At 41.9% G+C, this 116828-nt stretch overlaps 1 protein-coding gene and 1 long non-coding RNA gene across 2 annotated transcripts; one reads left to right on the top strand and one right to left on the bottom strand.

The window, feature by feature from the left end:
- Positions 1–5365: 5365 nt before the first annotated feature.
- LOC130708559 (uncharacterized) lies at positions 5366–62496 on the bottom strand. The gene is made up of 4 exons (XR_009008783.1): positions 61398–62496; positions 11249–11445; positions 7355–7425; positions 5366–5446 (listed from the first exon to the last, which is right to left on the bottom strand). It is a non-coding gene; the product is annotated as an uncharacterized LOC130708559 (long non-coding RNA).
- Positions 62497–62567: 71 nt separating this feature from the next.
- GARS1 (glycyl-tRNA synthetase 1) lies at positions 62568–104248 on the top strand. The gene is made up of 17 exons (XM_057549630.1): positions 62568–62852; positions 69709–69810; positions 70777–70879; positions 71919–72060; positions 73616–73704; positions 74084–74160; positions 77809–77954; positions 80063–80212; positions 83394–83556; positions 84673–84837; positions 89830–89938; positions 90737–90881; positions 95552–95637; positions 97248–97357; positions 99845–99938; positions 100978–101168; positions 102533–104248. Exons 1-17 carry the CDS (start codon positions 62631–62633, stop codon positions 102656–102658), a joined length of 2220 nt encoding a protein of 739 aa, XP_057405613.1. The 5' UTR covers positions 62568–62630; the 3' UTR covers positions 102659–104248.
- The last annotated feature ends 12580 nt before the right edge of the window (positions 104249–116828 follow it).

Below are 116828 nucleotides of genomic sequence, written 5' to 3'. Positions count from 1 at the left end.
GCTCTGTTTACTCCTGACTTTCCCAAACCTTCTCTGTCACAGAACCCCTTTGAAGTGGAGAGCATAGTACTGAGAGTGTGGGAAATGCTGCTCTGTGTTAATAATAGTCTGGCCTTGATTTGTTTAGGATGATTGTTCAGTTCTTGAAAAATCATATTAAATAAAATCCTAAATTATCCAGAAAATTGAAGACAAGCAGTGGTATGTCAGCTAGAAAGGGAAGATTCTAAATCTTTGTACTGCTCTGGTTTACCACTGCCTGGCTCGGCAGGTGATAACCCTTTCTCATGGAACTGACTCAGCGAAGCGTTGCATGGCTTTGCTGGTTGAACACCTGAGAATCAGTCTGAAACTGCAGAGTTATGTATAAAAATACTCATCAACCATCAGCCTCTATTAAATGCAGTAACGGTTGCAAGCTGTTGAAAAATAAGAATTTGATGGCAAGGCTGAGTGCAAACGTGATAGAATCCAAAATTCTCAGTTAAACTGGAAAAAGATTTGACTCCTTGGCTCTTTCTATTTCCCATCCTTGTTACTTTGTTCCTTCTTCATTCCTTTAAGATTGTCAAAGCAGTTTACAGGCTTAATAGAACAGGTTAAACAACTTCATGGAAATTATCTAATTAGCATTGGTAACAGTGGCAGGTGTTGTTAGGCCAGTAGCTTCTTGAGACAAAATGCTTGAGCTTAGTCATTAAAACATTTTACGAAGTGTCAGTATTGATTCATGTTTTCTGCTGCAAATAAGAGTTCTTTCTAAATTCCAATTTGGAGGAATCTGCCGGCTTAGCAAGTTCTACTCCCTGGTGTAATGTGATTTTCCATGCTGTCAAGTAATTGAAAATTTTCTCTCTATATAATCACTAATGAATTGATGATGACCAATTTGGTTATTATATTTGGCAGTTCCAAGTCCTTCTGCCAGTCTGGTGTACAATATGTGATGCGCTCCTAAGCTACTCCAAAGTGAGCAAATAACAGTAAACACTGGTCTGGCAAAGAACAAGGCGTGTTTTCTGGGTTCTCAGCCAGGTGTCAGAGAGGAAGGTTTTAGCGGTAATAGGGAGACCATTTTTAGGAAGACTATCTTCCATCTGTCTTAGAAATTACAATAAATTAAAATATTTCTGAGGAAGAAACTTAAAATACATCTTTTTTTCCTTGAATTCATTTCATCCACTCTGTCAAAAATAATCTCTTTTGTATAATCGTTTTGCCTCTAACTTTGCCAACCGATCACTACCTAGGGAACAAAAGCAAAAATAAACTCAAAAGATTGAAACCCAGCAAAACGCTGATTAATATTTATATTAGCAAATTAGGATTAGATTGGAGTGAAAAGAATCCTGCTAAAAATAGGACCTGTGAATTTGGGGCTTCATGCAAAGACTTTTCCTACTTTCCTTTCCTGGAAAAACTCTTATTTGTTCTTCAAGATCAAACAAATGTTACTTCCTTTATCAAACCATCCCTAACTTCCAGGTAGATACAGTCCTCTATATTTATGATACCAGAATTATTCCTTTACTATTGCACTAAAACCATTGTAATTACTTGTTAACATGCTTCCCTCCCCCTACTAGACTAGGATGCCCATAGAGGGCAGGAATTATCATTCATTCAACACAAATTTATTGAGTGATACTATGTGCCAGCAAGCCATTTTGCTACTCCTCAAGAACATAGTATTCATCTTTTTATTCCCAACACTTAGTACATGCCTGTCCCATTATTGAGTAGGCACTCAATAATGAGTTGCTAAATAATTGAATAACTGAGTGAAAGGATGAATGAATGAATTGAATCTATTGTGTAATGTAGAAAAGGTACCAGTTTTGCAGTACAGTTTAAGTTTCCCAATTTGCAAACAGAATCAGTACAAAGCGAAGTTAAGCTCCCAAGGAGAGCAGGAACTGTCATTCTGTAAGGAGACACAGTGATTCAATTCCTGGTGGGCCTTTAGGGTTTAAAGAGACCAAGGCTATAAGGTGGTACAACTGGGAGAGGGCAGCCTTAATCTGGCCTCTTCTATGTGCTGGAGCTCCACCTTGTTCTGTGATCAAGATTGATAGCTGCCTAAATCAGGAGAATTCCCAGGGCTCCCTTGTTAATAACCAGAGAGGAGGGGTGGAGGGAAAACGGACCAATGATGAAAGAATAATACAAATGAGGTATTTAAAAGACTGTAGGGCTTTCCCTTCACTGCAATATGCTTGTGGCAGAATCCATAAGGCCTGTCGATTTTTCTATTATAATATTTCCCTCTGATATTCTATCCCTCTTCATAAATAATATGCTAGGCTCTATATAGCTGTGGCTAATCATTCTTGACAGCAGGGAGTACTTTCCCAAGATGAGCCTGAGCCATCCTCAGCCCTGAACTCACTCATCAGCAGTTTGCCCACACAGGCAGTCTCTGGGGCTGGCTCAGACAGGCTGCGATGCCTCTGAATTTCACTCCTGAGATGAAGGCTCAGTGCATGGAGGCTGATCTAGTTCCAATATCAAGTGTGATTTCTGTGGTTGCGTTTGGCATAAAGGAAGAGAGGCACAAAAGGGAATCATTAATCTTACTTGTGTTCCTAGTAGATTCCCTTGCCTATTTTCTGCCTGTCTCTTCTGCCAGTCTCATCAAGCTACCTCATGGTCAGCAAATAACATGTCTTGTATTTTAATCTTAAGAGAAAATAGAGACCATCAGGCACCTACTTTTTCTCCTTTCCATATCATGCCTGTCTTCACCTATCATTCTCCACTTTCCTTCTGTCTCAAAGAGGGAGTGTTCGTTTTCTATTGCTGTGTAACAAATCATCCCTAGATTTAGTAGCTTAAAAGTACGCTTATTATCTCAGAGGTCCCATGAGTCAGGAATTTTGAAGTAGCTTAATTGGGAGAGCCTGGCTCAGGGTCCTTCATGAGGTTGCAGTTAAGATGTTAGGTCGGGCTACACTCATATGAAAGCTTAACTGGGGCTAGAAGACCAACTTCCAAGATGGATCACTCACCTGGCTGTTGGCAGAAGGCCTGAATCCCTTACCACATGGGCCTCTCCACTGAAATGCTTGCATGTTCTCATGAAATATCAGCTGGCTTCCCCCAGATTGAGTAATCCAAAGAACAAGTATGGAGGTCACAACACCTTCTATAACTTACTCTCAAAGTTGCATACTGTCACTCCCACCACATTCTATTAGTTAGAGGTGATTCACCAAGTACTACCTACACTCAAGGGGAGGGTAATTAGGGTCCATTTTTTGAAGAAAAGGGGATCAAAGAATTTATGGACATCTTTTAGTACCACCACATAGGGATCCCTCCTCCTTTTCAGGGCTAATTCCTCCACCTATGAACTTGATTCCATCCTTTCCCACCTGCATTTGGCTAATCAATTATGTTCTTTCTTAATCTCTTAATAGTAGATCTCGTTTATTGAGCACTTAATACATCCTGGCCACTGTGTCAAACACTTCATTAAGTGGATAATCTCACTTAATACATACAACAACTCCATGAAGTAGGGGAATGATTATCCTGCTGTTACAAATGAGTAGACCAAGGCTTAGAAGGTCTAATTGAGATGTCCAGTGTCAGAAAACTAGTAAGTAGAAAAGTGACTGCTTAAACCCAGCCCCGACTGACTCCATAGCTGTACCCCTCTCCACTAATCTACTTTAACCTGCCCCACATGGACCTTTGATCTCTACCTCTCCATCAGCTGCTTCTTAGCTGTCAAAGAGGCTCAGTTCTTCTTCATACAAAAATTACCTTCCTTTGTGTCCTGCCTCATTCAAGCTTCATCACATCTTCCCATTTGTAAAGTAGTGGTCAGCAAATAGTTCCTACTTCCACACTCCCATTTGCTCCAACTCACAGCCATCCAGTACTGCACTTACCAACTTAGTGAAATGGATTAACCAGCGACTCCCTAATTTCCAAATCCAATGCCTCCTTTTCAGCCCACATTCTGCTGTATTTCCTCAGGGCTAAGATGCTCAATTTTCAACATTTCTGAAATAGAGATGTCTTAAAAGCAATGGCACTTCGTATGTGATCAAATAAATTTCTTTGCTCCTCTTTAATTTCATTGCATGGCTCAGTCCATCTTCTTTGCCTGCTCCTCTTCTTCACACATCCCTCAGATGGTGGCGTAGTTAATTTGTTGGCGTAGGAGAGCAAAATTTGCCACCCCAAAGTATCTCTTTGGCATGTGGATTATTTCGAGATGAAAACAATCAAGGCCCAAAAGACTCATGAAGAACCTTTGGCCGGCCCCCTTACTGCCTAAAGAATGTAGACAGAGGACCTGTTCCAGGAAAGGAACTATCACCATAGATAACTATAGTGTGAACTAGGTGTATAGACAGGGAGGAAGCTAGCAAAGTCTGTTTGTTAGAATTTCTCTCTGTGGCCCATTGTCTCTCTGTGGCCCAGTAAACATTTGTTTACCAAACACTTGCTTTTCCGTCTTCACGTAAATTGCCTTCTTCTCCTTTGAGGTCCGAAACAACAACCCCCAACATCCTCTTTTTGTCTTTAGCTAAAAGTGGTAATTTAAGGTGAGGGTTTCAGTCATTTATGAGAGTTATTCAGTTTTCCTGGGCTCTCCCATGTATACATGTTATTAAACTTTCGTTTGATTTTCTCCTGTTAATCTGTCTCATGTCAATTTAATTCTTAGACCAACCAGAAGAACCTAGAAGGATAGAAGAAAATTTCTTCCTCTCAGACAGTGGTGATTCACCATTTTAACATTATGCACTACTGGGTAATCTATTACAAAATCGTCCATACCACATCTGTGTTAATCACCTCTAATTTCTGCTTCAGCCTCCATCTTTCCTTTTAATTAATTGCTTATCACCTGTATGTCCTTTACAAGTACCACAAACTCGGCATGTTCCAAACATTAACCCCTTTCCAGACTAACTTCCCTGCTTTTATTCCCTATCTTGGATATTGACATCACCCTTGTTAAAGAACATCTCAGAGACATTAATTTAAAGCGCAGCTGACATTTACTCATCTATAAGGGAGATTAGTTGTATACAGATTGCCATCCAATAGGCAAAACAGGGTTTATGGAGGGAACACTCTCAGTCAGGGGAGCAATGACAAAACATCTTGTTTTGTTTTGTCCTTGGGTGTGCTGATTGGCTAAAAGCTATCAAGAGGGCAATTTGCACCCAAGCAGACTGCATTATTATCAGGGAAGGTAATTTTAGTTATTCATCATTTTTCCAAGAAATCTTGTGACTCAGCTGTGGAGTAGGAAGGTGGTATGTTCACCTTTCATATTTCCTGCTGATGTCCTTCCTTTGGTATCTACACCATAGTTGAGCTAGGACTTATTATAAATACTTACTCCCTTTTTGTGGTCAAATTCAGATCCAAGACCATGGTTGACCACGAAGAATTTTGTGTCTTCTTGACGTGGTATCATCCACTAGATGTTGGTTTGAGATAACAGTTTATAGTAATATTTAAACACATATTGGAAGTGCTCAAGAAATAGAATAATTACAAATATAATTTTAAAATTTGGAACCATTTTTATCCAGTTTCCTAGTCGGCCTAAACCTAATCAGGAGAATTAGTCTCATGTCTCTTTATCCCTCATATTCCTTGGATTCCTTTGAGGCCTTTGTACATTTTAGGAACAGCAGCTAATGGTTGGGGGCCTAGGTTCAGTGAAGACGTATAGATATATGTTAGCAGGTCTTATTAGAGGAGTCTAAAGACAGATGGTAAAACCACTTGTTGGAAAAATTGGCAGCCATTACAATTGTTTGAGACAGGTAAACAAGGGAGTTCAAAGAGTTTATGCGAAAGAAGACAGCTGAGAGAAAGGCAAAAACAACTATGGCAGTTATTTTATAATCTAATACCTTGACCAATACAAAGGAAAGAAGTAATAAAAGGAGCCAAATGTTAAACTGTTATATCCTAATCACAGATCTTAATCTAAAAGTCTTATATGGGAACTTGAGTAGCTACCCACTTTCAGAGCTCTGTGCTTCTAAAGCTTTTTACTGAGCCTTAGGTTTATACATCTCCAGTGGGACTGGATGTCCAGGTTGTAGAATCCTTAGTGACTTCACACTGGGAATCATAAACCCATGAGTATATACCCTAGAGTTTAAGAGCATTATTTGTGGTTAAATATACTTGACATGACCTTTCCAAGGCTGACGTCTTGGCATCCTCAGTACATTTCTCTTTCTGACTTACTTCACTTAGTATGATGACCTCTAGTTGCATCCTTGTTGTTGCAAATGGCATTATCTTTTCTTAATGGCTGAGTAGTGTTCCATTATATATATATATATATATATATATATATATATATATATATATATATATCACATCTTCTTTATGCATTCATCTGTCGATGGACATTTAGGTTGTTTCCGTCTCTTGGCTATTGTAACTAGTACTGCTATGAACATTGGGTTTCGTGTATCTTTTCGAATTACAGTTTTGTCTGGATGTATGCCCGGGGTGGGATTGCTGGATCATATGGTAGTTCTATTTTTAGTTTTTTGAGGAACCTCCATACTATTTTCCATAGTGGCTGTACCAATTTACAGTCCCACCGACAGTGCAGGAGGGTTCCCTTTTCTCCACACCCTCTCCAGCCTTTATTATTTGTGGACTTTTTGATGATCGCCATTCTGATATATACCGGTGTGAGGTGGTACCTTATAGTTTTGATTTGCATTTCTCTAATAATTAGCGATGTTGAGCATCTTCAGCAAGTGGTTTTGAATCCTTAAATCTTTAACAAGGTGGCGTGCTCTTGTTAAGAGGCAGAGAGTTCAGAAGTTACAGCTTATGCAGCACAGAATGTACTTTATTTTAAAGATAAGAACTATGAAAAAATAATGTATCAGCATTGGCCAGGGGACAGAGAATGCTGAGTTTGAAGAGCTGTTCAGCAGTCGTGGGGTTCATTTTTATTAGGAGGGGGAGCTAGATTGGTTTCCTTAGGTTGGAAACTAAGGAAATAGGATTACTATTTCCTAGGATTACTAGGAAAAAAAAACCCCCTAGGATTACTTAGGTTGGAGTGGTTCTTGACAATTATGTAGCAATTAGACAACAAAAAAAATGCCATAGGTGAAATGTGACTATTGTGCATTGTTTTGAAGCAATTAGGTTTGAACAGCAAATCTTATGAGGGCAGTGAGTGAGAAGGGGAGCTAGAATAATTCCCGCTGAGGCACCAACTAGCTTAATTGTTTCTGCCACAGCACCACGGCAATAAACAAGGTAGCTAAACCTACCTAAGGTAGACCGTAGGCTTGCGATGAGATTTTAGCTTTTGCGTAAGCACTTTTAAAGCACAACTTACCTTTTCTGTACGAACAATTATGAAGGATTCAGTATAGTCAGGCTGCCCAAAGTCAGGTGTTGCTCTAATGTCTGAGTAGGAAAGAAAAAGGCCTATTTCACATTTGGCTCCCAAGGGAACACCTGTTTTAGTTTGCTTTTGTAGTGACTGAGCTAAAAGCAATATGGAAAACCCAGCATGCTAATGATCTCTAGGAGACAAACAGTGCTGCCCAGTGCCTTTCTGAGGAGGGTCAAGATTGCAAGAAGTATCTTAACAAATTTGCTATTTTGAATTTAGGGCTTGAATATGGGAAATTCAAAATAAAAGAGTTAACACAGGTGAGATATGAACATACATAAAGATCAGAGCATAAGTAATGGGTGCCTAAAGATAAGAAAATCGTTACAATCTTTGTAAGATGGACAATTTAAAAAAAATTAAAAGAGTAACAATAATTACTAGGAATCCTAACTTAGAAGTAAAGAATTTTTGTTTAAAAATGATTCAAAAGCATGACAAAAACCAAAAAAAAAAGGATATCCAAAGATCATTCCTTTTCTGAACTGTCATTCACAAACTCTTTTACTAATTCACATGCCATATATATATATATATATATATAGATATACATACACACACACATACATACACACATGCACATATAATTAAATGATAAATTTATAGCTTTATAAGATAAAACATATATATCACATTAAACTTACCATCTCTTAATAAAACTACAGCAATTTCCTTGAAAACCCAACAAAACATATCCATTACCTTACATATTTGTATGTCTTTGCAACTACTATTTGAGTACTCATTTAATTACAACTTTTAACCAAAGAAACTAACTTCTGTTCCCTCTCAGGCACAGAGAAAACTGGAAAGGAGCACTGTCTGCCATACTCAGGTACCTAGCAGCAGACCACAGCTCTACAAGGATGCCTGCTTGTGTACCACCAGCTCACATGCCACATTCATTCATTCTGCATGTCTGTAACATAGCAAATAGTACCCTGTATGCTAATATGACCCAAAGGCATTGGTATATCCTTATTAATTCACTAACTGATGGTCACTCTCTAAAGGATAAAAACAGGAGACAAGGGCAGATATGTTAAAATTATGCTTGCTTGTTTTATATTCTCCTACTTTTTAGTTTTGATCTGCCAAGAAATTGGGCATCCAAAGGTTATTTATTAACTCAATTAATCCAAGGTCTCTCTCAAAGCCAATTTAGGATCTTGGTATTATGATTTACGTTGATGCTATAAAATAATACAGTCACTGCTGATATCAAAAAGATTGTCAGACAGATGATATTATGAAATTTATATAGACAGTGGAAATAGAGTAACTAGTTTTTAACATTTTCTGAAATTCTTAAGAGCAAATACTTTTAAAAGATATAATTATAACTCAGTGTAGTTGGACATACAAATTTCTTACACTTTTATATTATTAAATAATTACTAATGTAAGCTTATCTGAAGAACAAGACTAGTAAAAGATTTAGGGAGTCCAGATTAATATGGATTTCTATGAATAAACAAATCCAGGTCTTGCAAAAGTTAGAATATTAGCTAACATTATTTTTTACCCTGTTAAAAACAGAGAAAACTTATTATTGTTTTCAAATCAAAATTGTCAAACCGGTAGATTCAAAGTGTATGGAATTAAATATTTCTTTTCTTGAATTCTCTTCTATTTATATGAAAGAGGATTAGCTTCCTAAGTCAATCAAAATAGAAGCTCCTTTACTTTTAAAGGGCTTTATAATTTATAAATTCTCTCTGGAGGTAGGCAAAGATACACCAATCTATTTGTTTAGAAATTATTTATGCCCTAGATTTGTCAGAGTTCTCCAGAGAAACAGAGCCAATAGGATGTGGACCTATACAGAGATTTATTATAAGGAATTGGCTCACACAATTATGGAAGCTGCAAGTACCAATCTGCAGTGTGGGGCAGCGGGCTGGAGACCCAGGAGAGCTGATTGTACAGACGAAGTCGGCAGACAGTCTGCTGGCAAACTCCCTCTTGCTCAGGGAGGCCAGTCTTTTGGTCTATTCAGGTCTTCAACTGATTGGATGAGGCCTACCCACATTATGATGGGCAATCCAGATTTAAATATTAATCTCATTCCAAAGCACCCTCCAAGACAACAGAAAATTAACCATTACATACCCATACAATGAGAAAATCTTATCAAACTCTCAGGAAAGCTAGGTAATTATAGAGGGATATAGAGCTGAATTTCTACTTTATGATATGCTATTTTTCCACACTTGTTCAGTCCATCTGTAAGTTGAGCTAGGGGTTCAGCTTTCAGATTTATCGACACCTTGCTGTTGGGTCACAAAGCTTTCCCTCATATCTTGACGTTGCTCATTTGTATTTGTATGTTCTTCTATAGAGCTTCCCTATTTCTTTTACTAGAGAATGGAGGAAGAGTCTTGTAGTTAGAGCCCTTTCAATTTCTTAGGATGTCATGAAGCTAAGGACAAGCCAGAAGCAATCATTCTTATTCCATCTGCATTCCTAAAACACATGTTCAGATACATTTCTACAATTGCTATACAATTAGAGTTCTTTATTTTTCAAGTCATAAAAAAAGTTTCAATTTTTTCTTTTTTCTTTGCCAGCGTTTCCCTCCCATCTGATAGCAGATGTGTCTGAGTTAGATATAACCTATGGAGTTCACAAATAACAAATTCCTGTGGCTAGTTAATCTCCAGTAATTAACAACAACAACCAAAAGAAGCTGTCTGATGGCACTTCTGAGATGCTGGTGTGAGTAGCCAAATAAATTTGAAAAGAAGATCACAGTTGGGAGATTCACACTTTCTGATTTCAGAACTTATTACAAAGCAGCAAGACAATGTGGTCCTGGCATAAAGGAAAACATACAGATCAATGAATTGAGAGTCTAGAAACAAACCCTTGTGTTTATAGTCAATTGATTTTCAACAAAGGTAATTCAGAGGGGGAAAGAACAGGCTTTTCAACAAATGGTGCTGGAACAACTACGTATCAACATGCAAAAGAGTGTAGCTGGACTCTTCTCATATCATATACAAAAATTACCTCAAAATGGTCATAGACTGAAACATAAGGTTTAACACTATAAAATTCTTAGAAACATAGGGATGAGTCTTCATTACCTTGGGTTTAGGCTACTAAAATGTGACATTGAAAGCACAAGTGAAAAAGAAAAAAAGTAGATAAACTGAACTTTATCAAAATTAAGAACTTTTGTGCTTCAAAGGGCATCATCAAGAAAGTGAAAAGAAAACACACAGAGTGGGAGAAAGCAAAAATCACGCAGTAGGTGAAACACTGAGCCTTGGATTTTGCCTTTGGGCAAGTTGATTGCCTGAAAACTACCAAGGAGAACAGTTTGCCCCAGAGGAGCAGAAGGGAATTTCAGTTATTTCTTGCTCTAGTTCAGGTCCCTATCATCGGCAGCCTCTTAACTGGGTGCCCCCATCCATCTGCCACATCGGTGCCAAAATTATCATAACAAAACACAGATGTTTGCCATCCCTCTGTTTAGCAGCCTGGATGGACTCTATATTGCCAGTAGAATTAAATCCAAATGACTTATAAAAATGGCATTCAAGGCTCTTCACAATCTAGCCCCTATGAACTCGGGCAGCTACATCTCCACCAGAACTCCAGCCCCACCTGCCCTTCCCTGGACGCCATCATCTGAGCTCCTCCTCTTTCTATCACAGTTCCCTCTACCTGGATGCTCTCTCCTTCTCTGCAAGGAAAACCTCCACTCAGCCTTCAAATGTTACCTCTTCCGTGAAGCCTCCCCTGATTTGCTCATCAAAGCAAGTCACTTCCTTATTTGTGTTCCCAAAGCACTTCATACTTACTTCCATTCCATTACTTAGCACTTACCACATCGTATGGCAATTATGTGGCTGCTTCGCTCTCACCCTGAGGCCAGGGGCAGTGACTGTTTTGTCTTTGTACCCTCTAGTGCCTATCTTCTGATTTGGCTCCGAGAAGCTTCTCAATAAGTATTTGGTGAATGAATGTGTCATCCATCACAGGGACACTGATCGGTGAGTGTTTTTTCAGTGCCTATACTAACACTGCAGGTGATAAAAAAAAAAAAAAAAGACAGTTATAGTCTGGCGGAGGTTAAAAGAAGTAAATATGAATATCATAAACTGTACAGCAAGCTAAAAGCCATAAGAGAATTATGAACCAAATATTACGGGGGTCAAGTAAGGGAGAATGAATCCTAGAGAAAATTCTAAAGATTTCTACAGTTAGCAATGGGGGCCAGGTGATGGTAGGGAAGGGGCAACCAAGGAGCTGTTTACAAATTTGATGCAAGCCAATGTTGACAATTTCAATAACTTTCAGTGGCATGCTCTATTGCTGAAATTAAAAGCCGGGGGTATTAGGGATTTTATAAAAGGGTTTCCCTCTCTGGGAACTCCCTCCACTTAGACACACAATATAACTGGAGTGCTTCCTTTGGCTGTCAAGGTGACCTTCCACTTGTTGGGGAAGGGTTGTTCTCACTGAGACTCCTGAGTCTGTCCACACTGCAGCAGAGGCTTCCTCATTGTCCCCAAAACTTTCAGCTTTGGTAGTGACAAAGCCTGGAACTTCTGGACCACTGTCCCCACCTTGATCTGATATTTCTATGACTACACTGGCCTGAGTAGAGGAAGGGGCAAAGAAAGCTTCACTCCTACAGCTCCACCACCACTAGACTTTCAGGCTGATACACCTCAAGCTTTTGTTGACTGAAATAAGGAAGCACAGCACAAAAGTTGTGAGTCAAGTTTTCTTTGGGGACCTTACGGAGGACTATAGCCTCAGAGACTGCCTCTCAGGTAGCTCTGAGGAACTGCTCTGAAGAAGTAAGGGAGGAACCAGGACGTATATGAATTTTTTTTGGCTGGAAAAAACATGCAGTTGAACATCAAAAGATGACTGCAAATCACAAAGAACAGACATCTCAAGTTAATGATTTTAGTGCTTCTTTATGTATGGGAAGATGCAAGAATCTAGGGTCATTTGAAATTCTTCCTTAGAGATGCATCTTAACTCTCTAGGGGCCAGCACAGAATGCAGAATGCTTCCTGTTTTTCTCCATCCTGAATTCCTCTCAGGAATACAATAATAGTAGGAGACTTTAACACCCCACTCACATCAATGGACAGATCCTCTATACAGAAAATCAACAAGGCAACAGAGATCCTAAATGATACAATAGAACAGTTAGACCTAATTGATATTTTCAGGACATTACATCCAAAAAAACCAGAATACACATTCTTTTCAAGTGCACATGAAACATTCTCTAGGATTGACCACAAAACAAACCTCAACAAATTTAAGAGTATGGAAATTATTTCAAGCATCTTCTCTGACCACAACAACATGAAACAAGAAATCAACCACAGAAAAAGAAATGAGAAAAAAACGGTTACATGGAGACTAAACAACATGCTACTAAAAAAAACAATGGGTCAATGAGGAAATCAAAAAGATAATTTAAAAATACCTTGAGACAAATGACAATGAAAACACAACCATACAAAATCTATGGGATGCAGCAAAAGCAGTTAGAGGGACGTTCACAGTGAATTCCCCTCAGGTGCACTGTCAGTGGGCAACTCCAGTGGCTAATGGCTTCATCCTTATAGAACTGGAATAGCAGGCAACATTTTTTTCTTTACATCTGGTAGTGAGAGACTCAATATACAAATGGACAATGGCCAGACCATATATAAAACAGAACTCTGACCCACAATCTGCAGCAACCAGCCCAGGAAGCCAACCTACTATCTGCAAGTCAGACTTCTATCTCTAACAACTAGTCCAGGAAGTGAAACAATAACTCCTGTAACAATCGGTCCCAAATGGCCAGGACTTTATTAATATCTGATAGCCTCCCTAATTTTTGTTGCAGCTTCCAACTTGGGATCAACTGGAGAAAGCAAATATGCTCCCCTGACTGATCACACAGGATGCCATGCTTCTGGTTAGCCTGCCTGCAGCTTTCCATGTCAACAGCCTCCAATCAGGGCACACCTGCAGCCTTCCTCTTTGTCCAGTACAAAGCTTTCCCACTCCTCTGCCTGCCTTTGGGTGTCTGCCAAAACCTAAGTGATGTTGGCTGACCCTTGCTATAGCGAGCCCTGAATAAACAGCTTTTGCTTGATCTCAATCGATTGGTATTTCCACAGTAGAAAAGGGTTTTTATTTATTTATTTATTTTTAAAATTTTATTTATTTATTTATTTATTTATTTATTTATTTATGACTGTGTTGGGTCTTCGTTTCTGCGCGAGGGCTTTCTCTAGTTGCGGGAAGTGGGGGCCACTCTTCATCGCGGTGTGCGGGCCTCTCACTATCGCGGCCTCTCCTGTTGCGGAGCACAGGCTCCAGACGCGCAGGCTCAGTAGTTGTGGCTCACGGGCCTAGTCGCTCCGCGGCATGTGGGATCTTCCCAGACCAGGGCTCGAACCCGTGTGCCCTGCATTGGCAGGCAGATTCTCAACCACTGCGCCACTAGGGAAGCCCCTAGAAAAGGGTTTTTTAAACCAGATGCTAAATACTATTCCCAGAATCAAAGTGGGGAAAATGGTAAATGATTTATAAGAGTTCTCTCATGGGATAACCAGCTTTCGCCTCCCTCTTTCTCAAATTTAACCACCTCGTCAATTCCCTAGGCTGTGCAGGGAAGCATACACAGGCTGATCTTGCCCTGGTATCTGCTCCTCCACCCTGAACAGCACAGTGGAGCGTGCTAATCCACAGGAATCCCTTTCCCCAAGTAAGAGTCTAGTTTAGAATCATATCACCGAGGAGCTCCAACAGAGGAGCATGGGGTAGGCATTGGCCCCCCCCACCCAGGGCAAGGTGAGGTCACAGCTCCTCCTGTTCCCTATAATCTTCCCGCCCCTGAGGGTGACTCTTGGATGGAAGCCCACAGCTCGCATGATACACGATGCTCAGAGACAGTACACTGGGAGCCGCATCGAGGAAGAAGAATAGTTTCCTACAGCAGCATAATTGGAAAAGAATGTCCTCTTCCTTCTATATGACCTCGCAGGGAAGTTTTACTTGCACCGCCTCTCCTCCACTGCCCGGCCTGCCCTGGGTCCTCTTGCCCACAACGGTGTCCTGCTGTTTCCCCCTCCCAACAGCCGAGCCCCCTCACTCTGGGCGTCCTCACTAAAGACGCGGAGAATTAGAAGGAGATTTCTCAGTTGTTTTTCATTTCTAGTTTATATTCTTAGGCTCAGCTGTGTCTTCCTACCAGGCTGGATTAAGAAGAAAGGCAGTTGATAAGATTTGCTCTCCCTGTATCCAGAGCAAACCCCAGGGATCGGGGTGTGAGGAAGACGAAGGGGAGTTTTTCTTGTCAACCTTGTGTATGAACATACAATTTAAATGAATTAAATATTCCTGCTTTAAAATTTTTTTTAAATGTGGTAAAATACACATAAAATTTCCATCTTAACCATTTTAAGCGTACAGTTCAGTGGTGTTAAATACATTCACATCGTTGTGCAAACAATGTCTAGAACTCTTTTCATCTTTTTTTAGACATTCTTTTTTAATATTCTTTTCCATTATGGTTTATCACAGGATATTGAATATAGTTCCCTGTACTATTGTTGTTTATCCATCCTATATATAATAGTTTATATCTGCTAATCCCAAATTCCCGGTCCTTCCCTCCCCCAAACTCCTCCCTCTTGACAACCATAAGTCTGTTCTCTATGTCTGTGAGTCTGTTTCTGTTTCATAGATAAGTTCATTTGTGCCATATTTTTTTTTAATTTTTAAAAAATATTTATTTATTTATTTTTGGCTGCGTTGGGTCTTGTTGCTGCACATAGGCTTTCTCTCTAGTTGCGGCGAGCGGGGGTTACTCTTCGTTGCGGTGCGCAGGCTTCTCATTGCAGTGGCTTCTCTTGTTGCAGAGCACGGGCTCTAGGCACGTGGGCTTCAGTAGTTGTGGCTTGCGGACTCTAGAGCGTAGGCTCAGTAGTTGTGGCGCACTGGCTTGGTTGCTCCGCGGCATGTGGGATCCTCCCGGACCAGGGCTCGAACCCGTGTCCCCTGCATTGGCAGGAGGATTCTTAACCACTGTGCCACCAGGGAAGTCCCTGTGCCATATTTTAGATTCCACATATAAGTGATATCATATGGTATGTGTCTTTCTCTTTCTGACTTACTTCACTTAGTATGATAATCTCTAGTTGCATCCATGTTGCTGCAAATGGCATTATTTCATTCTTTTTTATGGCTGAGCAGTATTCCACTGTATATATGTACCACCTCTTTATCCACTCATCTGTCAATGGACTTTTAGGTTGTTCCCATGTTTTGGCTATTGTGAATAGCACTGCTACGAACATGGGGGAACAATCCAGTGGGATTGCTGGATCATATGGTAACTCTATTTTTAGTTTTCTGAGGAACCTCCACACTGTTTTCCATAGTGACTGCACCAATTTACATTCTCACCAACAGTGTAGGAGGGTTCCCTTTTCTCCACACCCTCTCTAGTGTTTGTTATTTGTAGACTTTTTAATGATGGCCATTCTGACCGGTGTGAGGTGGTACCTCACTGTAGTTTTGATTTGCATTTCTCTAATAATTAGTGATGTTGAGCATCTTTTCATGTGCCTACTGGCCACCTGTATGTCTTCTTTGGAGAAATGTCTGTTTAGGTCTTCTGCCCATATTTTGATTTGGTTGTTTGTTTTTTTGTTGTTGAGTTGTATGAGCTGTTTGTATATTTTGGAGATGAAAATTATATATTATGGTTTCCTTTGCTGTGCAAAAGGTTGTAAGTTTGATTAGGTTCCATTTATTTTTGTTTTTATTGCTATTGCCTTGGGAGACTGACCAAAGAAAACATTGGTATGATTTATGTCAGAGAATGTTTTGCCTATGTTCTCTTCTAGGAGTAGTACTCTTTTCATCCTGAAAAACTGAAACCCGGTACCCAGGGTTAAACAACTCCCCATTCCCCCCACCCCTGCCCCTGGCAACCACCCTTCTACTTTCTGTCCCTGTGATTTTGACTACTCTAAGTACCACATATAAGTGGAGTCATACAGTATTTGTCTTTTTGAGACTGGCTTATTTCACTCAGCATAATGTCCTAGAGGTTCATCCATGTTGTAGCATGTGTGAGAATTTCCTTCCTTTTTAAGGCTGAAAAATAGTCCATTGTATGTATTTACCACATTTGGTTTATCCATTCATCTGTCAATGGACACTAGGGTCGTTTCAGCCTTTTGGCTATTGTGAATAATGCTGTTATGAGTATGTATGTTATTTTCCTTATTTCTTTGTTCTTGACTCTGGCCAGAGATACTGATAGTACCTCAAGCAGTGTTATTAGGGTGAAAATAATCAATGTTCAGTTTTTAAACTTATTATATTGTTTTATTTCTGAAATACACTTTAAAGGAAAGTCTGAGGAGAACAGATCCGCAAGTTTATGCCAAACGATAGATTTTGAAAGAAAACAGAACAGAGCTTCTCGGCTCTGGCTGTGCTGAGGAAAGTTGAAAAAGCACCTATGCCCAGATCCTAGGCCCCCGAGAGTCTGAAAGAATTGATCTGGGCTTGTTAGAGTCACCTGAGAGCTTTTAAATGGCACGATGCCCAGGATCTACCCGAGACCCATTAAATTAGAACTTCTGGGGGTGGGGCCCAGGCACTGATGTACTTTAAAGCTTCCCCAGGTGAGTTTATGGCTAGCTGGGACTAAGAACCACTGGCATAGCCCACACCTTCACCCCTAGAGGGACTAAAGATGGGTCACTTGGACTGGAACGGAGTAGGGAGAGGGCTGGGGCATGAGTTTATAGAAAAGGGGACACCTGGGTGGGATTCAGGTGGAGGGAGGCCATCCCCTGAACCTATTCACATCTGTATAAGTGTCCTTTCATTAAACTCTCCTCAATTACCTTGTTTGAGTGAGTCACCTTTTCCTGCTAGGTCCTGATTGATATAGTTGTCCTCACCTTGACAAGGTTGCAAAAATCACTGAAGGTCAGTTTGCCATGCGCAGATGCTCTAAGGCTACATCTGGAAGAGACCTGGATCAGGAAAGCTGTCAAGAGCCGAGCATGCTGAGAGACAGCTACTCCAGCCCACCCCCTCCCCTGAGCCTCTCTCACACTCTCATCTCTGCTGCTTCTGACTCTGCTCTCTCCTTGCTGCCCCCAAATCTGCAGCCCCAATGCCAGCAGAGGGCACCTGGTCAGCCTCCATCTCAGGCCGACCTGGTGCAGTGGCTGCCACCCCCCAACCCCACCCAGAGCAGCGCCTCGAGGTCCCCTGGGCAGAGGACTATAGGCAGGGCAGTGCCATATAGAAGGGAGCACAAGACCAAGCTGTGATTGACATTTCCGGGACACAGAGCCATCACTACCTGTTAGCCTGATGGATTTCAGACATTATTTTCTTTTTACTTTTGTGCGGATTAATAAATTACACAAAGTGCATAAAACTGGATGCAGATGAATACATTTTTACATATGTGTAGACCTGTGTAACCACCACTCAGAAGATATCAAGATTTCCAGCGCCCCAGGAGGCTCTCTTATACCCCTCCCAGTCAACCTGCCCCCACAAGGGCAAACGCTATTTTGCCTTCTTTCACTAGAGATTAATTTTGCTTATTCTTGAACTCCACGTCAATGAAATCACACCCTATGTACTCTTTTGGGTCTGGCTTCTCTTGCTCAATAATACATCTGTGAGATTCAGCCATGTTAGTGCATGAAGCAGGAGTGTGTGTTTTTCACTGCTGTGTGGAATTTCATTTACAAATACGTCACAATTTATTTATCCATCCTACTCTTAATAGACATTTGGGTTGTTAACAGATTGGGGGCTATGATGTATAAAGCTGCTACGAACATTTTCCAATGCATCGTTTGGTGAACATAGACACTCATTTCTCTCGGGAATATACCCAGGAGTGGAACTGCTGGGTCATAGGGTAGACATAGAAGATGCTGCCAATTTTCCAAAATGACTGTACCAACTTACACTCCCACCAGCAATATCTGAAAGTTCTAGTTGCGCCACACTCTCATTAATACTTGATATTATCAGCTCTCCTAATTTTAGCCATTCTGGGAAGGGTATGGTTACACATCATTGTGGTTTTAATTCGCATATTTAGTATATTATTAAAGAAACTAGTGAATTTATAAAACAGAGATATCAAGGAGTGTTTTTATGTTGTTGTCACTGTCAGGGAGGAAGAAATTGTCCTCTATCCTTCTAGGTTCTTCTGGATGGTCTAAGAATTAAATTGACATGTGCCAGATTAACAAGAGAAAATCAAACAGAAGTTTAATAACATCTATATGTTGGGGCCCAGGGAAGCTCACCCCAAAATATGCAGCAATGGCATACTGGTTATTTTGAATTAAAGTTACTTAAGAAACAGCCATTAGAAGAGGGACACTCTGATCCTCCTTTCTGTCTCCCTGAAAGCAGGAAATAAATCTCCCATGTGAAAGGTGCACCCCTGCATCTGGAGGTAGAAGGACACCCTTATCCCCAGAGATGGGGGAATTACAGGCCTAGAAGTCTCTGGAAACAAACCTTCTTACTTCTTTAATTTACTACCCCAAGCCCACATTCTGTTTCGATTCTTCACTAATTGGGCATCCAAAACCCAAGTTTCTTTGTCCTGTCAATTCCTCACAAATTTATTGTTTCTTTGTCTAAAAAGTATAAAAGCTGCCTGCTTTGGCCACTTCTTAGGTTCCATTTCCATGAGACCTCTGTGTGCACGAATTAAAATTTGTTTTTTTTTCTCCTGTTAATCTGTCTTGCATCAATTTTGTTATTAGTCCAGCCACAAGAACTCAAAGAGGGGTAGAGGGGGAAATTTCCCCCTCCCCAACATACACATGGGAGACACTCAGGAAAATTAACTCTCCAAGTTGGCCAAAACCCTCGCCTTAAATACCACCTGTGGTTAAAGACAAAAGAAGATGTTGGCGGCGAGTGGTTTAGAACTTCAGAAAGGAGGAAGGCACTTCATATGAAGATGCAAAAGAAAATGTTTGGTAAATAAACGTGTGCTGGGCCACGCAGGGACAATGGGACACAGAGTGGACTCTGATCTTTATGCTTTTACAATTCAAGTAAAAAAAAATGAGGGAGGCAGAGTCAAGATGGCGGTGTGCGAAGACACCGAGTTAGCGTCTCCCCACAACTAGGGCTCCTGCCGGCCACTGGGCGGGGTCTCTGATGCCCAAGGAGACGGGAGGAACTGCAGAGTGAAGTGGTAGGACGTAGCGGGACTGAGGTGGGGAGGAGAAGTGGAGGCCAGGCAGGATCGTTGCCCCTGAGGCCGGGGAGATCAGGAGAGGCAGGCAGGAGGGACTCTCCGGGAAGAGCGGGAGAGAAGCGGAGGGCGATTGCCTGGCCCACCCGGGCTGGGGAGCCTGCTGAGCTCCCAAGCCAGTACCCCGCCCTCCAAAGCCCCATCCAGGCCGCATGGTCCTGGGGGCATAGGAGGGAGGCCAGGGAGATCAGGAGAGGCAGGTGGGAGGAGCCATCCAGGAGGAGCGGGAGAGGAGCGGAGGGTGATTGCCCCGCCCACTTGGGCACAGGGAGCCTGCTGATCTCCCAGGCTGGTTCCCTGCCCTCCAAAGCCCCCTCCAGGCCACGTGGGTCCTTGGGGGCATAGGAGGGAGGCCGGGGAGATCAGGAGAAGCAGGCGAGAGGAGGCCCTCGCAGAGGAGCAGGAAAAGAGAGAAGGGCGTTTGCCCCACCCACTCGAGCCCAGGAAGCCTGCTGGGCTCCAGGTGGGGTCACCTGTCCTCTGAGACCAGGGGTGGGGGGCATGCCTGGGCCCCTTCTGTTCCTTGAGCCTAAGCTCCACCGCCCACAGCCCCCAGGGCCTTTTCCAGCCCTGTGGGTCCTGAGCGTTGGCCCTGCCCACCACCCAAACCTCACCCTTTTAGTTCCCGCCCTCCACAGCCAAGGCCTCCCCACCCCCCCTTTTTTTTTCCTTTTCCTTCCTCCTCTTTTGTACTACTGTGGTACTGATGTACCTTCTGGTTGTTGATTCATCTATATTTTTATTTTTATATTCTTCCTAACATATCTGCTGGTTTCCTAGTCTAATTTTATTTCTTACATTGTTATTTTTTTTTTTTTGCCACCCCAGGTGGCTTGCAGGATCTTGGTTCATGAGCCCAGGGTTGGGCCGAAGCTCCTGCGGTGGGAGCTCCGAGTCCAAACCACTGGACTAACAGAGGCTCTCAGACCCCAGGGAGTATTCATCGGAGTGAGGTCTCACAGAGTTCCTCCTCTCAGCTCCAAGACCAAGCTCTACCCAATAGCCTACAAACTCCAGTGTTGGAAGCCTCAGGCCAAACAACCAGTAAGACAGGAACACAATCCCACTCATAAAAGAAAAAAAAAGGGGATGGCAAAAAAATATGTCACAGATGAAGGAGCACGGTAAAAACCTACAAGACCAAATAAATGAAGAGAAAATAGGCAATCTACCTGAAAAAGAATTCAGAGTAATGATAGTAAAGATGATCCAGAATCTCGGAAATAGAATGGAGGCACGGATTAAGAAAATACAAGAAATGTTTAACAAAGATCTAGAAGAACTAAAGAATAAACAAACAGAGATGAACAACATAATAACTGAAATGAAAAATACACTAGAAGGAATCAATAACAGAATAATGGAGGCAGAAGAATGAATAAGTGAGCTGGAAGACAAAATGGTGGAAATAACTGCCAAGGAGCAGAATAAAGAGAAAAGAATGAAAAGAATTGAAGACAATCTCAGAGACCTCTGGGACAACACTAGATGCACCAACATTCAAATTATAGGGGTCTGAGAAAAAAAAAGGGTCTGAGAAAATATTTGAAGAGATTACAGTTGAAAACTTCCCTAATATGGGAAAGGAAATAGTCACCCAAGTCCAGGAAGCACAGAGAGTCCCATACAGGATAAACCCTAGGGAAAACACACCAAGACACATATTAATCAAACTAACAAAAATTAAATTCAAAGAAAAAATACTAAAAGCAGCAAGGGAAAAACAAAAATTAACATACAAAGGAATCCCCATAAGCTTATCAGCTTATTTTTCAGCAGAAACTCTGCAGGTCAGAAGGGAGTGGCAGGATGTACTTAAAGTGATGAAAGAGAAAAACCTACAACCAAGATTACTCTACCCAGCAAGAATCTCATTCAGATTCAAGGGTGAAGTCAAATGCTTTTCAGACAAGCAAAAGCTAAGAGAATTCAGCACCACCAAACCAGCTTTACAACAAACGCTAAAGAAACTTCTCTAAGCAGGAAACACAAGAGAAGAAAAACACCCACAAAAACAAACCCAAAGCAATTAAGAAAATGGTAATAGGAACATACATATCGATAATAACATTGAATGTAAATGGATTAAATGTCCCAACCAAAAGACACAGACTGGCTGAATGGATACAAAAACAAGACCCATATATATGCTGTCTACAAGAGACCCACTTCAGACCTAGGGACACATACAGACTGAAAGTGAAGGGATGGAAAAAGATATTCCATGCAAATGGAAATCAGAAGAAAGCTGGAGTAACAATACTCATATCAGAAAAAATAGACTTTAAAATAAAGACTGTTACCAGAGATAAGGAGGGACACTACATAATGATCAAGGGATCAATCCAAGAAGAAGATATAACAATTACAATGTTTATGCACCCAACATAGGAGCACCTCAATGCATAAGCAATGCTAACAACCATGAAAGGAGAAACTGACAGTAACACAATAATAGTAGGGGACTTTAACACCCCACTTACACCAATGGACAGATCATCCAAACAGAAAATAAATAAGGAAACACAAGCTTTAAATGACACAATAGACCACATAGATCTAATTGATATTCATAGAACATTCCACCCAAAAGTGGCAGAATACACTTTCTTCTCAAATGCACATGGAACATTCTCCAGGATAGATCACATCTTGGGTCACAAATCAAGCCTCAGAAAATTGAAATCATATCAAGCATCTTTTCTGACTACAACGCTATGAGATTGGAAATCAATTATAGGAAGAAAACTATAAAAAACACAAATACATGGAGGCTAAACAGTGTGCTACTAAATAACCAAGAGATCACTGAAGAAATCAAAGAAGATATAAACAAAATACATAGAAACAAATGACAACGAAAACACGACGATCCAAAACCTATGGGATGCAGCAAAAGCAGTTCTAAGAGGGAGGTTTATAGCAGTACAATCCTACTTCAAGAAACAAGAAAAATCGCAAATAAACAATCTAACCCTACGCTTAAAACAACTAGAGAAAGAAGAACAAAGAAAACCCAGGGGCTTCCCTGGTGGCGCAGTGGTTGAGAATCTGCCTGCCAATGCAGGGGACATGGGTTCGAGCCCTGGTCTGGGAAGATCCCACATGCCACGGAGCAACTGGGCCCGTGAGCCACAATTACTGAGCCTGCGCGTCTGGAGCCTGTGCTCCGCAACAAGAGAGGCCGCGATGGTGAGAGGCCCGCGCACCGCGATGAAGAGTGGTCCCCACTTGCCACAACTAGAGAAAGCCCTCGCACAGAAACGAAGACTCAACACAGCCATAAATAAATAAATAAATAAATAAATAAAAGAACGTGAATTTCTTAAAAAAAAAAAAAATTAAAAAAAAAAAAAAAAAAGAAAACCCAAAGTCAGTAGAAGGAAAGAAATATAAAGATCAGAGCAGAAATAAATGAAATAGAAACGAAGAAAACAATAGCAAAGATCAATAAAACTAAAAGCTGGTTCTTTGAGAAGATAAACAAAATTGATAAACCCTTAGCCAGACTCATCAAGAAAAAAAGGAAGAGGACGCAAATCAACAAAATTAGAAATGAGAAAGGAGAAATCACAACTGACACTGCAGAAATACAAAGGATTATAAGAGACTACTACAAACAACTATATGCCAATAAAATTAACAACCACGAAGAAATGGACAAATTCTTGGAAAGGTACAATTTTCCAAGACTGAACCAGGAAGAATTAGAAAATATAAACAGACCTATCACAAGTAATGAAATTGAAATTGTAATTACAAATCTTCCAACAAACAAAAGTCCAGGACCAGACGGCTTCACAGGCAAATTCTATCAAACATTTAGAGAAGAGCTAACACCCATCCTTCTTAAACTCTTCCAAAAAATTGCAGAGGGAGAAACACTCCCAAATTCATTCTATGAAGCCACCATCACCCTGATACCAAAACCAGAAAAAGATGTCACAAAAAAAAGAAAATTATAGACCAATATCACTGATGAACATAGATGCAAAAATTCTGAACAAAATACTAGCAAACAGAATCCAACAGCATATTAAAAGAATCATACACCATGATCAAGTGGGATTTATCCCAGGGATGCAAAGATTCCTCAATATACACAAATCATTCAATGTGATACACCACATTAACAAATTAAGGAATAGAAACCAGATGATCATCTCAATAGATGCAGAAAAAACTTTTGACAAAATTCAACACCCATTTATGATAAAAACCCTCCAGAAAATGGGCATAGAGGGAACTTACCTCAACATAATAAAGGCCATATATGACAAACCCACAGTAAGCATCATACTCAATGGTGAAAAACTGAAAGCATTTCCACTAAGATCAGGAACAAGACAAGGATGTCCACTCTCGCCAGTATTATTCAACATAGTTTTGGAAGTCCTAGCCACAGCAATCAGAGAAGAAAAAGAAATAAAAGGAATACAAATTGGAAAATAAGAAGTAAAACTGTCACTGTTTGCCAATGACATGATACTATACATAGAAAATCCTAAAGATGCCACCAGAAAACTACTAGAACTAATCAATGAATTTGGTAAGGTTTCAGGATACAAAATTAATGCACAAAAATCTCTGGCATTCCTATACACCAACAATGAAAATCAGAAAGAGAAATTAAGGAAACATTCCCATTTACCATTGCAACAAAAAGAATAAAATACCTAGGAATAAACCTGCCTAAGGAGGTGAAAGACTTGTACTCAGAAAACAATAAAACACTGATGAAAGAAGTCAAAGATGACATAAACAGATGGAGAAATATACCATGTTCTTGGATTGGAAGAATCAATATTGTGAAAATGACTATACTACCCAAAGCAATCTACAGATTCAATGCAATCCCTATCAAACTACCACTGGCATTCTTCACAGAATTAGAACAAAAAATTTTACAATTCGTATGGAAACACAAAAGACCCCAAATAGCCAAAGCAATATTGAGAAAGAAAAACAGAGTTGGAGGAATGAGGCTCCCTGACTTCAAACTATACCACAAAGCTACAGTAATCAAGACAGTATGATACTGGCACAAAAACAGAAATATAGATCAGTGGTACAGGATAGAATGACCAGAGATAAACCCACACACATATGGGCACCTAATTTATGACAAAGAAGGCAAGAACATACAATGCAGAAAAGACAGTCACTTCAATAAATGGTGCTGGGAAAACTAGACAGCTACACGTAAAAGAATGAAATTAGAACACTCCCTAACATCATGCACAAAAATAAACTCCAAATGTATTAAAGACTTAAATGTAATACCAGACACTATAAAACTCTTAGAGTAAAACATAAGAAAAACACTCTTTGACATAAACAACAGCAAGATCTTTTTTGACCCACCTCCTAGAGTAATGGAAATAAAAACAAAAATAAACAAATGGGACTTAAAAGCTTTTGCACAGCAAAGGAAACCATAAACAAGACAAAAAGACAACCTTCAGAATGGGAGAAAATATTTGCAAATGAAACAACAGACAAAGGATTAGTCTCCAAAATATACAAACAGCTCATGGAGCTCAATATAAAAAAAAAATCCAGTTAATAAATGGGTGGAAGACCTAAATAGACATCTCACCAAGGAAGACATACAGATGGCCAAGAGGCACATGAAAACCTACTCAACATCACTAATTATTAGAGAAATGCAAATCAAAACTACAATGAGGTATCACTTCACGTCAGTCAGAATGGCCATTATCAAAAAATCTAGAAACAATAAATGCTGGAAAGGGTGTGGTGAAAAGGGAACCCTCCTGCACTGTTGATGAGAATGTAAATTGATACAACCACTATGGAAAACAGTATGGAGATTCCTTAAAAAACTAAAAATAGAACTACCATATGACCCAGCAATCCCACTACTGGGCATATACCCTGAGAAAACCATAATTCAAAAAGAGTCATGTACCACAATGTTCATTGCAGCTCTATTTACAATAGCCAGGACATGGAAGCAACCTAAGTGTCCATTGACAGATGAATGGATAAAGAAGATGTGGCACATATATACAATGGAATATTACTCAGCCATAAAAAGAAACGAAATTGAGTTGTTTGTAGTGAGGTGGATGGACCTAGAGTCTGTCATACAGAGTGAAGTAAGTCAGAAAGAGAAAAACAAATACCGTATGCTAACACACATACATGGAATCTAAAAAAAAAAAAGTGGCTCTGAAGAACCTAGGAGCAGGACAGGAATAAAGATGCAGATGCAGAGAATGGACTTGAGGACACAGGGAGGGGGAAGGGTAAGCTGGGATGGAGTGAGAGAGTGGCATGGACATATATACACTACCAAATGTAAAATAGATAGCTAGTGGGAAGCAGCCGCATAGCACAGGGAGATTGGCTCAGTGCTCTGAGATGACCTAGAGGGGTGGGATACGGAGGATGGGAGGGATGCTCAAGAGGGAGGGGATGTGGGGACATGAATATGCATATGGCTGATTCGCTTTTTTGTGCAACAGGAACTAACACAGTATTGTGAAGCAATTATACTCCAATAAAAATCTATTTAAAAAAAATGAGGACCAGGGGAATTAAGCACCCAAAGTCACCAAGATTTTATGAGCAGAGCCAGGCTCAGAACATAGGACCCCCCTTATTGTCACCCAGGGCCTCTGACACAGCCTCCGATGATCTGATTCTCACACAACCTCTGATGATCTTTAGTTCTGTCTGGAGGTCTCAAGGCTGAAAGGATAAAAGTCTGCCTGACCCGTGTCCAGGCTGACCCTTCATCACTTGTGGGATTCCTCAGGCAAAGCCGTGTAAATCAAAATGTTTATTTAAAAGTAAGTTATTTCAAATCAGTTTTAATGCTAATTATTTTAACAGTAATTCATACTAATAGTGCATGTGGTGTGGATCATTGGAGCACCCCATAATTAGAAGGACCCTCTGAAGGGTTCCAGGCAACGATTGCGAACCTTCTCTTTGGGTAGGTATTATTTTCAGAAGCAGATGAAAACCCTCAAACTTCTCCCCAGGGAAAAAAGCACGCATTTTCTGACAAATTCCATCTTGCCTAATATTTCACGGGGTATATAGACTCCTTGAAGCCCAGCCCTGAACCTGAGATTGTGTTCTATAGCATGTATCTCCTCCCACAGACATCCTGGACAGGACTTTTCATCTACCTTTGACAGAGATCCAGATACCAAAAACTTTATAGTTTTGGACATACATGTTTTTATTTTAAACTTATTTTTATCTAATTAATAGAGATGTAAAACAATGATCACGATTCTCTAAGTTTTTGTGTTAGAAAAGGGAATAATAAGGAGATTTGAGCTAAGTAGTCAGTATACATGGGTCCAATGGCAGGGGAGCTTTTGCTGTCATTAGTACCAGGATGACTAAGATTTCCTATCCTAGGCAAAGAGTGAGACGAACAAACCCAACGGATAGCACTTTTTTAAAAAATTTATTTATTTTATTTTTGGCTGCGTTGGGTCTTCATTGCTGCATGCGGGCTTTCTCTAGTTGCAGCGAGCGGGGGCCGCTCCTCGTTGCGGTGCATGGGCTTCTCATTGCGGTGTCTTCTCTTATTGAGGAGCACGGGCTCTAGGCTCGCGGGCTTCAGTAGTTGTGGTGCACAGGCTTAGTTGCTCTGAGGCATGTGGGATCTTCCCGGACCAGGGCTCGAACCCATTGTCCCCTGCATTGGCAGGTGAATTCTTAACCACTGCACCACGAGGGAAGCCCCGCAGATAGCAATTTTTGATCACTTACTTTGTGCCCTGTTCTTGATGTTAGCTGCCAATCAAATGGCTCCTGATAATGACCTAGTATAACATTTGTTGTCATCTACTAAGCATTTAAGGTGTGTGAACATCAAAGGTAATTTCATTACAATAAAGTATAGGGAAAAAACATTTTAATTTAATTAGTACAGGGAAATATGCATAATCTGTTTTTCCAAGCCTTGTCAGGATGTGGTGAGAGTTACGGGGTCACGGTAGCAGTTACAACTCTTGTCCCTACCTGCTAGTGCAAGGCTTCCCACTTCTTGCAAATTTCTCTCCAAATACATCTCCATCCCTGGTAATGTTTGTCTCTCAGGGCTGGTTTTGTGGGACACAGTGTCCTACACCACTTTCTCCACCAGGTGGCAGCACTATATTAGCAGGGACAGCCTTCAATTCACCGAGCCCTCCTCCCAGATTATGACAAAGAATTCTTTTCTCCCCTTTGCATTACTTTTAAAGAGTTCCCAAAGAGACCAAGTTTTACACCATTGTAAAGCAATTATACTCCAATAAAGATGTTAAAAAAAAAAAAAAGAGACCAAGTTTTTTTGTTTTCTTTTTGTTTTTAGAGGATATAGCTTTCTCAGCCCCTGTCTCTCTATAGGAATCAGACATTAGTCCCCTGAAAGCCAAATCTGAGTCACAGCCATAGGGCTGTATTCAGAATAGCCTTGCCCTTCTAATAGTGAAGTCTTTGCCGCTGGGTCCTTCCAGTCCCTGGGCTGGTTGAGAGCTTGGGAATAAGACAGATCTCGAATGAGTCCTACCTCTTCCCATCCCTAACTATGAGATTTTGAGCAGATTAATCTCAAAACCTCTGTGTCCTCATCTGTAAAATGGGGACAATGATGGTACCCACTTCATCACGCTGATGTGCAGATTAAATGAGACTCTATCATAGTCCCTGGCACAAGGAATGCATTGATCAGTGTTAACACTTATTATAAACATATATACCTACAAAAAAGATATAAATTATTAACAGGGATTATTTCTGGTGGTGGGATCAAGCAGATTTTTAATTTCTTCTTTGTTTTCCAAATTCTTTTCATTAGGCATGTATTGTTTTTATAATCAGGGGAAAAAAGGCAATTAAAATATGATAGATTGTTAACTCCAGTTCCTGATGATTCCACTGAAACATTGAAATACTTTCTCCACTGCTCAATGAGCTCTGGAGGGCTGGGCCTATGTCTTATCTACTTTGGTATCTTTAACATTAAATATATCATTTGATGCCCAGTAGGTAGTCAATACTCATTTCCTGAACAAAATCTCAATGGTAATTGCTTCAGATTTTAATCTCTCAGTGTAACTGGACATCTTTTCCTTCTCCATGAATTCTTTTTTCTTACTTAGGTCCAATTTCGATTCCTTTTACGAATTTAATTGAATCCTCTCCAAATTCTCCCCATCAAAATTCCTCTTAGACTGTTGAGTTGGTTTCAGGTGAGTTTTCAGAAAGCCTTTGACCTGAGCTCCACACAACTCGATGGGGTCACTGAGTTGGGATCAATCTTTTTAGTAGATAAACAAAGACACAAGGGCTGTTTCATTCCTGCGAGAGCACAAGAATCACAACTAACTCCTGAACAATCATCGACAGGAAGACACTGGAACCCACCAAAAAAGATACCCCGCATCCAAAGACAAAGAAGAAGCTGCAATGAGATGGTAGGAGGGGCGCAATCACAATAAAATCAAATCCCATAAACACTGCGTGGGTGACTCACAAACTAGAGAACACTTATACCACAGAAGTCCACCCACTGCAGTGAAGGTTCTGAGCCCCACATCAGGCTTCCCAACCTGGGGGTCCAGCAATGGGAGGAGGAATTCCTAGAGAATCAGATTTTGAAGTCTAGTGGGATTTCATTGCAGGACTTTGACAGGACTGGGGGAAACAGACATTTCACCCTTGGAGGGCACACACAAAGTAGTGTGCGCATCGGGACCCAGGGGAAGGAGCAGTGACCCCATAGGAGACTGAACCAGACATACCTGCTACTGTTGGAGGGTCTCCTGCACAGGCAGGGGGTGGCTGCGGCTCACCATGGGGACAAGGACACTGGCAGCAGAAGTTCTGGGAAGAACTCACTCCTTGGCGTGAGCCCACCCAGAGCCCGCCATTAGCCCCACCAAAGAGCAAGGCAGGCTCCAGTGCTGGGTCATCTCAGGCCAAACAAAAAACAGGGAGGGAACCCAGCCCCAACCATCAGCAGACAAGCAGATTAAAGTGTTACTGAGCTCTGCCCACAAGAGCAACACCCACTTCTACCCACCACCAGTCCTTCCCATCAGGAAGCTTGCACAAGCCTCTTAGATAGCCTCATACACCACAGGGCAGACAGCAGAAGCAAGAAGAACTACAATTATGCAACCTGTGGAATGAAAACCACATTCACAGAAAGATAGACAAAATGAAAAGGCAGAGGACTAGGTACCAGATGAATGAACAAGACAAAACCCCAGAAAAACAACTAAATGAAGTGGAGATAGGCAACCTTCCAGAAAAAGAATTCAGAATAATGATAGTGAAGATGATCCAGGACCTCGGAAAAAGAATGGAGGCAAAGATCGAGAAGATGCAAGAAATGTTTAACAAAGACCTAGAAGAATTAAAGAACAAATACATAGAAGAATTAAAGAACAAACAAACAGAGATGAACGATACAATAACTGAAATGAAAAATAAACTAGAAGGAATCAATAGCAGAATAACTGAGGCAGAAGAACGGATAAGTGACCTGGAAGACAGAATGGTGGAATTCACTGCCATGGAACAGAATAAAGAAAAAAGAATGAAGAGAAATTAAGACAGCCTAAGAGACCTCTGGGACAACATTAAATGCACCAACTTTCACATTATAGGGGTCCCAGAAGGAGAAGAGAGAGAGAAAGGACCAGAGAAAATATTTGAAGAGATTATAGTCAAAAACTTCCCTAACATGGGAAAGGAAATAGCCACCCAAGTCCAGGAAGCACAGAGAGTCCCAGGCAGGATAAACCCAAGGAGAAACATGCCGAGACACATGGTAATCAAATTGACAAAAATTAAAGACAAAGAAAAATTATTAAAAGCAATAAAGGAAAAACGACAAATAACATACAAGGGAACTCCCATAAGGTTAACAGCTGATTTCTCAGCAGAAGCTCTACAAGCCAGAAGGGAGTGGCATGATATATTTAAAGTGATGAAAGGGAAGAACCTACAACCAAGATTACTCTACCCGGCAAGGATCTCATTCAGATTCCACGGAGAAATCAAAAGCTTTACAGACAAGCAAAAGCTAACAGAATTCAGCACCACCAAACCACCTCTACAACAAATGATACAGGAACTTCTTTAAGTGGGAAACACAAGAGGAGAAAAGGACCTACAAAAACAAACCCAAAACAACTGAGAAAATGGTAATAGGAACATACATATCGATAATTACCTTAAATGTGAATGGATTAAATGCTCTAACCAAAAGACTCACTGAATGGATACAAAATGGATACAAAATGGATACAAAATGGATACAAAAACAAGACCCATATATATGCTGTCTACAAGAGACCCACTTCAGACCTAGGGACACATACAGACTGAAAGTGAGGGGATGGAAAAAGATATTCCATGCAAATGGAAATCAAAAGAAAACTGTAGGGCTTCCCTGGTGGCGCAGTGGTTGAGAATCTGCCTGCCAATGCAGGGGACACGGGTTCGAGCCCTGGTCTGGGAAGATCCCACATGCCACGGAGCGACTAGGCCCGTGAGCCACAACTACTGAGCCTGCGCGTCTGGAGCCTGTGCTCCGCAACAAGAGAGGCCGCAATAGTGAGAGGCCCGTGCACCACGATGAAGAGTGGCCCCCACTTGCCGAAACTAGAGAAAGCCCTCGCACAGAAACGAAAACCCAACACAGCCAAAAATAAATAAATTAAATTAATTAATTAAAAAAAAAAAAAAAAAGAAAACTGTAGTAGCAATACTCATATCAGATAAAATAGACTTTAAAATAAAGAATGCTACAAGAGACAAGAAGGACGCTACATAATGATCCAGGGATCGATCCAAGATGAAGATATAACAATTATAAATATATATGCACCCGACATAGGAGCACCTCAATACATAAGGCAAATGCTAACAGCTATAAAAGAGGAAATGGACAGTAACACAATAATAGTGGGGGACTCTAAAACCTCGCTTACACCAATGGACAGATCATCCAGACAGAACATTAATAAGGAAACACAAGCTTTAAATGACACAATAGACCAGATAGATTTAATTGATATCTATAGGACAGACATTCCATCCGAAAACAGCAGATTACACTTCTCAAGTGCACACGGAACATTCTCCAGGATAGACCTCATCTTGGGTCACAAATCAAGCCTCAGTAAATTTAAGAAAATTGAAATCATATCAAGCATCTTTTCTGACCACAATGCTGTGAGATTAGAAATCAATTATAGGGAAAAAAATGTAAAAAACACAAACACATGGAGGCTAAACAATACGTTACTAAATAACCAAGAGATCACTGAAGAAATCAAAGAGGAAATCAAAAAATACCTAGAGACAAATGACAATGAAAACACGATGATCCAAAACCTATGGGATGCAGCAAAAGCAGTTCTAAGAGGGAAGTTTATAGCAATACAATCCTACCTCAAGAAACAAGAAAAACCTAAAATAAACAATCCAAGCTTACATCTAAAGGAACCAGAGAAAGAAGAACAAACAAAACCCAAAGTTAGTAGAAGGAAAGAAATCATCAAGATCAGAGCAGAAATAAATGAAATAGAATCAAAGAAAACAATAGCAAAGATCAATAAAACTAAAAGCTGGTTCTTTGAGAAGATAAACAAAATTGATAAACCTTTAGCCAGACTCATCAAGAAAAAGAGGGAGAGGTTGGAAATCAATAAAATTAGAAATGAAAACGGAGAAGTTACAATGGACACCGCAGAAATACAAAGCATCATAAGACACTACTACAAGCAACTCTATGCCAATAAAATGGACAACCTGGAAGAAATGTACAAATTCTTAGAAAGGTATAAACTTCCAAGAATGAACCAGGAAGAAATAGAAAATATGAACAGACCAATCACAAGTAATGAAATTGAAATTGTAATTAAAAATCTTCCAACAAACAGAAGTCTAGGACCAGATGGCTTCACAGGTGAATTCTGTTGAACATTTAGAGAAGAGCTAACACTCATCCTTCTCAAACTCTTCCAAAAAATTGCAGAGGAAGAAACAATCCCAAACTCATTCTACAAGGCCACCATCACCCTGATACCAAAACCAGACAGAGATACTACAAAAAAAGAAAATTACAAACCAATATCACTGATGAATATAGATGCAAAAAATCCTCAACAAAATACTAGCAAACAGAATCCAACAACACGTTGAAAGGATCATACACCATGATCAAGTGGGATTTATCCCAGGGATGCAAGGATTCTTCAATATACGCAAATCAATCAATGTGATACACCATATTAACAAACAGAAGAATAAAAACCACATGATCATCTCAATAGATGCAGAAAAAGCTTTTGACAAAATTCAACACCCATTTATGATAAAAACCCTCCAGAAAGTGGGCATAGAGGGAACCTACCTCAACATAATAAAGGCCATATATGACAAACCCACAGCAAACATCATTCTCACTGGTGAAAAACTGAAAGCATTTCCTCTAAGATCAGGAACAAGACAAGGATGTCCACCCTCGCCACTCTTAGTCAACATAGTTTTGGAAGTCCTAGTCATGGCAATCAGAGAAGAAAAAGAAATAAAAGGAATACAAATTGGAAAAGAAAAAGTAAAAGTGTCACTTTGCAGATGACATGATACTATACATAGAAAATCCTAAAGATGCCACCAGAAAACTCCTAGAACTAATCAATGAATTTGGTAAGGTTTCAGGATACAAAATTAATGCATGGAAATCTCTTGTATTCCTCTATACTAACAATGAAAGATCAGAAAGAGAAATTAAGGAAAAATCCCATTCACCATGGCAACAAAAATAATAAAATACCTAGGAATAAACCTACCTAAGGAGGTAAAAGACCTGTACTCAGAAAACTATAAGACACTGATGAAAGAAATCAAAGATGACACAAACAGATGGAGAGATATACCATGCTCTTGGATTGGAAGAATCAATATTGTGAGAATGACTATACTGCCCAGAGCAATCTACAGATTCAATGCAATCCCTATCAAATTACCAATGGCATTTTTTACAGAACTAGAATTAAAAAATTTTAAATTTGTATGGAGACACAAAAGACCCCGAATAGCCAAAGCAATCTTGAGGGGAAAAATACGGAGCTGGAGGAATCAGACTTCCTGACTTCAGACTATACTACAAAGCTACAGTAATCAGGACAATATGGTACTGGCACAAAAACAGAAATATAGATCAATGGAACAGGATAGAAAGCCCAGAGATAAACCCATGCACCTATGGTCAACTAATCTATGACAAAGGAGGCAAAGATATACAATGGAGAAAAGACAGCCTCTTCAATAAGTGGTGCTGGGAAAACTGGACAGCTACATGTAAAAGAATAAAATCAGAACACTCCCTAACCCCATACACAAAAATAAACTCAAAGTGGATTAGAGACCTAAATGTAAGACCGGACACTATAAAACTCTTAGAGGAAAACATAGGAAGAACACTCTTTGACATAAATCACAGCAAGATCTTTTTTGAGCCACCTCCTAGAGTAATGGAAATAAAAACAAAAATAAACAAATGGAACGTAATGAAACTTAAAAGCTTTTGCACAGCAAAGGAAACTATAAACAAGACGAAAAGACAACCCTCAGAATGGGAGAAAATATTTGCAAACGAATCAACGGATAAAGGATTAATCTCCAAAATATATAAACAGCTCATGCAGCTCAATATTAAAAAAAACAAACATTCCAATCAAAAAATGGGCAGAAGACCTAAATAGACATCTCTCCAAAGAAGACATACAGATGGCCAAGAAGCACATGAAAAGCTGCTCAACATCACTAATTATTAGAGAAATGCAAATCAAAACTACAATGAGGTATCACCTCACACCAGTTAGAATGGGCATCATCAGAAAATCTACAAACAACAAATGCTGGAGAGGGTGTGGAGAAAAGGGAACCCTCTTGCACTGTTGGTGGGAATGTAAATTGATACAGCCACTATGGAGAACAGTATGGAGGTTCCTTAAAAAACTAAAAATAGAATTACCATATGACCCAGCAATCCCACTACTGGGCATATACCCAGAGAAAACCATAATTCGAAAAGACACATGTACCCTAATGTTCATTGCAGCACTATTTACAATAGCCAGGTCATAGAAGCAACCTAAGTGTCCATTGACAGATGAATGGATAAAGCAGATGTGGTACAAATATACAATTGACTATTACTCAGCCATAGAAAGGAATGAAATTGGGTCATTTGTAGAGATGTGGATGGATCTAGAGGCTGTCATACAGAGTGATGTAAGTCCGAAAGAGAAAAACAAATATTGTATATTAAGGCACAGATATGGAATCTAGAAAAATGGTACAGATGAACCAGTTTGCAAGGCAGAAATAGAGACACAGATGTAGAGAACAAACGTATGGACACCAAGGGGGGAAAGTAGCGGGGTGGGTGGTGGTGGTGAGATGAACTGGGAGATTGGGATTGACATGTATACACTAATATGTATAAAATAGATAACTAATAAGAACCTGCTGTATTAAAAATAAATAAATAGAGGACGAGGCAAGATGGCAGAAGAGTAAGACGCAGAGATCACCTTCCTTCCCACAGATACAGTAGAAATACATCTACACGTGGAACTGCTCCTACAGAACACCCACTGAACGCTGGCAGTAGACGTCAGACCTCCCAAAAGGCAAGAAAATCCCCACGTACGTGGGTAGGGCAAAAGAAAAAAGAAATAACAGAGACAAAAGAATAGGGACGGGGCCTGCACCAGTGGGAGGGAGCTGTGAAGGAGGAGAGGTTTCCACGCACTGGGGGGCCCCTTTGCGGGCAGAGACTGCGGGTGGCAGAGGGGGGAAGCTTCGGAGCCACAGAGGAGAGCGCAGCCACGGGGGTGCGGAGGGCAAAGCGGAGAGATTCCCGCATGGAGGATCGGTGCCGAGTAGCACTCACCGGCCCGAGAGGCTTGTCTGCTCAGCCGCCGGGGTGGGCGGGGGCTGGGAGCTGAGGCTCCGGATTCGGTGCTAGCCAGGAGGGAGTCCAGGAAAAAGTCTGCAGCTGCCCAAGAGGCAAGAGACTTTTTCTTGCCTCTTTGTTTCGCGGTGCGCAAGGAGAGGGGATTCAGAGCGCCGCCTAAACGAGCTCCAGAGACCGGCGCGAGCCGCGGCTATCAGCGCGGATCCCACAGCAACAGGGGCGCAGAGGGAAAAACGGAGAGATTCCCGCACGGAGGCTCGGCGCCGAGCAGCACTCACCAGCCCGAGAGGCTTGTCTGCTCAGCCGCCAGGGCGGGCGGGGGCTGGGAGCTGAGGTTCCGGCTTCGGTGCTAGCCAGGAGGGAGTCCAGGAAAAAGTCTGCAGCTGCCCAAGAGGCAAGAGACTTTTTCTTGCCTCTTTGTTTCGTGGCGTGCAAGGAGAGGGGATTCAGAGCGCCGCCTAAACGAACTCCAGAGACGGGCACGAGCCGCGGCTATCAGCGCGGACCCCAGAGGTGGGCGTGAGCTGCGGCTATCAGCGCGGACCCCAGAGACGGGCAGGAGGCGCTAAGGCTGCTGCTGCCACCGCCAAGAAGCCTGTGTGCGAGCACAGGTCACTCTCCACACCGCCCCTCCCGGGAGCCGGAGCAGCCCGCCACTGCCAGGCTCCCGTGATCCGGGGACAACTTCCCCGGGAGAATGCACGTCATGCCTCAGGCTGCTGCAACGTCACGCCGGCTTCTGCCGCCGCAGGCTCGCCCCGCATCCGTACCCCTTCCTCCCACCGTCCTGAGTGAGCCAGAGCCCCCGAAGCAGCTGCTCCTTTAACCCCGTTCTGTCTGGGCGGGGAACAGACGCCCTCAGGCGACCTACATGCAGAGGTGGGTCCAAAGCCAAAGCTGAACACTGGGAGCTGTATGAACAAAGAAGAGAAAGGGAAATCTTTCCCAGCAGCCTCAGAAGCAGCGGATTAAAGCTCCACAAACAACTTGATGTGCCTGCATCTGTTGCATACCTGAATAGACAACGAATCATCCCAAACTCAGGAGGTGGACTTTGGGAGAAGGATATATTAATTTTTCCCCTTTTCCTTTTTTTGTGAGTCTATATGTGTATGCTTCTGGGTGAGATTTTGTCTGTATAGCTTTGCTTTCACCATTAGTCCTAGGGTTAGGTCCGTCCGTTTTTTTTGTTTGTTTGTTTGTTTTTTTGTTTTTTTCTTTTTTTTTACTTAAAAAATTTTTTTTTCCTAATAAATGTTTTAATAATTTTTTCCTTATTACCTATTTTTAGAAATTAAAAAAATTTTTTAATAAGTTTTTTAATATTTTTTATTAAAAAAATTTTTTTTCTTAATAAATTTATTCTTAATTTTTTTTCTTATATTTTATTATAATAGTTTTATTTTATTTTATTTTATCCTCTTTTTTTCTTTCTTTCTATTTTTTTCTCCCTTTTATTCTGAGGCGTGTGGATGAAGGGCTCTTGGTGCCCCAGCCAGGCATCAGGGCTGTGCCTCTGAGGTGGGAGAGCCAACTTCAGAACACTGGTCCACAAGAGACCTCCCAGCTCCACGTAATACCAAACGGCGAAAATCTCTCAGAGATCTCCATCTCAACATCAAGACCCAGCTTCATTCAACGACCAGCAAACTACAGTGCTGGACACCCTATGCCAAACAACTAGCAAAACAGGAACACAGCCCCATCCATTAGCAGAGAGGCTGCCTAAAATCATAATAAGGCCATAGACACCCCAAAACACACCACCAGATGTGGACGTGCCCACCAGAAAGACAAGATCCAACCTCATCCACCAGAACACAGGCACTAGTCCCCTCCACCAGGAAGCCTACACAACCCAATGAACGAACCTTAGCCACTGGGGACAGATACCAAAAACAACGGGAACTATGAACCTGCAGCCTGTGAAAAGGAGACCCCAAACACAGTAAGATAAGCAAAATGAGGAGATAAAAACACACAGCAGGTGAAGGAGCAGGGTCAAAACACACCAGACCTAACAAATGAAGAGGAAATAGGCAGTCTACCTGAAAAAGAATTCAGAATAATGATAGTAAAGATGATCCAAAATCTTAGAAATAGAACAGACAAAATGCAGGAAACAGTTAACAAGGACCTAGAAGAACTAAAGAGGAGCCAAGCAATGATGAACAACACAATAAATGAAATTAAAAATACTCTAGACGGGATCAATAGCAGAATAACTGAGGCAGAAGAACGGATAAGTGACCTGGAAGATAAAATACTGGAAATAACTACTGCAGAGCAGAATAAAGAAAAAAGAATGAAAAGAACTGAGGACAGTCTCAGAGACCTCTGGGACAACATTAAACGCACCAACATTCGAATTATAGGGGTCCCAGAAGAAGAAGAGAAAAAGAAAGGGACTGAGAAAATATTTGAAGAGATTATAGTTGAAAACTTCCCTAATATGGGAAAGCAAATAGTTAATCAAGTCCTAGAAGTACAGAGAGTCCCACACAGGATAAATCCAAGGACACACACGCCAAGACACATATTAATCAAACTGTCAAAAATTAAATATAAAGAAAACATATTAGGGCTTCCCTGGTGGCGCAGTGGTTGGGAATCTGCCTGCTAATGCAGGAGACACGGGTTCGAGCCCTGGTCTGGGAAGATCCCACATGCCACGGAGCAGCTGGGCCCGTGAGCCACAGCTGCTGAGCCTGCGCATCTGGAGCCTGTGCCCCGCAACGGGAGGGGCCGCGATAGTGAAAGGCCCGCGCACCGCGATGAAGAGCAGTCCCCGCACCGCGATGAAGAGTGGCCCCCACTTGCCGCAACTAGAGAAAGCCCTCGCACGAACCGAAGACCCAGCACAGCCAAAAATAAATAAATAAATAAATTAATTAAATTAAAAAAAAAAAAAAAAGAAAACATATTAAAAGCAGCAAGGGAAAAACAACAAATAACACACAGGGGAATCCCCATAAGGTTAACAGCTGATCTTTCAGCAGAAACTCTGCAAGCCAGAAGGGAGTGGCAGGATATACTTAAAGTGATGAAGGAGAAAAACCTACAACCAAGGTTACTCTACCCAGCAAGGATCTCATTCAGATTTGATGGAGAAATTAAAACCTTTACAGACAAGCAAAAGCTGAGAGAGTTCAGCACCACCAAACCAACTTTACAACAAATGCTAAAGGAACTTCTCTAGGCAAGAAACACAAGAGAAGGAAAACACCTACAATAACAAACCCAAAATATTTAAGAAAATGGGAATAGGAACATACATATCGATAATTACCTTAAATGTAAATGGATTAAATGCTCCCACCAAAAGACACAGACTGGCTGAATGGATACAAAAACAAGACCCATATATATGCTGCCTACAAGAGACCCACTTCAGACCTAGAGACACATACAGACTGAAAGTGAGGGGATGGAAAAAGATATTCCATGCAAATGGAAATCAAAAGAAAGCTGGAGTAGCAATTCTCATATCAGACAAAATAGACTTTAAAATAAAGACTATTACAAGAGACAAAGAAGGACACTACATAATGATCAAGGGATCAATCCAAGAGGAAGGTATAACAATTGTAAATATTTATGCACCCAACATAGGAGCACCTCAATACATAAGGCAAATACTAACAGCCATAAAAGGGGAAATCGACAGTAACACAATCATAGTAGGGGACTTTAACACCCCACTTTCACCAATGGACAGATCATCCAAAATGAAAATAAATAAGGAAACACAAGCTTTAAATGATACATTAAACAAGATGGACTTAATTGATATTTATAGGACATTCCACCCAAAACCAACAGAATACACATTTTTCTCAAGTGCTCATGGAACATTCTCCAGGATAGATCATATCTTGGGTCACAAATCAAGCCTTGGTAAATTTAAGAAAATTGAAATCGTATCAAGTATCTTTTCCGACCACAACGCTATGAGACTAGATATCAATTACAGGAAAAGATCTGTAAAAAATACAAACACATGGAGGCTACACAATACACTACTTAATAACGAAGTGATCACTGAAGAAATCAAAGGGGAAATCAAAAAATACCTAGAAACAAATGACAATGGAGACACGACGACCCAAAACCTATGGGATGCAGCAAAAGCAGTTCTAAGAGGGAAGTTTATAGCAATACAAGCCTACATCAAGAAACAGGAAACATCTCGAATAAACAACCTAACCTTGTACCTAAAGCAATTAGAGAAAGAAGAGCAAAAAACCCCAAAGCTAGCAGAAGGAAAGAAATCATAAAGATCAGATCAGAAATAAATGAAAAAGAAATGAAGGAAACAATAGCAAAAATCAATGAAACTAAAAGCTGGTTCTTCGAGAAGATAAAAAAAATTGATAAACCATTAGCCAGACTCATCAAGAGAAAAAGAGAGAAGACTCAAATCAATAGAATTAGAAACGAAAAAGGAGAAGTAACCACTGACACTGCAGAAATACAAACGATCATGAGAGATTACTACAAGCAACTCTATGCCAATAAAATGGACAACCTGGAAGAAATGGACAGATTCTTAGAAATGCACAACCTGCCGAGACTGAACCAGGAAGAAATAGAAAATATGAACAGACCAATGACAAGCACTGAAATTGAAACTGTGATTAAAAATCTTCCAACAAACAAAAGCCCAGGACCAGATGGCTTCACAGGCGAATTCTATCAAACATTTAGAGAAGAGCTAACACCTATCCTTCTCAAACTCTTCCAAAATATTGCAGAGGGAGGAACACTCCCCAACTCATTCTACGAGGCCACCATCACCCTGATACCAAAACCAGACAAAGATGTCACAATGAAAGAAAACTACAGGCCAATATCACTGATGAACATAGATGCAAAAATCCTCAACAAAATACTAGCAAACAGAATCCAACAGCACATTAAAAGGATTATACACCATGATCAAGTGGGGTTTATTCCAGGAATGCAAGGATTCTTCAATATATGCAAATCAATCAACGTGATACATGATATTAACAAATTGAAGGAGAAAAACCATATGATCATCTCAATAGATGCAGAGAAAGCTTTCGACAAAATTCAACACCCATTTATGATAAAAGCCCTGCAGAAAGTAGGCATAGAGGGAACTTTCCTCAACATAATAAAGGCCATATATGACAAACCCACAGCCAACATTGTCCTCAATGGCGAAAAACTGAAACCATTTCCACTAAGATCAGGAATAAGACAAGGTTGCCCACTCTCACCACTATTATTCAACATAGTTTTGGAAGTGTTAGCCACAGCAATCAGAGAAGAAAAAGAAATAAAAGGAATCCAAGTCGGAAAAGAAGAAGTAAAGCTGTCACTGTTTGCAGATGACATGATACTATACATAGAGAATCCTAAAGATGCTACCAGAAAACTACTAGAGCTAATCAATGAATCTGGTAAAGTAGCAGGATACAAAATTAATGCACAGAAATCTCTTGCATTCCTATACACTAATGATGAAAAATCTGAAAGTGAAATTAAGAAAACACTCCCGTTTACCATTGCAACAAAAAGAATAAAATATCTAGGAATAAACCTACCTAAGGAGACAAAAGACCTGTATGCAGAAAATTATAGGACACTGATGAAAGAAATTAAAGATGATACAAATAGATGGAGAGATATACCATGTTCTTGGATTGGAAGAATCAACATTGTGAAAATGACTCTACTACACAAAGCAATCTACAGATTCAATGCAATCCCTATCAAGCTACCACTGGCATTTTTCACAGAACTAGAACAAAAAATTTCACAATTTGTATTGAGACACAAAAGACCCCGAATAGCCAAAGCAATCTTGAGAACGAAAAATGGAGCTGGAGGAATCAGGCTCCCTGTCTTCAGGCTATATTACAAAGCTACAGTAATCAAGACAGTTTGGTACTGGCACAAAAACAGAAGTATAGATCAATGGAACAGGATAGAAAGCCCAGAGATAAACCCACGCACATATGGTCACCTTATCTTTGATAAAGGAGGCAAGCATATACAGTGGAGTAAAGACAGCCTCTTCAATAAGTGGTGCTGGGAAAATTGGACAGGTACATGTAAAAGTATGAAATTAGAACACTCCCTGACACCATACACAAAAATAAACTCAAAATGGATTAAAGACCTAAATGTAAGGCCAGACACTATGAAACTCTTAGAGGAAAACATAGGCAGAACACTCTATGACATAAATCACAGCAAGATCCTTTTTGACCCAGCCCCTAGAGAAATGGAAATAAAAACACAAATAAACAAATGGGACCTAATGAAACTTAAAAGCTTTTGCACAGCAAAGGAAACCATAAACAATACCAAAAGACAACCCTCAGAATGGGAGAAAATATTTGCAAATGAAGCAACTGACAAAGGATTCATCTCCAAGATTTACAAGCAGCTCATGCAGCTCAATAACAAAAAAACAAACAACCCAATCCAAAAATGGGCAGAAGACCTAAATAGACATTTCTCCAAAGAAGATATACAGATGGCCAACAGACACATGAAAAAATGCTCAACATCATTAATCATTAGAGAAATGCAAATCAAAACTACAATGAGGTATCATCTCACACTGGTCAGAATGGCCATCATCAAAAAATCTAGAAACAATAAATGCTGGAGAGGGTGTGGAGGAAAGGGAACCCTCTTGCACTGTTGGTGGGAATGTAAATTGATACAGCCACTATGGAGAACAGTATGGACGTTCCTTAAAAAACTAAAAATAGAACTACCATATGACCCAGCAATCCCACTACTGGGCATATACCCTGAGAAAACCATAATTCAAAAAGAGTCATGTACCAAAATGTTCATTGCAGCTCTATTTACAATAGCCAGGACATGGAAGCAACCTAAATGTCCATCATCGGATGAATGGATAAAGAAGATGTGGCACATATATACGATGGAATATTACTCAGCCATAAAAAGAAATGAAATGGAGGTATTTGTAGTGAGGTGGATGGAGTTAGAGTCTGTCATACAGAGTGAAGCAAGTCAGAAAGAGAAAAACAAATACAGTATGCTAACACATATATATGGAATCTAAGAAAAAAAAAAAGGTCATGAAGAACCTAGGGGCAAGACGGGAATAAAGACACAGACCTACTAGAGAATGGACTTGAGGATATGGGGAGGGGGAGGGGTGAGATGTGACAGGGTGAGAGAGTGGCATGGACATATATACACTACCAAATGTAAAATAGATAGCTAGTGGGAAGCAGCCGCATAGCACAGGGAGATCAGCTCGGTGCTTTGTGACCACCTAGAGGGGTGGGATAGGGAGGGTGGGAGGGAGGGAGATGCAAGAGGGAAGAGATATGGGAACATATGTATATGTATAACTGATTTACTTTGTTATAAAGTAGAAACTAACACACCATTGTAAAGCAATTATACTCCAATAAAAATGTTTAAAAATAATAATAAATAAATAAATAAATAAAATGAAATTTTAAAAAAAGACATCAGGGCCAGGGTAACCTAGATTATGCAAAAAGATTTTAAAAGGAAATAGACTTTTCGAGAAACGTATCATATTTTAACTTGAAATCCATGGTGAAGAGGGTGGTTGTCTTTTACCTAGGGTAAAGAGTGAAGTGTTATTGATGACAAAGCTTGGCTGTTGCTCTCCTTTGGTTCCTTTGACCTTCACTTTGCATGAGTGGGACCGTCAGGATCTCTCTAGAGAGGCCAGGTTCCGGCACAACACTGCACCGGCGCTTCTTCTAGTGAAGCAAAAGCAAAATAGATGACATCAGGCTTTGGCAGCTGATACATTTTAGTTCTTTCCTCACATTGTTGATAAACCTTAGGTTCTCTCTTTCCAGGGAATTTGAACCTGATGGGGAGTCCAAAGTGATTATCACTGAGCCATCTGCAGCAGGGCCTCTGAGAGACATGGAAACTCTACAGCGGCCCCATCTCTTCAGAGTCTCGGTATTCAATCCCTCTTTTGACCCCTCGATCTACACTAGATTCTTCTTCGATTAAGATGTCCAAACACTTAGACTCCTAACTGGGTCTTAAAATGTTCTAAGCCAGGCTTGGGTCCAGGGCCCAGGTGGAGGTGGTGAGAGGTGTTGAGATGTGACAAGATGTGGCGAAGGTGTCCCTGTCATTGACGGCTGCATCAGGACCATGTGGAAGGTGGAGGGAGAAAGAAAGTTGGGTGCTTGCACACATTGGTCAGGCTGGTTTCTGTCCCCAGTAACCTCAGATTTCAGTTGACATGATGCCAAAGCAGGGCTGTGTTCCCTTTGGCCCCTGCACCTGAGCCCCTGATCTTGGCAGGAGTGTGAAGAAGCTCTTGCCCCTCTGCCATGCTCTTGCATCTCACCTGGGCATGTGGCCCCCTGACAAAAGAGCTCTGTCTTCTGCTGCCTGGCGGCTCCTCTCTGCAGACGGCTCAAACCTGGTCCTTGTGAGGCTGAGGTGCAGACACTGTCTTTCCACCCTCTGTCTCTGCCCCCAGGCACTAGGACATAAACGGCCTCTCTCAGCATTTAGGCAACAAAGGAATAAATAAGTGAAAGTCAAATCATGCAAGTCTCCTTGACAGAGGCCAAGTATCCCTGGGTTGCCAAACTTGCCCTGACACGCCTGAGCTGAGAAGTAAAGGCCGATCAAACTCACATCTAAAACCCTGGATCATAAGGAAAATTCCAGCTAACAGGGAATGTTGCCCTGACCCCTCCCCTATGATGTTTCAGCAAAGAGCTGGTCTGGGAAAAACTCTACTCGTTCAAAGATGAGTCAGCAAAAAGGAAGCTGCAAAGGATCTCTCCAAGCAGAGGAAAGGGATAGGAAAAGCAAGTGGCAAATGCAGAATCCTCACCAGAAACACTGCCTTAGAGCAGACAAGAGCTGTAACCAAACAACTGCCAGGCATTTTTAAAGACTTAATGAAATGGTTGCCTCTAAGAAGACAGAGTACAGGGAAAAGATGGTGAGACATCTGGAGGAGAAACATGAGCGCAGGAAAAAAAAGTGGAAAAAGAAAAGAAAATACAAATTAGCCCAAGGAAGGAAAAACACTGTGGAAAATGTTGTAAGGACATAGAGGGCAGGAATAACAAAAAGTCAGCAAAATGAAATGGAAATAAAAGAGTTTAAAAGAATTAGATAGGCAAAGACACCTGATGTTTATTAACTGATTAAGCACCTATGATGTACCAGGCACTATTCTAGGCACTAGTGTAGCGGAGCAAAACTTGCCCCTCCCCCAAATATCTCTTTGCCATGCGGATTATTTTGAGCTGAAAACAATCAAGGCCCAAAAGACTCAGGAAGAGACTTTGATCTTCTCCTTAACGGCCTGAAAGAATTTAGATAGAGGCCCTGTTCCTGGAATAGAGCTATCACCAGGGATATCTGCAAAGAATATGGGCCAGGTATGGTGGGGGGAACTCAGCAGGGCCTAGAGATCAGAGTCCACTCTGTGGCCCATGGTGTCTGTGGCCCAGCAAACATCTGGCTACCAAACAGTTGCTTTTGCATCTCCATACAAATTGCCTTCCTCCCCTTTGTAGTCCCAAACCACTTCCCCCAACATCGTCTATTGTCTTTAGCTGAAAATAGTACTTAAGGTGAGGGTTTCACTCATTTTGGAGAGTTACTCAGTTTTCCTGGGGCTCACCCATGTATACATGTTATTAAACTTTTGTTTGATTTTCTCCTGTTAATCAGTCTTATGTCAGTTTAACTCCTACACCAGCCAGAAGAACCTAAAAAGGTAGAGGAACATTTCTCCCTCCCCGACTCTGGGAATACAGCAGCTCCATAACTGACACTGGCCAGGTCCTTACGGCCCTTGAAACAAAATTGGGTCTTGTTTTCAGCTTTCTACACCATCTACAGTCGAAAATGCAAAGATCACTGTCGAAGGATCAAGGGAATGGAAAGTGCCCACCAAACTGAGAAGGTATCTTGAGACAAAAAAATAAGGTAGGCAGCTCCATATAATCAACGGATCAGTTGATTATAGGGTAACTTACTCACAGGGTGGGATCTGGATCAGGCAGACAACAATCCAGAGCATTTACAGCTGCACTCCACACCACCAAGGGGCCATGGGGACAATTTTGTAGTTAACCTAAGATATGGGGATAGGTGCTTGGAAACAGGACATGCATTCCTAAGGCAAGATTTATGAATGGGTAATTAGTCTTATGGGTGCTGGGACTAGGTCAGCAAAGGTTTTCATCATTGTTTGGGGACTAACTGAGCACAGGGGCCACCTGGTCTTAATGATTATTAAACAATATCTATTAACTACAAAGCCCTTGATGACACAGAAGTGATTTGCTGGACAGTACAGTCCTGGGTAGGGTCGGCAGAAGGAAAGGAAACTGTAAGGTCTCAAGATGGGGTCAGTTATGCTAACAGCCATACAACCACCCAACAGAGGATCCATAGTCAAGGTATTCCATGGACCTCTCCTGCTCTCTCCCATCGACAGGCATCTGGTATGACCCAGCATTTGAATAGCCTCCTCAAAAATGAATTTTCCCAAGATTTCTAACTTTACCTTGTCATCTCCTCCATACCTTGGTCACTGTTATGGGCTGAATTGTGTCCCTCCCACCGCAGTTTATAGGATGAAGCCCTAATCTCCCCAATGTGACTGTCTTTGGAGATATGGCCTTTAGGGAGCTAATTAAGGTTAAATGAGGTCATAAGAGTGGGGCCCTGATCCAATACGACTGGTGTCCTTATAAGAAGAGGAAGAGACACAGGAATGGGTGCACACACAGAAGAGGCCAGGTGAGGACACATTGAGAAGGAAGCCAGCTACAGGCCGGGAAGAGGCTCTTACCCGAAACCGAATTTGTGGCACCTTGATCATGGACCCCTAGCCTGCAGAACTGTGAGAAAGTAAATGTCTGTGGTTTAAGCCACCCAGCCTATGGTGTTTTATTACTACAGCTCAAGCAATCTATGTAATACAGTCACTGAATTAGATAGATTACAATCTATCTAATACAGATGCCCAGAGAGGGACCATCTCCTCTTTTTGCTTCCTGGGTAATAATCAGAACAAAAGTGGTGGTGAGCCATATAAGCTTACTTTGAAATTTTGAGATTCTACCCTGACCATTCCTCGGCATGATGCTTCCTTTTTTTCCCTAGATGCAACACCAGGCCAGGCTGGTGTGTACCCTCCTGGTGGCAGATCAACCAAAAAGGGACTGAGGGGATCCAAACTGAATTCTGGTTCAGCCACGCAGATTTTCTTCCTGGCCTGAGATGGTCCTAGAGCATAAAGATAATAGCTACTTGGCTGAGAGCCCTGCTTGGGGCTCCTCTCGGAGCAGCCCATGTAGGCACTCTTGTGGGTCTCTGTGAATTTGGTAAAAATGCCCTTGTCCCTCTCGTATGTGACCCTTCTGGACGGAAGGTCTGGGCAGGTTGTGGAGATGATTGAAGGAAAGATGAAGGTATAGGCACTGGAACAGGGTGTGCCAATTTTGCAGTGGTAGAGGAAGAACAATAACCCTGGCATCCATGGAGGGCATGCCTTGGACCCTGGAGCTGTTGAGTTGCAGGGTCAGGGGTGCAATTAACGGCTCCTTGTCCACAAGACCTGGCACAGTTACACTGTCTGCCTAGACCAGGCAGCAGCTATTACTACAACCTGCCCTTCTGTGGGGTTTGTCACCCCGGTCTGAATACAATGAAAATAGGAAAATTCATGTGGGCATGGCCGCTTCTGAAGTACCCTTCTGTGCCTGATGCTGCCAGGAGCAGCCCCAGTCACGCCTCCCAGAGCCCCCTCATACTGCTCGAACACCCGGACTGGTACAACCTCGTCTCTATCTGATGGACACAAAATTCGCATGCTTCTTCTGATGCCCAACTTGTTATGCCGTATGTGGCAATCAAGGCTGCAACAACTTGGTGGCCTGTTTTTGTTCCTATCCAAACCACCACAGTGGTGACCCAAGTCAAACTGAACAACTAATCCCAAACTGGAGTTGCCTATGCCCCCTTGGCTTGTTTCTTTGTGTGTGAGGGAGAATGGGCCACAGAATGTCTCTCCAATGGGGTCTGAGTCTCAGCCCTGGAAAAGGCCTTCTCCAAGGTGATTTCTTCCTTGGGTACTCCTTCAGTCCTAGACCCACTCTTCCTGTACTTTTTTTTTTTTTTTTTTCTGTTGTGGTAAAATGAACATAAATTGTACACTTAAAATGGTTAAAATGGTAAATTCTGTGTCATTACAATGACATTCACGACATTGGATTAACCATCACCATTACCTATTTCCAGACTTTTCCATCACCCCAAACTGAAACTCTGTACCCATTAAGCAATAACTCCCCATTCCCCCTCCATCAGCCCCTGGTAACCTCTACTCTACTTTCTGTCTCCATGAGTTCACCTCATATAAGTGGAACCATATGATATTTGTCCTTTTGTGCCTGGCTTATTTCACTTAGCAAAACGTTTCCAGGGTTCATCCATGTTGGTGCATGTGTCGGAATTTCCTCCCTTTCTTTGGCAGAATAATATTCTGTTGTATGTATATGCCACATTTTGTTTATCCATTTATCTCTTTCTGTGCTCTTCAGAGTTCTCTTTACCCCTTAGTGGTTAACCCTCTGTTATCAGTTAATAATTATTCATATTAAACTTCCCTCGTTCACATAGTGTAGTTCCTGTCTCCTGACTGGGACCCTGACCGACACACCTGCCTTTGGGAACTGCCTTTCTCTTCTCACTCAGTGTGACTTTGATGGGGCCAACCATGGAACCTTGTTTCCCTCATCATGAATCATATTGCCCCATCAATCTAGTAATGGTGATGAGTTCCAGGGCAGGAACACGACCCAACCAATGTCAATCAGAATCCTTCCCCAGGATGGACGGGTGAATATGGGAATCCCCATAGGATTGCTTCTCTGGAGTTCTTGCAGCCACATTCCCAGACACATACAGGAGGCTTATCTTGTGGTAGGATAAATTGAGATGAATATTCAAAGAGAACTAGAGAGGGAAATGAGAAATGAAGAGGTTTCTGATATACCTAGAGGCAGTATAGCTGGAGAAGAAGGTCAGAATTTAAGGAAGTGGGGGAGTCAATAAGAATAGTGAGAAAGGGCAGCCAGACAGCAGAGGAAACATCAGGAGCTGGTGGTATCCTGCTATTGTGATCAAGACAGGATCTTTCCTTTTTCTTCTTTTTTTTTTAACATCTTTATTGGAGTATAATTGCTTTACAGTGTTGTGCTAGTTTCTGCTGTATAACAAAGTGAACCAGCTATACGTATGCATATACCCCCGTATCCCCTCCCTCTTGCATCTCCCTCCCACCCTCCTTATCCCACCCCTCTAGGTGGTCGCAAAGCACCCAGCTGATCTCCCTGTGCTATGCAGCTGCTTCCCACTAGCTATCTACTTTACATTTGGTACTGTATATATGTCAATGCTACTCTCTTACTTTGTCCCAGCTTACCCTTCCCCCTCCCCATGTCCTCAAGTCCATTCTCTACGTCTGTGTCTTTATTCCAAGACAGGATCTTTTAAGAGAAAGGAGGGGGTGGGAGTTCCCTGGTGGTCCAGTGGCTAGGAGTTGTGCTTTCACTGCCACGGGCCTGGGGTTCAATCCCTGTCTGGGGAACTGAAATCCCGCAAGCCATGCGGCACAGCCAAAAAAAAAAAAAAAAAAAAGAGAGAAGGAAGGGGGTTAAAAAATGGGCTGGAGAATGGCACCTGGACTGGGTGCTAGCTGATGGTGGACCCCAGTGAGAGCAGTGTGGACAGAGCACTCTGGTTTAGCACCGTGGGCCTCTCCCTGTCTGTCTCTGGGACCCTCGAGGGCCCTGGTCTCAGGCCATGCTTGCTGCTCCTTAAAGGTGCTCTCAAGCTTCCCCAGCTCATCCTTTTGACCAAGTCTGACTGATTCTCCCAAATTCAACTCGAGCTCAGCTCTTCAGAGAGGCCCAGCAGTCCAGCTTCTTGATCCCAAAGAGGAGGAGTGATTCCCGCGGCACTCGATGTGTTCTTTCCTCGGTCAACCACTTATCACACTGTTGCCTTCGCAGGTTTGTCTCCTGCTCCAGCCTGCGGACTCCTTTAAATAAGGGACTTTAGTTTATACATCTCTGTGTTCCAAGCACTCAGCACAGGGCCTGGCCTTGAAAGGAGCTCAGTGCACACAAATGGATCAATGTCTGCAGGGGCGCACTTGTGATTCTTCTGTGAGAGGAGAATGCGATCTGGTTGCCATGGTGCTGAGAGAGCGATTTCTCCACCTGCTGTTTTCAAAAGGAACAAGTCACAGTGAGCTGACTGCATTTGGGCATCTGGCCAGCAGGATCTGCAGAATCCAGCAGGATGGATGCCGTGCTAACCCTGAGATGGCCGAGACACTTTTCCAGCTATGCAGACCTTTCTGCCCTTTTCTCCCAGGCAGGTAAACTGTCAAGTATCAACAAAGAATTGCCTTCTTTCTGTCCTTGGCAGATTTAAAGGGCTCCTCTTTTGCCAATATTCCCTTAGCTCTCATGGCAGTTTCTTCCCTCCCCTTGCACTGTTCTTTCTACCTCCTTGCCCACTGCTACCCTAAGACAGGGGCTTCCAAACTATAGCCTGTGGGCCAAATCCTCAGAGGACCTAACTCTTTTCCTAAAGGCTGTCTTCAACTGATTGGATTAGGCCCACCTACATGGTGGAGATTTACTTTACTCAAAAGTCAACTGATTTAAATTTTTTTTTTTTTTTTATAGCTACTTTATTTATTTATTTATTTATTTTTGGCTGTGTTGGGTCTTCGGTCCGTGCGAGGGCTTTCTCTAGCCGCGGCAAGCGGGGGCCACTCTTCATCGCGGTGCGGGGACCGCTCTTCATCGCGGTGCGCGGGCCTTTCACCACCGCGGCCCCCCCCGCCGCGGGGCACAGGCTCCAGACGCGCAGGCTCAGCAGCTGTGGCTCACGGGCCCAGGTGCTCCGCGGCACGTGGGATCCTCCCAGACCAGGGCTCGAACCCGTGTCCCCTGCACTAGCAGGCAGACTCCCAACCACTGCGCCACCAGGGAAGCCCAGTCAACTGATTTAAATGTTAATCTCATCTAAAAAATTCCTTCATAGCCACATCCAGATGTGTTTGATCAAATATCTGGACACTGTGGCCTAGCCAAGGTGACACATAAAATTAAACATCACACTGTATGACCCAGTGCTGGTCAACGGGATGTCAGCAGAAGTTGTTGAGCGGGGAGGGCTCCTGAAGAGGGAGGCAGCTATGCTTGCCCACGTCCTGTTATCTCTTCTTCATCCTTCCTGCCCAAGAGGTGAGCCTGGTGATTGGCACTTCACTAGCCATCTTGAACTCGCCCTGGAAAAGTCAAGAGAAGCTCAAAGAACTCAGCGCCAATATCCTCAAGCCTCGCATCTGCCCTGGACTTGTCACCTTTGGGCTTCTTCTTAGATGAGAGGAAAATAGAGCACTGTGTTATTATGCCTGTTTTTCACGTCTCTGTTACTTGCGGCCAGAAGCAATTCCTGACTAATAACTCTCTGCTTCTTGGCCATTCAGACCTCTCTCAGGTCTGAGCATTCTTGAGCCTGGCCCCCAGGCTCCCACTGAGACTCCCGGATGTCCCTCCAGTAGGTGTCCTGTCATTTGGGCTAGCCTGAATGGGATCTTGTTTGTATCCAAGAACTCTCCCCGGTATGAAGCATAAGCCAGGTGGGAAGGACTAAGGGGATTAGGGACATGATGGGGGTGAGGGGGCAGTGAAGATGAAAGAAAATGTTCCAGGTAGAGATATGAGTATGTGCAGAGGCCAAAGGTGAAAGACCATGCCTCCTGCAGGATAGTAAGGCTGGATCATAGAGGGCAAGCGAGGACTGGCTAGAGTGAGGCTGAGAGGTAGGCTATGGTGAGAATGGATTTTAACCCCAAGGGTAAGGGGAGTCGTGGGTAGGTTTTATGTGTGTATGTATAGGTCACATGACCATATTTCCAAACTGGGAAGCTCACTGTAATTGTAGCAAGGAGAAAGGATTACAAGGGGCCAGTCTGAAGACAGCAACCTGTTGCAGGGATGCAGGTAAGGAATGATGGAGGCAGTGGGGAAAGAAGAAACAAATTTTAGAGAGGTTTGGAGATAAAAGAGTCAAGAACTATATTTGGAGGGTAAAGGAGAAAAAGATGTCAAGTTCAGAATCAAGAATTCTGTCTTGATGAATGGATAAAGAAGATGTGGTATATATACACAATGCAGTATTACTCAGCCATAAAAAAGAATGAAATATTGCCATTTGCAATAACATAACTGGACCTATACGATATCATACTAAGTTAAGTAAGACCGAGAAGGACAAGATTATATGATATCACTTTTACATGGAATCTAAAAAATAAAATGAAGGACTTATTGACAAAACAGACACAGACTCACAGAAAACAAACTTATGGTTACCGAAGGGGAAAGGTGAGGGGAGGGATAAATTAGGAGTTTGGGATTAACAGATACATACTACTATATATAAAATAGATAAATAACAAGGATTTACTGTATAGCACAGGGAACTATACTCAGTATCTTATAAACTTATAACGGAAAAGAATCTGAAAATAATATATATATATATATATATATACACAATGGAATCACTTTGCGGTACACCTGAAACTAACATAATACTGTACATCAACTATACTCCAATAAAAAAAAGAATTCTGTCTGGAGCACCCAGATAGATACCACTTTTTCCCGCTGGCAGGCAGCTTACCATCCTCACACCACACCCCTGTGCCTGTGGAAGTGTTCTCGGACCAGAGAACAAACCATCCCTCACCTCTCCCCTAGAGTCACAATGGTCACAGCCTTTCAGATGGTCTCAGGTTGCATCATCAAAGGTACTGAGTTCAGAACAAGGCAGGTGAGGCTCCTGCCCTCTTGACTCTGGTTAGAACATGTACCAGGGGTATGGTGTCTAGTCTTGGTCCCTAACCACAAAGAGAAGTTTAACAACTGGAGCTTGTCCAGGTGAGGCGACCGTCAGGAAACCACAGCATTGAGGACCTTCTGAGGGACCGGGGACCAGACAACTTTTAAGGGGATGAGCCTCCTGTGCGTAAATGTCTAAAGGCGGAGGGAGCAGAGGGTTCTGAGTGGCCCTAGGACAGAGCAAGGACTGCTGGGCCGAAGCTGTAGGGACGCAGATTTTTGCAACGTAAAAACCTTCTCTGGGTCAGAGTTGCCCCGTGTGGACAGGAAACAGGGACGGAATGAACAGCTCATGCTGAGGGGGGTCTGGAGGGCAGCCGAGGGCTTCCCCCTCCCAGATGCCAGCGACATGTGGAACAGGGACCGCAGCTCAAATGCTCACAGGTGCCAGGTGAGGCACTCGGAGGAGCGGTCCAGCTAAAGGTACAAAAATTCAGAATTAAAACCAATGGCAGCGACAGCAAGCGCTGTGCATATGGAACAAAGTCTGCTGCAGAGGTGGTACGGAGTGGATGCACAGCCTCTGCCCAGGAATGTGGGGCGGCGTGTATTATTTCCTGGGGCTGCCATAACCAAGTACCCCAAACTGGGTGGCTTCACAGAAATTTATCATCTCTCAGTTCTGGAGGCTAGAAGTCCAAAATCAAAGTGATGGTGGGGTTGTGCTCCCTCTGAAGCTTCTGAGGAAGGATCCTTCCAGCTTCTAGCAGCCCCAGGTGTTTCTTGGCTTCTGACAGCATGACTCCAATCTCTGCCTCCATCTCCACGTGGCCATCTTCCCCCCCCCCGTGTTTCCCTCTTCTTACAGACACCAGTCACACTGGAGAAGAGGTCCACCCTACTCCAGTAGGAACTCATCTTAACTTAATTAGTTACATCTGCCCTGACCCTATTTCCAAATGAGGTCATATTCTGAGGTGACCTTGTCTTTTTGAGGGACACAATTCAAACCATAACTGGGAGTCTGAGGTCCCGTCCAGCTGGAGACGTGTCAACCTAGAGGTAGCCACTAGCTTTGGTGAATTTGTCTGGTTTTGCTGTCTTGTCTTCCCAGCTTGCATAAGCTTTCTCCTCCCCACCTAACTGGCAAAGCCAGAGCCCCACTGATATTTAGGGACTGACCCACCCTCTCTCTGCAGGACAGGTGTAGAGGGTCGGGATGCCTTAAGGAAGGGCTGAGAAGGGGCTCCAGGGCTTCCCTGTGGTCACTCTCTGGGGCCTGGGTCTCTGGTGCTCAGAACTCTGGCTCAGAGGCTACTTCCCGCACGAAGGCCCCAGAAGGCTGGGCCTGCATAGGCCTGTCACAGCGCTCACTCTGCTTAGCTGCTGGTTTGTGGGGAGATGCTCCCCTCTGCTGGGCAGAGGGAAATCTGCTGTCCTTCCATTTCTTAGGGGTTTGTCTCCCTAAGTCACAAGTTCACAAACCCACAGTAAACACAGTCAGGGGCCAGAGGTCAGCAGGGCCAGTTCCCCCATTTTTCAGTGGGGGAGATTGAGGCCAGACAGGGGAAAGGCCTTGTCTAAGGCCACACAGGGACCAGACATGTGCCGCCTCCCTCCCACACCAAGGTCTGGGAAGCATCTCTTAGGATCCTGGAGGCGCGGGCTGGAAGAAAGCCAGGGTGGGTGGGGCTCCTGGGAAGTCTGCATACAGCTGAGCTTGGAGGAAAAATGTCCAGAGAAGGAGAAGGCAAAGAAGGTGGGCACCTTACTTCAAGTACAGGCATCAGAAAGCTGGACAGATACTGACCCGGCGAAGAGAACCAGGACCGCCAGTCAGTCCACTCACTCTGGATGATTCCCCATCAGCCTGTGTCAGTGATCCCAGCATAGCCTAACCCCATACTCCTAAGAAGTCATGTACATACAGAACTTCTGTAAATCAGATGCTCTTTTTACCCTCTCCCTCCTTCTCCTGTGTCCCAGATGCCCTGACCATCTTTCTCATACGTGGCCCAGTGGTAGCACAGTAGTCAGGGCAAGTTTACTGCTCTAACAAACAGGCCAGAAGGTATCATAGCTCAAACGCAATGGAAACTTACTTTTTGCTTGTGTCAACAGTTCACGGAGTTTATCAGAAAGGGTTGGGGCGAGGGGCTCTGTCCCACATAGTCACTCAGGGACCAGGCTCTGCCGTCTTTAACATATGGACATCGAGAGACAATCAGCAGAAAAGGGAAGAGCGTAGAGGATGGCACACAGGAGTTCTCCTAAGCCAGGCTGGGAAGTGGTGTACAGTAAATTTTAGTCACGTTCCGTAAGCTAGACCGCAAAGGATCCAGAAAGGACAAGAAAAACCTGGGTTACACGGTGATCTGATGGGAGATGTGGCAAGAATACACAAGAATACACCTCACAGACCTCCTACCGCAGCTGCTGCTCTCTGGAATCCATGACAGAGCTTGCGCCAAAGCACGCCTCCTACAGGTTGCTCCCTGCCAGTGACAGTGTAGCTGATGCACTAAGGCAGCTGGTTCCTTGAAGTACAGCCGACTCCTGTATTGTCAACTTTCGTTCCAGAACTCCCAGGGGCTTTGCTGAACCTTCCTTAGACTATGTGGCAGGTTAGGATGCGTCACCCAACTGTTACTCCCTCTTTCCTTCCCTCGGGGTCAGACTTGCATCATGGTCTGGTGGTTCTTCCAGTCTCCCTGGCTTCCTCCTGCTTTCCTTTCACATAGGTGTTTCCCTTAATAAAATCCTTGCACACTCAATCCCATCTTGGTGTCTGCATCTTGGAGGACTCAGTCTAGCACAGGAGACTACTCCCTGGTATTGTGACCACCCCAACTCTCATTGGGGTCATTTAACCCAGGTGGTGAAGATGGACCAGACTTGTTTGAACAAAAGATGCTCTGGGTAATCCCAGAACCTGCTAATTTCATATAGAGGTACCAGGGGTTAGTATTTCAACATACTTTTTTGGGGGGAGGTGCAATTCAACTCATAACAGTCTCCGCCTTTGGTTGGGCCTCCAGTACTGGCCTGACTCCTGTCCACATTTCCCCGACAGGGTTACTCTACTGTTCTTCACAAGGGCTTTTCCAAACCTTCTCCACCCTCTTCAACATTTCAGCCCCGCAACTTTCCCTTTCATATTCAACAAATGACTTTACCTCCCCCTTCACAGAATAATAGACACCGACAGAAGGGGGGGTTCCTTAACCTCACGCCGTGTCTGCCTCTCACTTTCTCCATCTGAAGGCTTCTTCTGTCCTCCTCACCATGTTCTTCCTCAAGTCTAATCTATGTTCTCTTTTTTGGATCCCTTTCCTCTGATGCAGGAACCCTGCACGTCTCCCAATTTTCTCCACATCAGGAAATGACACCACAATCTACCCCACTGGCTCAGGCTAAAATATCTACAAGTCCATCTTTATTATTTGCTTTTCTTGACTGTCCTTCATCCTCCGACACAACTAATCTACAGCATGTCTGATTTGCTTTACCTTCAGAATATTTCCTAAATCCAACCCCTTTCAATATCACCACTATTACTATTCTGATCTAGGCAATCTAATGGGCAACTACGGGTAACTACCTCTTAACTGGTCTCACCACCTCCACTCTTGTCTTATTTCAGCCCAATCTCCACACACAGCCAGAATGATCATCTTAAAAGACACATCAGACCATTCACTCCCCTGCTTCCAATGTTTCAATGACTTCCCTTTGCATTGAAAATAAATAATTTTTTTTTTTAACCATGGCCAACAAGGTCTATATGATCTGGTCTCTGTTTACTTCTCTGATATTATTTCATGCTTCTCTCCTCTTCACTCACAACATTCCAGGCACGTGGGTTTTCTTACTGTTCTTTACACAGTCCAAGTAGGTAATGCTATTACCTCAGATCTTCTCATGGCTGATTCCTTGTCATCTTTATATCCTTCAAATGTCACCTCCTGAAAGAGGCCTGACCATCTATCTACAGACCACCTTTACCCCAGATCATGCTCTATACAATTTCTCCACTTTGTTATTTTTAGAGTCTATCACTGTCTGAAACTATTTACTAATCAGCTCATTTTTATCTTGCCAGTCTGGTCCCAAAGAACCTAAGCTCCTTGTGAACAGAGAGTCTGTCTGCCGTGTTCACTGCTGTCCCTCCAGTGTCTAGAACGATGTCTGGCACCTAGTAGGCACTCTGTAAATGTCACTGAATGACTATGTGACAGGTGCCAGGGTTTTTAAGCAGCATGGAAGATTCAGGGAGGCCACTGTCTCACTGCTGGGATATTCACTGAACAAGTCCTAAGAAGTCCCTTGAAGGCCAATCGTTTGGTCACTTGCATGCCAAGCTGGAACACAGGAATCCTTTCAAAGGCTAGGAGTCCTGGCACTTGGATCCAGCCTCCCTAGGGGTGCTGCATAAGCGTTTCTCACCGAGACCCTGGCACTGTGGCCAGAGCGGTGTTTCGGAACACTTGCTGGTCTCCGTTTCTTGAGATCCGCAGACCTTGGTTCCCTGTCTCAGAGAAAATCCTGCCACTCTAGCCACTTCTGCTCCTCACTTTCCAAGCCCCTGGTTGGGCAACTTTCCCCATGCCCCCTAATTTAACAGAGTTAGAAGATAAAAGTCTTCCTTTAACTATGCTCTGGGAATCAAGGAGGGAAGGAAAGGGAAGCAGTTTTCTTTCCTCCTGATGCTTCTACACCAGTAAAATCAAAATAGAAATTAATCTGATGATAAACTACTCTGCCTCAGCCATAGACAATTTCACTCAGGTTTCAAGGGACCTTGCCTCCTTATTTTTAGAGGACAGAAACTGAAATAAATCTTTGCTAAGGCAGGCTGGAGGTTGAGGCAAAACATTGTTAATGACCCAGGAGCCAGAAAAGAAAGTCAGTGAGAGAGAATCAAGGAAGCTAGATCAGCTGGATTACAGTGTGTGTTCACTCACCCTTCATTTAAAATCTTTTTCAGGCCATCTCCCTGCTTTAGCCCCCATTAGAGCTGCCTGCACCTAAGGGAAGAAGACCCAGAAAATCAAGCCTTGGAGACCTCTGAGTCTCAAGTAAAAGGTAAATGTTTATCAAACGACTGTATGACAGGTTCCTGGCTCTTCTGTACATAGTAAAGAGTCAAGATGTTGGCTGGTGCTGCAGTCATCTGAAGGCCAGATGGGGGCTAGGAACTTGTTTCCTAGGTGGCTCACTCACTTGGCTTATGGTAGGAGGATTCAGCTCTGCACTGGTCATTAGCACTAATCATAAAAAAGCTGGAGTGCCTATACTCACGTGAGACTAAATAGGTTTAAAGATAAGAGGTATATTTAGAGATGAACATTTCTTAATAACAAAAATGTCATTTGGCAAGAAGATGTAACACTTACAAATGTGTATGTGCTGAATAAATTCAAAATATGTAAAGCAAACGTGACAGAACTAAAGGGAGAAATAGACAAATTCACAATCATAGTCAGAGATTTTAACATCCTCTCAGTTATTGATAGAACCAGTAGACAAAAAAATTAATAATGAAGAAGATCTGAACAGCATCATGAACCACCTTGTCTAGCTGACATTTATAAAGCACTACACATAACAACTGCATAATGCACATTCTTTTTAAGGCATGGAACGGTCACCAAGGTATGCCATATGCTGGGTCATAAAACTGATCGGAGTCAGCAAATTTCAAAAGTTTTTCCCAGACCACAGAGGAATTAAACTAGAAAGTAATTCTAAAAATAGTAAGATATGTTTAAAAGCCCCAACTATTTGGAAGTTAAATAATGCTCCTCTCAAGAACTAATAGGTCAAAGAAGAAATCATAAGGAAAATTAGAATTTTGGACTAAATGGAAATAAAAACAACAATCAAATTTTGGGGATTCAACTAGAACAGTACTTAGAGGCAAATCTATAGTTTTAAATGTTTGATTTAGGAAAGAAGAAAGGCTTACAATAAATTATCTAGGTTTCTACCTTGAGAAGCCAGAAAAAGAAGGGCAATTTAAACCCAAATTAAGTAAAAGGAAAAATTATAAAGATAAAAGTAGAAATCAATGTAATAGAAAATGGACAAAACAATAGAGGGTATTAACAAAGCCCAGGAGGGAACTTTGTGAGGTGAGGGAAATGCTCATTATCTTGTTTGGGATGTGGGTTATAAGTGGGAATTCCTTTGTTAAAATGCATTGAACTATGCTTAAGATTTGTGCATTACAATGTAAATTTCACTCCTTCAAATAAAGAACTTTAATAAAGAAAGAAAAAAATATGACCATGTGTAGACAGTGCTAGGGCCTCTTCCAGAGCCTTGAGAGAGTGCATCCAAATGAGCAGTTTCCCATGCTCATTGAAAGCTTCACCAGCTTCATGAGTTGCACGGCAAAACTGCCGCTCCCCCCCACTCCATGCCCCAGCCTCATATTCTGGTCTCCACTCTCAGTAGTTGTGTGACCATAGCTGTTTAATATCTTAGTGTCTTGAATCCTGAATTTGTAAAATGGGAATTATTATGTAGCCTGTCTCATTGGATTGGTGAGTAAATTACACGAGATAACTCAGAACACTAACTGGTACTTAGTAAGCGTTCAAAGAATATAAGCCATTATTACTGTCTTGCAGAAGTAGTTTCCTAAGGAAAACCATTTAGGAAATTCTACTAAGGGCCATGTGGACCTAATGGAGTGTCCTGAGCAGAGGTGCAACAAGCACAGCTTTGCCTTTTAGAAATAATCACTGAGGCAGCAGTGGGGAGGATGAACTGGAGCGGGGAAAGGATAGATTTGGAGACTAGGGATGAGACTATCCTCACATGAACATGGATGAGACATTACTGACCTAAGGAATTTTAAAAAATATGTAACTATATTCAAAGTGTACAGAATTTGAATATACATAAAAATGTAACTAAGAGTATGTGTAAAAATTTTAATCGCTTTTCATATTGAAAACTATTAAGATAAATTCAAAATTACCTTTAAAATAAAGCCAAATAAAAATTACGGTTAATAAATATCAAATTTTGAAATAAAAGTTTTAAAAATGCAAATAATTGTAAAATTTGTATGGAAATACAAAAGACCTTGAAAAACCAAAACGATCTTGAGAAAGAAAAACAGAGCTGGAGGAATCATGCTCCCTGACTTCAGACTTTACTATAAAGCTACAGTAATCAAAACATCATAGTACTAGCACAAAAACAGACAGATCAATGGAACAGGATAGAGAGCCCAGAAATAAACCCACACACTTACGGTCAATTAATCTATGACAAAGGAGGCAAGAATATACACTGGAGAAAAGATAGTCTCTTCAATAAATGGTCTGGGAAAATCAGACAGCTATATATAAAAGAATGAAATTAGAACATTCCCTCACACCATATACAAAAATAAAATCAAAATGTATTAAAGACCTAAATGTAAGACCAGAAACCACAAAACTCCTAGAGGAAAACAGAGGCAGAACACTCTTTGACATAAATTGTAGCAATATTTTTTTTGGATCTGTCTCCTAAAGCAAAGGAAATAAAAGCAAAAATAAACAAATGGGACCTAATTAAACTTAAAAGCTTTTGCACAACAAAGGAAACCATCAACAAAACAAAAAGAAACCTACTGAATAGGAGAAATATTTGCAATGATATAACTGTTAAAGGGTTAATATCCAACATATATAAACACCTCATACAACTCAAGATCAAAAAAAAAAAACAAAAACCCAAACAACCCTATTTAAAAAATGGGCAGAAGAACTGAATAGACATTTCTCCAAAGAGGAAAAGCAGATGGCCAACAGGCACTTGAAAAGATGCTCAACATCGCTAATCATCAGGGAAATGCAAACCAAAACCACAATGAGGTATCACCTCTCACCTGCCAGAATGGTTATCATCAAAAAGAATACAAATAACAAATGTTGGCAAGGACGTGAAGAAAAGGGAACCCTCATATACTGTTGGTGGGAATGTAAATTGGTGCAGCCACTGTGGAAAATAGTATGGAGGTTTCTCAAAGAACTAAAAATAGAACTACCATATGACTCAGCAATTCCACTCCTGGGTATACCAAAATTTTTGGGTAAACCAAAAATACTAATTCGAAAAGATACCCACACCCCAACGTTCACAGTGGCATTATCTACAGTTGACAAAATATGGAAGCAACCTAAATGTCCATCAACAGATGAATGGATAAAGATGTGGTACATATTTACATTGGAATACCACTCAGCTATAAAAAAGAATGAAAATTTTGCCATTTGCAGCAACATGGATGGACTTGGAGAGTATTATGCTAAGTGCAGTAAGTCAGACAAAGACAAATACTGTATGATATCACTTATATGTGGAATCTAAAAAATTACACAAACTAGTGACTATAACAGAAAAGAAATAGACTCACAGATATAGAGAACAAACTATTGGTTACCAGTGGGGAGAGAGAAGGGGGAGGGGCAATATAGTGGCAAGGGATTAACAGGTACAAACTATTAGGTATAAAATAAGCTGCAAGGATATATTGTACAACACGGAGAATATAGCCAATATTTTATAATAACTAAATGGAGTATAACCTTTAAAAATTGTAAATCACTGTCTCATACACCTGTAACTTATATAATCTTGTATATCAACTATACTTCAATTGAAATGTTTAAAATTACTTATTAAAATAAAGCCAAATAAAAATTCTGATTAGTAAATATCAAATCTTGAAATAAAAGTTTTAAAAATACAAATTGTTTAATATTGCAGAAGGTTCTTCTGTACCTGCTCTGCTTATGGTAAACTGTGTGTACTTCTCCAGAACCACAAACCGGAACAAGAAGAGAAGTAATATGAAATTTCACAGGTCTGGGAAAGGTGACTTCACTCTGTTGAGCTTGTCTACTCTTGTATACTCCTGGGGTGGAACTGCTGGTCACCCATAAGGTGTGTATGGTTGGCTTCAGTAGCTACTGTCAAAGAGGTCTCCAAAGTGGCTGTACAAATCCACATTCCTCTCAGCTGTGTGGGAGAGTCCCAGAGCATCCCTTTGTACTTTCCATCATTTCCATTTTAGGCATTCTGGTGGGTGTGTGCAATGCTATTTCTATAACTAGTACATTCTTTATTTTTCTATTCCCTCTGTAGAAAGGGAATCCAGCTTTTGCAGCCAACCCTCCCTTGGGGCAGAAGGGAGGGAAGAAGCCATTTCCGGAGGGTCCATCAGCGGGGGCCTAACTACAAGAGGCAGGTCAGCTGAAGCAAGGCCAGGCAGAGGGAATCCCAGGCACCTGGACGCTCATCTCCACTCTCCGGCACATTACCTTTTCCCAGCCTTTCCTCATCTCTGCTGATTCAAAGCTTGTTCGCCCTTCAAAGGCTGGTCAGCACTGATCTCCAAAAAGCCCGTCATTCTTCCCCTTCCTTTCCCCAACTTTTGTCTTTACATTGGAAGGCATGGATGGGTGAAGGTGGGCAAATCATTAACCTCTCTTGATCTGTTTCCTTATCGGAGGATCATCTGAGCTGAGCAATATTGAGTCTAAGTCCTTATCTGATGTGATGTCTAATGAGCCTTTAAGAACCAGGGGGCGAAAGAACACAAACAGAAGTGTGTACTCCCGTCGGTGAGCCAGAGCGTCAGGGCCCCTGAACAAGCCTGTGCTCTGAAGGTCCTCATGAGTTTCGGTCAGCATGTGTCGGATGGAGCTGCGTCCTTGAAGCCCCACTGACGCATAATCGTGCAAACCTGTTCACTGGGGGGGTCTACCTGGGACCTCGTAACCCTCCCGTGCGCCCACGGTGGGGCAAGCCCTCTAAGGGCTCTGAGGGATTCCGGGTCCTTCCGGGATTTTGTGTCGAATCGGCTGGTGGCGACCCGACGCCGCGTCGGGGGTGGGGAATGTGCGGCTGCGCGCGCACCGCGGCGTTTACGCGGCGATTTCATCATGCACCCGGCCCGGCCGCGCGCGCCGCTTCCGCCGCCGCCCCCTCCGGACCTCCCAGGGCAGCCGTCTCATGCCCTCTCTGCGCCCGGCGCTGCTTAGAGCCGCCCGCGCCGCTCTGCTGCTGTCGCCGCCGCCCCGGCTCCCGGCCCGGCCTCCTCTTCTGCCCTGCCGGCCCATCAGCAAGCCAGCCCGCGCCCCGACCTCGTTCCCCGCTGCCGCCTCCCGGAGCAGCATGGATGGCGCGGGGGCTGAGGAGGTGTTGGCACCTCTCAGGCTAGCGGTGCGCCAGCAGGTACCGGCATTCTTCGCTTTCCCCTCAGCCCCGGCTCTCCTCTCCCTGGTCCCCTCCTTCTCATCCTCTCTCTCTCTCTCTTCCCCGGGCACCGGTCCACCTCGCCGATTATCCCTCTCCTTCATTCTCTGGAAGCACTTGGTTTCTAGGCATCTTCCTCGCCCACCCCACGTTGGACCCAAGTCCCCGCGTGCGCCGGCCACCTTCCCTCCGGTGGACCCCTGTCCTCCCCTCTCCTGGGGTGACTTCCTCGGATCGCTCGACATTCTGCCTCCCTCCTCATGCGATCTGTTCTCCCTTCCCAATCCTTGTTACTGCCCGTACCACTTGCTTCTCCGATGGGGCTGGCATCTGTGACCCTTTGCTTCTCCTCCTGTCCTAGCTCAATAGCCTCAACTAAAGATTTCCAGTCCCTGCTGTGTTCTTTGTGCTTCCTGGGTGGCGAGATTCCTAATTCTTCCCTGATCAATTACGAGCCGAAGCTGCGGGTTCTCTCTTCTTACTGCCTGACTCTTGTTTTTTAATCTTCAGGATGCTTTGAATAGTGTTTCCTCCTTGACATCTTCCTTCATTCGGTGCTTAGTTGGCCGAATGGTCCGTTGAGGAAATAAAAATAGTTGAAACGTGGATGTGGGGAGGTGCTGAACTTCTTTTTTTCTTTTCTAATAATGTGAGTTCATCGTCCTTCGCTTCTGTCACCTTTTCTGGGTTCTCCAGAATGAGTGAGCTTTCAGATCGTAAACGTGGGAAGCTGTAAATGTCCCTGAGTGACTCGGTGAAGTCAGCCATCCTTCGTATGGAACATTTTGAAATTTGATTTTGCGGAAGGGAGGGAGGTTTCATGGGCTGGAGAGCTTGGTGTTTTAATACAGGCCTCCTTTTCCTAGGGCACTGCATGAATATCAGGGTTTAGAGAGGACAAGGAAAAGGTTATTTCAAAGGGATTCTCACATCCAGTCAGGTAGAGCCAAAAGCTCGGAATAGGACCCCGAGGATTGATGACCTAGTAGTGAGCACCGAATGGGTTTCTCCTGCACGGGCGCCTGATGCAATAACTTGCCTTAGCTATGGAGGGTGGATCCCTCCCTCGGAAATAATTCATTGGGGCAGAGCTGCCGAAAATTCGGCAAATTCTGCCACTTTATCTACTTCTTTCTAGTTTGAGCCTGACTGATTCAGTAGTGTTTTATTTTGAAATTTCACTATGGGCTTAATTTTTTCTTTATTCTTGATACCAAAGCGCTGTGAATGCTTATTCTCCATCTCCCTCCACCCACCCTCCCCAAATGAAATTAGGTGTGGTTCCTTTGTCTTTTCTCTAACTCTCAACTTTTTTTTTTTTTTCCACTTCACTTTAGAAGGGAGAATACATCTAATTTGGAAAAACATACACCCAAACCCCTCCCTCTGCCACGTTAGCCTGGAACTGCAGTGCAAATTATCCATCTGTAGTAAGACTGTGGAACTAGTTAACTGAAGTAAACTTTGATGATGGAATAGCCTTCCGATGTTATTACTATCTTGTGTATTGTTTACGTTGGCTTGATTGTTAGTTTTTTGGTACTTCAAGGTATTTTTTGAATATGTAAGTTAGTTTATGTAAGTTAGTTTTTGTTTTTTTCCGTAATTTTCCAGGACCACACATATATTAGTTAACTACCTGGAACTTTGAATCGCACTGATTCCAGGATCAATTGGAAGGGAATTTAAAGATCATCTAGTTAAACTGTTTTTTTTTTCTTGGTTTTTTTTTTTTGGTTTGTTTTTTTGCTTATATGAGGAAATGAGACACATGGTCACTTCTACTCATTCTACATATTTCCACTGTGAAGTTTGTGCAGTTGAAGACATCCTTGGAGTGGGATTTTTTAAGGTGCTTAATAACTGGTCTTGTTAGTGGCATGTGTTTCAGATAAATATGTATTTCATATAAATTTCCCAATCTGCTATGGTACGTGGATGCTGTTTTTTAATGATTTGGTTTGTTGATTGACGGAAATGTATCAACAAACTACCATCTTATTTCCCCTTTCATTTCATAAAAGAAAGTGTATTTTAATACCAAAGAAAGGACAGACCATAACTCAGAATAAAGAACAGTCTTTTATATTTAGCAGGTTTAGCTTTGAAAAAAGGTCTAATACATTGTCTTTTTTTTTTTCTTTTTTTCCCCCTTTCACTGCATATTGGTGAAAACTTTGTCCTGGAGTATCTTGTTTGGGAACTGTTACTCTAGGGCAGTGGTTCTTAAAGTGTGGTCTGCAAATTCTTGGAGGTCTCCAAGGTCAAAATCATTTTCATAATAAAACTAAAAATGTTATTTGCGTTTTTCACTGTGTTGACATTTGCACTGATGGTGCAAAGCATGGTGAGTAGAACTGCTGGCCCTGAGCACTAATCAAGTCAGGGATACTAAGCCAAGTCATTATATTCTCTGCCACACTCTCACACGTTTTAAAAAAAACAAAAAACAAAACAAAACCTCAGTTTTGCTTTAGAGTATCCTTGAAAAAGCAGTAAGAATTATTATTATTATTTTAAATATTTATTTATTTTTGGCTGCGTTGGGTCTTCGTTGCTGTGCACGGGCTTTCTCTAGTTGCGGTGAGCTAGGGCTACTCTTCGTTGCGGTGCGCAGGCTTCTCATTGTGGTGGCTTCTCTTGTTGCGGAGCACAGGCTCTAGGTGAGTGGGCTTCAGTAGTTGTGGCATACGGGCTTAGTTGCTCCACGGCATGTGGGATCTTCCCGGACCGGGGATCGAACCCGTGTCCCCTGCATTGGCAGGCGGATTCTTAACCACTGCACCACCAGGGAAGTCCCAATAAGAATTATTAATTTTATTAAATTCGGACCTTTGTGCACACATCTTTTTAATATTCTATGTGGCTAAATGGGAAGTATACATAAAGCATACCCACACATGATGATTGTCTGAGGAAGAGCACTTATGATTGTTCGAGTTGCAAGAATGAAACTAAAATGTTTGACAAAAAATTGTTATTCAGTCTTGGGTATTGGTCATTCATTCATTTTCCAGAAAATGAGTGAAGTGAGACTGTCACTTCAAAAAGCAACTGATAGTATTTGTGGCCAATAATAAAATTCAATTTTGGGAAATTTTAGAGCCCTTGGTTTTTCTCTGCTTTGATTTTCTGAACTGAGAGTGCCCATTAAAACTGTTGCTTAATCCACAAAGGACAAATGATAAGTTTATGAAGTTTTTGTCAATGGTTATAAAACTTGGAAATCTGAAATTAATTTTTTAATCTTAACAAGAACCCTCTAGGCCCATATGTGTAAAGCCAAACATCTTAAAAAGGTGAGGAAATGTTTTGTTTTTCCTTGGCCAACTGAATATGCATCATGATATATATGAAGGATGCATGAAAAAGATCCCTTGAAATGATTTCTCACCTAATAACTATTCTGCTTTATAATCACAGACTCTTAGTTCTAATATATGTCTTTATGGTAAGAATTTATGCAGGAATTAAGCTTCTAGTTGATGTTTCTTAAAGGTAATTTAGAAATATTGATGATGTTTCACATCGGTTTCATTCAACACACACACACTATAGTTGGTGGTGAAGAAAGAGGGAAGAAAATAATTAGAAATTAGGAATCCTTAAGTACTTACTTTCCATGTTTCGATCACCTCCAATTCTTTTGTTTACACAATTAAATCATGGTTTTAATTATTCCATTATTCAGAATAAACACGATTATTTCCTTAATTCACTGAGAGTTTTAGAGATGATGAACTCACTGTAGGAATCCTCACTCTCCCACTGCTTCTGTTGATAGCTAGCCTATCCTTGAATGTATGGGTGCCTGATTCTATGCCTGAACTCTAAGAGACAGAAAAATGATTCAGGAAAACTTAATTTTAATTTAAAAAATTTTAAATTCTTCCTACCTTTACCTTTACCTACTTGTGGCCTTGCTTGCCCAGTGTCCTTTGAAAAGCTCCAAAAGAAAATATGGGAGTGCCAATACTTGACACATAAGGGTGGGTATTCAAAAGAACTGCTTGCTTACTTCTTTAAGACATTCAAAAAGAACTGCTTGCCACTCTCTTTTCAGAACACAGACCCTCACAAGGTTCTTATCCCCATCAAAAAGCACTGTTAGTGAACATTTATGAGATAAGTGTTCTGACGGGTAGAGGAATGGAAAAGAACCACTGAATGAGTAAAGAATAAGCCAGTAGATACTTACCAAGTACTAAGTGCTTAGCGTTGTGCTAGGTTTAGGTTGTGATAGCAGGCAACAAATATTTGAGTGCCAGAATTGACATACCAGAGTTCCTGTCTTAAAAGAGCCTGCTTTATAATGACAGGGACAGATAAAATGCATGTAAATAAATAAGCCAATCCATTGATATGGTGATTTCAGGTATTATACATGTAATAAGCAAGTTAAAATAAAGTTAGAAGGTGACTGAGGATGTTGCTTTAGCTAGAGAGGTCAAGATAATAGAATAAAAACTGCTAGTATAATAACAGACCAGATTTATTTGTATGCAGTAAGAGATTGAGAGGAAGAACCAATTCAATGGTTCTCAACTATATCAGACCCAGTGTACCCTTTTACACCAGATATTTTGAAATTCGCCATTACTACCCTGTAATGAAATTCATATGAAATATCTACATAAATTAAAGAAAGATATGTGTACACATAATGCTCTAAATGTAATACAAATAAATAAAAAGTAATTTATAATAAAATAATATTATTTTAATATGTAGATTTGGGGGTATGACTCCACTGGAAGTTATATTGAATTAAGCAGACGCTTATACCTCTACGTAGATTTACTGTGAATGCAGTTGCTGTAAGTGCACATTGATAGAGGTATACTGTATTGTTTACTCAGATAGGACAGCAGCATAGCCTGTGGTCACATGGTTTGTTTGTTTTTTATTTCAAATAATAACAACTTTGTAAAATTCTGAACAAAACAAGGTACAATTTTCCTATTTTTTTTTAAACTGAAGTATAGTTGATTTTAGTCTTCCTTTAAATTACATTTTCCTGGGTGCATTCCTGGAGAATTCAGTGTATGTTAAAACTGGGAAAATTCTTCTCATTGTATATAAGCAGAGTTAGGCTCTAGGTTGAGATCATTTTAAACAGCTTTTTCACCTCCTAACTGGGACATTCTAAAGTAGAATGAATTGCAGGAGAGGGAGACTGTCATTGAATGAGGGAAAATAGGCAGGAGCTTGGAAAATATCAACAACAGGGGGAAAGGGTGATGACAGGCTCCTCAAAGGAGCTAGAGTTTTAGAAGGAGAAAAGAGGAATTAGTTCGAAAGTACAGAGGGGAATAAGGAGGACATCTATCCTGTTTCCATTCTCTTCTCTGTGTCTCATTACCTCATTTGTATTTTCAACTTTGTCTCTCTGCTGCATTCCATGGGATGGAAATTATCCACGGATAATTTCTTTAGGTCGTTCTTCTAGGTCACTAATTCTCTCTTCAGCTATGTCTGATCTGCTATTTAAACTGTCCAGTGAGTTTTGAATTTCAGTGATTTATTTCCAGATGATCTGTGTGGCTCTTTTTCAAGTCTGCTGATTGTTTCTGATAGTCTCTTGTTCTTTGCTCATGTTGTTGATTCCTCCTTTTATTTTAGTTTAAACTTCTTGAGCATTTAAAAAGTATATTTGGTCGTTCTAATACTTTTAAGGGATCTAATTTTGTTATTTGTCATTTCTGCTGAGTCTCACTTACGGTGGCTTCTTTCCTCATGGATTTTTAAATTTTGAGTTTAGTGCTTATTATTTTGGTAACCCTAATCTGTGAAAATCCTGAAAGGCCTATGGAAGGTCTACTCCTTTAGAGAGCAGTTGCTTCTCTTGGGCACCCAAGGGCTCTATTAATTTGATAACTTTAATTTCTCATCTTGAAGTTTCCCAGACCATGTGGTAGTGTTTTGTTTGTTTTCTCAGATTGCCTATTCCACCACATTACTGTAATAAAATCAGTGTACAGGGTTGTTGGAAGTGAATAAAGTAGTCTAAAGAAAGTAGCAAGGAAAAAATTCCAACAATAAAGGGCAGAGGAAGATTAGCCAGTAGTGACTGAGAAGAAATGGTCAGAGAAGTAAGTGGAAAACTAAGATAGTCATTTTTTTGTATGCAAGAAAGGAGAGGGATTCAAGGAGAGGATAGTCTATTTATTGGTTCTTCTGTGTTCTCAGTAGTTATATTGCTCTTTACTTTTTTTTTTTTTTAATGATTTTAAAAATTTATTTATTTATTTATTTATTTTTGGCTGTGTTGGGTCTTCGTTTCTGTGCGAGGGCTTTCTCTAGTTGCTGCGAGCGGGGGCCACTCTTCATCACGGTGTGCGGGCCTCTCACTGTCGTGGCCTCTCTTGTTGCAGAGCACAAGCTCCAGACACGCAGGCTCAGTAGTTGTGGCTCACGGGCCTAGTTGCTCCACGGCATGTGGGATCTTCCCAGACCAGGGCTCGAACCCATGTTCCCTGCATTGGCAGGCAGATTCTCAACCACTGCACCACCAGGGAAGCCCTTGCTCTTTACTTTTTATCAATGCTTTTCTCTCCACCATCTGTCTCCTCCCCACAAAGAAAACAAACAAACAAACCAGTAATAATCACCCTGCAAGCATAGTTATTTATGTACTTGTATTTGGATATTCTGCTAGATTATTAATGCTGAGGGCAATGACCTACAGTTACTCATAATGACCTTTCACATAATAAACATTTGAATTTCCTCATTCTTACATGGATACTTTTTAAAAGGCATGCTTAAAAACCCATTCCTAACTTTTCTTGACTTCTGAAACCAGTTGTGAATACAGATTCTCTTTGTTGGCTAGGGAGATCTTGTGCGAAAACTGAAAGAAGATAAAGCACCCCAGGTCGATGTAGACAAAGCAGTAGCTGAGCTCAAAGCCCGGAAGAGGGTTCTGGAAGCAAAGGTGAGTCTCAGGATCCTCAAAAAGGAATGTAAGTAGCTATAGGATTGTTTATCTGTATTTAGTCTCTAGGAGAGACCTAGAAAAGTTTCTGAACAAGTAACATTTGCTTTATCTCTATTTATCCAGTATGCCTTCTCCTCCTCCTCCTCTACTCGGCAGACTCCTCATCCTTTCAACGTGTAATTCAGAATTTCTCTACAAAGCCTTCCTCAACCCTGACCTACCCCTTCTCCCCCCAGACTCAAATCCTAGACTGGTTAACGTGTAATTCAGAATTTCTCTACAAAGCCTTCCTCAACCCTGACCTACCCCTTCTCCCCCCAGACTCAAATCCTAGACTGATTATGTTCCGTGAATTTCCCTGGAAGGCATTGTGTTCTTTATGAATTCTCCTATACCTGCAAATAATGGTTATGCTGTTTTAAATTATTTTCTTTTAAGGAGAAGTTCTAGTCACCTGATACCTGCTCCCAAACTTTTCAAATTATAAACGTCCCATCAACAAACTGAAATCGTTTGGAGTTTTTTCTTTTTTTGGCTGCACTGCATGGCTTGTGGGATCTTAGTTCCCCAACCAGGGATTGAACCCAGCCCCGGCAGTGAAAGCACCGAGTCCTAACCACTGGACCATCAGGGAATTTCCTGTTTGGAGTTTTAAGTTGCTATTTTGCTACAGTGATCCACTAAAAATTCAGATAATGCTTATCAGTATCTGCATCTAAGTAAGCTTAGTCTTGTAATCTTGGAAATGATCGTATACTTTCCTAAATAATTAAGTAAAAGTATCTTTTCTGTAACTCAAAGGGGAAAAAACCTTAAGGTTTCTATTGTTTTAAGGGTATCAAAAGCTTGTCTGATAAATTTTATACTGAATTCTGCTGAGGAATAAAATAAGTTCACATGTATAAATTGAAATTCCCACTCACTCGTTCAATCACATATTTTCTCTTTAAAAATCCCTTACAGGAGCTAGCGTTACAGCCCAAAGATGATGTTGTGGACAGAGCAAAAATGGAAGATACCCTGAAGAGGAGGTTTTTCTATGATCAAGCTTTTGCTATTTATGGAGGTAGGGGATTAATGAGAGAAAGAAAAATTGTATTGTTAGTGGCTTTAATATTGTTCTTAAATCAAAACCACAGCTTGCTTGATATCTAATAGTTTCAGGTCACACAAAGCAGAGGATAGATATCTTGCTTTCATTTGTTTAGAGTCATTCATTTGGCATGATATCAGTTCTTATTTCCCTCAACCCTATTTATTTTTGGAGATAGCATTTTTCCATTAAGACTTAGGGAATTTGGAGAGGCCCAGATATTAAGTGTTTGATGTGTCCATGTACATATCAGACCCTTCTTAAAATGCCAGTGAAGACCTGAGAACAGTAGAGGGCCATTCTAGCACTGGCTGACCGTACTGTGCCGCTCCCCACAAGGGCAGTGGTAAACCATAGTTTCTAGATTATTCATTATGGCGACTGCCAGGAGAAAACGTTCTTCATGGCTATGCAGATAAATCTCTACATCTTTCTGAACACTATATGAATTTATGTAGACCAGTATAATTCACTGATATTTTTCATAGTTAACAGATGATTACTGCAACAATATTAGACTTTCAGTACTATGCCACTGAAGCTTGATTTGAGTTTTAGTCTGAGCAGATCTCTAAATGTTTAACTTCTTGAGGTTTAAATAGTGGCTCAAATACCCAAGAATAAATTAGAGAATTCGGTGCTAAAATTTGAGATCATTGTTATTCAGCTGATGCAGCAAATTATTTTCTAATTTCTATGGCAGAAAACTATAATTTGCTTTTTCATTTTGTTTCTTACATATGTAGGAACTTTTGTTTTTAGTTTTTTGCTAATCCTACTTGAAATTTCAAATATGGAAATACTGCAGTTAATGGAGTAAGACCATTTTAGTTTTACTTCTGTCAGCTAGCTGGAAATAAGGCTCTTCAGTATTAAGGGATTTGAAGTGTTGTCTTGAACACATTTTTAGGGAGTATGTGAAGTCTTACAGGTATCAGTTTCTCACATCTGCTTGCTTTGATTTGTTCAGAGTGACAAGGTAGAGTACCCATTTTCCTCTCATATTTTGCAGGTGTTAGTGGTCTCTATGATTTTGGGCCAGTTGGATGTGCTTTGAAAAACAATATTATTCAGACCTGGAGGCAGCACTTTATCCAAGAGGAACAGATTCTGGAGATTGATTGCACCATGCTCACCCCTGAGCCAGTTTTAAAGTAAGGTCTCTACTTTGAGGGTTGGCATTCTTTAATATGCATACTTAAGTAACTTTTTGATTCAAAAAACTACCCATGTTCATTGTGAAAATCTGGGAAATAAAGAAAAACAAAGAAAATATATACTCATTGCCCACAGGTAGCCATGTTAAAAATGTTGTATTTATCCTTTCTGTCTTTTTAAGTTCATATGCGTTTAGCAGCACAGTGCTTTTTTTCAGATAATATAGGTGAACATTATGTCATTAAGTATTCTTCTAAAGTTTTTTTTTTTTTTAAAGGAATTCCTTTATTATTTTTATTATTTATTTATTTATTTATTTTATTTTTTTTGGCTGTGTTGGGTCTTCGTTTCTGTGTGAGGGCTTTCTCCAGTTGCGGCGAGCGGGGGCCACTCTTCATCGCGGTGCGCGGGCCTCTCACCATCGCGGCCTCTCTTGTTGCGGAGCGCAGCCTCCAGACGCGCAGGCTCAGTAGTCGTGGCTCACGGGCCCAGTCGCTCCGCGGCATGTGGGATCTTCCCAGACCAGGGCTCGAACCCGTGTCCCCTGCATTGGCAGGCAGATTCTCAACCACTGCGCCACCAGGGAAGCCCCAAAGTATTTTTAATGACAGAATAGTATTCTCTTTTATGGATGTGCCATAATCTACCTAACTAGCGCACGAGTGTAGGCATTTAAGTTGTTTCTGATGTTTGATTGCATTGAACATCCCGATAGATGAATTTTTATGTCTATCCTGATTATTTCCTTAGTATAAATTCATAGAAGCTCTGGGCAAAGGTGTATATGTATTTTAAGTCAAATGCTACTATTTGTATTGATGTTTCAATGCAGAAATTTAGATTATTCCTACCAACATTGTTGAAAGCAGGTCAGGATTTCTCAAATACGAAACTGAAAGAGGAATTCTTACATTTTGTATCTCATCACTTCATTCATTCAGTGTTGCCTGTTAAAGAGCTAATTTTCGCTATTTGTATAGTTTAGGCTCTCTCTTAATAATTTCAGCCAATTAAAACAAGGTGAATTCTTGATGACGGATCAGGACAGCGTATTCTTTAGCTACTTGCCCCACTAATAGCTGTACAGAGAGAATGCCAGTGTCCAACCAGGTTTCAGTGGCAGAAAACTCTTTCCTTAAGGTTCAGTGTCTATACTGAGTTATCACAAAGTCTTGGCTAGTCAAATTCCCCATGGTTTTGGCCTTTGCTTAGATCAGTAATAATAATGGGATAGGCATGGATTTATTGATTCTGCAAAGTAGCACAGACTTTATGACAATTTGTGGAAAAGTGTAATCTAGTTAGTATTTTTATTCCTAAGGGGAGGAAGAAGTTGGGGAGAGGGTGGGAATAGATTTGAGGAAGAATTTTCTTTGGTGTACATTTTTATCTACCATGGGATATATCATAATAGATATGGGAGCTTCCATCTTTCAGATATACAGATGTAAACTTTGGATAAGTATATAGAAGGGAGATTGTCTTATAAGGTAAAGTTTATGTGTTAATTTGTATGAAAATGACTAATTGGCTTGGCATTTATTAACTTAGGACTTCTGGCCATGTAGACAAATTTGCTGACTTCATGGTGAAAGATGTAAAAAATGGAGAGTGTTTTCGTGCTGACCATCTATTGAAAGGTATGGTTCTTCATCTCAGATAAATAAACTTTCAAGTAGGATTGATCAAAACAAAGGGTTTAGATTAAACTTTTCTCTCAAGTTTTAAAATTTTTTCTTGGGACATAACATATAAAGAGTAAAGTACACAGATCTTAAGTATACAGAACAAGTCCCTTATTGAAAAAAAAAGTTATATACAGATAATTAGAAGTTCTAAGTCATGGAAAGAATCAAGACAATATCATGACTGTCCCTGTAAAATCAACCATAGATTCATATAAATTAAGAACATTATCCTTGGGTTCGTTTTTTTACCTGCCCAACATTGAAACTCAAAAGTACATTGTCCTTTTTCCCATTGATTGAAATTGACATGTACTAACACTTGTTCTTATAGCTCATTTACAGAAATTGATGTCTGATAAGAAGTGTTCTGCTGAGAAGAAATCAGAGATGGAAAGTGTCTTGGCCCAGGTGAGTACTTGAGAGATCGCAATAACCCAGGTAGGTGCTGTGTGTCTTTCAGCATTTGATAACTGTTGAATTCCATATTGTGCTGACCTGGTCACAATAGTAAAAAAGGAGAGTTTACCTTCTGTCCCTCATATCATCTCTTTTTGCATTTTTATTTTCTTCTCTGTCAGCCTTTTGTGACTAACCTTTATTTCTGTCAAACTAGCAAGTCAATGTAAATAGGCATGAAATAAGTTCTCTCTCTTCGGAAACCAGTTTTCTGGATTTAACAGCAAAAACCAGGACAGTGTCTAATGATGGATAGCATTCAGTGTGGAGATTTAGGGCAGATATCTATATGAGCACTGTCTCATCAGCCACTTGATCTGCTTCTGGTTGCACTGTCCCTGACTACATGCTATTCTTTTAGAACCTGATGGAGCAGGCCCCTGCTTTTCCTCTAGACCTTTAGTTTTATAATTTGTATTGAAGTTGACAAGTTTTAGGAAAGGCATTGAGATCATCTATTCTGACTTTTACCAAGTGCAGAAATACCTTCTATATCAGAAGTAGTTCTTATCCTTTTTTTAGGTCACATACTACGTTAAAAATATGATGAAAACTGCACACCTTTGCCTCAGGAAGTTGAACATGCCTGTATGTGAATGTTGCTGATTTCTCACCTCATCCATCCTTTTAAGCAAAGTACATTTCTCCAGCACCATGTTTGATCATGAGGTCCACCAGGGCTCACCTCTTAAATTTTTTTTTTTTTAATTAATTAATTTATTTATTTATGGCTGTGTTGGGTCTTCGTTTCTGTGCTAGGGCTTTCTCTAGTTGTGGCAAGCGGGGGCCAATCTTCATCGCGGTGCGCGGGCCTCTCACTATCGCGGCCTCTCTTGTTGCGGAGCACAGGCTCCAGACGCGCAGGCTCAGTAATTGTGGCTCACGGGCCCAGTTGCTCCGCGGCATGCGGGATCCTCCCAGACCAGGGCTCGAACCCGTGTCCCCTGCATTGGCAGGCGGATTCTCAACCACTGCACCACCAGGGAAGCCCCCTCTTAAATTTTTTTTACTTACTTGGATAAAAGAAAACAACAACCAGTGCTGTGTTTATATATTTTTTCTTTACATTGGTATATAAATGAGGCTGAATGTAGGACTCTAACTCTGCTTTTCTCTCATGAAAATTACTGGATACTTCTCCACTGTTGCCCTAATTTTTTTAAACATGCTGATTTTCCTCTGTGGTATCTAGCTTTCCAACATTAGCTGAGAAATTTTCTCCTTCCTCATTTAAATTGAAAAACCTCTTAATCTGGCTATTGACTCATCTGCCAATTTATTTTGAACCTTGTGAAGTATGTTTTATCCCTTGCTTGAAGCTCATTGCTTTAGTGTTGTTACTCATGGTTTAGAAAATCAATTCTTGTTCTTTGATACTGTTATGGCCACACCCTCATTTCTCATTTCCTTCCTTTTCCAAAGGCATGACCTTTATAAGAAAGAAGAAATGAAAAGCACCTCAAATTACCCTTAAATTATTCTGTTTCCCATTCAGAATTTTAGACTTATTAAGGTTTTGTGTGCACATGTCTTTGATCTTAACAGTTCCGTTTATTTCCAAATAAATTGTCAGAAACAGGAAGTAATTAGTTGTTTTGTTAAGTCATAATTTATGGTTTGAGCACTTTCTGTTTCATCTCAGATATGTGTTCCAGGAGAACAGTTTGGGTTTTGATTTGCCATATTGTATCATTTGTTGACCCTTGAACAACGTGGGTTTGAACTGTGCAGGCCCACTTACACTCTGCTATCTTTCAGTAGCAAATACTACAGTACTACACGGTTTGTGGTTGGTTGAATCTGCAGATGCAGGGGAACTGCGGTTACAGAGGGCCAGCTATAAGTTTTATGTGTTGTTCAAGGGTCAGTTGTATATAGCTGTCAGTTTAATCTTTAGTGAAAAGTTAGGAACCCATGGAAACGGCCTGATACTCAGAAATGGCCCCAGTGGATTCCCTGGCCAGAGGCGCATCTGTTGCTTCAACACATAATGGCATTTTCTGGACCTGTTAGTGCCTGTGACTCCTTGTTAGCTTTATGAAGCGTGATAGTTTATCTAAAAGGCATTGAGGGGGCTTCCCTGGTGGCGCAGTGGTTAAGAATCCGCCTGCCAATGCAGGGGACACGGGTTCGAGCCCTGTTCTGGGAGCATATGCCGCGGAGCAACTACTGAGCCTGCGCTCTAGAGCTCGCGAGCCACAACTACTGAAGCTCACGCGCCTAGAGACCGTGCTCCGCAACAAGAGAAGCCATCGCAATGAGAAGCCCGCCCATTGCAATGAAGAGTAGCCCCTGCTCGCCGCAACTAGAGAAAGCTGCGCGCAGCAACAAAGACCCAATGCAGTCAAAAATAAATAACAAACTTTAAAAAACAATTAAAAATAAAAAAGGCATTGACGGACTTCCCTGGTGGCGCAGTGGTTAAGAATCCACCTGCCAATGCAGTGGACATGGGTTCGAGCCCTGGTCCGGTAAGATCCCACATGCTGTGGAGCAACTAAGCCCCGTGTGCCACAACTGCTGAGCCTGCACTCTGGAGCCCGCAAGCCACAACTGCTAAAGCCCATGCGCCACAGCTACTGAAGCCCGCGCGCCTAGAGCCTATGCTCTGCAACAAGAGAAGCCACGGCAATGAGAAGCCTGCGCACCGCAACGAAGAGTAGCTCCCCGCTCGCCGCAACTATAGAAAGCCTGTGCGCAGCAATGAAGGCCCAACACAACCAAAAATAAATAGATAAATAAAAATTAAAAAAAATAAAATAAAAGGCATTGATTCACCCTCTGTGGTTAAGAAGTGAGGTAGAATCTGTTCTTCCTATTTTACAGATAAGCAAACTTAGGCTCAGAGAGATTAGGTTGGAACTTGATCCTGAATCACACAACCCATAAGTGGTGGAGTTGGGTGATTTACCCTGGTTTTTCTGACCCCACATGCCATCACTCATTAGTTGATTTATCTAATTATTTTATTTCTATTAGAAGTTTTTTTTTTTAAGTTTTAAATATTCTTTACTATTAGATGGTTTGTCATAGTCATTTGAAGTTTTTGAATTGGAGCTCATATATCATTTTAGAGGGTTTGGCATTGATCATCAATGTATAGGATGTGCAGTGCCCTGGAAAATGCAGAAGTGAATACGACACAGCTTCTACCTTCAAGGAACTTAATATCTGGTGGGAAAGGAAAGTTACATGCACATTTAATTAATAGACAGGGAAGTGCACCTGGCTCTTAAGTATACAGAGTAGTAAAATTCAACTGTGAAAACTTATTTATGTGATTCAGATTCTTGCCAACCAGTAACTATTATAATTCAACAAGAGGTATTTTACCTTATCTTTCATTGTACCTTTGTATCTTTCAATGGTACATGTGTGAATTAGGTCGGTCCCAGAAAGATACTCCATTTCTCTGTTGGTAAATGGAAAGAGTATAAACTGTTTATGGGTTTAATGTAAATATCTTGAAGGTTAGGTTAATTCTGATGTTTTTATTTTGGGTGAATTTTAATGATGGATGGGGTTTTATATATAATACTTTATTGTATGCCTTGTTTTTTCTGTCTTTTACACTAATCATTTTCTTGATGTATTCTTCAGCTCGATAACTATGGACAGCAAGAACTGGGGGATCTTTTCGTGAACTATAATTTAAAATCCCCCACTACTGGAAATGATCTTTCCCCTCCAGTGCCTTTTAACTTAATGTTCAAGACCTTCATTGGGCCTGGAGGAAACATGCCTGGGTATGTATCACTTATTGTTTATGTAATGAAGTTACTAAAATTACTTGTAATAAAAGGTAAATATCAATATCAGCCATGAAGGAAAATGTTTGAAAAGTGATTTGTAGAAAGTGTAGACAAATATATTAAGGAGAAATAATGACAGACGTATTCTTAAATTTTATTTCTTCTAATTCTTTCTGAATATAGTTTTTTTTTTTTTTAGCATATATGGTGATTTTTTTTTTGGTCATAAAATAAACACAGAAGTCTGTGATCATCACATCTTGTAGTTATAGCTGCATAGGGCAGGAGAGAGGATTGGAGAATGATTTTGAAAGACGTTGAACTTACTGTCGAAGGAGACTTTAGAAACCATTTGTTGTAGATCAGCACTGCCCAATGGAGCTTTCTGCAGTGGTGGAAATATTCTATAATCTGTGTTGTCCAATATGGTAGCCACTAGCCACATGGGGCTGTTGTGCACTTGAAATGGGGCTACTGCTTCTGAGGAACTGAATTTCTAAATTTATTTAATTTTAAGAATTTAAATTTAAATAGACATGTGACTAGTGACCTACCATGTTGGACAGGATACGTTTAGCTTGTTGATTCAAGCTAAAGTGTGGTTTTCACAGATAGAGTAAAGAAAACCTGAACAGTTTACAATATGATTCAGAAGAAGAATCTGTATGTCCAGATTCCTTGTCCATTGTTAACAAACTTAGTCAAAGTATTCCATTTCATAGCTTCAGATGTTTTTCTAATGGTCTCATTTTAGGGTAAGAGGATGGGTTTTGCTAGATGAAGCTAGATAGATCATATTTCCTGGAATAGAAACTAAAGAATAATAAAAATTAATTGTGACAGGATGTATTATTGGAATTATTTTAATAAGACAGTGGGTTGATTTAGGATATTTTGTGGAAAGAGGCCAAGGGTGAACCTTTCATTTCGGCAATACATACAGAGAGTCATAAAATGGGCCATGCCCTCTGACCTGCCTCCCCACTCCTATGAATTTATCTAAGGAAATAACTCAAAAGGAAAGGAAGCTATACTTATCAAGAGTGTATAAATGAAAAGTAGAAATAACCTATTTATCCCATAATTTCAGGATGGTTAAATAAATGATAGTAAAGTAGGTTATTTTAGTAGAATACTCTGTAACTGTTAAATATGAGAAAATTTTATGATATTTTTAGAAAATAGAAAAGTATAAAGTATAATTTAGTACATTCTACTTAATAAATGTACATATTAACTGTAACTATACTTACATTTGGATAAAAACCACAAAATGAAAAGAGTTGTTGAAGAGAAGAGTGAGACGAGAGTAAAATTTTAATTTTTCTTTACTTTAAAGTTGTTTTCATAAAACGTTTCTTTTGAAGTAGGCTGTTGGGAGCGCTTTCTTATGTGATGTTTTGCCCAGAATATTGTCTGTGAAATTGAGAAGAAAACACTGGCTATCAGGGTGTATTTGAGTGACGGTAACTTTTTAAAATGTGGAGAAATACAGAAGAGGCCTCTGACTGAAGATATAAAGTACCACAAAGTGTCGATCATTCTGGACTTCTCTATTTCTTTGTGTCTCTGGGTACAAAGAAGAAAATGATATGAAAAACCCTGAAAATTGCCTGCCATGGTGTGATGATTGTGATGAGTGAGCTCTAATGTTAAATGTCAGCCCGTACCGGCTTCTTTTTAGCTCCACAGTTATGCTTTAATATGTGGGTTAACAGCAGAGGTATACTTACTTTATTTTCGAAAGGATCTAAAATTGTCATCTGCCTCCAAAGTAAATGATTAGTCAGGAGAATATCAGAGGTTTTAGAGATATTGTAAGAGAGGTCATGTGTGATTCACTGGAGTGATGAAATTAAATGACATGTCTAACAGTGGTATTGCCATGCCAATCACCTGATACCTTCTCTATTACCTGTTTGAGAATGTTTGCTACTGAGGAAAATTTCTATTTCTAAAACTTTTTTTTTTTTTTTAGGGCCCATACAGCTTTGTGTGAAGATAGTATATTTAGGACTTTTAGGATTTGTATCTAGAATTTCAGATTTATTGGAAAACATAATTTCCTCCTTTATAGCAGACTGATTTGTTTATATTTCCAGATACTTGAGACCAGAAACTGCACAGGGGATTTTCCTGAATTTCAAACGACTTTTGGAATTCAACCAAGGAAGGTTGCCTTTTGCTGCTGCCCAGATTGGAAATTCTTTCAGAAATGAGATCTCCCCTCGATCTGGACTGATCCGAGTCAGGTACTGCCCATGTTATTCTTCTGGTGAAATTAGTAAATGATTTTGGCATTGAAGTGGAAACAAAAGCTTGCTGTTTTAACATGATTATATACTTGCTGTTTTAACATGATTATATACTTGCTGTTTGTTTGTAACCTCCAAATGTAATCTCTGGGATGACGGACAGCTTTGAGTGACTGAAGTGGACTTGAAGGGAAAGGAAGGAGGGTGAAGAATAGCTGAAGTTTCACATCTGATCCAAAATGATCTTTTCTCCTTGTTCATCTTATGTTTTGAGGATGGCAAGATCTTGATTGTCTACACCGAGGCATTCTCTGGCAGTGGTGGTATAGATGAGTGTAGGGTGAGGTGGGGAGGAAGGAGGTGATGGTTAGGGCAGGAGGGCCATTCTAGGTGTCCAGGGCAGATGGCATTGCTGGTATTGGGGTGAGGGTGTTTCAGCAGCCAGATGGTGTTCCTCCAGATATTTGGGGCACCTTTATGACAGCGTCCAGCTAGCAAGCTTACCGCTATCTATGCTAGTTCAGATGCTCTCTTGTCTCTATTCTAATAACCTCCCTTTGTCAGGTGTATCCAGAATGTGCAGGAAGGCATCCTGGCGCTTCTGAGTTACGTTTTTCTTTAGAAACTTATTATGACTTAGCTATTTATGACTTAAGTTTTTTGAGATTTCTATACATTTTCTTACTGATATCATCTCGTAAGGTAATAAATTCGATATAAAAATGGGATATGTAGGTAAACTTAACTTTCTTAGACTCCAGAACTATTTTCCACAGTCCCAGTGGCCCACCCATTTCCTCTCTTCTTTTCTTACTTGCTGTAATTACAGGCGTCAGTCATAGCATATCCCAGCCTGTGACTCTACATCAAAGCACCTGCCTAATCTTGTTAGTCCCCATGACACCCTCTGAGGAAATGCTCCTATGTTCTCACCAGACTGTATCTTTAGGCCTATAGTCCCTTCAGCTGAATGGTCTAGAAAAGGGAGACTTCATGAGGAAGGAGCTTGCACAACCTAGAGAAATGGAGTAGGGAGGACCCTCCTGGACCTTGCTGCAGAGAGAAGAGGTAGTCCTAAACTTTAACTAGGTGTTGTAACAATGAAAAACTTGTCAGACTTAAATCTGTTTTATTTCTCAATGTCTGGGTTTCTTCGTATCTTTTCTCGTTTTGCTTCTGGGCTTCCCCTCTGTCCCACTAGTGTCTGCACGCATGCTTTCAGAATACTGAGGAAGCTGTGTGAGACTGAGCTTGTCTAAAGCCACTGTTTTGGAGAGGATTTACATCAAGTAGTGTAGCTGTTGGATGAGTATAAAGGACCGTGAAGTAAGGACAAAACCTGGGGCCTGTGGAATAAGAAATGGTAAATAGGAAAACCAGCTCAGAACAGAGGAGCAACCCCAGGAGTTAACTGGGGAAAGTCCCTTGGGGCTTCCTGACATTTTATTCCTTGGTCACTTTCAGTTCAAAGTGTTCCATCTGGATTTTGGTTGGTTTTGTCATGTGCCTCTGCAAGATCCTGGCTAGAAATCCACTCATTCTTCCACGAGTCTGTATCCCCATGGCTTTTGTTTCATGGTAGGGCTAGGACTTGTTTGTTTAGTGTTTCTTCTTGACATAGAGTTATCAGGTGATAAGTCTTTGTATAGCTATGCTTCCTTTGGTTTAGGTTGGGAGCATTGGATTGTTCATATGAAATTTTTTTTAATTAAATTTTATTTTGATTGGCTGGCTCTGTCTTCTAGTCCTATGTCTATTTTATGTCTCCAGAGTTCCAGGTAGAATCTCTGAACTCAAAGACAACAGACAGCTGATACAATCAGTATTAGTGTTGATTTCTATCTCCTGTCTTTGAGCTGGGATTATTTGACAGAACAGATGGAAAGACTTTGGCAGCAGATTATTTGGGGATTCTGGACAAGGTCCTTATTTTGATCTGCCCTTCATTTTAGATGTTCTGTTGCTGTCATCCCAGTTGGAAGCTGTGTGAGGACAGACATCATACTTCTCTCTCTCATATTTCTATGCGCACAGAAGATGTTTGATAGCTGTTGAAAGACAAGACATAGGTGCTGCTGGACCAAATAAGGGATACCATTAAAAAATAAAATCGAAAAAAATATCAAAGCTCTTTCGCAATGCATTTCATGTATTTTTAGGAACCATTTAAGCAATTTTTCATTACTTCTGAAACATCTGAGATAATCATGAAAGTGCACTAGTAAATTGTGTGTGTGTTTTAAAGAAGAGAGATTTGATTTTGACTCCTAAAATTAACTTAAAACTCTTTTCCACCCAATAGCTACTAAATTGCCATTCAGGGAAATCTCTTTGGGAAACCATTACTATGTGCCTACTTATTTCATCATTATGCAGTTAGCTTGATGTTAGCTTTTTCGATTCATGCCTGTGTCCTCTGCCTTGAATAACACTTTATTTGAGAAGCTGCTACTCTGAAGACACCAGCTGTGTGGTGCCATTATCAGTCACTTACTTGTTCAGAGCAAGAAAAAGGAAGAAATCACACTGCTATAAAAGCTGGGGCGTCCCTGGTGGCGCAGTGGTTGGGAGTCTGCCTGCCAATGCAGGGGACGCGGGTTCGCGCCCTGGTCTGGGAGGATCCCACGTGCCGCAGAGCGACTGGGCCCGTGAGCCACAATTACTGAGCCTGCGCGTCTGGAGCCTGTGCTCCGCAACAGGAGAGGCCGCGATAGTGAGAGGCCCGCGCACCGCGATGAAGAGTGGCCCCCGCTTGCCGCAACTACAGGAAGCCCTCGCACAGAAACAAAGACCCAACATAGCAATCAATCAATCAATCAATCAATCTTTAAAAAAAAAAAAAAAGCTAAAGAATAATTTCAGTGCACTTTTAATTTCCCATTCTATGAAAAGTAAATCTTAGGAGCTTCATTTAGTGTACATCTATAAAGACTTGCTAATGCTTTAAGGAAAAATCATTTTATTCGGAAGCCGTTATTCAGTATCTCATTTTTTGTGTGTGTCTGATGTTTACTCAGGTTCTCCTAACTTTAAAAAAAACTGTATCAATCTGTTCTCTAAAAACTATTTTCCATATCCTTCTGTATCATTGTAGAATGAAGTTGAAAATAATGGCTTTTGTTTATTGTTTTTTATAGTGAAAGTGTGCATCTTTTATCCCTGATATTTTGGCTTTCAGAGAATTCACAATGGCAGAAATTGAGCACTTTGTAGATCCCAGTGAGAAAGACCATCCCAAGTTCCAGAATGTGGCAGACCTCCACCTGTATTTGTATTCAGCGAAAGCCCAGGTCAGCGGACAGTCTGCTCGGAAAATGCGCCTCGGAGATGCTGTTGAACAGGTAAGATTCCACAGGTAACTTAATTTAGATTATACCTATTCCAGGTTTTCGGCACTTAGCAAATTCTGTGTACTGGATGACAAAATATCTTATTTTGGCAGTCATTTTATTTTGATACAGTATGTGTTTTTATACAATATTTATTACACACTATTATTATAGTGGGAGGAAATTACCTGAACACGCCACTCTGTGGACCATTGGGGCTAACGTGAAAAATACGTTTAGCAGAGCACTTGGAAAAAAGTTCTTGGTTTGAACTGTGCCCCATCAATCTGACTTTTAACAGTGTATACTACTTTTGGGGGGACATTTTGACTCACAGAAAGCAAGCCCTCTGGATTTTAAACTCTTCTGCATTACCCATAGCAGTTGGGGTAAGGCCTTGCATGTAATAGAATTTCTCTAATTATTTGCTTGGAGAAATAAGTGAGTGAAAACATTCCAACAGTAGCTGCTGCCTAATAGTGGAATGAATTGCCCTGGGAACAATGAGCTTCCTGTCTGAAAATATTCAAGTAGAGGCTAAGGGGTAACTTGTCAGTTGTTTTGCAGAAAAGAGCCCTGCAGGGGCTAGGAGATGGGGCTAGATGATTTCTAAGATCCTTCTGTACTAAAAATATAAGATTACATATACTATATGGGATTCACAAATTTCATTGGATAAGAGTACATTAAAATCCCCTCAACATGTCTTATGACTTCTGCTAATTCAGAAGAAATATATTTATAATTCCTTAGGGTCATTATTATGAATGTCGTTTTTAGCACTGTAGATTTAGAAGGTATGAGGTATTAGGCTGAATTTTTGCTGACCCAGTGAGTATGGTAGAAAGATTTTGAATGACGCCATTATTATCTGCTTGTTATCTTGATGGTTAAACCTTTTGAAAATAGCCAAGATCACATTTTGGGTATCTAAGATTGTTCTGAAAGCTGGATAAATTAGCTTACCTTGTGTTTCAAAAATTTTTCAGTAGATGATGAATAACTCAATGGAAAATGGTACTTTGGCCTTCAAAAGCATTAATGTTTGTGTTTTTGTTCGTTCCTCTATGCTTGCTTGCATGCTGCTTGCCTATTTATCTACTTATTTGTTTATTCATTTATTTTTAGGGCGTGATTAACAACTCAGTATTAGGCTATTTCATTGGCCGCATCTACCTCTACCTCGTGAAGGTTGGTGTATCTCCAGATAAGCTCCGCTTCCGACAGCACATGGAGAATGAGATGGCCCATTATGCCTGTGACTGTTGGGATGCCGAATCCAAAACATCCTATGTAAGTAGAATGCAGTGGTTTTTACCATGTGATTTTCACATGGTTAACCTAGAAGCATGGATATCAAAGTTGTCCTTTGTGTGCTTCATGTCAGAGTGGAACAAAAAGAAAAAAAAAGATCTCTTCCTGAGCTAAATGGAAAAAGTAGTTGCCCCCCTGCGCTCTCACAAGTTGGGGGCTACTCCTGTGTCCCAGAAGCCCTTTGTAGACTTGGATGGCTTTTACAGAGAGAGTAAGAGTGAGAGAGAGCGAGAGAAGGCCACTGATGGGGCAGTGCTGGTGTGTCCTTTCCTGGTGTGGGCAGTGTGATTGGTAATATCCCTGAGTGCAGCTAAGATGGGGTGGCCTTCTTCCTGACAAGGACCCCAGCAAACGTTGGAAGTGGTGGTGAGGCTGAGTAAAGAAGGTCATAGTGCTCTTAGTTTCGAGTTACTTGGTAGATTTGGGGGATAGACTAGTAGATTCTGATCTCTTGTTTAGGAACTACCTTTTCTCAAATTCTGTATATTTAATAATAATTCAGAGAAGACCTCCAGTTTACCTCTTCACTGTTCCTTCCCACCCCCACCCCTCAAACATGAACATTAGTGCTGAAGCTTCGGATTGAAAGGCATTTGGATATAGGAGATGCTTCCTGCATTGGTGGCAGTGGGAACAGGGTGGCATCCAAAACAAGGGGGCCAAGAGCCTTCTGGCGACTCCCTCATTTGGTGCTAGGGAGGCTTCTCACCCATATGGAGACTTTAGCCCAGGAGTCCGTGTCCCACATGTCCTTGGTTTCACTTTTTACTTTTTAAAGTGACTTTCTTTTAATGGATACATTTTTTTTTATTAAAAATAAAAGTCATTAAAAAAATGTTGACCCTTTTTTGTAAAACAGAAAGCAAAAAATAACTCTTAAGTGTGTTATGGAGAAAGTGAAACTTCCTATTGTATGCTCCCCAGAAGTGTTTCATGTCTCTTTTCTAGATCAGGCATGAACAAATGTTTTCTTTAGTAAATATAGTAAATATTTTAGGCTTTGTGGGTCTCTGTTGCCTCTCTTCTTGGTTGGGGGTTTTTGTTTTTTGTTTTTGTTTAACAACCCTTTAAAAATCTAAAAACGATTCTTAGCCTATGAGTCTTGGTTTGTCAACCCCTATTCAAGATAATTTTATATGCTTTACAAACATATACACATGTGTACATGCATAATGGTATGCATATACCTGTAGTGGCTGTTACTGATATTGTTTTTAATATATTCTTTTTCCTTTGTGGAATTAGGAAAGAATCTGTTAGGTTTTTCTTGTTACTTTACTTTCTTCACAAGCTTACTTGACATATGCTAAAATGATAGTGGTAACTATTTTTGGATTGTAGGTGATCATTAACTTCAAAATGTATTACATTTTCTGGAATTTCTTTTCATTTTCAAATTAAGCCAATAAACTATTTTCTGTTTTGTATGAGAAGATTTCAAGTTAAACTGGACACAAATTCTTTTTTTTTATATAGATTTATTTTTTATTTTATTTATTTATTTGTTTATTTATTTATTGGCTGTGTTGGGTCTTCGTTGCTGTGCGCGGGCTTTTCTCTAGTTGCGGTGAGCAGGGGCTACTCTTCATTGCAGTGCGCAGGCTTCTCATTGCGGTGGCTTCTCTTGTTGCGGAGCACAGGCTCTGCGTGCGCAGGCTTCAGTAGTTGTGGCACGTGGGCTCAGTAGTTGTGGCTTACGGGCTCTAGAGTGCAGGCTCAGTAGTCGTGGCACACGGGCTTAGTTGCTCCGCCGTCTGTGGGATCTTCCTGGACCAGGGCTCAAACCCGTGTCCCCTGCGTTGGCAGGCGGATTCTTAGCCACTGTGCCACCAGGGAAGTCCTGGACACAAATTCTTGCTATCTCAATTTAGATTCTGAATCTGGCCTGGATTACATTTCATTTGTTTGTTCATTTAATATTTGGAACTGTTAAGGGCTGTATACCGTTCTAAGTGTATTATTATCTTATGTAATCCTCACAGTAATTCTGTGCATTGGTCCTATTTCTGAGGAAACTGAAGTGCTGAGAGGTTAGGTAATTTGCCCGAGTCTCACAGCTAGTGAGTGGTGGCGCTGGGATGTGAACCAGGGCTATCTGACTCCAGGCCCCTGCTCTTAACCATTGTGCTACACTGCTTTCATAAACCCTACTGCACTCCTGCTCATCCTTTCCTGAGTGTCACTGTGAGCTGTGGCCAAACCCTCAAGGATGAGAGATCAGAAAATGTGAGCCTAATAAGTCCTGAGGATGTAAGGTACAGCATGGTAACTATAGTTAATAGTACTGTATTATGTATTTGAAATTTGCTTAGAGAGTAGGTCTTAAATGTTCTCATCACAAGAAAAAAAATTGTAACTGTGTATGGTGACGGATGTTACCTAGACTTATTGTGGTGATCATTTTGCAGTATATACAAATATCGAATCATTATGTTGTATACCTGAAACTAATATAATCTTATATGTTAATTATACCTAAATTTAAAAGAATTAAGAAAAAAATGTAAAAACAGAAATGTGGGCCTAGCTTTGAGATTAGGCTACAATGTTTTGTGTAAGGTCATTGGAAGACTGGACTAAACAAGACCAGAAGCTCTGAAGTAACAAACTTTTAAGGAGAGGGGAGAACTCCTTTAAAGCCTTTAATATTTTCTTTTTGTGTGCTTCATATTTTATTTTTTTTAATAAAACGTTACTGATACAGCTAATGTTCCACCCTTTTCCTCTCTCTGCTCAGAGGTAAGCAGGATCCCAAAGTTGTTGTCTACCATTCTTAGGCATGTTTTTATAGTGTCACCTTTCAGTACATATATATGTTCATTGACATCTTTAGTAAATGATAATGAGCAAGTTTATATGTTTTTTTTTTAATTTTTATTTATTTATTTACTTATTTTTGGCTGTGTTGGTTCTTCGTTTCTGTGCAAGGGCTTTCTCTAGTTGCGGCAAGCGGGGGCCACTCTTCATCGCGGTGCGCGGGCCTCTCACTGTTGTGGCCTCTCCCGTTGCGGAGCACAGGCTCCAGACGCACAGGCTCAGTAGTTGTGGCTCACGGGCCGAGTTGCTCCGCGGCATGTGGGATCTTCCCAGACCAGGGCTCGAACCCGTGTCCCCTGCATTGGCAGGCAGATTCTCAACCACTGCACCACCAGGGAAGCCCCAAGTTTATATGTTTAAGAGCATAGATATAGTAGTTGACGTCTTTAGTGACTGTCAGATGCTCAAGTTACATGTTTTTAAGCTTTTTTCTTTAATTCCTATTTTTTTTTTTGTTGTTAAGTGTTGGGGTTTCTGAGCTTATGTAAGTTTTATATTTGCCTCTTTATTTGAAGTACCCCATGTGGTAGCATGTGCTTGGAAAGCTTAGTAGTTGTGATGGTTGAATTTTCCCAAACTCTTTTGATTAAAGGCAAAAGTAAGTATTCATGAGAAGGACTAACTAGATATCTACTTAACTAAGCTTTTTACCTCTTTTGTTCTTATTCAAATAACAGGTTCTTAAGAATTTTTGAAAACACTTTGCTTTTGAAAAGTAACTTAGGCGTTAACAAGAAATGGAACCTGCCACCCCTGTCGTAGTATCGCTGTTATTAAGTTTTATTCTGTGACCGAAACAGTACCTGTTCTTTACTGAGTTTTCTTTTGTTGGGTAGGAAACTGAATTGAGCACAAATGCCCACATTTGTGGCCGGCTGATCTGTGTGTTTAGTACAGCTATCTGATGCCAAGTTTTGAGAGCAGTAGACACTTCATACAGAGGGAATACCGTCATCCCTTGGTGTCTGCTGAAGCTTGGTTCCACAATCCCCACGGACACCAAAATCCTGGATGCTCAAGTCTCTTATATAAAATGGCTTAGTATCTGCACAGACCCTATGCACATGTGCACATATATGCACATGCGTATACTTTAAATCATCTTTAGGTTACTTAGAATACCGAACACAGTGTAAATGCTACACCAATAGTTGCCAGATTTGCAGCAAATTTAAGTTGTGCGTTTTGGAACTTTCCGGAATTTTTTTTTCTGAGTATTTTTCATTCACAGTTGGTTGAATTCGCAGATGCGGAACCCACAGATACAGAGGGCTGGCTGTATTATTGGGTGTTAACACTTAAATACACCCTTCAGAATCTGCTTAACAGTTTTTTCAAAACTTTTTAGAGGGAGAAAGTCACTAAAACAATGAAATAGCAACATAGAAAAAGTTCCTTTTTCCTCTTTGAGCATCTGTCCTCTGTCCATTCTGTTTACCCTTCAAAGCTGATGGCATGCGTTAGCACTCTATTCATTTCCTCTTTCTTGTGATGCATCGTAATCTATTATTTTTCTTTTTCTTTCCTTTTTTTTTTTTTAATTAAAAATTTTTTTTTTTGGCCACGCAGCCGGCTTGAGGGATCTCAGTTCCCCAACCAGGGACTGAACCCGGGCCCCAGCAGTGAAAGCCCAGAATCCTAACCATTAGGCCACCAGAGAACCGCCTTTCTTTCCTTTTTAATGGTTCAGAAAAATGCATACACACTATATTATTTTCTTTGTAATTTCTCATAAGAGTCTTCCGGCGAAGAGTTATGAACCTGACTGACGTAGGTGCGGGGCATGCTGTGATATCCCCCCACACGTGTTATCCTTCATAACTTTGTCACCTATGTTCAGACTTACCAACACCACAGCATCATAATAGCATGTTCTTATTTCTGCTGCTCTTTTATTGTAATGTCATGATTTCTGTTGTAATATCTCCTCTTCTCATGTTGCTGATCCCTTTGGTGAATCCTTGCCTTCCCACCTGCTGCTGCTACTACCAGATGTATAAAACTATTCCCATTTCAAACATTTATAAAGGTTGAGTGGAGATTCTATAATTGAATTATTCTTGAGTATGTGAAAGAGTTAACCTATAATCTGCATGCATTTGTGAATGAACCTTGTGTGACTTACAAATGTTTCTCTCTATTATGTCTTCTTAGGGCTGGATTGAGATTGTCGGATGTGCTGACCGTTCCTGTTATGACCTTTCTTGTCATGCGAGAGCCACCAAAGTCCCACTCGTAGCTGAGAAGCCTCTGAAAGAGCCCATATCCTTTCTGGTCACTTTAACAGCTCAGGACTACAGTGTAAACATCTTGGAAATGGATAAGTCCAAGTCTATACCTTGTTCTATGGATAAACTGCGATGTTTTGGCACTTTATTTAAACCTATTATCTTACCCATCTCATTGCTCCTTTCCTATTCTCTTTACTCGTAATCTGACATGTGCCCACTCAGTGTTTGGTCCTTGAAAGAAAAATGCTCTGTATGTCTTTCAGGATGTTGACCAGTTTTTCTCAGCCATTTCCCACACCTTCATCTACATACATGCTCTTTGATTAAAGGGTGCCTGGTGAATACTTTCTCTATTAAAAGATGAGTGCCTTTTATGGTAGATGAAATAATTTAGTTCACTTGATCTGTAGATCATCAGAGGAGAAGTTTTCTTCTTTTACCAGCCAGTGAGATTGTGAGCTGATCTAAGGGCTAGGCCAGTGACAGGAAATAGATCCTGTCGTGTTGAGACATTTGAGAAATGAATGAATTGTTTTCAGAGGTTATTATGCTATGTATTGGGTTATACTGCTGATTAGATAATATCCCTTTATCTCACTGTAACTTTGAAAAAGTCTTTCTTGATGATGTTTACTTATTTTGACTGAGGTTTATCTGAATGATTTTGTGGGTAGTTGTTTCATCTTGCACTGGAAATCAGCATGTAGAGGATCTCGGACACCAATAGGGAACTGATAGTTGTTTTAAGTCGATGATGGCTTGTCCTCAAGATCATTTCCCGAAATACTAAGGCGGTTCTGTAGTTTTGTATTCCTTGACTACTTCATACAAAACAGTCAACGTTGTTCAGTTTGAGCCTAATAAGGGAGCAATCGGCAAGGCATATAAGAAGGATGCAAAGCTGGTGATGGAGTACCTTGCCATTTGTGATGAGTGTTACATTACAGAAGTGGAGAAACTACTGAATGAAAAAGGGTACGATTTAAGATGTGTACTTTTACATGGGCTCCAGTCAGCTATGTCTTCTCTGCCAGGTTTTGAAAGTTAGGGTAAGATGAGTTTCTTTAGAAATGTTTTGCAGGTAAGGACTATCTCTTGGCTACATTTAAAGGACTGTGTTTGTCGAGATTTTGGCATTATGGCCTGGAAATAAACTTGATATGGACTATAAAGATTTTTTTTTTTTCCCCCAATAACTTTCTTAGAGGAGGAGACTTATCCATGGTAATTAGAAACTACGTCTATCTCTTAAGTCAGTGCTCTTGTTTTGAACTTTGGAGTCGTCTGTGTAATTGTTGCAAGTATAAATGTAAAAATGATAGAGAAGAATCTTTAAAGGAATTCAACAAAATCCAGCACTAAACAATATAAAATTTACTGTGTCTGGCAAACAATAAAAAATTTCTAGACATATGAGAAAGCATGAAAATATGACTCATAAAGAGGAGAAAAATCAGTCAAAAGAAACGCCCAGAAATGACAAACGTGATGAAAGTAATACAGAAGGATGTTAAAACAGTTATTATAGGGGCTTCCCTGGTGGCACAGTGGTTGAGAATCCGCCTGCCAATGCAGGGGAGACGGGTTTGATCCCTGGTCCGGGAAGATCCCACATGCCGCGGAGCAAGTAAGCCTGTGAGCCACAACTGTTGAGCCCTCGTGCCACAACTACTAAAGCCTGTGCGCCTAGAACCCGTGCTCCGCAACAAGAGAAACCACTACAATGAGAAGAACGCACACCGCAGCGAAGAGTAGCCCCCGCTCGCTGCAACTAGAGAAAAGCCCACCCATAGCAACGAAGGCCCAACACAGCCAAAAATAAATAAATTAAAAACAAACAACAACAGTTACTATAAATATGCTTCCTGTGCTCAAGGATGTTAAGAGAAAACATGAACATATGAGGAGAGAAATGGGAATGTATATGTAAAAAAAAACCAAATAGAATATCTAGAGGCAGTATCTCAAATGAAATTCTGTGTACCTACCCACAATACAATAGAATGAAATCTTTTTAAGTGCTTACAGACAAAAGTCATATACCCAGCAAAAATATCTTTCAAAAATGAAGAGAAAATATTTTCAGACAAAAAAACTCAAGAGGATACATTGCCAGCCAGACCTACACTGCAAGAAATGTTAAAGGAAATTCTTGAGGCAGAAGTGTGGAAATTTAGATCTACTCAAAGAAATTAAGAGCTCTAGAAATGATAAATATTTGTGTGAATGAGTAATATTTTCTTTCATTTCTTTAAAATGACATCTCTTAATTTCTTTAAAAGATAATGGGTTGTTTAAAGCAAAAACAATAACAATGTACTGTGAAATTTATAATGTGTAGAAGTAAAATGTATGACATCAGTAGCCCAAAGGATGGGAGCGAAGACTTGGGAATACGTAAGAATATGTATACTGTTGTAAGGTGTGTACATTACGTGTGGAGGGAGACCATGGTAAGTTTAGAAAAGGACATACCGTAAACTCCAGAGCAATTGCCTGGATAAAACACACAGAAACCAAAGGGATATAACTAATAACCCAATGAGAGGGTTAAAATAGAATAATAAAAAATACTCCAGAAAAAGACAGGAGAAGACGAAAAATGAACCACGAACAGATGAGACCAATAGAAAATAACTCAGGAAATGGTAGATTTCAACTCAACAATATTGATAGTTATGTTAAATATAATGATGTAAACACTCAAATTAATAGCTTTTAACTGTCAAACTGGTTAAAAAATTCGAGACCCAGTTAAATGCTATTTCCAGGAAACTGTAACTGTAATACACGGGCATACCTTGGACATATTGTGGGTTCAGTTCGAGACCACTGCAATAAAGTGAATGTTGCAATAAAGTGAGTCACACAAATTTTTTTTGGTTTCCCAGTGCATGTAAAATTTATGTTTACTCTATCAAGTGTGCAATAGCCATTATACTACTCTATCAAGTGTGCAATAGCCGTTATATTTTTAAAAACAGAGAATTCCATAGTGGTCCAGTGGTTAGGGCTTCATGCTTCTGCTGCAGGGAGCATGGGCTTGATCCCTAGTCAGGGAACTAAGATCCCACATGCCGTGCGGCATGGCCAAAAAAATAAAAAATAAAAACCAATGTACATACCTTAATTAAGATATACTTCATTGCTGAAAAATGCTAACGACCATCTGAGCGTCCAGCAAGTTGAACCCTTTAGTGACATCAAAGACCACTGATCATAGATCACCATAACAAATGTAATAATGATGAAAAAGTTTGAAATTTTGTGAGAATTACCAAAATATGACTCAGAGACATGAAGTGAGCAAATGCTGTTGGAGAAATAGCGCTGAGAGATTTATCGATGCTGGGTGGCCATAAACCTTCAATTTGCAAAAAATGCGGTATCTGTGAAGCACAATAAAACAAGATATGCCTGTACACAAATAGGCTTAAAAGGAAAAGAATTTTAAAGTATCTCCCATACAAACATTAATCAAGAAGGTGGAGTGGCTTATTTTTTTTTTTTTTTTTAAATTTATTTATTTTTTTATTTATTTATGGCTGTGTTGGGTCTTCGTTTCTGTGCGAGGGCTTTCTCTAGTTGTGGCAAGCGGGGGCCACTCTTCATCGCGGTGCGCGGGCCTCTCACTATCGCGGCCTCTCTTGTTACGGAGCACAGGCTCCAGACGCGCAGACTCAGCAATTGTGGCTCACGGGCCCAGTTGCTCCGCGGCACGTGGGATCCTCCCAGACCAGGGCTCGAACCCGTGTCCCCTGCATTGGCAGGCAGACTCTCAACCACTGCGCCACCAGGGAAGCCCTGGAGTGGCTTATTAACATCAGGCAAAGTTAACTTCAGAACAAGGAAAATTACCAGGTTGCATTTCATAATGATAAAGGGATCAATTCATCAAGAAGGCACATCACCTCTAACCTTGTATGCCACTAAAAACAACTTCAAAATATATAAAGCAAACTTAACAGAACTGAAAGGAAAGTTAGACAAATCTACCATCACAGTTGGCGATTTCTACACCCCTGTCTCAGTGATCAGTGGAGCAAGTAGACAAAAAAGAATCAATAGGAATTTGAAGATATAAACACTGTTAATCAACTTACTCGCCATTTATAGAATACCTGATAACCAAAGAGTATACATTTTAAGTGCACTTGAAACATCTTTCATATTGTTCTTTTGTACCACTATCTAGCTAAGAATGACTTGCATTTTCAAAGCGTTGTTTAAAAAAACAGAGTATGAGAGTCTGCATATGGCCTGCAAACCCTGAATATTTCATACACAGAAATTTTGCCAAACCCCTTTTACACAAAGGATTATACGCCAAATTCTAGGAAAGACAAATGTAGTTTATAGCGATAGAAACAGTGGAGGGGATTGAAGGAGAAGGGACTTAGGGGAACCTTTGGGGTGATGGTGGTTGCATATGTATGTGTATTTGTCAGAAGAACTATCATAAGATGAACTCTCGTAAGTTGAAGATAAAATTTACAAGAAATTTTAAAACATTTCTGGTCTCCCAGAATTAATGTCTGTTTATGCTAAAATAACATCAAATGCCAATAAAATAAACATAGGTTACTAGCAGATATCATTATCTACAAACAAGACAGGTTTTAAAAAATTATTCTCAAATAATGGCTATCTCCTTGCTAATTTCAGCTTTTTTATAATTATTACCTACTCTACACTTAGATTGTGCTCATAGAGACAATATATATGATACTGTTTATATGGAGTCTTTAATGCATGCGTGCACAGACTTCAGACAGAATAGTAAAAATGGAGGCAATCAATGAAAACCATTCCTATGATGCATGAGATTATCACTGCTAGAAACTAGCAAAATGCAGTGAGCCATGTATCAGCCATACAGCTTCAAGGACAACCACGTGAGGGCACTCTTTTCGCTGCCCTGAGCTGCTTGTGAGCTAAGACACATCCAAATTGATCTTCATAGTGTGAGGAAATACCTCATAAGCTGAAATACAGGTATTACACGAAGTGCTTTATAAAGGTGAATTCTTATAACCTGAAATGGAATGGGCGTATCTCAGGATGTGAACGTATGGTACGCAGGCAGTGATTTTTGTGGGGATAGTATTTTATATTGACATGTCAAGCAGAATCATTAAACTTCTTTTAAGCTGATCTTCATCAACATAAGTGTCGAAGTTTATTTTGGAAATAGTATGGGAGTTTTAAAATTTCTTTCTGTAAGATGACAAGTTGGTCATTTTTACATTTGTTGGGACAGTAATGAGAACAGTGGTCTTTTTTCCAGCAGGACTGTTTTTGACAAATTTATTGTAATCTAAAACTGAATTTTAAAAAATTTTTCTTTGGTTTTACCTTGATCTCAAAACCAAAGGAACTGGTCATAAGTCACTTGTGGAATTTTATAAGACTAACCACATTTTTGGGTGCCTCCCAAAATACTGTTTGGTGCCATTGTTAGAATAATTAATTTGGTATTCCTTATGAAATAATTTAAATTTGACTTCAGCTGTTATATCTGGGTTGTTGACCAAGTTGTATTACACTTAAAATGAAAAACAGTTTAGCAATCTGTAAAACTTCTTTAAATTAAGGCATGGGATATGTGTTTTCACCAATATGTAATGTGCCTTGTTTCTTTGTAGGGAATTTACTATTGAAACTGAAGGGAAAACATTTCACTTGACAAAAGACATGGTCAATGTGAAGAGGTTCCAGAAAACACTACATGGTAAATTTGTAAAAATAATTAAGGAACAAACAAACAGAAATCATTACTCCTTAAAGGCATTTTGTTTTTTTGTTTTTTTAAGTTTCATAGCATAACCATTTTATGGAAAATTTGAAGAAAAATAAATCCTTAATGCTATAACTCTAAATTTGATGAATATGTTCAAGGTATTATCTCGGGTTTTTTTTTTTTTTTTAAACATAATTGTACTCATTACTGAAGAATAATTTATAATGCCATCTTTATGTTTCCTGTGACCTGAGGTACATATGAAGAATATCTCTTTGATTGTAAACATCTTTTTTTTTTTTTTCCTCACTTTAAGGAAAAGTCCTTTTGTTTCTTAAGCAAAAGAGAGAACTCATCCCTTCTGTCTATTTTGGCAAATTGTTAAAAGGCGTTTGGATTAGTGATCTTTCATGCTTTTTTAAAAGCCAAGGAGATGATTATTTTTGGTAGAACAAATTCCATGAATTGGGAAATGACTATTTTGGAGAATATACGAAGGATGCTTGTGGTTAACTGGCTGAATTGAAGCTTCTGGAAACTAAGAGTAGTGGGTATTTGAGATGTTACTGCCCATGGAGCAAGCAGGCCTCCTTTTCCATTTGTGTTTGGCCTGCATCATTGTCACCAGGCTGCAATGAGCTGTAAAAGGAGTCTGAAAAGTGATAGGAGGAAGCAGGGGATCCTTCTTCATGCTCTGGGGCTTTTTAGGCACGATCCTGGCAGCTGGCTCAGAGCTGTACTTCACCATTGCTTGGATGCCAGGAAAGGATGGGCAGGAAATGCCTTGATCATATTTCTGAAATGTTATTCTCATGTGTAAGTTTTTAGTTCCAGTTATCTCATTTCTCTTGAAACATAAATTCTCCAAGGTTAGAGTCAGTTACCTTAGACCTGGATAGTGCTTAGCCATGCTTCCTTTCTGAATAATAAGTAATAATGAAGACAGTTCCTGTGTATATCACAGGCATAGCCTCACCCATGGGAAGAGCTGTGGCGCGCCTGGTAAATGTATTGGATTGAGTGCTGGTCCCTGAGCCAACTCTTCTCTGAGGGGCTCCTGACCCCAGAACCTTGGAAATAACGATGGCAGTAACTCGGCTCTCTTAAGGAGTTCTCATCCAGATAGCAAGATAAAGAGGAAAACACAAATCACATGATACTTGTTGTATGTAGGAGTTGTTTTTGTTAATTTTGCCAGCTGTGGTGGTAGATTTTTTAATTCTAGCAAAGTTACAGATGCTCTAGAGTTTTAATGCTTTCTGCATAGCCGAGGCAGATGATAGAGTGTGGCTGCTATTGTTCATAGTTTCCCAACTGGGGAAGGAATACCCTGGTATCTTGTTTCATTTTTATGCTGTATAAACAAAATTAAATTTGGTAAAAAATTTTTTCACTCCAGTTTTCTCTTTAAAGGCATTGTGTTTTCTACCAGGAAACAGTTTTTAGGATTGTTCTGATTTCTTTGTCCTGATGTACAAGATCGATCACAATCTATCTAGAATAGAGATATTTTTAGGGCCAGTAAAAATTGTTTAGAGAGGACCTGAAATGCATTATGTGAGGTTTGAGAGAGTGTTACTGAATTTCTCTCTCTCTTGCAGTGGAAGAAGTTGTTCCGAGTGTAATTGAACCCTCATTTGGCCTGGGTAGGATCATGTATACAGTATTTGAACATACATTCCAAATACGCGAGGGAGATGAACAGAGAACGGTGAGTTGTCATGTACAGTGTACTGTTTGTTCCTTACAGTGTCAGAGAACAACATTTACTGAGTGATGTTAAGACAACTCTGAAACAATCAGTTATTTACTGTAATGTTAACACCTTTGCTTAACTGTTTACAAAGCAAAGCACTTTATCTCATTTGAGCTTGGATGTGTAGGTTATTCTAGATGCCATTGTTTTAGTTGCATTTGAGTTCTGAGACAGAACATATTACTTTGGGAGAACTGTCTGTATTGCATCAATGGAAGGAATGGTACTTTCTGGATATACTCGTGTTTTCAGAAAATTGGGGAGGAGGAGATAATTCATAGAATTTGGTCAAACCAAAAAACTGTATTTATACATTGGTAAAGCATTGAAAGGAACCTTCTCAAACTGCATAAAATAGTCTGGAGTATGTTGGGGGTAAAGATGTAAATTCCTAGGTTCTATTCCAGAGATACTGATTCTCACTAGGTCTGAGACTCAAGGATCTGGTTTTTTGGTTTATTTTAAAATAAGAACCCCAGGTGATTCCAGTGTGGGAGATTGACAGATAATAAATTGGGCAGTAGTATGTGAGGTGTAACCTTTCCTAACATTCAAGCCTAGCTAAAGATAAATGTTTTTAAGAAGTTTTCATCCACTCCCTCAAGTTTTCTTTTGGCTCGGATGCTTTTGGATCACTGCTGCATGCCTTCCACGTATCTCTTCATTCTGGCTAATTTCACCTTTCTCACCTTGCCTCTGCCTGTGGAAATTATACTCCTTTAATTTATAGCTTCAGGTTTCCAGGAAAGGCACTCAGAAGAAGAATGCTAGGGAGGAGAGGTTGTATAGGTCAAATTAACTGAAAGAAGCATTCTTGCCTGCATGACCAGCTAAAGCTGAGTGTGTACCCAATGTTGGACATGAGCTCTGTAGTTCTTCCTAGGGTGTTTCATCTTGAAAACGGACTGATGAGTTCTTGGTACCAGTATTTTTAAAAGTCTGACATACCATGGGTAATGTGTAGCTCATAAAGCTACTCTTTTATTCTCTGCCGTAAAGTTATATCTTCATTTCCTGACATTTAAGGAGCAGCTTTTCATTCATTAACAGATAGTAAGCACCTGAGCTGGACACCAGACATGCAAACATAAAGCATGGTTCTTCCTGAGGAATGATGTCATACTTAACTGAATGTGCTCTTTTTAGAGGTCAAGTTTACTTCAAGCTTTTCCTGCTATTTTTCTAATGAGAAGTTTTTTTAAAAAAATCTTTTAGCTATTCCTTTGAATCTAATGATATTGATATAACTAGAGTTTTAATAAAAATTTCATAAAGGCTAGGCAAGAATAAATTAGTTACAGTGTTTTATGAATTGCATAGAGATTCTCATCATGGAGAGAAATTTGATTAGGCTGTGAGAAGCCAAAAATGTTTCTAAATTGTTAGCACATAGTCCCTCGATCCATCTTCCTGTAAATTTGGTATAAAAACATTGCTGGTGAGATTAAAAAATTAATTTTCTATAAAGGCAGGTCCCCACTTCTCTCTCACATTAAATGAAATTATCACAAGATGGAGGAGAGGAGTGGAATTCTGAGTGCTCCATGATTCAGGTGCCATATTGGTAGAGTCTAGGGTTTACTTACAGTGGAATATTCACCATTGCTTGGCACTTAAGATTAATTAGGCTTTTGGGGGGCTAAACTGGACCCTGTGTCATTCATTATTTTAATGGGACCTATTCATTCTGAGTCTCATATCCTTGCCTTCAAGTGAACCTTTTTTACAGATATTATTTAAGAACTATCTTCAGCTCTCATTTTCAACCCCAGATGGTAGACTAGTTTGCCTTCAACAGAATATCTTTGTTTTATTTCTGAATAACTCTGAAACCTGTTTCAGGAGCAGTTTAGGAGGGCTGTACTTTTCTATGGGTATACAGAGCATCTTTCTTGTTTGTTTTCTACTATTTCTTTGGGACACACATTTGTGAGCTAATTAAGCTTTTCTGTTTTACTTAGTCACTAAGGCTCACAGAGCCTTCAACTATGCTGAATCTCTTAAAGGACAGAATGGAATTTTGTCTTTTGACACTACTTCTCTGATGATTTGGGGGGAGGTTCTTTCGGGATCTCCACAGAAAGAAGTAAGGCTTTTAAGTGGTACCAAATAATTACCATCTTAGATGGTAGCTTTCAGAATGCCTTTACATCATTTAACTTTCTGACAATAGACCTGCCAAGTAAACAGAGCAGATGGTAGAGACCTCCTTTTAAATGGAGAAACTAAGGTCCAGAGAGGGAGAGTTCACTGAGTTGGTCCAAATTCAGAACTGAGAACGAGATCTTTCTGATTCTAGTTCTGGTTATCCTGCTTTCTCTGTTTTGTCACACTGCTTTTTTGTATCATGTTTTCTAGTATTTTGATAGTGAAGATTGGACATTAATGTTTAGATCTTTATACACTAACATATTTGGATTTCTTTCTTTTCAAACCATCTAGTTCTTCAGTTTCCCTGCCGTAGTAGCTCCATTCAAATGTTCTGTCCTTCCACTGAGCCAAAACCAGGACTTCATGCCGTTTGTCAAGGAATTATGTAAGCAAATCCAGTTGGGTAATCTCCATGGGAATACTGTCAAGTAGACTGAATTTTAGGAAATGTCTCTCTTTTTTTTTAATATATAAATTTATTTTATTTTTTTACTTACTTACTTATTTATTTATTTATTTATGGCTGTGTTGGGTCTTCACTGCTGCACGCGGGCTTTCTCTAGTTGTGGCGAGCGGGGGCTACTCTTCATTGCGGTGCGCAGGCTTCTCACTGCGGTGGCTTCTCTTGTTGTGGAGCACAGGCTCTAGGCACGCGGGCTCAGTAGTTGTGGCTCGCAGGCTCTAGAGCGTAGGCTAAGTAGTTGTGGCACACGGGCTTAGTTGCTCTGCGGCATGTGGGATCTTCCTGGACTGGGGCTCGAACCCGTGTCCCCGGCATTGGCAGGCAGATTCTTAACCACTGTGCCACCAGGGAAGCCCCGGAAATGTCTCTTTTCTTCAATAAAAATACATATTGAATAAAGAATAAATCTAAGGGATTTTAGCATCTGCTCTTATTTCTTTCTAAGAGAGAGAGTATGCTTGCTCGGGATGTTTTCTCTTGCATTTGAATGAGTCACCGTAGGACCCAAGAGTCAGATTTCAAACATCCTTGCTTCTCCTATTGACCCTGCTGCTTGCTTCATCAGGGGAACCCTAGTGGAGGGTAACATCCCCAGTGGATCTACAGCCACTGGACCCACAGCACTGAAAGAGATCCTAGTGGCCACCTGGTGTGGCCCACATATTTCAGAGTTGGGAAACAGGAAGCGTTCACTGAGCTGCTCAGGGCCATGCAAGCCTCCTGGCCTTGGCTCTTAGTCTGATGCTCGTCCCCCTGCAGCTGAATGAGATGTAGGTATGAGTGAGGGGTTGGGCGCCAGCAAAGGATTATACTTTTGGAATTTTTCTTTCTCTTGCAACTGCAACTTATTGCTCTTTTGTGTTAGTCCCTTTTATAAGCGTCCTGAGCTTGTACGACATTTAGATGACATTGGGACTTTCTCATTTTTAAATTTTTAATTTACTTAATTTATTTTGGATAGCGGAAGCCTTGACCAGGCACGGCATCTCTCACAAAGTAGACGATTCCTCGGGGTCCATCGGAAGACGCTACGCCAGGACTGATGAGATCGGCGTGGCTTTCGGCATCACCATTGACTTTGATACCGTGAACAAGGCCCCTCACACGGCAACCCTGCGGGACCGAGACTCCATGCGGCAGATAAGAGCAGAGGTGGCTGCCTTCTCTTTGGCATTTTTAATCTTAGAAATGTGTACTGGTTCCTTCTGATTTGAGATGGATTTTGTTGTGTTTATGCTCCCCTTTTTTTTTTCTTTTTAATTTTAATTATAGGTTACTATCAGAGCACAGATTCCGAATCTCCTCGGCTTAGTTATGAAAATATTCATTAACACTTCTCTAATATTTTATAGCCATTTAGATCACTCTGGGCTCATTCTCTGACAGTTCCCTTTTATAGTTCTTTATTTGGACAAGGGAAATATGATCCCCGGTGGTTGTTGCCATAGTTTTATTGGTAGGCTTTGGGGGGCTTAGACAGTTTTATCTTTATATTTCTATATAAATGTACACATGAGTATGTATAAACTTTTTCATGTTAATCAATTCAAAACAGTGAATAATGTTTCAGTAATTTTACTTGATGGGAAGGGAACAGTGGAGATGGGAAAGCTACAGGAGGGAAAGGGAAGAGTGACCACTTTAATTGACAGCCGCCTGACTATTTTGAGCAGGTTTTTATTTAGAGTGCCTATCATGTGCTCTGCTTGTTACAGAGAGTTAGTAATAGGGAAAACAGAAGTGAAAGACTGCTTTTTTCCAAAGGAATTTTTAGTCTACTACAGAGGTCACGGATTTCTGGCTCATCTTTTTACAGAACCAGATCTGGCTACTCCGAACCGATGTTCCCATCGGGCAGGGGTTCTCAAAGTGTGGTCCCTGGACCAACAGCATCTGCATCACCTGGGAACTTGTTAGGAAAGAGAAATCTCCACCCCAGACCTACTAAATCAGAAACTGGGATGGGGTTTCAGCTTGGAGAGAGAGAGAGGTCATGCAGAACTGGTTTAACAAGCCCTCCAGCTGATTCTGATGGTTACTCAAGTTTGAGAACCCCTGCTGTGTGGCAGCCAATGTTTGGTTCTAGCTGAGGAACAGCTGGCCCCCTTCATGGGGGCTCTCCAGTTTGCCAGCTCCCTTCACTCATGTTACTTGATTGACCCCAGTTCTAAGAGTTAAATTTTACACACATGAAGTAACTTCAAGTGGCACAGAGATTTGGAATAATTAGGAAAGGCTCTGCGGGAGAATTGAGTTATCCAGGGAGCAGGCAGGCATTCTGGGCGGGAAGAAGAGCATGAACCCAGGCCTGGGAAGGAGGTGGGTGTAACTAGATAAAGAGGATTCAGTGGGAGTCACAAGAAACATGCTGCCGGGACCAGTTTGTAGAGGGATCCTGTCATTGTGTAGACACTGACTTGGCTCTCTATATAGTTTCCTGAGTTCAGGGTAAATCCTCTTTTTGACAGTCTAATCGAGTTGGTTGATTCTGGGACTTCTCTTTCCTTTTACCCCAGGTCTCTGAACTGCCCAGTGTAGTTCGCGATCTGGCCAATGGCAGCATCACGTGGGCTGATGTGGAGGCCAGATATCCTCTCTTTGAAGGTCAAGAAACTGGGAAAAAAGAGACAATCGAAGAATGAGGACAGTTTTGGCAACTTTTGACCATTTGCGCTAATAAAAGAATAACTCTCATCATGTCCACTTAACAAAAAAAACAGCATTGCATCTCCTCCCGGGGACTGCATTTTATCCTCGGTGGCTGCCTGATCTTACTCTCACAATTAAAGCTGAAGGAATTCTGAACAAACCTGTAATCCACTTGCTCATCTTTCCGCGTTTTCAGCAAAGCTATTTCTCCTACCTTTGGGTAGACACTCATGGCTTAATGTTAAACACAGTTAATACATTTTAAAATTAACTCTATTCATAGAGCCGTAAAATTCGCCTGTTTGAAGCGTACAATTTGATGGCGTTTAGTATATTTACAGAGCTGTGCAACTGCCTTCCAATTTTAGAACATCTCCGTCGCTCCAAAAAGAGCGCTCATGCGCATCCCAGCCCCAGCTGCAAGCAACCACTCATCTGTCTTCTGTCTGTGGACTTGCCTTTTCTATCCTTTCTCTTTCTCCGAGAAGGTGGTGATGCGCTGTGCCAAAGAGGCAGCAGTCTCTGAGTAGGTGGGCGGCTACTGGGAGGGGCTGAGGTGCGGAGGAGGCTTGCTGGGGTGGAGTCAGGGCTGCTGACCCCCATGTCCTGCTGACAGAGCCTCCGGGAGGGGGTGCCTTGACAGAAACCCTCTATGTGAATTTTAAGACGTGCTTGTACTTGGCTTCCCAGGTAGCCCTGGAAACCACTGAACTCCTGATGCTAGAGGAACCCCATCTGCCTTGTCTGACTTGGCACTTCTCAACCATCACAGCGTCTTGATTCCAGCCTAGTAGTTTTTGGCTCAGCTTCTGAGGGACTTTACTTCTATGATGTTTTTGTACAGGACACTCAGAACCCAGATGTTTATTTGTTAGGAAAAAATTCAAGGATGTGCCCATTTGAGCAGCTCTTTATTTACAGACCTAAGACTCTGCCTTCCCATCTTCCTCTCAGACAGTAGAGGGGAGGGGAGGGGCCCTTTCCAGAATGTTGTCCTTTGTCTTGGGTGTGAAGAGCAGTTGAAGAATCCCCCGGGGATTCTCTCGTCTTTATCTCATCTCTGAGGACGCCTACCACAGTGTTGCACATAGTAGGTAGTCAATAAATAGACTTTGGATGAGCCTTGAAGTTTTGAACAAATCTCTGGGGAAGAAAGCCTTTCACTGAAACTTATTTCTCTTCTACCCAGTGCTTTTCAAAGTATTCATTATTAAATTAGAAGGAACGAGCTTTTAAATAAACTGAGTTTTTATTTTCCAGGGATTCTTTTTACCTCAGGTTCCTAATAATATAGCTCTTCACTTGGGGTATATTCCAGCATCGTCACATTGGGGCTGGAGTAGGGGTGGGGGGCAGTTGTCTTTACTTCTTACCACTTATTTAACTTCCTTTTACAGTGGGCACCTCCATGGTCAGTCACCACCACCTCAGACATTGTTATGAGCTCCTTAATGGGAAAAGATATATTAAACACATAGTGGGATTTACCTACTTTGGATCATAAAGGGATTGGAACCCAAGCACTCTTCGCTTTTCATTGGAAAATACATTTGCCATGAATTAGATGCTGGATATTAATTCTACCAGCCCTGCTTTCTCTGTTCTTTCCTCTGTGTGCAATGCATGATTTCTCCTGAGAGCACCCAGTGTCTCTGAAGCGACTGATTACCTGAGTGGGGAAGATGGGCCAGTGGCAGAGCCCGCTGGTTCTGTGTCACATGTGCTTGTTTCTTGAGCACAAGCAGTGAAAGAGTTGTTTTCTAAACAAAGAGGCTCTTTACACACAAGAGTTGTGTGCACACACACCTCTCCTCTGTTCAAGCCCAATGTGTATTTAAAGCCAGGGTCTTTCTGGCTTGATATACTGTAAGGCCCTTATTATTTATGTATTTGTATGTATCAAACTGGGCTATAGCTCAAGAGCTGGGTAAGTAGCACTGCCTCTCAAGGAAGCCACGCCTGTTCTTCACTATCCCGAAAAACAGGGACGGGGAATGGTCAGATTCTAACTGGTTTCCATGGAATGTACATAGGAACACAGGAGTTTCTTTAAAACTTCGGTTGGAATTCAGGAGTTGAGTCTAGAGAGGTGGTCTGTGCCTGAGTTCTGCAGGAGTCCAGAACCTTAATACTGCTTAATAGCTCATAGTAGTAAAATACTGAATATAGATGAGTGTTCCAGGAAAGGAAATCATTGCCAAGTCGTGCAAATATAGAAATGATCTTACTAATTGGGTGAGATGGTACTAGAGAGGTCTGATCTCCAAAGGTCTTTGTGACAACAATTTGCAAAATTATTTTGTTCAGTAAATCACTTGAAATACATTCATTCTAGACCTTTATTTATTATTGGTCCCTTAACCAGTATAAACTTAGGGTGATGGTAGTGACTGTCTTAGCCAGTGGAGTCTATTCACAAGAGAACCAGATCACCTGGAAATAAATCCTAATTATCTCTGGATACAGCTGCACCTAAATTAACCTCCTGTCACCAGGGAAAACTATTAATCTGTATCTCTTGCGGGGGCGGGGTGGGGGCAGCTAGGATGGAGAGATTTTGATAGCATCACTCATGTGAAAGAGCCTTGCACCAGCATCTTTGCTGATAGTCTGACTATGTGTAAGGCAGGTTTTGTTTGTTTGGCATTTAGCCTACAGCACAAAGAAATTTAGCTGAAGATTCGGCAAATGAATGGATGAATAATTTTGCTGTGCCTCAAAATTCGCCTCTTGTTGTCTCTTCAATAATTCTTGGTTATTGGGCTGCGTCTAACCAATAATTGTGTTAAGACCATGTGGAAGGGATTAATATCTCTTCCGGAAATTGGGGTATAATTTGGGAGCTTCACCAGGAAATGCCTGAGAGCAGTAGCCTGTGGCCCTGCCCTCCTGCCAGGAGCTCTTCTGGTGCTGGTGACTTGTGTTCTCCCAGCTGGGATGGTCTGCCTTCCTTGCATGTTTCAGGACACATCTTTTTAAACCTGTTGCAGCGGTGAAAGAGTTAGTTCTCAACCCTGGCTGCACACTGGAATCACTGGAGCTTTAAAAAATGCTCACATCTGTGCTTCCCTCAAACCAATTTATTGAGTTCTGATGCCCGGGCATCAGTATTTTGAAAGCACCTTAGGAAAACCTCTGCTATAACGGAGGCTTCAGCTCAAGCCATAAAGAGCCTGAACCCTCCCCCCCCCCCGCCCCCCACTCACTCCGGGGTGGGGAAGGGTCTTCTGAACAAAGTTTCTAATGACAACAGGGGTCAAAAGTTGTCAACACCAAAGTTCCCAGAAAAGATGGATTTAGCGGGCATTGTTTTCATGTTGCTCCGCTGAGGTGACTGTGAATGTGCGCTCATGAACCCTCTACAGCTCCCATCCTGCTTCCCTTGCCCAGTGTCGGGGGTGAATTCCCCTCCTCGGCACCATAGGCTGGCCTGCCCCATTCCCCAGGACTTCAGTGGTTGGAGCACAGTGTTTCCAGGGAGAAGGGCACGTTTGCTGGGTGCCTACCACGTGCCAGGCTGTGTTCTAAGAGAGGTCCCTTGTGCTCTCTCTTTCTACCCTTACAATAATTTAAGTATCATTATCATCCTTGTACATAAAAGAAAAAGGAAGCAGAAGCTTTACAGGTTCACTCAGCTAGTAGGGGGCAGAACCAGTTTTGAACCAAGTTCAGAGTACATGATCATATCACACTATGCTGCCATCTCTGCTCTGCTAGTTTCTACCTTTTGTGGCTGGGGATGAATATGACTAGAGGAAGGGTGCCTTGAAGGGTCCGAAGAAATCTTTCCTTTGAGAAGAGAAGTGCTCCAGCGTATTCAGCCTCAGAGAATGAGGAAATCCGTGTGTTCTCTGACAGCCGTGGAAACTTACCTTCTCAAATGTTGAGAAAGCTTGAGCTTTTGCAATCCAAATGGCTGACCTTGAGTTTAATCACTCGGTACCGTAGAGTCGTGGAGTTGGCTTTGTGGCTAACTGGACAGGTTCGTAGGTCTGTAAGGGATGGGGCTCCTGGAGGAACCTACAGCTTACTTCCCGTCCTTGTCACTATCCTAACTGCACCTAAGCCTTACTCAGTCACTTTTTACAAAGCTTAGACAGTTTGTTGCCATCGGGAAATTGTTACTTGTATACAACCTCGCCCTGCAACGCAAGACCTTTCCTTCTTGTCCCATACTTTCGAGTTCGTAGAAGGAGATTCTCAGCCACGTTAGGAAGTCTAGTTTTCTCAGCCATGACTCATTTCACGAGAAGCTGTGCCTTCCCTCATCTTCCTCTCTTTGTTGCCCGCACTAGAGAGGAAGATGAGGGAAGCGGCAAGAAGACTGTCCACAGGCTTACTGGTAGACTATAGCACTGATATTCTCTGTCTCCACAAACCCATTTCTGTCCTCAACCACCAATTTTGCTTAATGCCCTATCAAGCTAAAATTTTCCTCTTCTCATCTCTCTCTCGCCCTTGCTCATCTTCCTACTTTTATCTCTTGTCCACTGTTCAACATTTCCCATTTGGGCTATTTCCCATAAAATGCATACAATTTTTACTTGGCATCAGGATGTTCACAGCATTCCTGTTCGCCTCGATATATAGATTTACCAAAACCATTTAGGCATCATTTGTGAAGCCATTTAAGATTCTTTTGCCCAGGTTAGGGCATGTGTCAGGACTGAGTCATCAGGGACTTCCCTGGTGGCACAGTGGTTAAGAATCTGCCTGCCAATGCAGGGGACACGGGTTCGAGCCCTGGTCCGGGAAGATCCCACATGCAGAGCTACTAAGCCTGTGCGCCACAACTACTGAGCCTGCACTCTAGAGCCCGCAAGCCACAACTACTGAGCCCGCGCGCCTAGATCCCGTGTGCCTAGAGCCCATGCTCCACAATAAGAGAAGATACAGCAATGAGAAGGCCATGCACCACAACCAGGAGCGGCCCCCACTCGCCGCAACTAGAGAAAGCCCGCGTGCAGCAACGAAGACCCAACGCAGCCAAAAATAAATAAATAAATAAATTTATTAAAAGAAAAAAGAACTGAGTCATCAGTGCAAGCAGCTAGGGCATAAACGTACGCACAGCTGTCTGCCGTCTGGGTCTGTGAGGAGTGCTAAGAGTCATTACACGGGAACCATAAGAGGCTCTCACCTGGAGAGGGGAGAGCTGTCACCTGAGTCACTCGTTCCTTTTTCTCCTCTCCTTGAGGGTTCGTTTCCTTTTCTGAAAGCTGGTTGAACAGAATGATTTAAGTTTTTAGTAGGTCTGTCCATAAACAGCTGAGTAATACCTTTCCCCCTCACTCCTGCGAGTTACCACCGGAGCCAGCTGAGTGGGAGGTGCCTGTCTTTGGCCTGACTGCTCTGTGCTTGTTGATACTTGGGTCCGGAATCTATGACCATTCTCGTTGTCCTGCCCGATGTCATTTCCTGCTGGTGAGGTATTATCATAGTAAAGGGTAGACTCTGGAGGCAGACACGTCCACAAGTGCATCAACTCAGACACACAGGCACTGTTACCGTGGGCAATGTGTATAACCTAAAGCTGACAATTCTTTACTATTAAAGAAACTGTGTCCTCATTTAGAAAGAAAGAAAGAAGAAGAAAGCCCTCCATCAGCACAACTTTCGGCAGGTGAACTTGTGTTGGGCCCAGTGGGGTGGGGGTGGAGGGTGGCCCTTGAGTTAAATGAGAAAGGCTTGATTTTTTATTTTTTAATTCTAAGCCCACTCCAAGTTGGCCAGAGAGGAGACTGCAGAACTGCAGCTGTGGACACTGGATGGAGAGACCCAGTCCTGGGTCATGGGCAGTTAGATTAGTTGGATTTCAAAGAGAAAGGGTCTGTTTGAATGAGCAAATGTGCACTGTCTGTCTCCTCTGTGGGAGCCCAGATGCTGTGGACTGTACGTGTTGGGGACAGGGACAATGTAGTCAAGATGAGCCTTAGGGGCTCCCTCAGAGGGGGCGTCGTTCCTCTTATTCCTTTCAGTGTTTTCCCTACTCTTGCACCATTGTGCACTTTCTTGCCATGTGAAGTGCTGGACCCGTTACTCTCCAGAAAGGAGCTTCTCTTTGACAATGTGAATTTAAAAGAACCTTGTATCCAGTGACACAATTAGACAAGCAGGTGTGGGGATGGGGAAGTGGGAGTTTGGTTTCCCCAGGTGATTTTACTTAAGGAGCTGTGATCTTGCTGGATGGGGGTGGGTGCAGCTGTGAGCTCTGTGTTGGAAACCCTGCAAAGTGGATTCCAGCCCTGACTCTTCGAGAATCTAGCTGTGATAGCCCTGCTCTAACCCTCCACACCTCTGTCCCAGGCCACAGCCTGAGCCTGAACCTAATGGAAGTTTCTTGAGCTTGGGGCTGGGAAGAGAGGGCCCTTCTCTCTTTGGGAACCAAAGCTCTCTGCCCTCCTCTTTTACCATTCAGGACTTGGTGCAGAAGTGAGCCGAAGTAGAATTTTTCCAGCCAATGTCTGCCTTTGTTGGGTCTTAAAACTCAATCACCAGCAATTAGCGCAGAAGCAGTTATGCTAACTAAAACAATTCAGGCTAATTAAAACCTTCTTTGGCTCATCAAAACCCACTGTTCTGCATCTGAGGACGAGTTAATTGACAGTGAGATTAAGCAGGATGAGATTATGGGAAAGAAAAAAAGCACTGACAAGCTTTAAAAAATATGAACATTCTTTTTTAAATTGAGGCCAGAGCTCCCATCTTTCTAAGAGGAATTCTGAAGCAAGCTTGCAAACTGGTCCACTCCATTAACCTGTCCTCTGGGTTAGTGACAACAGATGCCAGTCTTGATTTTTCTTTCTCTTACGTGCCACATCCAGGCCATCAGATCCATCTTCACTAGCTATTCAGAATTGGGCCACCACCTTGGTCCAAGGCACTGCCATCTCCCACCTGATCTATTGCCAAAGACTCTTACCTGAACTCTTTGCTGTACCTGCACCCCTTCACAATCTATGTCACACCCAGCAGCCAAAGTGATCCCATTCAACCTAAAAACTCAGTGGCTTTTCTTGTCACTCAAGAATAACACCTGCGTGGCCCCCTCCCCCTCCCCACCAAACACACACACACACACACACACACACACACACACACACACACACGCTGATTTCTGTCCTGTTTGCCCAGCACACACGGAAGCAGGCCCTTGGCCCTCTCTGTTCATCTGCCTGCAGTGCTTTCCATCCCAATCCTTACTCATTCTCCCTCACTTCCTCCAGGACTTTGTTCAGCCATTACCCCAGTGAACACTCCCCCAGCCATTCCATCTACAGTTTCAACACTGAGCCACACCCTCTCCCCATCAGGCACATTAAGATCCATACACCCTTCGTACCCCCATTCCTGGTCCTCTTTTCCTCTTTAGAGCTTAACACTTCATAACATATTTTGCTTGTTTGCCTTGTTTAATTTTCAGTCTCCCCATCAGAATGTAAGTTCCATGAGGACAAGGATTTGGGTCACTTCATTCAAGGCTATATCCTCCGTTATGCCCAGAGGAGTAACTGGCATTCAGTAGGTGCTCAAGAAATATCAATACTTGAATGACTTCTGAAAGCATCTTCTCCAGGGCAGCTGCCACGTTCAGTGTTTTGGTGTAAAAACTGGCTTACTTCAAGATGACTTCCCTGGACATGCATACATAGATCAACATTTGGCTCAAAACACCTGCCCCACTTGGCAAAATCCCCACAGCCTCTGAGTCATTCTGATCAAGGCAGGTTCTCAAACTTGGTATTGTAGTGGACTTTGTAGAAGAAACAGATCTCTAAACCCCCTGGAATACATCAGGGAATCCTCAGTTTGAGAGGATTTCAATTGATCCTGTGAAAAAGGTGTTTTAAGATAAAATATGTTTTACTAAATTTTTTAGATTATAACCAAAATGAAAGTAGTAAATTTAAAAATTTTTATAAAACCTGTAGACCTAAGGAGATTCCAGACAGAGAAACTCTTAAGATTCCAAGGCCTTTTAGAGATAAGAGTTCCTGGATCTGGGTGAGGCCCCCTAAAAGGAACTGGTAACTCATGGTAGCTACCTTTTTTTTTTCTTTTTAAACTGAGTTTTCTATACTGCAGGATTTAAAAAAAATTTTTTTTTAATTTTTTGGCCACACTGTGTGGCATATGGGATCTTAGTTCCCCGACCAGGGATTGAACCTGCGCCCGCTGCATTGGAAGTGTGGAGTCCTAACCACTGGACTGCCAGGGAAGTTCCTGTATTGCAGGATTTTTAAGAGGATTGAATGAGAAAGTACATGGAAAAACTTTTAGTCCAATCTGCCATGCAGAGCCATGCAATGTTCACGTCTTCCTTCCTTTCTCCACATTCAATGCACTGATCAATCCATCTGGACCTACAGTTTCTACAAATCTGTGTACTGTCTTTTCTCATTCCACTGTGCCTCAGTAGAAGGTCCCTCCAGCAATCTCACTTAGAAAACTACTTCCTACCCCCAGGGCACCGAAAGGAAAGAGGGCAAGGTGAGAAAGGCTGGGACTTGGGGCAATTATGAACAATAAGATACAAAAACGCCACAAACCAACTGTCATTACTGAGGTGCTGGGAGCAAAAGCAGGGTACTGTGAGTGACCCCTGCACACAGCACCACCAAGCAGGGGGGCAGAGCACCTAAGCCACGCCTCCTGCCCAGCCCACCAATCCACCCCTACACTCACCCCATTTAAGGAGCTGGCTTGTCACCCTCCCCCGCTTGGGGAGCGATCGAGGGCACCTGTTACTTGGTTTCACTCCCTCGTGCTGCAGCATGAATCCCAATAAAGCCTTGCCTGAATTTCTGGTCTGACCTCCTATCAATTTCTACTGATTAAAGAATCCAAGGACCCAGGTTGGTAACAAAGGCACTAAAATTGTGCAAATTCAGTGGCTTTCAGATTCATGCTTTTGGGACCCTTAGTTCAAGTGAAATCTCTCTTGAAACCCTGACATTTCCTGGGTACTGGCAATTCAGGGCTGGGGCAGACAAGCCCCTGCCCTCATGCCCTTCATGACCTGCTGGAGGAGATCCAACCTTACGTACGTACTGTAGGTGAGTGTGGCCACTGAGGAGGATCCGGGAAGGAGTTGCCCACTGCCAGGGCAGGTGGGCACAGTGGGAGACACAGCACGGGAAGGCCCTTGTGTGCTGGTGGCTCCCAGGGCCCTCCTGTGTGAGGATGCTTGTTAAAAGTGCGAGTTTCCACCTCCAGGATCGTGTTTCGGGAGGTCTGGAGTGGGCTCAGAAACCTGTGCGGCTTTAAATGCCCTGGTGCTTCTAACACACACCACCAACACAGGGAATTCTTATTAGCTAAATCAGAGCGTTTAAATTTTATCCGGAGGTCAGGGGCTTTTAAACTTGGATCCGTGGTTCCTTTGAGGGTTTCTGTAGACATTTCGTGTGCTATTGAATACACTGTATTTTTGCACATTATACATTTATACTTTTCTAGGGAAGAGAATCCATCACATTTCCAAGGAAGGACTTCTTTCTCCTCATTCCTTCAGATGCAGACTTTACCATTTAAGTGTGCCTGTTGATGGTGTTGGGGAGAGCCCAGAATCTGTGTCAGGCAGAGGAATGAGACGGATTTAGAGACACAGGGCAGGGGGGGTTCATTTGCTTAGGAACTAGCGGCACAGACCCCATAGCGCACCCTTTGGAAAGCCCTGAAAGGACGATGTATTTGGGGCTGAGCTGGAAGAATAAGAAGGAAAGGAGGCAGCTGCAGGGCCGCTCGCGGGTGTACCACCAGCCTTCCCCAGAGAACTGGAGGCCGGAACTGGAGGAGGCAGAAAGAAATGACAGGTCTTTGAATTTCTCCACCTTTTTGGGCAGAGGGGCCTCCATGCGGATCCCTGATGCCGGACTGTTTATCGCCAGTTGGGGCTCAGGGAACCAGAGGGAGACTTAGTGCCCTGAAGAGCTAATTAAGAATCACAATTAATTACTTTGTTGTATTCACAACAGAGGCTGAGGGATGAATTTCGTTCTTCCGGATCTAGAATCAGCTCCTCTCTGCCCCCCCGTGCTCACGCATTTGTCCAACAAGCAGATATCCAGACTGGACATGGGACTCTACCTCAGAGGGTCCCTTCTACACGGGCTCTCCTTCCAAAGCGTAGTAGCTAACGTTTGGAAGTTTCTGGGGATCTGGCTCTCATTCATTTATTCAAGCAGGATTTGTGGCCCCTCCTATAAACTCAGACAAATGTGGGGTTTAAGTAGGGTGATCATACAGAGTTGACCATTGAACAAAACAGGTTTCAACTGCATGGGTCCACATGGGCAGATTTTTTCCCACTAAATGTGAGCTCCAGAACTACACAGTCCGGGGTTAGCTGAATCCCTGGATGTGAAACAGCAACTATGGAGAGCCAACTATAAGTTCTAAGTGGATTTTTTTTTTTTTGATGTGGACCATTTTTAAAGTCTTTATTGAATTTGTTACAATATTGCTTCTGTTTTACGTTTTGCTTTTTTGGCCACGAGGCATGTGGGAACTTAGCTCCCCGACCAGGGATTGAACCCGCACCTCCTGCGTTGGAAGGCGAGGTCATAACCACTGGACCACCAGGGAAGTCCCTATAAGTGGATTTTTGACTGCCCGGGGTTGGCACCCCACTCCCCAGCATTGTTCAAGGGTCAACTGTAGTTTATTGTCCAAATCAGGACACTTGTGAGAGTAAGAGGGATGCCTTTAGTGACACCAGGACAATAGGCGTAAACCTAGATGAGCTGGGGCAGACCAGGTCTGGTCACCCTACCTGGTGAAGGCCAGGCTCACCGTCCACCCAGCAGGACGTCAGGACCCACCCAGGCGTGGGGCCCCTCGGGTGGGATGAATCTGTGGACACCTGCAGGAGAGTCTTGGAAGGATGTGGAGGCTTAGCTCCTCCAGTTTTCTGTCTACATGTGAAGTGGAGAAGAGGGGATGCCCTCAGTCTGGGCCTGGCCTCTGGGGTCTGTTGGTGGTGAGGTATGGAGCCAGAGAATGGATTTTTTCCTCGTGCAAAGCCAATAGATCTCTGAGAATCTTTGTGCCTATGGTCTGTCTTGCTAGCACTGAACTCTAGCCTGTGAGTTAACCAGCTCTGGGTGGAACAAATAGAAAAGGCCAGTTTATTGATTGCATGTTTCTAGAGTGCCTACCGGGCGCGGAGTTCTAGCTATGGGCATAAGTAACAGCACATGCCTCCAGCAATTCCGGCCCAGTGGTGGAGCCTGGCGGGGATTTCGTTAGCTCCCAGTCAGGACACGTCCTACTGATGCTATCAGGAAGGCTTCCTGGAAGAGAGGCTCTTTGAGTCAGGTCCTGTAGGGCAGGATTTGCCGGATGCAAGCCACTGTGATAGTTCTGTGGTGGGGAAGGCACGTTACAGCTCTGTGGGATGGCCGTAAGCTCTGGGAAGAACTCCGTAACAAGAACATCTGGAGGAAACTCAATCCCCACACGGCAGTGATCTCAGCCCACGCTCCTCCCATTCCTCCTGCTAATTACCATCTCTAAGGGGGCGCCCCCTCCGGAGAATTAGTGGCACCTTAGCAGCAGAGCCTGGAAACCATACTGAGCATTCTGATGAACAAATTTACATGTTTTAAACCTGCCTCTTTCCCTCCTGCTGCAGCTGCCCCTCCTTCGAGGTTTCCAGAAAAGCAGGTCACTCACTTTCCCTTTCTATAGTACACAAACGTGTGTGCGTGAGTGTGTGTGTGTGTGTGTGTGTGTGTGTGTTGTAAAGAAGAGACGAGAGATGTTCCCTTGTTCAGTGGCTCCCACACCAGACAGCAACCAAAACACCGTTGAAAGCGCTGATTCCTAGATCCCACCCAGTCTGGAAATAAAGTTTCCCCAAGTCTGCTCTCCGTTGGTTCTGGGTGTCCTCGGAGCAGTGGGTCCCTAACCAGGCTCCCGGGCTGGAGGGACGGCTCTTGTCCACCAAACTCTCCCTGACCCTGGATGAAAATGTCACTCTAGGAAATGACTCCCCTGGGGCCTCGCAGACCCCAGAACTGCCTCACGATGGCTCCAGGCATGTAAAGGGGACGACTTGTTCTGAGGGTGCCCTTCACCTGTCTCTCCTGTAACAGCTCCCTTCTCATCCAGCTGCCTCACTGCCCCTGCTCCCCATCTGCCCACGGGGCTCTGGAGACACTCAGGAAGGAAGAGCAGCGAACTGGGTCTGTGTCTGTCGGTCCAGGGAGCTCCCGGGCTTGGATGAAGGGAAGTGGGAAAGAAACAGGGGAGGGTGGCTGAGGCTTTGTGTCCCATGAACCTTGTCTGGCTGGAGGGCACGGGCTCAGAGATGTGGAAAAAGCAGGGGGCTGAGGAAGGTGGCGACTGCAGAGGCTGACTGACCCCTTTTCCCCACGAGGACAGACAGAAACGGACACTGAGAAATCCACCCGGGGAGAGATGCAGAGCACCGATCCTTTTTCCTGTTTTTACCTTGTACTGTTTGGGAGCTGTTTCTTCTCAACTAGATTTTGAGTTTCTTGAAACGGGAACCTTGTCTTATTTAGAGTGTTATTTCCATACTGGGCACACAGTGGTGCCCCGTAAATGGGGAATGACTGACTGATGGACGTGTGTGTCTCGTGTCTGGGTCTACCTCTGTGCGTCCCTAGGGGTCTCTCTGTGTCCACCTGGGCCCCCCTCTGTGGCCCCAGGGGTGTCTGCCGCCATGCCTGTGAGCCTGTGTGTGTGTTTCCTTCTCTATGTAAGTCCACGTGCTGGTGGTCAGTTTCTGCATCTTAACTCCACCTTAAGTCCCTTTTCTGTTCTCCTGCTAGTTACATCTCCTCCACAGGAAACCAGGTCTACAGGCTTCAGCCTCGCTGGGTAGCACCTTACATGGACCCTCCCAGCGGGGAAATGTCCGACTTGTGTTTCACTTCCCACCATCGCCTGCCATGCTTGCTGACATATGTGTCGTTTACGGGCTCATACCCCAGCAGGCACTTTGTGGCCCGACTCTGATGATGAGCTGGGGGTGGCAGCCGTGCTGGGGACAGGGCTCTTTCCGTGGTCTCTCGCTGGCAGTGGGGCCGGAAGGCTGGTGTGAGGACTACCCTTGTGGTCTCAAGTCTCCCCCAGCTTTATAAATCAGGGGTCTGAAAGGGTTAAACAGGAGAGCCTAAGGGCACAGGGGTCTGGGAACTTGCCTGCTAAAGAGGAGAGTCTGTTAATGAGGCCACTTTCCAGGAAGGCCAGCAGGCCAGGGGCTGTCTACACTGAAGCAGATGCTAATGAGCGGGCTTGGCTGCGAGGAACGGGGGCCCGAACGAGGTTAATGAGTGTAGGACCCTAATGGCTCTGAGGGCCTAATGGCTCTGGTGGCATTTCAAAGCCAGAGCTCAGCTGGGCCGTGACCAGGGGCCCCGGTGATGGGGGGATGTGTGGTCAGCACAGAGCCGAGGAGGGGCCTCTCCCAACTGCAGAGGGAGCAGGTCAAACAGCTCCCTCTTGCTGGCCCTGCTGCACGAGGGTTAGCGACTTCGGGGCGCTCCAGGGAGCAGGCCCGTGGGGTGACGAGTGGCCAGGACTTGGCGCTGAGGCTGTGCGGAGGCCTGAGTTCTCTGCGCTGCTCCAGTTAGCACTCAGCTCCTCCGGCTGCAGGGCTCTCCAAGTGGCCTATTGGGGCCGAGCCATTTGCAAGAGCCCCCGATGATGCTAATGGAAGCGGCCATCGTGTTGCCTCTGAGGGTGCAGGAAGACTTTGCAAGACCCGCAAGGGTTCTGTATCCGGGGGACACACTCAGTCAGGGCGCCCCACCCCTCTCAGACGCACAGGGGTGAAACGGCGCCGCGTATCTCACACGTGCACCGCCCGCCCGGCCCAAGCACCAGAGGGCACCCAGGTGCCCCGGGTGAACCAACAAAGGAGCTAGTTCTCCAGACAACAAAGCCCTTGGCAAGTCTGAGTTTTTCATTTCATTTTTCCCAGCCAAATTTGAAGAGGACTTCATCAAGTGGCCAGCTGACAGATCATTTGTGATGATAAATCACTATGCAATTTTGGGCACGCATCTCAGAAGGAGTTCAGAGAATTGGGTGACATCTCCTTATTTGTGTGAAAGGCTTCTCAGCATGTAGAGCTATAAAAATGGAAAAAGAAAATGATGCTGAATCCTGATTCATCCATAGATTCACAAA

Source organism: Balaenoptera acutorostrata, chromosome 7 (assembly GCF_949987535.1).
Source record: "Balaenoptera acutorostrata chromosome 7, mBalAcu1.1, whole genome shotgun sequence".
Taxonomy (NCBI): domain Eukaryota; kingdom Metazoa; phylum Chordata; class Mammalia; order Artiodactyla; family Balaenopteridae; genus Balaenoptera; species Balaenoptera acutorostrata.
This window is presented reverse-complemented; position numbering and strand designations above follow the sequence as displayed.

Bases quoted from the DNA above. Each gene is read 5' to 3' on its own strand.
- GARS1 (XM_057549630.1), top strand. From the start codon at position 62,631: ATGCCCTCTCTGCGCCCGGCGCTGCTTAGAGCCGCCCGCGCCGCTCTG. The intron at 74,161-77,808 runs GTGAGTACTTGA...TGTATTCTTCAG, and splicing joins TGGAAAGTGTCTTGGCCCAG to CTCGATAACTATGGACAGCA. The intron at 101,169-102,532 runs GTGGCTGCCTTC...CTTTTACCCCAG, and splicing joins TGCGGCAGATAAGAGCAGAG to GTCTCTGAACTGCCCAGTGT.